Genomic DNA, 143,538 nt, shown 5'->3' with positions numbered 1-143,538 from the left:
ACAGGACTAGAACTTGGAAGTAACTTCTGGATCCATTGGAAGATGTTGGATTAATCTAGGTGTCAGAGCCTTCTCTTCCAGCTTTGGGCTTTCCAGTAACTTTTGGGGGTCACTGTCGGCTGGCATGGCCCCCTCTTGGGCACAGGCTCTGTCCATAATGTGAGGGGTGGTCCACATACGCTTCAAGCCAACTTTTAGCTCCAAAATTGTATATAAAATCCTAGTCAGTGGCATTTTATTTTAATTTATTTTTTGAACATTTTGAAGCCGAGGTTGGGATATATGGAAACTGAATTGACGAAAGCAATCAATGCACCAGAATAATAACCATTCCTTATCATCTTCATAATACAGTAGAAATATACTGTATTATGGGAACGAGGAAACCTGGCTTTGTTGAACTTGGGTGAGTCTTGGAATGCCTCTACACCTCATTTTTCTCACCTGTAAAATGGGAATATTTACTCCTACCCACCCAGCCAGGGCACATTGCTGTAAGTATCTAAATCCATTACATAAGTGTGAGGAAGGAAAAAGGAAACATAAAGTGCACACAGATGTAGAGTAGTAATAGTATTTGGTGATGGGAATTTACTGTAGATGAGAGAACTTGCTGCAAATATACGATTACATTTTTAATTACTTTCAGATGCTGACCTATGTAAATATGCCTATTTTGCTTCTTCGGGAAGGGTAGGAGAAAGGGATAGGGTGGGATTCATTCACTTCCTGGCTTTTTTGCAGCAGTTTCAAGGAAAACATTTAGGAGGGGAAAAAGCAGCTGTTTTTCTGTATATTGCAGTGGGAGAAAGAGGCAGAACAGCCTGCCTCCCGTCTTTCCTTCATCCTTTTCTGTTTTCTGGGTTGCGACGTACATTTGTCTACTCAGAGCACACTGGCAACTCCCCTTTGACAATGTCTATAAACATTCCAGTCATTGCCTGTGTGTGGCTTTTTTTCTTTTGAAAGCTGTTTGTGGCACACTTTGCTGAAAGTGGCCACCCTACGGAGGGCTACCGGCCTAGTGTTGGGTTGTAGGATGCCAGACAGATGGCTTTTTTCCCTGGCAAGATAAGACTATATTAAGTATGATTTTATGAATAGTCTCTCTCCCAACCCTGGTCCCTGTGGGAGCCTCCCGTGATTGGTCAGTTGTATGATTACAATGGGTACTAATTATACCTGGAAGCTAAGAAATAGCAGGCATAACTTATAAAGCCCTTGGTGATAAAGGTTTGGGTAAACACAATGAGATGAAAACAACTTCATCCTTCCAAAAGGACAAAGGAAATACTTTTTGAAAAAATGAGCGACTTAGGAAAACTGTTAAACAGAACAGAAATAAAATAGAAATGCTTCCATCTTTTCACCAGTTAGGGGAGCACAGGTAAATGTAGATTAACCCTGTGTGGACCACAGTGGAGTCAGTAGAGGGCGGTCATTAACTTGTCCTGGATGGATGCTGGGAACTGTCGGAATTCATGGAAACTCCCAATGAAGAACTGGAATTCTTAAGTGTGGAAGCTAAATGGGGTTCTCTTTCTAGACCCCAAATATGTATGTTTAAGCCAAGAAACAGCTGGTCAACCTACACCCTGATACAAAAGGGTTTCCTTTTTAAATTCTAAATGATTTATCAGCAGCTGTGCCCAAGACTTTAAATTCACCTTCAGCCTGTGGCTCTTCCTGCAGGATTTCTCAACCGGGACTGCTCAACAAAGTCAGGATGGCTATATAATAATATGCATAAGGTGTAGCTTGGGCACAGAGGGGAAACACAAACCTCAGAAGGAACCTCCTGGAAAGAGGGTAATGAGGAGCAGGAGGAAGACACCACAGGTGAAGGAGAATTGCTTGTTTCTGGAGGACAGTGGATTCCGGTATCTGGCACATAGCACTGGACTTTTCATGTATTTTCTCCCGAAAGACTGGCTTGCTTCCCATGATTTCAGATTCACCAGGGAACCTGGTGGAGCTGTGGTAGCCGATCTGCTGCACTGCTCTTTCCCTTTAGAGCATGTGGCCACATTGACAGGGACACACCCAGCCCAAGGGGTTTCAGTCCAGGAGGCAAATTGTTTTGAGGCAGATCAGCTCATTTGGTTTGACTGCAGAGTCAGTGAGTGTGAGCCCCGTTGAATGTTCTTAGACTTTTCCACCAGGCCCTGTGTGGTCTGGCCCCTGCTACTTCTCAGTCCTCATCTCCTACCATTCGACCACTTGTTCACTCTGGACCAAGCCACAGGACCTTTCTGCTATTCTTCACATAGGCCGAGTTCTTGTCCCAAGTCCTTCTGACTCACTCTTTCCTCTGTCTGGAACACTCTTCCCCCAGATATCTACATAGCTCCCACTGACTTCTGTCACATTTCTGCTCAAAGACACCTTCTCTGCTCTCCCTTCATGTGATTATTGTCACAAATTACGTCTTTATACATTGTGCGCCCACCAACGTAGATTTATAATTATTGTTTTATGCAGTTGTCTGTCTTTTAAATCACAAAGGAAAAGAGAGGAGTTACAATCCAAAAATAGATTAATACTGTATGTTATACTTACCTGTGTAAATATAAACTTTAACGATGATCTTTATTTCTTTGGGTGACTTTGAATTACTGTCTGAAAGACATTTCAGCCTGAAGGACCCCCTTTAGCATTTCTTGTAAGGAAGATCTACTAGTGACTAATTCTCTCCATTTTTGTTTCTCTGGGAAAGTCTTAATTTCTCCTTTATATTTAAAGGATAGTTTTGGCAGATATGGAATTCTTGATTGGTAGTTTTTTATTTCAGCATTTTGAATATATTATCCTACTGTTTTCTAGCCTCCATGGTTTTTGAAAAGAAATCAGCTGTTAATTTTGTTGAGGCTCACTACTACACGATGAATCACTTCTCTTGCTGCTTTCAAGATTCCCTTTTTGTCTTTGATTATACAGTTTGATTATACTTTATCTCTGTGTGGATCTTTTTGTATATACTATTTGGAGTTTGTTGAGCTTCTTGGATATGTAAATTAATGTTTTCATGAAAATTGGAAATTTTTAGCCATTATTTCTTCAAATATTCCTTCTACCTCCCTTTCTCTCCCTTCTTTCCTGGAACTCCCATTATGCGTATTTTGGCATTCATCATGGGGTCCTACAGGTCTCTTAGGCTGTTCATTTTCCTTCATTCTGTTTCCTTTCTGCATCCCAGACTGGATAATCTCAATTAATCCAATTTCAATTTTGCCAATTCGTTCCTCTGTCTGCTCAAATATGCTATTGAGCCCATCTAATGAATATTTCATTCTGTTATTGTAATTTTTCAACTCCAGAATTCCTATTTAGTTCCCTTTTTATAATTTTTATCTTTTTATTGATATACTCTATTTGGTGATACATTATTTTCATGGTTTCCTTTAGCTTTTTGAGCATATTTTAAATAGTTGATATAAGTTATTGGTCTAGTAAGTCCAACTTCAAGGCTTTGTCAAGAACAGTTTCTATTGATTGCTTTCCTTCTTGTGCATGGGCCATACATTTTTGTTTATTTGCATGCTTCATAATTTTTTTTGTTCATATTGGACATTTTGAAAATTATAAAGTGGTTATTCTGGAAATTAAATATTCCTCCTCCCCAACGTTTGTAGATACTGTGTTGTAGTAGTTGTTATATGTTTAATGACTTTTCTGAACTAATTTTGTAAAGCCTGTATTCTTTGTCATTTGTGACCACTGAAGTCTCTGTTCCATTAGCCTAGTGATCAGCTAGAGGTTGGACCGAGATTTCTTTAAATGTCTGGAACAACAACAACAACAACAATAAATCCCAGTCTTTGTAGATGGGCTATGGTGTGTACTGGGACATGCCTTCAACACTCAGCCAAGTAGTTCACAACTCTGCCTTTGCCTTTACTTTCTGCTTGTGCAACGCCTGAAGGTCAGCTAGAGGTGAGAGCTTAGGGACTCCTCCATACTTTCCTGAGCATGAAACCAGCCCTGGAAATGTATGTGGCCTTCAAGATTTTCAAGAACATGTCACAGCTTTTCAAAGCCCTTATTTCCCAAAGCATCTTGTTCCCCAGCTTTTCCTCCCAAGCTTGTCAGTAAATCTATTTTTTGCCCCAATTGTTACCTATGTCCAGGAAGCAGGGATTAGTTTATTTGCCCTTGGATGTCTCTGTCAAATGCCCCCTGGACAGCCATCTCAGCACTGGGAGAGTTTTGAATTAGGCAAGATAAAGGCTATTTCTTTGAAATGTTCCTCCTTCCCTCCCTTCCTCCTCCTCCCTCCCTTTCTTCCTTCTTCTTTTCCTTCCTTCCTTCATTCCTTCTTCAACTATAAGATGCGCCAGCCCTGCTTCAATGCTAAAAATAAAGCACTAAAACAAACCAGACTTTGTTTCTGTCCTCATGGAATTTAGAACCTGGTGGTTAAGTCAGAAATTTAAAAGACAATCACAAATGATTAAGTACCATTGAATCTAAGTAACTTCATGATTAATTAGGCTTGTGACCTAATCTCAGGGGTCATGAATTGCACCCCAAAAAAGGACATTTAATATAGAATGAAGGGGGGGAAATAGAGTGATCCAGGAGAAGAAGTAAGGGAAGTATTTAGGAGGAAGGACTAGGAGGTCTGCAAAGGCCCTGAGGCAGGAAGAAACCTGAGAGTGGAGAATGAGAAGAAGGCCCACGTACTGGGCAAGGAGAGAGAGAAGAGGCAGTGGTACTAGATAAGATTGGAAAAAAGCTGGAGCAGGGGCCATGTCATGCAGGGTCTTGTGGTACAAATTTGGATCTTATCCTAAAAGCAATAGAAGCTGTCACAATCATAAAGCCAGTGGGGAACAAAGTGTCCACACTGACACTTCAAGACTCAAATGTGTCCCCAGAGTGTAACATTTCCTCTATCACAAATGTCAAGCTGATCCTGTACCCTCACCACATAAAATACTTGACATTCTTAATATCTCAGTTGCTTCTAGTTCGGAACAATCTAAGATGAGCTCTTTGGGATATATTTTGGTCTTTTCAGAATGAGATCTCAATTCATTCTGGATTTTTCTCACACCTCCTTCAGCTCTCCTGCCTGAGGCAGGCTTGTATTCATTGTTGTTGTTTGTTTGTGTGTGTGTGTGTGGGGGGGGTCTTCTGTTCCAGCCTGGCATTGTGGGAGAAGCATGTCCTGTGGTCCTCTTCTCCTTATGCCGCCCCGGGTCCTCACCAAGCTCTTCCGAGACGGGCTCCATCCCATTGTCCCTGGTGGCTGCTACATGCTGATTTGAGGCTGCCCCCTCCCCCAATTCCTCCTGCGTGACTCACAGTGGCTCCCCACCAAATTCCTCACCTTGGTAGCGTCTTTCCCTGCCCTTCCTTTGGTTGGGTGACCACGTGGTAGACATAGCTCTTCAGAATTAAAGATGGCCTGTATACTCTAATCGAGTCGTTGGGAGAGGTTACTTTTATGCACCCATTCTCTCACCCATGGCAGGGTCACCACTGGGTCCCAGGTTGCCCAAGATATTCCTAGTTTTAAAACTAAAAGTTCCATGCCTGGGAAACCCTTCAGTCTTAGACAAGTGGAGTCAATTCGTCACCCTACACCCATACCTTCTCACGGCCAGTGGCTAGAAGTCAGGGGACCAAAGTCAGGAGTACAGAAAAGAACCGACATTGATCCAGATAAGGAAGCAAAGTGGCCCGACCCCTAGAGAGCCACAGGGCTTCAATGTAGGTTTCAGTCCACCTTGGTGAGAATACAGAACAACCTCCTTGCTTATATAGTTGTCAAGGAAGAGGTTATGCCCGACAGAAATGGATTTGATAAAACGAAAAAATAGAACACACGCTTTAAAGCGTAGAGATTAAGTAGCTAAGCCTTATGCCGAAGTCAGAAGAGAAACAAGAATCTTAGCTCATGTATCTAAGTTTATGCAAACCTCATCTAATTCTTATTTATTTGGCTAACACTTTGGAGCCGGAGAAACAAGTCAAATGTTATAGTTTGGGCATCAAAAACATATGTAAAGCAGCTCTGACTTGCCCACGCATTTGATGGAAGGGGCGCGGAAAAATGTCTTTGTGTTGCTGAGTTCTCAGTTCTTGACTTGCCAGATCAAGGACAGATGTGAATGTATTTTTCAACTTTATAACCAACCCGGAGCACTGCAACTTTAAAGCAGCTGGGGGGGAAACTATGCATAGCACAACGTTCTTTCTAGAAACGGAGTTATTTTAACGGGCAAACTGGGAGGCATCGGGGTGATACTTTGATTCACTAAGAGAAATATGATTTGGGGGGGAGCAAGGGAGATCCTGGAGTTTCTCCTGGGGAAAAGATTCCTTTTTCTCCCTCAGGGAAAAGATCCCTCTTCAGAATAATGCCCAGCTGTCTTCTGTCTGAGGCCCACACCAGGCAGGTGTGTCATCGGTGGTGGTGGTGGGGTGGGAAGGGGCTGGGTAAGGAATTACTGACCAGGTGTCAAATCCTCTGCTAAGTGCTTTACATGTGTCATCCCATTTGATTTTCAGAATAATATTTTGAGGAAGGTATTGCAGGTTCTCGGGTCCTTATCCAAGAATGCTTGAAGCCTGTTGTGTTTCAAAATTAAGCCTCCCTCCCTCCAGATTTTAGTAAAGGAATAATATGGGCATAGACCCTATAATATATAACACCCTCCAGACCTGTGGTGGCAGCCTTCAGTCAAGCTCTTTAGTATTTTCACATTTGGTGGAACAAATAAAAATGATAAATTGCTTCACATTCATCTCAAATCAGGTCAGACCTCACCACTAAAAGAGTTTTAGCGCCAAACAGTTGGGAGAAAAGGAAAAGTTTTCTGTTTTCAGAGCGTTTTGGATTTGAGTATGACGGGAAGGAAATTTGGACCCGTGTTATCGTACCCACGTAACAGATAAGGAAACTGAGGTGACACGTGTTTGTTCTGTGCAGCTCAGGCTCTTCTAATCTTAAACGATGGTTTAAGATTCACTCCATCTCGTTTGGGTCAATACTTGGTCTTAGAATCTGAGTTCCGCCAGTTCTGGCTTTGCCCCTGCCCCTCGGCCAGACTCCTCCCTGGGCCCAAGGGCTGGCGGCTGTGGCGGAGTCTCCGGGGCCCCGCTGGGTTCCTCAGTGCATGGGACTTGGCTCCCACCCTGCCTTTATCGAAACCTGGTTCCCTCTCCTTGTCTCCTCAAGGAGAAAGGTCAGTGGGCAAACAAAAAGCAAAAATATGAGCATTTTTCCAAAAAATGAGATACCCACGGATTCCCCTGCCTGAGACCCCCTCCCCGCCCTCCCCCCCTTGGCTTGGGAGCTGTTCCTTGTGACTCTAGAATATCCCAGGTGTCTTGAACAGCAAACGTTTCTGGAGCAGCAGGAAAGGGCCTCTGTCCATCCGCACACAGGGACCTTGGCACATTTGTCGTCACCACTCACCCACAGGTGGTCCTGGCAGAAAGAAATGGAAGGCACCAGCAGAGGTGGGCAGGCATTTACCTGGCTTTGAGGTACACACAGGAAATAAAGGTTTCAAGGTGAGGCGTAAGCAAACTCTCAGCAAAGAGAAGGTGGTGAGACTGAGCTGCATCCTCCCACCTGTGTGAGGGAGTGTGGGTGTCACTCTGAACCCTTTTTCAAAAGCAGAAGCATCCCTGATGGTCACTGCCCTCTCCCTCTTCCCTAATTTCTGGCCAAGGGGTAGCAAGGGGTCCAGAGCAGAAAGGAGAAAGCCATGAGGATTTCTGTGTGCAGTGGGCTGGCGGTGTGGCCCTCCCTGTTCCTGCCACACTATTCCGCCAGCTGGTGGGTGACCAATGGCTCCTGGATAAATCACAATTACAGGGGATGGGCTTGCAGGCCCTGGCTTGTTGCTCTGCGAGGCTCAGTGTGTTGGAGAGCCACCAAATTTGACTTCTGCCTCTTCAGGCAGATCATGAATGTCCTTCAAGAAGGTTAAAAAGGCCTCACTCTTCAAGGAGTGAGTGGTCCAGAGCTGGAGATACAATAGAGGACTCAATAATACCTCGGCAGGAGGAAAAGTTTTGCCTACGTGCAGAAGTTCTGCAGTGTACTTGGCCTCCCTGCAGCCCCAGCCAATATTCTAACTTTCAAGGAGCCAGGTAGGGGTCTGACACGCTGACCAGAAAAATAGAGAAAAAGAAATCTCCAAGAACTTTTAAAGCCACTTTTCTTCTCTTCCTTTCTGAAGGGACTTGGCCTATGTTCTTGACTGGATAGAAACTGCTCCTGAGAGCTGATGACGTGGGGAGAGACTAGGGGTGACAAGAGGCGAGAAGATGGGTGCCCGCGCTGGGGCACTTTGGAAGATGCCCCAGAGGGCAGAGAGAATCCTGGTGGGGACCGTGTAAACATGAGATAATACGGAAAATGCAGCCTCACCTGGCTCCCACTGACTGGGCGAAGGCTCCATGCCGGGCACTGTACTGAGGGTGGTATGTGGGGACCGTCGTCGTATGTCACCCATCCTAAAACAGACACCCATGGCATATTTTAATATCACCACAATGTGGGTGTGTCTGACTGATCATGGAGTCCTAACAAAGAGTCATAGTTTAATTGGCAGCATTTTTTGAGAAACTTTTTTCAGTTGTACATAAAATAATGGTGATTCCCATAACAGTGGCACCTCCGATATGTACAAATCAGGTATTAGCTTATCTCACAGATGAAGGGATTGAGGCCCCGATTGGTTAGGGGACCTGCCCGAGGCCGCACAGCCACTATTTGGACTTGAAATAAGGTCTGTCTGGCTCTCAGTCACTGGCTTCCAGTGGGGCAGAAGCTGGAAGTCCCATCCTGCAGGGAGCAAGATGTCAGCGTCCCAGGCAGCCTCAGGAGAAAAAGGGGACATTGCGAAGAGTCCCAGCCTCCTCGGATGGGGTCAGGTAGGAGGACAGGAAAACAGGCCTGGCCTCCCAGTCTGTGGGGCACCTCCCCCAAGGCCGTTTTCTGCACCCAGTTTTTATCACTGTGTATCACTCATGCATCAGCTGATTTTCGAAATCTGCCTCTGTGTTAGATGTATTTTAACTCAAAGTAACCAAATTGTTGAAGAAAATAATAACGTGGTCTTTGTCCTTTGGATGAGGACTAATTCTTCCAGAGAGGCAGTGGGCAAACATAGAGAGGCTGAAGTATGAAGTTAGGTGCATCAGGATTTGAATCCTGGCTTTTGCTACTTTTTAGCAAGTTGTTAAGTTCCTTGGACTCTCCGAACCTTGGTGTCTTCGTCTGTAAAATGGGAATAATGACACCTACTTAGAAGTATTGTTGTGAACCTTTCATGTACAGAAAATGCCTGAAAGGTGGTGGGGGCTGAGTAAATTAAAGCTACTGTTTTGTGATTATTGTTGTGATGCTGACGATGGACAAACAGGATCCTGTCCCCTGGACTCCCCAGTTGCTGGGCTGATGTCCCACTTCCTGGCCATGGGTGCAGCCCTGACACAGTGACTGCTGTGACCCCTCCTTCCACCCAGTCCTGCCCACTCTTGAGCTGCCATGGAGAACCAGCAGCTAGCTCTGTGGTGAGGCGGCTGAGAGCGAGGCCGTCATGACTTTCTCCCTAACACCCCCAGGGGAATGGCTCCCATATCACACTCTCTTCTTTGTCCATTTTACGCCCTCTCAGCTCCCAGCTCCCCAGGGTTAAGAGACAGCACGGGAGTCGGGAGTCGACAACAGGTTTGGGTCCCCTTGCCGCAACAGTTTCTGGCTGTGGTTTCTTCACTGGGTTTCCCCATGCTGAGGGAGGGAGAGCCCCCAACTTCCCTCAGTGGGCTCCCTGGGCCAGTTAACTTATGGCCCTTGCCCAGGGACTCCCGACACCCTGACATGCCCAGTCACTGCCCCCGAGACGCTCAGACATGCTGGGGTCCACAACCCAGGCCCTTACCTGGGACCCCAGTTCACAGACTGTTACTTCTGCTACCCGTCATCACAAGCCTAGGAGGAAGGGATTTTGATGCCTGTTTCCCAGATGAGAAAGTAGAGGCCTAGAGAAGTATCAAGTCCAAGCTCATGCAGCCAAGATGTGGACATGACCTAGATTGGCGCTCAGGGCTGAGTACAATGACCAGGTGACTTCCTTCCCCTGCCTTATCCGCAGCGGCTCAGATCGACTGTCAGAACAGCTACTGTTTCCCATAGAACCCAGACGTGGCCTAAAGCAGGAGAAAAAGGGGAAGGGCTGTTCTGGAAAAAGAGCTCAGGGAGAAAAAGCAGACCTGAAAATCCAGCTGCTGGGGGAATTCGGCCTATTTTCCAGAGGTGAGAGCTGAGCCCTCAGCCTTCCTTCAGCGCAGTCGTGGACAGGGGGCTGGGAGCACCTGCAGGGGTTCCCTCCCAGCATTGCCTCTTTGGCCTTGTTCCAGAAGAGGATCCATGCTGCCCTTGCTGGGAACTCACACAAATCTGCTCGGGACGAATATGACCACAAGAACTTTCTAGAAAAGATGGCTCCCACTGCTCCCTTTTAGCCAGAGCTGATAGCTCTATTCCTATGGATGGTTATAAACCTGACCTAAAGAGATGGCAGAATTTCAGGAATCTTCTTCTGAAGATAGCCATCAAATTCCAGCCATCAAAATCCCTGGCAAGCAGTAAAAAAATTTGCTTTCACTCCAGTGACTTCTGCCACTGCCATTCTCCTGCTCCCTTTTTCTGGGATGTCCTCTCCCCAGTCTTCTCTACCTGGTGAACTCCTAAACCTTCTCCAAGACCCAACTCAAATGTCACCTCCTTTGAGATGCTATCCTGGACTCTCCCAGGAACATGGTGCCTTTTCTGAGGCTGAAGACACCTTTTAGAATCCTGTACTAGGTTGTCAGTTTACTTATCTGTCATCCTCAGCAGATAGCACAGTGCTCAGAATACAGTAGGTGCTCAATAAACGCAGGTAGAACAAACACATTCATGAATAAAAGCCCATATAGTTTAGTTTATGCTGGAAAATGCAAGGAAGCCATGGGTTAGGTCTTTGCCTCAGCCTGTTGTGATACTTTTCATCTGAAGGTTTATGCCATTGGCTATAATAAAAGAAATGACAATTGCTGCCAAGGTCTCCTCCACTTGCTTCTGAGGCCTGGATGGAGTTTGGTGGGATTAGGTCCTGGTAGCCTTGTCTTTACTGCCCTCTTGTGGCCAAAAGTTGCTGCTGCAGCTAAAAAAAATAGAAGATTTCATTGAAGCCACAGGGACAGAGATCTTTTTGTCTCCTGGAGTTTTTTAGGTTCCCTGAATCATTTTGAGCTCAGTCCCCCATACCCTGTATGTATCTGCGATCCTCCTTCCAGTGCCTTACAAGTATGTTAAAAGGATAAAAGATAGATAACTAATAGGACATGACCGGCCTCAAAATGAGCATCAAAGAGACTTCAAATGTCCATAACCTCTGGCTTAGGACTGTGTTGGGTACTTGGGTGTGGAAGGGAAGGATATGACAAAGTCTGGCAGATATCTTCTCTCAAAGACCTAACAGGCTATTTGAAAACCTTCACCCAAAGTGACGCGTTCAGGATGGCACTGAATGACACTGTCTACTAATAAATAATCATAAAATACCTGACAACCTAAATGCCAAGGTGGGAATTAGCTAGTCATGGATGTATATTCTTGGTACCACCACTTACTGACTATATGATTTTGAACAAGTTACTTCCTTACTCCGAACGTTTTCTCATCTGCAAAATTGGTCTAGTAAGAGTTCTTTCTTCACAGAGTCATGGTGACTAAATGAGTTGATGTGTATCAAGACCTCAGCATGATGCTCAGCACAGAGTAATTCCTATTGTTGTTAAAAGCAAGGTTTTTAATTGTTCAGTGAAGACAGAGAACCGGGTGGGATATAATAGAGCTGGAGAGATACACTTCTAATCATGGCTTTCTCAAGGCAAATGTCATTTAAAGTTTTTTCAGAGCCCACTGCAATCAAGTGTTTATTAACATGATAGTGCATCGTGGGCAAGATGATCCACAGGATTGCCTTGTCTCAAGGCTGCATGGGATAGGCAGGGTATCTGACTCTAGTCAGGGTCAGAAAGATGCTCCAATTTCTCCCTCCTTTACCCATGGCAGACATCACTAATCAATCATGTCTCCCTCCTACACCCAGGGCAGACATCGCTAATTGATCATACCTCTCTTTCACAAAGACCATGCATATCATCTCGGAGGTCTCATTATAGAGCTGCAGGCAGTTATAATAATTAAGCAGAGTGGGAAAGTGGCATACTATCTAATTTACTTTCTAGGTCTTGACACACAGGTAGATTAAAGGAGTGTAGAAGAAAGAGGAGGGCATTTTAGCCAGAGGGAGTAAAATAAGCTGAATTAAGAGTGAGAAGACGGATCTGATAGGAAAAAGAAGTTAGAGAGGGGCTGTTTTATGGAGCCCCTTGACTCCTAGCTGACATGCTGCTACAGGTAAAGGGAATCGCTGACGGTTGTTGGGCAGGTGAGTGTGGGGGCAAGATCTCTCTGGCAGCCAGTGCCAGGCAGATTGGAAAGGGGCCTGAGTCCTGAGCAGACGTGAGGAGGGTTGGAACTCAGGACAGGGTGCCGAAGGAGAAAAATGCCAGGGATGCTGGGAAGGAAGCTTTTGTGGGCATGGCAACTCCTGCCACATCAGGAATGAAGGAAGTGATGCCATCAAAGCTGCTTCTCTGACCTTGAGCTCTGCTGACTGGGAGAATAATGGCACCTCCAACAGGAAGGGGGGTTGGGGCACAGAGGAGAGGATGTGCTTTGTTTCGGACTTAGAGTTGGAAGTGGCTTTGGGACATCCAGTGGCAATTTCCTGTGGGAATCTGGAAATGAGAGATTGGAGTCAGAGCTAGAGCTGCAGATATTAGAAACGGAGAGAGAAAAAGGTTAATGCTTGCCAGGTCCAGCCTCGCTTTTACTCAAAGTATTTTGGGTACAAAAAGAGAGTGCGTTCAGGAAAAAGATGAACTGGATGAAGGTCATAGCTTAATTAAGAGGCAGTCACTGCAATTCAGTTATTTCAAAAGACGCTGCATATCAAAAGTCAAGTGTCCTTTTCACAATATCACCTAGAATGAGTAGGAAAAGATGTGAGGCTGTATTTTTTTTTTTTTTTTTTTTTTTTGGTAATAAGGCTCATGCACAGGACCCCTAATTTCCCTATTACTAAGAAAGAATGTGTATATTTAACCGAAATACCCAAGCAATCAGAAGGCAGTTCAGAAGAATGATTCCTATCTGACTCCATTTCCTAAATTCATAACAAATTCACTTGGGCTGGAGGGTCAAACAGACCTTTGAACCGTAGCTCCACCACTTCCTCGCTGTGTGACCTTGGACAAGATACTTAACCTCTCTGAACCTTGGGTCCCTCATCCCTAAAATAGAGAAAATAGAGCACCTAATTCATAGGGCTGTGTCGGTAATCAAATGAAATAAAGTATATAAAGGTTTAGTCCAGTGATTGACACGTAATAAGGGTTGAATGTATGAGAGTGATCTTTTTATCTTATCACCTAACTTTTTTAGGAACAGATTTTAAACAACCAGTGCATCTTTTTATGGCTGATGTGATTTCTGGGAAGTCCTATGAGGGAGACAGAGAAACCATACACTGATATGAACCAGCAGGTTATGTTTCTTCTGTCTAAGTCCATTGCATTGTCTAGTAAGGGACAAAGTAAGACAGCGCTCAGGAACTATGCAGATTACAGCTCACTGGCCACTTTAGTGCACTTGTACCCCAGGGAGGGTCTGAAGGGCTCTGCTGCCTGCTCTCCAGTGTCCTTAATTTCCACCAATGTTTACATGACACAGATTTCCTGAGGGGTCACAAGGACCTGTGCTATGGCCCCCTTGATGAATGGGTAGCGACTCCCTACCAACCCAGAGGAGATGTCCTTGAGCCAAGACCAATGAGCAGAAAGAGGGTCTCTACTTGACCTTGGGCCTGTCCTTGAGGAAACTATTGAGGAATTCCTACCACTCATGTCTAGCCGCAGACTAAAAATCTAGAAGTTTCTGGAAGTTTCTGGTTCATAGGTTGGAGTTTAGAGTATAAAGGTAATTTGTTGTTGGAAGTTTAAACTCTCAGTATAATAATAATACTACTAACATTTACTGAGCAAATACTATGTGCCAGGAATTCTCCTAAGTATGTTCTAACTCACTCCATCCTCACCATAATCCATGAGGGAGTTATCATCCCCATTTTACGGATGGATCACTGAGGCCCAGAGACTTTAACAAACATCTTAGGGTCTCACAGCTACTAAGTGGCAGAAGGAAGATTTGAACCCAGGAAGTCTGACTGCAGAGCCTGTACTCTTTACCACTGTGCCATAGCTGTGTCCCAAGGCTAGGGTCCACCCTCGAGGGAGGGGGAGGGCTGCAGTGTGGGGCCCGACCTTCTGAGGAAAGGCTGTGCTGCGAAAGGAACCTTTTGGAAGTGCTGTTTTCTCAGGCCTGAGCCCACCGTGGTGGGATATTTTGCCCGGTACCAGGCATCCAGATAAAGAGCTTTTCCGTCAGATGCTCCAGGGATAAGTCACTGGCAGGAAGCCTCTGGACTCTTCTCGGGGTCCCTGTTCTTTTATCTTCCTGTTCCTCTCCTGGGGATAAATAGGACACAGAGAATTTCTCTAATTCCTATGTTTACTCATATGTTCTTCTCATCCCCAAACAATTGTTAATAGGGTCAGAAAAATGTCCCTCTGATACCACCCTGCTCCCAACTAGCGAGGGAACTGGGGAGATGGCCCAGGGGACCCAGCTGCTTGGCTCTCCTTGTTGAAAGTGTAACTCAGGCGCTTGACCATCTTTCTTGCTTCTACATCTGCTCTAACGAAGCTGCTGAGAAGGGGAGGACAAGCGCTGAGGACGTAGGAGAAAGGGCACGATACTCTCATGCTCCCGGGGGAAGGGGCTGAAGGGCTCATTCCTGGCAAGGGGACACCCAAAGAAATGTGGTGGTACAATATTCTCTTGCAGCCCTCGGCATGAAGGTAAGATGGTGAATCTTACAGTCTTAGGACAAACCTCAGGTAGAAATGGTAGAGACAGAAATACGAGAAGGTGACTCGGGTCACAAGGGCCTTTGGAAAATAGGTCCGCAGACTTGTTCTTCATGCTGTCCTATCCCCGGGTCGACATGGAGCCCAGGTCAGGAGTAAGGATGTCACGGAATGAAAGACCGCAGTCCACGTAGTCACGGATTCACTATTCATCCCACAGATATTCACTGGGTGCTTTCTATGTGCCAGGCTGTGAGCTGGAGATGCAAAGCCAGAATGGACAGTGCCCCATGGAGTCTGACTTCTAGAAAAGAGCGCACCTCAGGCCCCCATCTGCAGGTCCACTCTGCCCCAGATTGTTATTTATAGCTCAGAGACCCATAGGTCCCTTCACTGCTGACCCCACCAGGAAGGCACATTGACAAGGTGACCCCACTGAGGGCTGGGGAGGAGGGAGGTGGCAGCAGGCACCCCTCAGTGAGCCCCAAGCTCAGCCAGCACCTCCTTTTCATCCTCGGGAAGCTTTGGGCACACGTGCTAGGTGGGACCTAGTCAGGAGGCATGTGTAGAGCCATTCCTTCCTCCCTCCCCCATTTCCACCATCACCCAACCTATTCCAACAGCTCTAGGTCGTGGGAAGGGAGGGGACATGGGACACTGCATTGCTCCTGCTTTGAGGGTCAGGTAGAACCTCACAGAGGTTGGACACACAGAGTGGGAGCCAGATCCCATTTAGGTCGAATTCCAGCTTTGACCCCGGAACAATGATCTCCATCTCTGAGTTTCAGCTTCCTCAATTGCACAGAGTGGATGCTAAGAGGGCCTTCTCATTGGGCTGTGGTGACTAGGACATGTGACGATGCCCGCAAGGCTCTTAGCATGGCGACGGGCACGTTGTCGCCTGCCACAAATGGGAGCTATTCTTAGAACCGTGTTGTGTGGTGTGGCCATGCTCTGAGTCCTTGAAAACTGGAATGAATTTAGAGTCAGAAGACCTGCATTAGGGTCTGGGTCCCACCACTTCTTCGCTGTTATGTCCATCGATATCTCTGAGCCTCTCTCTCCTGCCCCTTGAGGAAAGCATATCTGCTCTACTTCGTTGTGAGGGTCGAGTGAGACATCGATGGGGAAGAGTTTTGTCAGTCAAGTGCAGCGTAACTGGAAGTGACTATGAGCCAAGTGTGTCACCCCTGGCTTCCAGCCCACCTCCGAGGTGAACACGACTTGGTCCCCATAGCTTCTTCCCCTCCTCTGAGGCCTTCTAACCACTCTTGAGAGTGGCATATTTCCAGCTGGTTCTACATTGGACTTCTTCCCAGCCTCTAATGAAACTATAAGTCCCTTGAGGACCAGCCCCGTGTTATATATAACTAAGAGTCGCCATTCATTGCATTCAGGACATGCTAAGCACTTGGTAGGCATCATCTCATGCTCTCCTCCCAACAACTGGCAAGAAAGGGACTGCTGGTATCCCCATTGTCTAGATGAGGAAACTGAAGCCTAGAGGAGTTGAGTAATTTGCCGAAGGTCAGTGTGTGACCTTTTCACCAGGAGCCACAGCGGAGTTTTGAGCCCAGATCAGTCTGGTCCCAAGCCAAACTCTCAGCGCCCTGCAGAGTTGGGCCCATGCAGATACCTAGTACGTGCATTTTGCTTGGTCACGTCTGATTTGTATTTTATTCCCACGTCACGTCTGTAAGAGGGGATAGCATACAAGAATTCATTAATCATATCAACAGCCCACTTTAACATTATGTAGGTGCTGAGTTCACCTTGGTAACTAACACAGGTACAGTCTTGGTCCTAATCCAATCAACAGGTTCCTGGGCGCCTGTGGTGGCCAGGCTGCATTGGGGGAGCTGTGCCTGTAACAAGGGGCTGTCCTGAAAGGCCATGGGTTCCAATGAGGAGGGTGGGCAGCAGATACAGAATGGGGGAGGCGGGTATAAGTCAGAATAAGGAAGGGCTTCGAGCACGGTGGGAGTGGGTACTCAGGTAGAATGGTCAGGGGACAGCGTCTCTAAGTAAGTGACATTGGAGCAGAGACCTGGACAAGTGAGGAAATGAGCCATGTGAATACCGGGGAAGGGAAACGGCACAGGGCATCCCAGGCGGAGGTAAATACACGCACCCTAACAAGGGGCCATGCGGGTACACACGAGGAACAGCAAGCAGGCCAGAGTGGCGGGTGTGGAGTGAGCAAGAGGGAAGAACGGCTGGCTGGGTGATCAGGACGGAGCCGGGGCTCCATGGGATCCTTTCTGTGAGACCAGAAGCCATTGGGTTCTGCGGGTCTCCCAGAGAAACACAATCACTCTGTCCTTCCCAGTATAGACTGGTGGCTCTTGACTGGGGGTAATTTTGCCCTACCCTGGGGGCATTTGGCAATGTCTACACACAACTTTGGTTGTCACCAGTAGCAGGGAAGAATGTTCCTGGCATCCAATGGGTAGAGGGCAGAGGTAACACTAAACGTCCTAATATGCAGGGGACAGCCCCCTCCACTCCCAGCAAAGCAGTATCTGGCCTAGAAGGTCAACGGTGCCAAGGCTGAGAAACCTGGGTGTGGAGCCAAGGAAGGGCGCTATGCTCTTAGGAAGACGGTGAGGGGCTCACAAATGCAGTGTCCCAGGCGCCTCACGCCCGAATTCCCCCGCGGTAAACCTCGCTCGCATTACTGTGGGTATTTCCTTCTCTGCTCTAATAACCACTACACTGGGACACGGTCCAGGCCACTTCCTGCTGCTCGGGACCTGCTGTGTGTCTAACCGGAGGGTAATGAATTTTCTGTGCTCAGGGCCATCCGTGTGTGTGCGCAGCCCTGACATCTCGTGTGCATCCTGCATCCTGAAGTGTAATTTATTAGGCTTAATCCCTGTCTGGGGTAATGGTAAGCCTTCCCTGTGGAAATGCTGGGGAGGGGATATGCCCCGTTATTATTTCATTAGGACACCACTGTGTATTCCAGAAGTCCCTGAGCAGATATCACATGCTCCTCAGATGATTTAGACAAGACCCGGCCCCCACCCCCAAGCGGGGGCCCTCATCCCTCCCAGAACTCAGGACAAGTATCCACAGATCTCCACACATGCCTCCCCGGCTCATTTCTTATTACTAAATTCCTTTTTATTTTTTATGTTTTTTCACCTCCTGTCAATTTTGTCCTTCCACATCAGGAGAATATACCGTGTTTCCCCCAAAATAAGACCTAGCCAGACAATCAGCTCTAATGCGTCTTTTGGAGCAAAAATTAATATAAGACCTTGTCTTATTTTACTATAAAGACCCAATCTTATAGTATAAGACCGATTTCATCAAATAATATACTATACTATAATATATATAATATAATATAATAAACAAAATATAATAAATATAATATAATATAATACCAGGTCTTATATTACAAACATTTAAAGGCACGCAATCAGGCATTTACTCCTTTCTCAACTATGCGAGTCGTACATTCAAAAGCTAATGTCAGCAGCAAAGGTTTCTAACCTCCAAACTTGTGCTTTCAGTTTTCCTCTGAAATCATCATTGATGGGGGCTGCGAAGGCAAGTTATCATTTCATAAATTCTCTCTCCTCCTCCAGTTCAGCCTGTCTAAACATGCAGAGTGAGGGGAAAGGCGTGGAAGTATCAAGAGACGGCTAGCCTCCGCTCCCCTCAAGAACAGTCAACACTCTCTCTATCATCTGGCTTTGCCCTTAATTCCACATCCCGGTTCCACCGGCAGGGTCAGCCTCTAACATACCCTAGGTGGTAGGTTTTAGGGTCACTGGATTCTAATTCCCCAACTCACTAAAGCAAATTGTACTTTGCGTAGTTATTTCAGCTCAGCGATATTTTCCTCTGGGTCCTTTCCTTTCCCATCCTATTGCAGGAAGTCTCCACTTGATTTGATTTGCAAATGATTCATGGACGTTTCTTTTTCTAATATCACAAAGGGCTCACACCTGGCCCAAGGTCACCCATCATCATCCATCTTGCCAGCTTCACTCATTGCTATGGGAAGCAGCTGGACCAGGAATGGGCCACCAGAGGGCTGCGGAGTCAGAACCTTGAATTCAATCCTAACACTACATCTTACTAACTGAAATCCCTTAGGTCAGTCATTACCCCTCTCTGAGCCTCAGTCTCCTCATCAGGCAAATGGGAACAATTTTCAGTCAGGTCCTGCTTAATGACGAGGATAGATTCTGAGAAATGCGTTGCTAGGCGATTTCATCATTGTATGAGCATCACAGAGTGCACTTACACAAATGTAGGTGCTACAGCCCACTACACACCTAGGCGCTATGGTACAGCCTTAGGCTACAAACCTGTACAGCACGTTACTGTACTGAGTACTGTAGACAACTGTACCACAATTGTAAGTATTTGTGTAGTCTAAACATAGAAAAAGTATAGTGGAAACACAGTATAAAAGATAACAAATGGTTCACCTGTACAGGGCACTTACCGTGGATGGAACTTTCAGGACAGAAGTTGCTCTGGGTGAGTCAGTGAGTGAGTGGGGAGGGACTGTGAAGGCCCAGGACATGACTGTTACAACTGCAGACTTTATAAACACTGTACCCTTAGCTGATACTAAATTTATAAGACAACATGGGATTAAATCAAGCACAAGAGAAATGATGTAATCAAGAGATACGACAAATACCAGACGTCCGAGGCTGCTGCCACGGTTTTACAGCAAACTTTTTTTTTGTAAGTAGAAAGAGTACACTGTAAAATAACGATCATAGTATAGTAAATGCAGGGGCCAGGAACATAGTCATTTATTATCGTGATCAAGTATTATGCACTATACATAGCGGGATGTGCTATCCTTTCCTACGACTGGCAGTGCAGGTTTGTTTACTCAGCATCACCACATCGTTCGTTGTGCTGTGACGTCACCAAGGCTATGACGTCACCAGGCTGTAGGAATGAGCTCCATTAGAATCTCAGGGGACCAGGGTTGCACATTTGGTCTGTCGTTAACTGAAGTATTATTGGGCCCGTGACTACTCTCCTCATTGTACTGTGGTGAGCAGCAGATGAAAGAATGCATGTGAAAGCACTTTTCAAACTGCACGGGGCAACTTAAATGTCACGATTCTACTCTGGCCTTTTGCTGTGAACGGTTGGAATGAGAAGCCGTAAGATGATGCGAAGAGAAATACAATAGTCCCTGCTTACCCATGGTTTCTTTCGCTTTCTGCAGTTTCAGTCACCCATGGTCAACCACAGTCTGAAAATCTTCAATGAGAAACTCCAGCAATCAACAATTCGTAAGGTTTACATGGCGAGGCATTCCGAGTAGGGTGATGAAATCTCTCGCTGTCCGGCTGCATTCTGCCTGGGTGAACCCGTCTGTCAGTCACTGAGCAGCCTTTGCAGTGATCAGATCCACTGTCATTATATCACTAGGCCTGTGTTCCAGTCACCCGTACTTATTTAATAAGGCCACAGTCTCATAACTTTTATTACAGTATATTGTTATTATTATTCTATTTTATTATGCGTCGTTGTTAAACTCTTACTGTGCCTAATTTATAAATTAAACTTTATCACAGGTAGGTAGGCCCAGGAAAAAACAGAGTAGATGCAGCGTTCGGTACTATCCTCAGTTTCAGGCATCCACGGGGGACTGTAGGCTGTATCCCCAGGGATAAGGAGGGGTTCCTGCAGCTCCTCTCTCAGGGATGGTCAGGGCAGCCAGGGCTTCCATGCTGATTGTCACCATCTTACCAGATGAGCGGGTGAAGGGAGAGAGCCCCTCTGCATCTCCACCTCTAAGGCAGCTTCGAGTTTCCATATTTGAACATCCTTATGGTCAGCCTTTCCCCAGGAAGAAAATAACTGATAACAGAAAGGAGCAGGAGGACGCTCTCCTTCCCCTTTCACTTGACGACGTCTGGCAATGCTGTCAGGGAGGAAAGTTCGCACACAAAGTTTCGAAGCCATTTCTGTTGAGCTCATCAATAATTGCCTTATAAGAACGATTCCATGCCTAAGAAGCATTTTAAGCCTTTTTAAGCTCCAAAGATTAGGGTGAAAAGGGAGGAGGTGGGAGGAGGACAGATAAACAACAGACTGGAGAGCATTCTCCATGCAGAGAAGTAGATTCTGTACTTTGGTTAGATTAATCCCCAAATTGAAACCAGCCCTGAACCATTCTGAGAAAAGAGAGCCGAGATAAGAGAAAGCCCTCAGCAAAGCCCCAGCATTGAGCTGTTTGTGGAAATGTGGACTGCGTCCTTTCCCTGCAGCCAAAGGACAGAAGATGAGCCCGCAGAGGACAAATAGAGGGTGAGAGTTTCCTAGGACAGTCAGGGAGAGGAAAGAGGAAAAGGAGCAGTGGCCACGTAGGTGATGCAGGCACATTCTGTCAAACCACCAAGGGGTCTTTCCTTCTCAACTTGGGGACCACCCACCTGCCTGTTTTCACACCACTGGGTTCTGCAAAGACCAAAGGGCACTTGCAGAGGATCCTAACACCTACCAGAGGAAGCCAACCCTCTCTGTGCCATGCCTTGCTTCCAACCCCAAGACCAAGGCCCACTTAGAAGGGACAGGCTTTGGTTCCAGAGGACTCCCAGTCTATGCAGGAAGGCTGAATGGTGCCAACAGAGGTGTGAACGGGACAGGGCCTCTGAGGGTGGGTCCCAGCAGGATTAATGCCGTCTGACTGGAGTGCCTGGCTCTTCTAAGAGAGTTGAGAGCTTCCAAAAGGACAGTGCTCATTTGGAGGTATTGGTGACTTAAAAATAACAGTTTCATAACTGGTGCATAGTCACACCTGTAAAGACTGAACCGCAACATCTGTGGACAGGACCCTGCAAGCCCCAGCTGTCAGGAGCAGGGATATGACAAAATCCAGCATGCAGCAAAAGCTCTGCAGAGTGGGGCTGGCAGGGAGAGGGGTTCCAAGGGCAGCACGAGTGACCGGGCCATTTTTGTTAAAAATTGAGAAAGACAAGAAACAGAGTAATAGAAGGGCGGGAGATGGCTGCTTACGAAAGAAAAGCCTGCAGTTTTCCCTTCTCCTCTGACTGAGGTTTTGAGGAATGCCAGTAGAACCCAGATGAATCCAGGAGCCCAGCATGGATGCTGGACAATGGGAGCATCTGTGGTCTTGATGGGTCTGTAGGAAAGTGAGACCTGGAGCCCACTTCAAAGACCACGTGAGGGAGGTGCCCATGACGACTGAGCTCCCCATGGTCACCCCTCCAGCCTCTGTGAGCACGAAGGAGGATACCAAGCCGAAGGGGACTTGGGAACCTCAGGGACATTTGGATTTTCAAGTGCTGCTTACGGACTTGGCTCAGAGGCGCAAGGGCTTCTCTAATGTTCTCTACCCACACCCGTGTGGTGAGTAAGATTGTTGGACTTAACGCCTGTCCAGGTTCTGAGATGTTCCCAGGAGCATGGCGTGGGGGGGGGGGGTCAGGAGCACATTCCAGAAAAAGGCAACAGTCCATGCAACTAGCCTGGAGAACCTGGGGAACCCGATGGATAGTTACTGTTGTAACTTGCTTTCTAGGTTTTTAAGTGACACCCAGCACATCCCTTCTAACCTATTCCCTTTTCCCTTATTCTGTTGCATTTTCACTTATCTTCACCTTTGGAATAAGAAAACCAAACGTATGAATATTTCAGAAAATCTAAAATATTTTCAACGTTTATCAAAACCACACCTTTTAAAAATAAATTTTAAAATTGTATCAAAGGGATATATACGTAGGATTTAAAAAGTAATAGCACTCAGTGGCTTATAATAAAAGCCAACCCTCCCCTCTCAAGCCCAGAGGCAACTTCTTTTTAATTTTTAAAGTTGTTTCTGTTTTCAGTTCCTCTGCTGATCACCTCCACCGTTCCGTATACCCTGCTTCCACCACCACTTCCGGCTTTATCAATGATGCACTTGATCTATGACCTTCAATTTGGATAGATGAGGGTTTCACTCACTCAGAAATATTCACCCACCTCTCCTTCCTTCTTCCCAACAGACTAAATCACAGTCCTTAGTTCCCCTGTTGGTCACCTTTGTTTAAATAATACATGCATTTATATTATTTTAAAATATGTACTATTTACACACATGCATGTCTATGTATGTTGTGGTGTCTTGCTTTCCTGTCTTCCAGCATTTCTCTTAGCATGTCTTCATCTGCATGACTTCAAAATAGTTGAGAATGTGGTGGGTTGGGTGGAATTACCACTCACAGCTTTGTTGTGATCAGCAAAATGAAGATCAGCAAAATGAAGCAGAGAGTGAATGCATGAGGATCTGGTGTCCCCAGCCCTGGAAACTGGCCCAGGCAAAATGAAGGGATCTAGGTCCACCCAGCTTTTGCCTACACACACATCTGCCAGTGGACAGTCATATGTGAAGAGACAGGATGCACATGGATGCAGAAAGCCCTGGAGTGGTGGTGGGGGGGCCGCAGGCCTCCTCTTGCCCCTGTGGACCCCCTTTTATAATCTTCCCTCTTCGCCAGGCAGCTCCTAGTTGTTGAGTCTGCATTGCCACGCCCTGCAGGAACAGTCAGTCACCCACAGGGGCAGTCGTCAGTCCCCCTCCTCGAGCTCTGCTTCTCTGCTTCCTGCCCTCCTCCAGCCAATCACGGAATCAACGGTATTCATGGAGTAACCACTCTTTGCTTAGACATTGAGAATACAGGTGAGTACGAGACAGACAATGTTCCTGCACTCGGGGACGGGGGGCTTGAGGCCATTGAAAGGGACAGCCGATAAATACATTCATTACATATTGTAGAAGTACCATAAAGGATGTTGAGATAGAAAATAATAGACCTTCTCTGCTCTGAAAAGAAATGCCACCAAGCATTTAAGCTAAGACCAGAGAATGCAAAGGAGCCAAGCTTGCAAAAAGCAGCCTGAAGGGAGGTCCAAGAAAAGTGAATGTGCAAAGGGCCGGTGGCACCGATGGGGAACAGGGTGTGTTTAATGAAATGAGAGGAGGCCCTGCAGCTGGCATTTGGCAGACAAAAGGGAGACTGGTCCAAAGTGAGGTCTCCAGAAGGCAAGGGCCAGACCATGCAGGGCCTGGTTGGCCAAGTAAGGAATTTGGATTTTATTCTAAGCACAATCGGAGGGCACTGAAGGATTTCAGCAAAAAAGAAATACGCCTGCTCTTTTTTGCGCCTTAAGATACCCTTTCTGGAAAAAGGATGTACACATCGATGGGGTTCCTCTTTCCCAATTAGAGACAAGGACGACGCCTCATCTTTCTTGGGGAAAGGGGTCCATTTCCTCTCCAGATGTTATCATCTGTGGCTACCAAGTAGCTCAGGGACCTAGGAGAAAGGAAGATGCTCAACAGAAAAGCTGTTCCAACCAAGATGCCTGCTTGGCCATATGTAATAGAGAGTCTCTCACACCACAAACCCACAAAAAGTGCACTGGCTTTGCACATCAGCACCCTGGGGTGAGTGGCGCTGGGTGGGGAGGGCAGGCGGCAGCCTGACAGCATTCTTTTCCCAGGATTTCCAACTGGAAATCAGAAGACTGGAATCACAGCCAGACGCATTCCAGTCCTCTATTAACATTTTTTTTTTTTTTTTTAAATCTATCACCTGAACTCTTTCCTTGGTCTCCCTGGCTCCACAGTAGGGATCCCCATGTGATGTCTGCCAGGATCCACCCCCACTTTCAGGGAACAGGGTTTGAGGCGCTGCCCCTCCACTTTTCAAAGGCTTTCCCCTGGTCATCAGAGAGTGTCTGGTCGGGGTTGGGCTCTGTGAAACAGGGGCCTTTTTCCTCCCGCCCCCTCTTCCTGCCTCCTCCCTACCTCCACCCCTCCACTTTTCCCTCTCCTTTATATCGAGTTATCTGTTCAGAGCAAAGCCATCTCCCGGAACTGCCTGGATGGGATCTGGTCTCCCATCAAAGACACAGAACCTTTCTCAGGCCCAGTTAGCGATGTCTGTCAAAACTTGAACTGCCGCAGCCTTTGGAGGCAGCTCTTCCCTTCTTGGGGTTGTAGGGGGGCAGTGTCGCGTGTGAAGGTGCAGCATGGGCTGGTGTCAGCCCATGGTTAGGGTTAGGGTTTGCTAATTAACGTGAGGCTTGAGCCAGCCCTCAGCTCTGTAAGGCACTTACCTTGGTGAACAAGGTGCCCTGGAGTCAGACTGCCTTAGTTCACATTCTGCCTACACCAGTGACTAGTAGTAGGATGGACAGCAGACAGTTTAACTTCTCTGAGACTCAGTTTTTCATCTGTAAAGTGGGGCTAATGATTGTAGCGTGCTCTTCAAAGTGTCGTTGAGCACTTAACACATGGAAATATTCAGAGTTTTCCTGTCACTGTAATTAGTGAAATTCCACCAGATTCTGTGGGGACTGGGATCATAGAGAAGGCACAGAAGTTTCTAGAGATGCCACAGGAAGCAAAGAAAGGGGAGGGATATCATAGCTTCTCCCTTTCTTTTAATTAATCGTTCACTAGCGCCCCCCAGTGGCCAAACCCACTTAGAAGCCAGACAGCTGGAGAGCCTGATAAACATAGTTTCTTTCTGTGCAAAATAAAGCAGGGGAAGGACAGAGAATGGATCTGAGAACAAACAGGCATCCCCATGCAGTGTACACATATGTGCATATTTTCACACTTTGGGTATGAGTGGTCTAGGTTGCATGGTCATAAATATAACACATCAAGAAATAACAGCAAAGAAGCACTTTACATAATCTACCCTATTTAATCTTCCCCCCAAACTCTATCAGGTAAGAAAACTGAGGCTCAGAAACATTGATTTATCCGAGATCACATAAGTTGTAAGCAGTGGATCCAAAATGGCAGCCCAGCCAGTCTTAGCCAGAGCCGGGCTCCCAACCACTATGCCATCCATGCTGTCAGTTAACCTGGACTAGATGTTGTGTTAAGACCAGGGTCCTGTCTCACTGTGAAGTGGCTGAAGGCACCCACCCTCTCTCAGTCAAGAACAGGGACCTACTCCTCAGGAAACGGCCCAGGGCAACCTCTTCTCCTGCTTTCCTTGTTCATATATGTGCATTGTGCCATTTAAAATCACTTCCTCAGCAACACTCAATCTGGCAGTATAGGAAAAGTAAAAAGGACCAATTACCCTCAAATAAATAAATAAACAAATGAATAAAGAGTAGCTTTGGGGAAGAAAATTATTCAATTCTGTGCCTGTAAAAGCAGCATGAATTAGTTTCTGACAAGAAATCTAAATAATTACCCTCCCTTTCACTCTGCTCCCTCCCCAAGGCTCCAGGTAAGTCTGGGCAGGCCCTGGGGTGGGGGTGGGGCAGCAGGGAGTGCAGTCTGTAGCCGCCTTACCTTGCCTCCTTGTCAAACCAAAGAGCAAGACCAGGGGTCTGCTTCCTTCTCAGCGTCCAAGACCAGGGGCTGAGGTGAAGAACAACATTTGTTCTTCTTGGTTTTCCTTTTTAGGGAGACTAGGAGGGTGGGAAAAGGAAGGATGATCTCATGTCTTATTTTTACAATTAATCACTTGGGTTCTACTAGCAGGAAGGCCCCCCTCGAGACCTCCCACTACTGAATTGTGTAATCCCCCTGGGGCTTACTCAGTCCGAAGGGGGAGTCAGTACAGAATCCAAAAACCAGGAGAAGAGAAAGCTGGGAGCAGAAAACAAAGGTCAAAAGCTGGCCCACAGGTGTGCTGTATGTGACACAGGTAAGGTGGCCAACACAGGTTAAAAATCAATGAAATAGTAACCAACATTTAGAAACGGAAAGAATTCAGGGTTTCTGGCTTCTCTTGAAAAAGCCAGCTCTCTGGCCACTAAAGGCCCACATTCCTGTGGGGCAAGGATGCTGGGTGCTTTCCAGCTCATCCATCCCCACCGCCCCCTGACGCTCACCCCCCCCCTGACGCTCACCCCCCTCCTGACGCTCCCCCCCCCCCCAAGCTAAGTGTTAATTGCCATTCATCACCATCCTCCGGCTGTTTTCCTTACATTTTCCCATTCCACTCATTTCAAATTACCTGCCTGGCTCCCATCGCCATCTATGACTGCATAGATGCAGTCTATGACTGCATCTACACTGCAGCCCCAGTCTCATTAGCGGTTATTGTCATTACTTCTGTCCTTGCCATTTGCCACCAGTTCCCCTGGGGCCACAAAGAGCTCCACCTGCCCTTCCAAAGCTACTTCCCACTCTGCTTCCACTTGAGGCTCCCATGCAGACATGTCATTCACTCTCAGTTCCTTGAAAATGCACCACCCCGCCTACCTCCAAGCCTTTCCTCTTGATACTTCCCCTGCGTGCATGCTTCCCCTTTCTGTCCTGTCACAACTAAATTTTAGCCTCACTATTAGTTTTCCATTGCTGCCATAGCAATTTACCATACTTAGTGGCTTAAGCAACACAGACTTATTCTTTTGTAGTTCTGTAGGTCAGACATCGGATGTGGGTCTCAATGGACTACAATCAAGGTGTCAGCAGGGCTGTAGTTCCACTGATCCACGCCCCCCCCTTTTTTTTTTTTGCTGGCTATGAGCTGAGGGCCATTTCTCAGCTTCTAGAGACCACCACATTCTTGGCTCATGGCCCTCTTTCTCTGTCTTCAAAGTGTAGTCTCTGACACTGAATCTTTCCTTTTTCTTCTGTCTCATTCTTCTGACCCAGTTGGGTCAGAAGGAAAGATTATCTGCTTTTAAGGATTCATGTCTTTAAGAAATTGGGCCCACCCAGTTAATCCAAGACAATCTTTCCATCTCAAAGTCCAAATCTTTAACCACATCTGCAAAGTCCCTTTTGCACTCTATCATCTATCTATATCTATCCATCCATCCATCTATCTATCCATCCATCTACCTACCACACTCCCTTAGACAACTCTTACATCTTCTAAAAAGTCTTGCTTAACTATTCTCTTGTAAACTACTGTGCAGTGTGCTAATGACAGAGTCACTTGATCTCTCTTTTATTCGTTTCCATTGGGTACAGTGGTGTGCTGGTGAATGTTTAACAGCTAGCTGGCTTTCCATGGTAGAGGAGAAGCCCTGATCTATAGGGTTTGCCAATTCCTGTGATATAAATATTCCCACATGGCTGATTTCAAGCTACCCGTGTGATGCTACTGAATGTCGAGATGGGAAGAGACGTGTACAAGCAGCTCTTTCAATCTAGTGGGAGCCAGCTCCAGCACTCCCTCCTGTGTGTAAAATGGGGGGATGACTAGTTGATCCAAATGTTATTGATGAATCAATGATTTCTCAAACACTGGGAAACTTTGATATCTCTCCCTGTAAGTGTCCCTCTCTGGGGGCTGGTGCCTTCTCAGTGTAAATGTTTCAAAGATGTCTCTGTGAAAAACACATTAGAGAACTGGTTTCATGAGAAAGGACTGGAAGAAACTCTACCTAGAAAGAGACCGGGACATGTCTGGGGTCTGTTGGCCTCAATACGATCACAAAGTCCTAAATCCAACCACAAAATGAGCTTGGCTTTAGGAAAATACATGATTTTTTTCTAGAAACTAATTCAGAAGCATAATGATTTTTATTGTGATTTCCTTAGGTACACATAATCAAGTGGAGGAATCAAATGACGAATGCCAGCCCCATAAAACACCCATCAGGCAGGTAAATAAAGTACATTAATAATTTTCTCTTGCAACATGTCCTTTCATTTGTGGTTATTGAATTTCTTGCTTTTAGGCAGCCCAGGAAAATAACAGCTGTACTTACTGAATGCTTACTACTTGCAAAGATCTTCATGCATGTTATCTAATTTGATCGGCCTTGTTGATCCCAACTAGTTGAGTAACAAATCAATGCCAGATCACTCAGCTAGAAAACAGGGACACTGGGGTCCAAACCTCAAACTCCCAGCCCCATTGTTCCTGCCTGTGAACGAACACCAGCCCTCCAGATGGGCTCACAGCAAAGATGTATGTGGGAGCCAGTGGGAGGGGTCAGGCTGGAGCCAGAGCTGGCAGGAACACGAGTATTGACAGGAAGGGCAGTCTTTTTCTGAAAGAACCAATTCCCATGGGCCCATTGACAAACGCTCCATTTATTTATTTGCTGTTCCTGTGGCTTCTATTTACTTAGCTCAGACTAGATTTGGGGACCTGCCATCTCCAGCGGGCGCCACTGCTTGATTCGAAGCCTACTTTTATCCCTCTTTCTTCTTTCTTTTCCCTTTTCCAGATCCCTATTATCTCATATGCCCCTAAGGTGACATGTATACATCCATTTCATTCAGCAAACAGTTATTGAGCACCTACTGTGTGCCATCTGCCGAAGATCCAAATATAAGACAGTCACAATCTCAGCCCCAAAGTGTCCCCAGGTATGACACATCAGGGGCCATATATGCACAAAATGTTACAGGAATCCTCAGGGTAGAGTGCAGACTCCAAGTTCTAGGGGAATAAAGCTCCCCTCAGGAGGACTCTTGAACTGAGATTTAAAAGAGAAAGAGTGGAGTTTTCCAAGCACCAGAGGTAGGAGAAGACTTTGCTGGCAGGGGAACCACGAGTTAAATAAATGAAGGCATCAGAGGGCCTCTGACTGGAGCGTAGGGTGGGTGTATGTCAAGGGAGTGGGGATGGTGGTTGGAAATAAAGCTAGTGGGGAGAGGAGAAAGCAAAAGTCACCGGGGCCAGCTTCGCAGGGCTTCCTATAATCAGTCTGGACTTTGTCCTGCAGGCAATGAGGCACCGATGATGAGTTTTAAGCAAATGAGTGACACATTCAGATTGGCAGTCATCTGAAATGGTCTGCTGCAGTCTAAGTGTGACAACAGATCTGAGAAGCTGGAGGCTACTGCAAAGACCCAGGCAGGGATGTTTAGGGCTGGAGCCACAAGTGTGGCAGTGAGGGTGGGGCTGAGAGGACAGGCTGACACTGGAGATGGGCACACGCACAGACACACTCACGTGCATCCTTTGCAAGGACCCCTGCCCAAGGATGAGCTAGGCCTGTGAGCTGGAAGAAGCACATTCCACCGACCTCAGTCGGTCAGAAGCATAAATGAACTCTGGTGAAGGGGGCTATTCAGACAAAATCTCCTGTCTCCAGGTCAGCTGATAAGCATGAATTGCACAAACAATTACAGAAATGGCTGCTAGGTACAAGGCTCGATGACAGCACACCAATCAATATTCAGCATTTCAGGGAAGAGGGAGATCAGCAAGGGCAAGAAAACAACCAACGCTTCCGCTTAGGAGGGCACTGTGCTCATGAAGCCTTCTGCCCTTCATCGCCCCATTGGCGGCAACGGTGGTAAAAGGAGCTACATTTTACAGTTGAGAAAACTGAGGCTCAGGGAGGTTGCTGATTTGCCCAGGGGTACCAAGCTGGGACGAGACGGGGTTAGAACTAAACCCCCATCTCCAGAGACCAAGTTTAACTTCTGGCCACACTGTCCTGACTTCCTCTTCTCAAATCCTGTGACTCATGCTGTCTGTTCGACGTGATCTAACACTTGACTAGTCTTTAATTATGTCATAGGGTAGTAACGGCTTAACATTTGAGGTCTGCAGCACGTGGCAGGAGCTGTTCGAAACACTTTATATGCTGTGAACGGACCTAAGCCAATTTGTCCATTCAACAACTGCCAGGCTCTTTGGGAAATAATGGGGCTTTCTGCTAATTAGAGGAGGAAGGGAATACATGGCTTTTCCTCTCAACCTGCTACCTGGTGGCGTTACAATAAAAGGAGTTCTGCCACATGTACAAAGAGGCATAAAAATCACCCACATGTCAGACCCTGTAAGTCCCCACTCTCTGCTTCTTTAGCCATTCTGACACCACTTGCAGGGAAGGGTCACTTTGCAAGTGGTGTCAGCTCAATGGCAGGGTCAGCTGGTCTTCTGGTTGGACCAGGCGTCAGAGCCAAGACCGAAAGCAAGTTTAGACCTAGAATATTTCTCTGAAGGCATCGGGCGGCAGCGTCACCAGATTCTTTTCTTTTGTTTCTGCCAGGGTGAACCATGGTGCCTGCCCTGTCAACCAACTCTCTTGAACACTGCTCATTTCAACCACAAAAAATTTATTTTGAACCTTGTCTATGCTAATTACCTGGGGCCCTGGTACTGCTTTAGATAGTAATATTTGAAGCCTCCCTCCCATGGATACCCTGGAGGGTGGGTCATGGAACAAATGCTCTTAGCACAGTCACTGTGTGCTGGCATGGCTCCAAGTGCTTTGCACTCTACACATGAGAACCCATTTCATTGTTGTAACAACTCCAAGAGGTACAACCTAATGTCGTCCTCATGTCTCCAATTAGGAAACTGAGTCACAGAGAAGTTAAGGGCTGTTTCCCCAGCGGGGGTGTGAGAGACTTGAAAGTGGAGACCCTAGGTGTGGTCTGTTCTCCCATTTCCATCCACAGAGCCAAGCCCAGTGCGAGGAACGTGATAAATCTGTGTTGGTAATCGAGTTACCACTGTGTCGGTTGATTTTACTGAATGGCCTAAGGTTGGAGAGTGTGGTGAAGTATGAGCATTAGCTGAGTGCTGTCCTGTAGTCACTAATGGAACACACTTTGTATCTTCCTCAGATTCCTATGCATCCTGCGTGGCTCAGAGTCGGCCTCAGCAAGGACCTGTTTTCATAGATTGTGGATTTGTCCACTTGGTCTTCCCTTGATAGACATAGAAGTCTCTTATGCATCTTGGAATGCCATAGTCCCAAAACCCAGTGAATTCTCCTAAAATGAGAAAGAATGCCTGAATTGGGGAGAGAAGTTACACAGCTGTGTGTGTGTTGTTACAACTCTTGTCTAACTCCTTTTATAAAAACTTGTTCCATTGATTAGCATGCCACCTTGGAGGAAGATGTAGTTTCCATAATAAACTAAAAATAAACCAACAAATGGAATGGGAAAGGGGAGAAAGATAACACAAATTGAGTACGTATTGTGTGCTGGGCACTTTTACATGTATCTTCTCGTTCAATCCACACAAAATTTATTTAAGACAGGCTCAGAGAGGTTAAGCAGCTTGCCTAAGACCACACAGCAATTAAATGGCTTTGCTACTGGCTCCATCTGATGCCAACTCAGGCTCTTGCCACCACACTGCAGAGATAGCAAGCAAATGTGTTTAGGAAAGATGTCAATGCCAGGTGGTGTCTGGAAGAAATACATTTTAGAGAGGTACTCAAAGGTCTGTCTTCACCAAAGAGAAAAGCTTTTGAAAATATCACAGCACACTCTATTCAGAAAGCTGACAAATCTAGACAGAAAGGGACACCCAAATCTCAAGATCCCTTCTCTCTTTCAGGTTTTCTATTACATTGAAGGGGGGCGGGGGAACTTTCCAACATGCAAAATGTATGCAGAATTTTATTCACAAATGTTTAATAAATCAAAGATGCATTTAGAACAGGAAACATCACACAGCCCAGGTGATAGTTCTTTGTGAGGCTGAAGATCCAAGGGGGCGGCCTTGCATTTCTGTACAACTGATTGATGGGATGGGAACGAGCCGGGGGGAAAAATACACCCTCTGCCATAGACAGCCACCAAACAGAGGACATTTAAAATGCAAGAAGGGAGATTGACGCCCACTGAAAGATTAAAGACAGAAAAAAAGGACAAATAGGTAGATCAATTGTTGTGTGAATATCCTGAGGTATTTAATTCACACTGGACTGTACTGCATTTGGAAGTTACACAGTTGTACTGCATTGGTGGTGTTTATATCTTTCCAAACCTCATATATCACAGGAGCCAGAACTACCAGTGACTAAGGACCAGGATTCATTTTGGCGAGAGGGAGGCACCTCTGATTCTGGAGTTCATGGCTTGTCTGTGAACCCTTGCCAAGAGAGAGACTTCTGTCGTCTGATCTAATGTGGCTTCCCACTGTCTCTTCATCTACCTATCCATCCTCCATCCATTGTCAAATATTTATTGACATTTCATACCAGGCCCTAAGCTAGGATATGGCCAACAGCGTGACAGACAAAGTCCTTAGTCTTATGAAAAACACTGCATGCCTGATAAGGGCCCACGATAAGGTTGAAGAAATAAGCAGAGGCAGAATCAAATGGGTCTTGATAAGAATTTGGGATTTTATTCTATGTGCGAAGGGAAAATATTGAAGAGTTTTAAGTAGGGGTGTGACATAATCTGATTAGGTTTTTATTTAATAAATGCAACTGGATGGTGTAGAGTGAATTTAATAGGAGGCAGGAATGAAAACAGGAAGAGCAGTGAGGGGGCCATTGCGGGAGACTAGGCAGGAGATAGTGTGGGCTTGGACTCAGATGGGGGCAACAGAGGTGGAAAGTGCTGGAAGTATTTGAGATGCATTCTGGAGGTAGAAACATGGTGGCCATTTGGGTTTGGGGAAGGAGAGGAAAGGGAGAGACCCATGGTGATCTCCAGGTTTCCAACTTGAAGCCACGTGTATACTGCTGCCATTTTCTAAATGGAGAGGATTGGAAGAGGGTATTCTAGTCATTCCTCTCATCTTCTAGATGGCATTTTTTGAGCACCTACTATGTGCTGGAGGCTCTACAACAGCTTCTGAGAAATAGAAGAGCAGCTGCGTCATGGGATCATCCAGACTTCTGACTCAGCCAGATAGATGGACACCCTTTCTCTAGCTATGCTAAGGGACCACATGAAATTCAGGATTGCCAGTGTGTCAGTGGGGTTCCCCGTCCTGTTTACCCAACTCCAACCTGGGCTCATCAGATCATAAGGCTTTTTAAAAATCAAAATTGACGTGGAATTGACCATAGGAGAAAGCACTTTATTTTTCCTATAAAACTGACTAAAGTGTGATGAAAAGTATGCCAAATGGTCTGGGTTTTCTTTTTATCCTTCGGCCAACAGGGGGCTTAGCTAGACATTTGTAGCTCCGCTGATAACTGTGTCGAGTTTCTGGTTTCCATAATGGCATTTTGGTTTTCTCCTTGATATGGATTATGTCACCTGAACATCTGTCATTGAATGCTCCTGGACCTGGATGTACCTGGCCACGTACCTGGGCCCATCTCTGATGAGACCAAGCATGGACAGGGAGGACACTCATTTAAAACTTGGCTGAGCCGTTTGGGCTTCCGGAATTGGATATTTGCCCTCAGGGATGCAAAGTAATTTCCAGTTAATAGTAATAGTGGATGCTGTGAGGTGCCATCAGATTCTCTCTTTTTCTCAGCTGCCAGGTGTCAGCTGCCAAAGGCTCTCAGCTGAGTTCCTCTCTGAAAATTAACCCTTGACCAGAGTTGCCTTGTCCAAACTCATATCCATGGGGATCGTCCATATCCAAAGACGGGATGAACTCAGCCCACAGGACCAGCTCCTGTGGCTCATGGGGGCCATAATTTCTGTGTACACCCTCTGAGGGCAGCAGTGTCCCCTCAGTCCACGCTCCCCTCCTGTGGCTTCCAATGTGTCTCCATTGTTTTTCAGGGCCTCTTAAGTTGTGCAGTGCTTTGGCTGCATCTGTATTGCTTTCTCCTAGAACGGTGGCGGCCTTCTTTTTGTAAATATAGTTTTATTGGGACATAGCCAATATGTCTCAATGTGTATATGTATATTTTGTAAAATGGGCATAAGTATTACCTGTGGCTGCTTTTGTGTTACGACAGCAGGATTGAGCAGTCACAACAAAAACTGGTACTGCCACCGCCCACCCACAAGGACTTCCACTTCCCATCACCTTGTTTCATTTTTAAATTTTTTTTGGCACTCATCACCATGGCCGGAAAAAACTAAAATTTTTATGATCTGGCCCTTTCAGAAGAAGTTTGCTTTTCCCTGTCCTAGAAAGAACAAATGAAGTAAGGGATTCCCTGCAAGAAAGTGGTCATTTCTTGCCTGGATTGGAGACTAGACACCCTGAGCACAAGGCCCTTTTCATTTCTGAGGGTCTGGGGGGTTCAGCAAGCACCATCCCATAAAAAGACTTCACTGAGAGCAAGACCCTCTGTTTGCAAAGTACCTTCTGTGCCAGCCTTACCTTTAAGCTCTCACATATGCCTCTCAGTAACACCAGGAAGTGGGAACTATATTATTCGTATTTTACAGGTGAGGAAACTGAGGCCCAGAGAGAGTAAATGACTGGCCCAAAGTCACACAGCAGGGATGTGGCAGAACTGGGGCTCCTCCCGGTCTGTTCTGAGTCCAAGCTGCTGTTTGGGGGGCACTCTGCTGGCTCCTCATACTGACGGCATAGAAGGAAGACTGCTATCCCTCCAGGGATACAAATAAACATGAAACAGGTGGACTAAGGCCCAAGCAGTGGTTGCTAACCTGGTACATCGTGAGGCTCCAGTAGGGGGGCTGTGTAGAAGCCTTTCCTTGGGGTGGAAGGATCAGCCACTGGAGGACTAGAGCCCCAAGGCCACCTGAGGCAGGACAGGCATTCTCTCCAGAAGCATGTAACCTAACACGTGACAAAATGTCACCAGAACTGAGAGAACAGACAGACTCGATCCCATCCAAAAGCCCCATCGCGATGAGGACTAAAGGCTCTGTGTTTGAATTTAAAAACCAGAAATCCCAGGTAGGTTTGTACCACCTCCCCAGATGAAGACATGTTACATGATAAAGTAGCCTCTTAAATTGAAAGGATTTAAGTATCTTTTAGAGAATTCTCTCCTTTAGGGTTACGTGCAGAAGTGTCTTCAACTCCCACGGTAGTGACAACAAAACTTTAGGGAAGAGACAATATGTGGGAGGTTACTGCACAAAGAGCAAAACTGGTCCCTTTTTGCTTGTCATGAAGGGAAGATTACATGGCAGGGAAATCAATCTGGATTAAAAAGATGAGCAACCAACTCACCTGCGTCACTTCCTGTCCACACCGGAGGAAAAGCTTGTGGTTTGTTTTCCGGGAATCTCTCCGCAAAGTCAGAAGGTCACTAGTTCATCCAGGGCTGTGGACGGGGAAGGGACACGTAAATCGTGCGAGCAATTCAGCCATCTGACTTGCCTGAAATTTCCATTTCTACTTTTTACCCTCCGTGCAGATGTCACAAAGGCTCCAGCTTTGGATCTGCAAAGCAGCACACCCCTCGTGCACGCAGCCTCTTTGGCTCTTGCTCTGGGATCAGATAACCATCAACGGCACCACACCGAACACCCCCTTGGCCACCATCACCACTATTGCCACCTCCCACCCACAAGGACTTCCGCTTCCCATCACCTCGTTTCATTTTTTTTTTTTTTTTTTTTGGCACCCATCACCAACTCTCATTACCTTGCTCGATTTTTTCATTATCTGTCTTTCTCACCCCCCTCAACCAGAACGTGCGCTCTTCAAAAGCAAGTTCATATTTGCCTCCTCTCAGCCTGCATTGCCCACACCTGGCTCACAGCAGCTCTTTGGTGAAGAGTCGATGACTAGTAATATATTGTTCTTAAATAAATTGAAGGTGTTTAAAATTTCGCACATACTTTCGTTTTTCCACATCCAGTTTTCGGTTGTGTTTGTGTCTTTTCACACTGAGTGGGCTATGCTAGCTTATGTATCCTGGTTATGAAGTATCCAACTGTCACTTTCATAAAGTGGTTATTCATTTTAGATATATTTACTGAGGACCTCTCATGGGCCAGGCAAGTGCCACACACCCATGCCAGGAGTTCCACGGGGAGCCAAACAGAGTGCCTGCCCTCCCGAGCTTTCCGTCTAGTGGGACCGGTGGGGGAACAAATAAAATAGCAGCACTAGTATGCAGTCACAACCTTGGTAAGTGCTATGAAGGAAAAACACACCCAGGGCCTCTGAGGAAGTAATGTTTGGGCTGAGATTTGAACAATGCGTTAACAAGGTGAGGTAACTCGGTGAACTTGCTAAAGAGTGATTAGGGTTAAAGTTAAGAATAGAGCTATGGTTGGAGTACGGATGAGGGGAAGGAAAGGATGAGGACCGTAAAAACTTCCCAGAAAAAGGGACTAGCATGTGCATGTGCCTTAGGGGGCAGGTGGATGTCGGCCAAGGGTGAGGAGATGGCTGCCTAAAATAGGGTGGAGACAAAATAATCGGAGAAAAGAAGACAAATTGAGAGTTATTCAGGAGGTAAAGGTCGGGACTTGGTTTGTCCTTTAAGGGCCGTATGTGGTGGCTGGGCATGGATGTTGTCTCCTGGGCAGGTACTCATGGGACCCTCCATGGCTGGCAACCTGGCTTCCAAAGGTGGAAGCAGCCACGGAGCATCTGAGAGTGTTTGCCAAACAGAGATGGCCGGTGGGGGAGCAGGAGGTCCAGGAGCACTTACCTCCGTTGGCAGCAGGGTTTCAGAAGCTGGATTTAGGATTCCGGAGGGAGGATTTTGCAGCCCTTACATAGATTTACTGTGGAAAGTCAGGTGTTTACAGGAGCTCAAGTCCATGCTTATTCAAGAGATCAATTGTGTTCACAAGAGCCCACACTTAAGAGGTAGCTGCTGCTTTATATAGCCCAACCTGCCACCAGTGTGGCTAAATAAGGAGCACAGGAAACAACTGGCCCCAAACATGAGCATCATGAGTTTTTTTTCTCCCTCTTGTTCAAAGAAAGACTCCAATGAAAAGAAAAAAAAATAATTAAAAAGTAAAAAACCTTATGTAATGAAATTTGAAAGAAAACTTTTGAAGCCAACAAGCAACCACGGGCAAGGCTTCAAAGGGCCCAGAATCAATGTTTGTCAATAGCAGTTTTGCATCCTTTAATTTATCTTTCATGAATATAAAGCGTGATGTTATTAGGAGCTCATCCGTGCCTTAATTCTGTTTGAGATTTGATGAATCAGAACTCTATTAACATTCTGTCCGAATCAGCAATGTCAGAGGCCTGTGGCAAAAAGCTTCACCTGATCCCGGCTTTCATCCTGCAGCTGGGATGCTAGTTAACCATCGGGCCTTCTGCATTGAACACTCAGGAGCCCCCCAGGTACAGCCAGGAGCTGGGGGGTTTTATCTCCGCCAGTTTCTTTGGAGACTTTCTCCCAGAAAAAAAAAAAACAATCCAACCACCCCATGATTCAGCCCAGCCCCAAAGTTACCATTTGTTTAATCAAGATAGTTGGTTTGCAAAACATTAAACATTAAACAGTATTTGATGCCTAGTTAATAATTTGCATCCTCTTCATCGGTTCCTGAATCCTTGAAGACTGACATGTTCCTCCCCCCCCACCCCCACCAAAGGCAACAAAAGAAATTGTATGTAGAGCAAAACAAGAGTCCTTAAACTGCAAAGATGTTTGCCAGAATCTCTGGTCTCCGTGTTCTGCTGCTAATGGTTCTGGCTGGAACGACAGCCTTCGGGGTAAGTGTTCTTTTCAAATACCTGTAGTTGAGAGACTCTGGTTGTTTGGATGACCAAAGCAGCTGGGTCAGGAGCAACGAGAAACTTTTGCTGTGAAAGACTAGTGTGGTCATGTCGAACGCGTCCTGATTGTCAGAGCCAGTGCAGGCCTGTGATGTTGGCTGCTGGATTCCATGAAGCCATGCAGCTGACTTGAGCCCTCTTGGAGCAGAGTCTCCATGAATCCCCTGCAGTGAAGGGGACGGGGGGCAAGAAAATCTGCTAAGGCCGATTGTGGGTCGTGATCTGGCAGGGATCTCAGAGACCCCTTTGGGAAGTCATTGAGGGCTACAAATTCTCTCTGCAAACACACACACACCCAGTTCTCCAGACATTTGGGTGACACTTGGATAACTATTCCTGTGCTTGGGCCCTAGAGGAGAACACTGATGGCTGCCAATGATCCTGGCATCGGGTTTACTTAGGTGGATTAGATTAGGAGAGAAGCTTTGTGGGCAGTACCTTAATCCCCCTTACCTCGTGGCTGTGATCAGAGGTGTAGAGGTGAACAGGGGCCCAAGGCAGGTCATGGAGAGCAGCAGGGGAGGAAGAGACATCAGAGGATCTCGCATGGGGGACTCAAGACATTTGGGAGCAGATGAGTTGTGGAGATGCCGGCTACAGTCTCTATCGGCACGTGAGTGGGGCCTTCCACAGACACAGAGCCTCCTGGAAGTCCTTACTGGGTGTGATTGGAAGCACGAGTGTGAGCTGTGGAGCCAGGATTTGAATCTCAGCTGTGCTGCTTTCTGGCTGTGGAATGTTGGGCAAGTAACAATTCTCTGAGTCTCAGTTTCTTCTACAGCAAAACAAGTGATAATCTCTCACAGATTTGGGGAGGGTCAGGATTGATTAAACCAGGCCATGCATGTGCCTTTTGCCAAACGTTAGCTCTTTTCCATTAAAATTCCCAGAATGAACATGAGTTGTCCCTGAGAATCAGAAAAGCTGCCCCTTTGTTGGGGGAGAGGTAGAGAACAGGCAGGGGATGACAACTGAAATAACAGCCATCATCTCTTTATCTCATTAAATACCTTTGCATTTTATTTCCCATTTTACTCCATGCAGTTTTTCCTGCAGGAAGCAGATTAAAGTCCAGGTTTTCTGATTAGCATGCTTTAAAAACAATAGCTTCTCCTTCCTTTCCAGCAAACTGAACTCAGAAGCTTACCTTAGCCCCGTATTAAGCTTCCAAGTGACTCACCCCTGAAAGAGTTTTATTTTCCGATGCTGACTTGCGTATGTGTGGTGTAGTCGCAGTGACAAATTGTTATCAAGCCCCCCACGTCACTTGATTACTTGGTGGATGTCTAAGGCTGAAACTTAGCAGAAATATCACAGGTCTAGAGAAAAGCGGTGGAAATTATCAGAGGCCCACAGGGGGTCCAGAGAAAGTACCAGTCAGAAAGAATTAGGTCTTAAAATTTGCAGGCAAGGGGAGTTGATGCAGTCTGTTTGAAGTTCACAAAAAGATAATGGTCCCCCAAATCCTTTTTTTTTTTTTTTTTTTTTTTGGCAAACCCCAGTGAATTTTTAGGGTTAGCGATGAAATTATAAGTCAATAATGGATAAAAGAGAAAATATGAGAGCTAGCCTTCAGGCAATGAGCTTAGTCAATTCCAAGGAGAGGGTTCAGGGCTTTGGAATATTTCTTACCCAGATGTGTGCCAGACAGGTGGTCGGGACGGCAGCTCCATCTCACAGGCGAGTACAGAGACATCCAGGGGAAAGGGGCCAAGTCTCTCAGATGCTTTGGAGAGTTCGGGGCGTCATGGGGAGGAAGGTGCCAGATGGGCTGGGTGGCCAGATGGGCTGGGTGGCCTCTCCTATCCCACACAGCTAAAAATAATAACCAACTGCTACCATTTAGTGAGAAACCTTGTGTGCCAGGCCCTGTGCTGTCAATAAATTGGTCCGTCTCCGGAAGGACCCTAAGAATTAGGTACTGGATTGCTCCCAATTTGCAGATAAGGAGCTGGGTAACTTGACCTCAAGTCACACTGCTGAGAAGTGGCAGAGCTGAGTTCTACTCTATGGCTGGTGTTCATCTGTCTAGACAAGATCTCTTGCCTGGACCCTGCCTAAGATGAGATTTCTTCAGTCCATAGAGCGTCAGGGTCACAGTCCTTCTTCTAGGGACAGGAAGCTCTTAGACCAGTGGACTGTTTGCTGGGTGGAGTGATGTGGACTCCATGTGACTCTGAAAATTTAAAGAAAAACAATTACAGGGTCTGTGATCAGTACCATTGGAAAGATGCCTGAGTACCCTCCTATGAACTCAGATCATGTAGCAAACCTTATGATGACATCTCTGTGTGCACATCTTTAACATAGATGTTTATGCAGATATCCATCATCCAAAGAGGTACAGGTCAAATATTACAGTGGACACCAGGAATTCATTCATAGCGTCTTCCTGGTCTGGTCCAGATTTGGTTTTCCTTGTCAACTGTATGAAGGACGTGTCCTGTCTCCAGGGCTTAGAAACCTTTGCTTGCTGTGGTCCTTAGGGTGATTTGGGGTGCTACTGATGGAATTTGTCCTATTCCAGGGTCAAAAGCCAGAGGACAATGCTTATTTTATTAGACCTCATCCCTGGAGAAAAGAGAAGACAATGGTTCCTCCTCTCCCCTGCAAGAGGCCTTACCATTAAAATGCATGTTTGCTCCCATTTCTGGGCTTTTTAAACCCTGGATTTTAAACCCAAGGATGCTAGAACTCTAGAATCCCCTTAGGTATAGAGCTGCAAAAATGTTTGCATAGACCAGAGGTCGAAGATTGGCAGCTTGGTGTACATTCTGCTCACAGCCAGAGTATTGTTTGGCAGATAGAAGGTCAGTCTGAAGAGTATTTTGATTTCCTTTCAATTGCTTGGCGACATTTAAGAATCAGAACGTTTCACATAAAAATACAAATGTCTTGCAAACCAGACATTCTATTAACAGGGAGTTCACATTCTTGCAAGGCAGGAGGGGGAGGGGAACCAGTTCCTTCCCTTAGGAGAAGAAACTGAAGCCTTCCTGATCCCACAGGCCCCACCATTCTCTAGTGTTGACACCCTCTCTGTGTGACTGATGTACATTATATGCCTGGTTCTACCTTGGAGAGAGAGACAGACACAGAGACAGAGCAACGAAGAGAAAAAGCAACCTTGTCTGGTTGTTGTTCAGAAACACCGTGGGTGTTGAAGTACTGGGGCCAATTTTGGATGGTCAAGTCACTGGGCTCAATATCTAATTAATTCAACCATCCAAATCTTCTGCACCCCAGGACCAAACCAGGCCTTTGTGGGGAAAGATATGAGCTACCCTTTTCAAAACCTCAATGCTCTAGAGTGTCCGTCTCTTGCAGGCTGAGGAGACATCCCTCCCTTTTGTTGTAATCCACACAGAATTTTACAGAAAAGAGAGGGACTGAATTTCATGGTACCTTCTTATAGACGTAAAAAAACAAAAAAGAAAAAAACCTGGTCCTAAGCACAAGTCCACCTGGTTAGTTTTGGCATCGTACACTGGTATTTGGGGAAATCAGGTCACAAGAAATTGCATGTGTATCTAGGCACAGATATAGTTATATTTTAAATTCATTATGGTTCCCTAAATTCAACAGTAATTCTGCTGTCACAGAGAAACAGCATGGCAGAAAATTCGGCAGCCCAGATTTTAAATAAAATATGCTTTTTCTTCATAATTAATGTAACAAGGTTTTCTGGCTTAGGACTTGGCACAGAAGTGGTGTTGGGGGTTGGGGAGTTGGTGTAACGTGCCTGTGACCTGACAAACAAGTTCCAGGAAGAATTTGTGCTAGGCAAGATTTCCTCGATGGTTCCACAATTTGCAAAAGAAAAATTAAAAAATTCAAACTCCCTGATGACAGTGGCTCATAGTCATAATGATAACCGTGACAGCAACCATGGATCAGATATTGTATACTTTATGCTGCTTATGTCATGAAAACTTCCTAACAGCCCTTTGCGTTGGGGACCACTGTCATCCTTATTTTACAGAGTAGAAACTAAGCTCTGGAGAAGTCAAACAATCTGCCCCAAACGGCAGCCCTGGGAAAGTGCAGAGCAGGATTCAAATCCAGGTCTGCCTGATGCCACATTCCATGCTCTGTGATAAAGGTGGTGAAGGTCACCCTGCCAGGTGCTACCCAAACCAACGGAGACCGTTCAATGTGGTATCGAAGGTGTCAGAGGGGCAGTGGCCTCAGACTCCAGTTTCTGGCAAGAGATGAAGTTACTCCTACCTGGAGGCTCCTTCAACGGCCCCTGAAGCTTTTCCTTTTAACACCTGAAGGATCAAGTCTTGTCAGATAGGTGACTGTTAGTTCAGTGCTTTCAAAACTTTAATCGTGAATGAATCCGACTTCAGAAATTTTGCCAAAGCCCAAACTAGTTTCTTACTACTCTTGTTAAGCAGACTCACCTATTCTTTACCTACATAGGTTTATTTTTAAAGGAAACTACTGTAAATGGAAAAATTCTTTTTTAAATGGGGTCTTTGAATTCTAACTGGCTACAGTTGTCACCCTACAGCTTAGAGCCTGAAGCTTGCTTTCTCCTTGTTAAAAGAGGAGATTAGCGAGAGGTAGAGGATAGAGACTTACCAGAACCACCTGAGTCTTTTTCCATGATAGGATCAGAAGGGTTGACAGTAAAATTGAGAAGGGAATGACTTTTTCACGCTGCATTTTTGATGTTATGTCACGCCCTGGCCCCGTGCCACACAAATCGGTTTGGGTGCCGCCAGTGGTTCGCATTCCACATCCCGGGAAGCACAGACGTGAAGACAGCTTCAGGGGTGGAGTTGGTTTCCATCAGTGGGAAGCTACTTTTCTGAGCCCCTGGGCTGTCGGCTGAGGCCAATTGGCCGAGACGGTCAATATGGGGGCGTGTGCCCACGTGGCAGGCCCCAGACTTGTCTGCTCTTTTGTTGGTTCATTGCCTTTTCAAAAGGCTTCCAGGTGTGTGATCACATCCAGAAAAGAGTGTTTGTTTTTATACAATCTCCTCATCCTGGATGGTGTCACTCCCTAAACTTCAACAACCCTGCCCGCCCCACCCCGCGGTCTATTGGACCCAAGTCCCATTTATACTGATATTTCTCAGCAAATACTTACCCAAAAAGCAATTTTTTTGTAAATGCTATACTCCCCCTGGGCAGCCAAATCCCCTTGAATTAAACAGCAGGTTGGGTAAAGGAACTCTTACTTTTACAATTGGGGAAACTGAGGCACAGAGCGATTCAACAACTCGCACAGGAGCAAAGATAGGCCCAGGAATGTCCTTGGCCAGAAGCTTCAAGCCTAAGAGAGGTATAATCAGAGTGGTCGCGGGCAGAGTCACCTGGGTGCTGCTTGAAAATGCATGTTCTGGGCCCATTCCAGAACCACAGACATATCACTCTCAGAGGGGGAGCTCAGGGATCTGCATTTTTATGAAGATATCAAGATAAAAGTAGAAATTTCCCAGGTCTACTAGGGGGACTCTTCTTTCTGCTCCCTGCCTTATCGCTACTTGCCACGTGAAGCTGCGGTCCATCCCTCAGTTAACTGGACAGGGGTCTGAGTGGGCTCTAAAGCTCTGAGCTTTACAACAGGAAAGCTGCACAGGGACCTCCTGCATCAGGCACAGGTGACTGGCCTCAGAGTGAGGAGACCTGGTCTTGAGCCCCTGCCCTACCCCAATCCCCTCATGTCATCACAGGAGCACTTCCCCCTCCTGGGCCTCAGCTGTGTCCTCTGTGGATGAAGGGTCTAGGCCAGCCGTTTTCCATGATGCCTTCTGGCTCACCATTGAGGTTCCAGGCTTCACCCAGGCTCCCAAGAAGGAAACCACGCATAGGGACCACTGTCTGGTGCCTTTTCCTTTGGCCTCCAAATTTCCCCATTCGAACCTTCCCTCCTTGCCCTGAACTTCATATTAGAGCCACCAATTCTTGGACAGCATTGCACAGCTTGTGAGCGAAAGCGAGAAGGGTGAGATTCCTTGTGACTAAAAAGGATAGAGTGGCACCACGTCACATTTATGAGGATGGCTAGAATTTTAAAAAAGGGAAAATAGCAAGTGTGAGCAAGGATGTGGAGAAACTGGAACGCTTACGCAGTGCTGGTAGGAATGTAAAATAGTGCAGCCACGGTGGAAAAGAGTACGGTGGTTCCTCAAGAAGTTAAACATAGAATGATCACATAACCCAGCAATTCCACTCCTAGGTATATACCCAGAAGAATGGAAAGCAGAGGTTTTTGTACACCAATGTTCACAGCAGCGTTATTCACAATAGCCAAAAGACATAAATAATCCAAGTGTCCATCAACAAATGCATGGATAAACAGAATGTAGTGTACAATGGAATACCACAAAAAAGCATGAAATTTTGATATATGCTACACATGAACGGGCCTTGAAAACATTATGCACAGTGCAATCAAGCTAGTCACAGAAGGACAGATGTTATATGATTCTATTTAGACGAGGCACCTGAACAATTCATAGAGACGCAAAGTAGAATAGAAGTTACCAGCAGCTTAGAGGAGGGAAGAGGGGAACTTATTATTTAATGGATATAGAGTTTGTGTTGGGGATGATGAAAAAGTTTTGGGTATAGATAGCAGTGATAGTTATATAGCGTTGTGAATGTAGTTAATGCCACTGAATGGTATACTTACAAATAGTTAAAATGCAGAATATTATGTTACGTATATTTTACCACCATTTTTTAAAAAAGGACTAAGCGGCCTTGCAAAACCGTTTAGCTCATGACATAGCTTATGTTTGCAGCGTGAGCCAGCGTAGGAGGTTGGTGTGAGTCAGCAGTTGAGCTAATGACTGGGACGCTGGCAACACCTGTCTTTTGTCACCTCCACCCCTCACCTTGACCTTGAGCTCTGTGCAGCCGTGGAACTGGCCCTGCTGAGCTGCGCACTCTGGTCCTTGGTCGGTCTTCCAGCCCAGCAGCTGCGGCCTCACTTAGCCGTGGCTCAGAGCTGCACAGGGACCTACCCAGCTGCCCTTAGCAGGACGACAGTCCTTTCCTGGTGGTAGCAGCATCTGTTCTACCTCCAGTTCATCTGAGGGAAAAAAGTACATCTGAAGAGGGAAGGATGGCTGAGAGTAGAGTCCCGATATTTCACCTCTCAGGTGAAAGATGGTTTTTGTTTTTGTTTCATTCTAAGCCAAGCTTCTGGCCCCCAAAGGCAGGACTGGCCCTCTATTGCTTCCCAATCCTCTGAGAACATTTTCTATCAGCTAATTCCTGGAAATCGTCAACTCAGAGTTTTAGCCTCTGCCCTTTCGTTTTGTTTTCCAAAAGATTTCGAATTCTGAAAGGTAGAGGAAGAACCTGAGTTAAAATAATCGCTACATTAGAGATAGGACCAAATAGGTTAGCCCTCAATGTCCTTCACATCCAAGGAGATTATACAGTAAATCAGTAAGTCTCAGAGACACTTCTCTCTCTCTCTGCCTTCCTTCTCTCTCTGCCCCTCCCTGCCTTCCCCACTAACCAACCTTAGCCTATGAGACACAGGACCTTGACACATGCTCTCTGGTTACTGGGAGGGAGTTTCACTTTGTTGAGGGCCAGCTCCTAACTGGGGAAGGCTATGGTCCTGAGCCATGGATCCATTGAGAAAGCCCAAGTGTGGAAGAGATGGTCCATCAGTTGGATCTAGAGGGGTCTCCCTGAATCTCTTGCAAAGTATCTCCCTTTCCATGTGCAAAAGCGGATGTTTCCAGCTCTCTAAGGGGCTCTGGGGCAGTTTTGACCCCATGCTACGGTATTTTAGCCCTGTTGAGACTAGGAACGGATGTGGTGGGAGAAGCAGGCAGGGGCTTACCTGCCTTTTGATCTGGGTGGAGATGTTTACTGAGATGTGTTTGCCTCAGTGAACTGGCTGAGGCTCCCCAGTTGTCACTGGGGCCTAATGGCCCTGTCTGTGTCCTGCCAGGACTGGGCTAGTCTAGACAGGATTTTCACAAAGTTTTCTAAGAACAGGGGCCCAACCTCTTAATGGAGCTCGATGCCCTTCCTCCCTTAGGGTTAGCAAACTCTTCTGTTTCCTTCCCTCCGTCCTTTGGTTACAATATATATACATCATGGTTCCCCATCCCTCACAGCCATGGAGATTGGGCGTGAGAGCTCTGGTGTAAAACTGGTTCCATTGTATCTCAGCTCCAATACTTACTGAGTTACTTTGGGCAACTTAATCTCTGCAAATCTGTTTTCTTATCTCTAAAATGGATGTAATTATAGTACCTCAATGATCAAGTATTGTGTGCCATAAATGAGACAAAATGCATGTAAAACATTTAGCATAATTCTTGGCACAATGTCAGCTCTTAATAAATGTGAACTGAAATCATAGTTATCTCCTCCTTCTTGCTTTGCATTGATCTTCCTTTTTTTGAATTTGTAAGTCCCAGGAGTAGGACTTCTCCTATCCTTTCCCTGTCTCTGGAAAAACTGAATGGAATATGGGATGAAAGGAGGCAAATATTATGTCTATCCATCCTCCGCCCCCTGCCATCACCCAGGTTAGTTTCAGGATCCAGACGTATGGCATCAATAACTGGCTATTGGCCTAGCCTTTCCCATACGTTCCCCCACATACCCAGCTTGGTGTATAGGCTGCCAGTTTCCACATATCACCACAGCCTCTCTCTGCTGTGGACTCAGTGATTCACAAAATGAGTGGGCCTGCTTCAGATCCCCCTGACATGCAGCCCAGGCTGCACAGCTGCGCAGCAGCTGCTTCAGACTCCTTGAGAACCCATGGGATTTCAAGCCCCCCCACCCACACCCCGCCACAACCCCCAACCCAGGAAGATCTGGCTTTCTTTTTGTTTGCTTTCCCTCTGGCTCCAGTTTCCAGTTACAGCTCCTGGGAAGGGCACGTCTGCCATCTGCTGGCCATGGGCAGCACAGCACTTGGCTGACCCTCAGGCTCTAGTTTCGAATTAAGATGTGGGGCTCTGGCCCAGACTCCGCTGTTCGAGGGCCTTTTCCATACTGGGCCCTGGGAAGGATGCTCCCTGAAGTGCTCCCTTCTGTCTTGCCCGTATCTCAGGGCTGAAGGTGGCCAGGCAAGGCCCACACTACTCAGCTCAAATAGAATTCGGGGGTATCTCTATCTCCTCAGGGCTGGGCAGAGGCAAGTAGAGAGGGGGAGGCCCTGCTCTCCAGACAAGCTAAATGGATGGATGATGAGGCAGGACAAAGGACCAGGACCAAGGCAGAGGTGACTGGATGTGACGAGGGTAAGACTGAAAGAACGGCAACATACGTCTGTCCTTGGGGTCCTCTCGTGCCCCCTTTTTTGGTTATGCCCTGGCACTCAAGCCCAGAGGCATCAACTTCAGATGTTGCCATTCAAGCACCCCAGACCCAGGAAGGCCCTTGAGACCTGAACCTGCCTTTCCGCTGCCAGGCCTCCCCGTTACCACCCCCACCCGCAAACGAAACACCCACCCTTTGTCTCATTTTCTCCAGCAACAGGGTTGGGGGACAATGACGCAATTAAACAGGCCCAGTCCAGACAACAAATGGCCTCTCTTCCTTTTGGTGCCTTCCTTTCCCCTCCCTAACTTTTTATTTTGTAATTTTTCAAACCCACAGAAAAGTGGAGAGATTAAGACAATGAATATCTTTTACCCAGATAGATGCAACAACGAACACTTTGCCACATAGCTTTCTCTCTTGTGCATATATATATATATATATATATAGAGAGAGAGAGAGAGAGAGAGAGAGAGAGCCAAAAAATGTATACACATTTTAAGAAAGGAAACTACTGTATTAAAATTGTAATACGCAATATATACCGATAACAAAAGATGAATACAAGTCATATGTATACATTTTTTTGGCACCCTCGGCATATATATATATATATATAAAATTTGTTTTGGTTGGTTGGTTGGTTGGTTTGCTGAGTCATTTGCAGCTAAATTGCAGACATCACCCTCAATACTTCAGCACGCATCTCTGAAGAATAAGAACACTTTCCTACGGAAACCGTAATACCATTATCACGCTCAAGAAATTCAACATTGCTAGAATAATACTACCTCACATAAGTCTCCATTCAAATTCCCCGATTGTCCCAACAATGTCCTTTATAGCTATTTTATAGTAATACAATCTAGGATGCTACCATGGACCACACACTGCATTTGGTTGTTGTGTCTCTTTAATCTCATTTAATAAAAAGCCGTCTTCCCATCGTTTTTGTCTATATGACATTGGCATTTGTGCTGGGTCTAGGCTTGCTGTTGTGCAGAAAGCCTACAACTTGGATCTGTCATGTTCCTCGGGAGTAGATTCAGGATAAGCATTTCTGTCAAGAACGCTACTTACTGATGGGTCCTTGGTATGTTATGTCAGGATACATTCTTGTTTCTTACTTTTCTTTCCTAATGTATCATCTTCCTAGTTCCCAAAATGGTTAAGGAGGCCTACAGCAGAGCAGAAAGTTAGAAATTCTGCCAAGGGTACAGCAAGCAAGAACACCGAGTTGCCTAGGTAGATGTGGGTACCGGGGAGGTGCACACACGGACCGTCAAGACCCAAAGGGAAATGGCAGCTGGTAGAGGCTCTTATTTTCTAAATCAGAGGTCAGCAAACTTTGTCTAACAAAGTGCCAAACAGGCCATATTTGGTGCTATACTGTCTCTGTCACAACTACCCTGCCATTGCACCATAAGCAGTATGGAAACAAATGGGCGTGGCCATGTTCCAAAAAACACTTTATTTGTAAAACCGCAACTGCTGGAGTTGGCTGAAGGGCCTTAATCTGTTGACCCCTGATTTAAGTGAAAGAAAATATTCCCGCTATTAAGGGAGTAAAACTTTCCTTTTCTGGTGAGCACTGCACTCTAAGAGGTACAGTTGATACCATTATTTATTCAGCCAAAACTTTTTGAGGAATGCCATGTGCCAAGCACTATGCTTGGTGTTTGGGTAATTACATCAGTGGTGAAACAGACAAGGTCCTTGCCTCTCTGGGGGACATGTCTGATGTGAGAGATAACATGCAAATAAACAAATACAAAACTACATGCTGGAAGGATGCAGTGACAAAACAATGGGGGTGTGTGTGTCATACTGAGAAGGAGCTAGGGAGGACTCCTGAGAAGATAACTTTTAAGCTGAGACCTCGTGACAGTCATGGGGGAGAGCTTTCCAGGCAGAGGCAATAGCAAGTGTAATAGCACCTGCGGTGGAAGGAGCATGGCTAGAGCCATGTTGAATCCAGGGATGGCTGGAGATTTGTCAGGGGCAGGGGGAGGGAAGAGTTTGAGAGGAGGCTTATTGGTCATGGCAGGTGTTTGTATTTTATTCCAAGAAGAAAATGAGAAGTCATTGGAGTGGGTTAAGTATCTGTCCATTCCCAACCCAAAGGAACTGTCACCCAAGGCAGTCACCTAGACACAGCTGTGTGACCTCTGACCTCAATTTGCTCATCTGTAATCAGGCTAATCGAAGCCTTTTCATCGGGTTGTTATAAGACTTAAATGCAGCAATGTGCAATCAGGCAGAGAGGACATGCTCCATACATGCTAATAATCATAGCTGACCAGATGGTCAAACCCACCTGTACAGCCAGGTTCCAACATGAGAACAGGTAAGTGCGAGCACTGCACATCCATACCAAGGAGGAAGGGCAATGCTTCCGATGGATTGGGGTGTCTTCAAATAGGCCCCGCCCCCTCCCTCCAACCCTGGCCCCAGCTGCAGCCCTCAGCAAGCACCCAGAGCTCCTGTGCTCTGGACGAGACCCTGCGAAAGGCTCCTCTCAGCTTGCAGGAGCTCAGGAAGGCACTCAGCCAGCTCGGCAGACTCATCCTTGCTCTGCGCTGTGTCGTTTTGTTTTTCAGTTCTCCCTGATGTCGTTACTTCCAGTCCCGGACCCAGGTGAGTGGGCGGATCTTCCGGGAGCTCCTCACAGGCTGGCTGTGGGATGGAGGAAAGGGGGCCCACACATGTGGGTGTTGGCGAGACCTCAGAGTTCACACGGTTCAGAAGTCACAGACTCCTTTGAGAATTTCCCCAGAAAAATACATTCCTGGGCATTTATATGTCCATGCACACACACAATGCTTTACACAATTTTAAGTTGCCTGTGGATACCCCATGCCCAGTCTCAGGACCTGAAGGGAAAAACTGCTGATGCAGTTAAAGCCCTTCATTTTACAGAGGAGGAAACTGAGGCCCAGAGAGGGGAAGCAACTTGCCTCAGGTCACACAGCACCTTAGTGGCTTAGGTGAGGTGACAAGGCCAAGGCAAAGTGAGGATGTCATCGAGCAATGACTGGCTTCAGGCAGGCCAGCTCTGTGCCAGCCCCACTCAGTCCACCCCCCTGGGGAGCCAGCACCTCTTTGCTGAGAGAATGGTGCGAGGGCCATGCAGGCGGCCCCAGGCTGACCTACCTCTGGTAATGGATCCCACCAGTACCCCCACCTGGTTTGCCCACCCCCCAGCGAGCCCTGCTCTTTCCCATAGGCTCATTGTACCCCTCACCCTCTCACCTTCTTTCTTTCCTATATCCTCTGCCTGGTGCCCCCAGCCAGGCCCAGGTGGAGCAGGGCTGGCTCCTTCTTGCCACATAATCCGCTCTTGGTCTCTGACTCTGCGTCTGAATCTCTTTCTTCACTGCTCTGAGACCCAAGGAAGAAAAGTCCACTCACTGCTCCATCGTAGCAGTAGCGACGTGGGCTAGCCACCCACAGAGGACAAGAGCCAGGCAGACAGCACATGGAGACGGCAGTCACGTCTAAACTTCGAATCAAGGGTTTATTTGGAGCAAAGAGGGCGATTACTGGCCCAAATTCAGTTGACAGTCAATATTCTTCCGCAGCAAAGCCCCGGATGAGCAGACAGCTTTGTGCCGACTCAAGGCAATCAATGCCTTTGTCCCGCCCCATGCTTAGGGAATGCTTGTGGAATTGGACAAAAATGTATGTGACCATGGCCTGTGGGTTTTTGAGAGGATCTCCTTTGCCCAAAGCAAAGGAGAATGTCCAACCCAACCTTCTACGGTGGAGAATCCTGTTTCAGAGGGCTCCCCCTGCTGGCCACCCCAGCATCTGCACATGGGCTCCACGGAGGGTCCAAAGCCAAGAGCTGCCTCTTCCTCAGCTTTCAGCACCAACTGCTCAGGCACCACGGAAGGGGCTCCTTTGGTCTGGGTGTCAGAGAAACAGAGCTGCAGAACTGTGGGGTCACCTAGTGGGTCACCTAGTGGGAGCCGCAGGAGCACAGAAGACTCAAGAGACCTCACTCTCGCATGTATTTGAAAAGCAGCCTCACCCCTAGTCCATGGGTTGGACTTTGTGGTCATAAGAGGTGTCTTTACTTCATGACACTTTACTGCCATTTTCCAGAAAGGTATGAAAGACATCTACAATGATTATTAGTGTATGACACCCTGGAATTGTGCAGTGAACAATAAGAACAAGTGTAAGCGGTGGCCCTACTGAACAGAGATCACAGAAAAGGGAGTGGATTCATTCTATGTGTCCATAAGGCTTCTAGCTTTAATTAAATAGATTGGTGATTGACTATAGGCTTACATTTGATCTGCAAACAGGAAGAACTTTCTAATCATCAGAGTTATCCAAAAATCTGAACGGGCTGTCGGGCTCTTGTGAGGTAGCGAGCTTCCCATCACTGGTGATATGTAAGCACAGGCTAAAAAACAACTTAGTAGGGAGTGGAGAATGTCAGATTTAACATCCTGAGATTCTGGGCTCTGTAAGAACTCAGGCAATCGCTTCTAGAAGTTTGGTAATTAAAGGACCCTGGAGCACGCCACCCCTGGTCTCCTGAATTCATCTCAAGGGGTTCTATCAGCCTCTGACTATGGAGCGGGGTGAGAAGTAGTGGCTGGGCCTTCCTGCAAAGAACAGGTTAGGTCTGGAAAAACACCCGTATTGGTGTCTGATTTAATTTCACATGGGGGTTGTGCTTTGATGAAATTGGCAGATCCCAGCAGGCTTACGACCACAGTGTGGCCAAGGAAACACTGTGCTCATGCCCCGGGGCAAGCTGCTTCTTTAGTTGGTCTTGCTGGAGACAGTGCACGGTGAGGGTCTTGCTGGGCCAGAAGGTACCCAAGCCACAGTCCCCAACGGGTGGCAGAGGAGGTGGCCATCAAATAGCAAAGACTCTGCCTGTCTCCCCAAAGCAGCTGATGTGACAGCCAACAGGCCTGTGGAAATGCCTCTTCAAAGCTGGTTTGGCTCTGCCCAGCAACACAGGCTGAGCCCATCCATCAGCTGTCCTGCTGCCTGCCAGTGAGGGTCTCCACTGGGCTTGCCCTGTCAGCTGCATTGGAAGTGTCAAATGCAGGCCGACAGGGCTGGGGTTTGGGGGAGGCCATTGGAGGAACAGTCTGTGCCACGGTGATGGATGACGCCAACAGGGACAACATTCCAGGGATTTCTATTCCGTTCCACACATCTGGCAAGCTCTTTAACCAGAGCAGCTGCAAAACTTCCATCACAGGAACTCTGGAGTTTTTCCGACAGACCGTAGGTATGGACCACCATAATCCTGGTCGAGAGACCTGGGGCATGTGCTAAAGGAGATTTCCCAATGCATAGTACTTCCTGGAAGCTAAAACCCATGGAGTCTCATGAAACATAAACCCCCACGAGGTTCCAGGGCTCATAAAAACGCAAACCAGACAAGGAGTTAAGTAGACTTCATTTCTGGTGCCATCGTTTTTCTGCCTTCGTTTTTCCTTTTCTTTAAAATAGAAATAATAATACCTATGCCATGGGGCTATTTTAAGGTTAAATAAGATCATGTGCAACACATTTATTTAGTATAATGTCTGATACACAGAAAATATTCAATACTTAATAACCTATTGTTAGGATTATTTGGGTTAACTCAGGATACTTTCACTCTTCTTCCTGATAAATTCTAGAAATAGACTCTGATAAATAGATAAATCCACAAGGATTTCTTTATACCTAATATAATATGCTCCTGACAGCTGTCCCATTCTTCTCCCAAAGCTCTCCCCTTTTTTATAGCCTAGAGAAAGTCTCAAATAATCTGTATTTAAACCTGGAGTGTTTTTCTACAATCTACCAATGGAACCAAATTTTATGTTAGGTTGCCATTCTTTTCTGCCCAGGAAAGTACTTGGACAAGTTTCTAGACTCCTACAGAACTCAACAGGCATTTTCCTCGTCAAATACCTGACCCAACTCTCACAGAGTTTCTCTCCTAAATCCCGTTTGCTCTGCTCCAAGCAGACACCATCTTTGCTTGCAAAGCTGTGGGCAGGCCAATCAGAAAAAAGGGAGGCTTAGCCATAGAGGGAAAAACTGGTCTGTCAAACACACACATTAACTGCATATAGGCCACTGAGGGGTAGACAGAGGAATAGATGTGGCCCTTCCTCTTAAGAAACCAACTATCTAGTCAAAGGAAACAAATCAGAGAGACCAAGTTAAATACAAACCACAAGAGAGGGGTGTCATCTGAGATCCAACAATGAAACCTAAAACTCCATGGCCACCTGGACCAGCGAGTAATGTTCTAGAATCTAAAATTCTTATCCCACTAGCAACCCAATATCAATCAGGCCCTGTGTGTCCATTTGTTATTACTGCATAATACACTACCTCAAACTTGGTGGCTTACACCACTAACCATGTATTTAGATCTTAATTCTTTGGGTTGGCAATTGAGACTGAGTCCAGCTGTGCAGTTCTCCTGCTCTGGACCAGGCTCAGCTGGTGGATCAGCGGCGCTTTCTCATGTGTCTGCGGCCTTGGCCGGGGCCACTGGGCCTGCTGTTGCCTCATATGTTCTCTTACCCTCCTGTAGAATAGGGCCAACTTGTTCACATGAAAGGGCCAGGGGTCCATGACAGAGAGGAAGTGCACAGTGCTTGTTGAGGCCCAGGCACTCTGTCAGCTGGCACATGGTCCTTTCACCACGTGCTGTTGGTCAAAGCAAGTCCGAAGGGCAGCCCAGAACCAAGGGGTGGGGAAATCGACTTCATCATTTGGTGAGAGGAGATGAAAAATCACATGACGAAAGGTGTGGCTACAGGGAGGGGTGGGGAATCAGGGCCATTTTTTTTCCCCATCAGATTGGTTCATACCACACAAGAGAGCCAACATAGAACTTAAGGCTACCAGACCTAGTCTTGGCCACGTCTAGCTCCCCACTACCCTTTCAGCTCCTTCCTTTGCTGGCTTTCTTCCCCCACCCAACCCAGACTAGAGGCTTCTTTGATGGAGGCCACATCCCACTCTTATTTGTATGTCTCTCCACTGTTTTCAGTGCCTTCCTGCACCTGGCATAATACTTGGCCCATTGTAGGTGTACAGTACACGTTTGTTACATAGACAATGGGATTACGTGCCAACAGAATAGAAAAGACAAAGTAAGCTTTACGTTTGGAGGTGGAGAAAGCCTCCCAGGTGATGCTTCTATAGAGCATTTTTAAGCCACGTAGCAGCCCACCCCAAATATAGAGGACCTTAGTGCCCTCCCTAAAACAGCCCTCCAGCTGGATGGCTTCTGAGGGTCTGGGGCTGCTGAGCCTCTGCTGCTCTATCCACCTCCACGAAGGCCCTGAGCCTTGGAGACTAGCAGGGACACATTGCCTTGGTTGGTGGGAGTAGGATTCAAAGCCCACACGTTTTATTCCCGCCTTAGCTTCCTCGAGAGATGAGCAGACCTTGGTCACAGGGCTCAATTCAAGTCAAAATCCTCCAAGAGACCTGGGAAAGTCACATCCTTCCGTCTATGTAAAACTCTCATCTCCAAATATATCTTCAAGGGGTTAATTCTTAATGGCCTAGCCAAGATTAGTCAAGCTGACCCTCCACCTCTGGGAGTGATGGGAGAAATTATGGGAGCAATCTGAAGGCACTTATCTATAAACACCTCTTAGAAAAACAAAAATACCTGTCCAGAGAAAAGAGAAATAAATAAATGAGGCAGTCATCTCATTACCAAACCCCATTGTCTCTCCCAAATGTCAGTTGGAAATCTTTTATGTCAAACTCAGAAAAACATTTTTTTTCTCTCAGTTTCTCACTTTTCTTTCTCTGCTTTATCAAACTAGATGGAAAGAAACTTTATTTGCTCCGGGAAGACAATGGCCTTATCTTCAGCCTAGATCCTCATCCCTGGAAAGGTGGCCTCCTCTGGGAGCATTTTCATAGTGGGGAACATCAGCTCGGGAGAAATAATGAGCAAGCAAAGGGAGTCTTGACTTGACACTGTGATAAATGAGGTGAAACTCTGGCAAGGAACCAGAGTTGGCGGATTCAAAAAGGAAATAAAAAGATAGTTCCATTTTAATGGGAAATATAAAACAGCCATTGTGCAAAAGTCGATTTTTCAAAAGCCAAAGAGATAAAGACTATAGGGAATGACTGAGAGAAGAGTAAGATAATGTGGTTGATTATCAGGCTTAGGTAAAGTGCCATCCACAGAGCCATCAGCTGGCTCTGTGGGAGAGCCTTTTCAAGTCGGCTATCTGCATTTGTTCCTGCCTCATTATCATATGCATCTCTGGACGGCTTCCTTATGCTTCTGCTTGCCATGCTCCTGCCAGCTGGAGAGAGCTAAGTCGACCCAACTTTCTGCAAATCACAAACTTCTCTCCATGCGCCACAGAGCTCCCAACATCTGCCAAGGCCCCAGACAACAACAAGCTTGAGTCCAGCCTTACACACACCTGATCTTCCCAATGGGCTGGTCTAGTAGGAGAGGTATACCTGGAGGCAACTCCATACACTGCCCTGTCTTTCAGTGGGCAAGATCCATGCACCTTTTCAAGGTTGTCCTTGGGTGATCCCTAATTAACAGGCAGGGTATTCAATGCGGATGGCTGGACCCCATTCCCAAGGGCAAGGGTGGCTGTTTCTGAGGCTCTGTAAGAGGCCTGTTAAAGCAGCAGAGCTTGTACAACTTAGGGGTTATAGGAAGGTAAGCTGTCTTAGTTCGGATCCTGCAGTTTATTAGCTATATGACCCGAGGCAAGTAACTTCACCTCTTTCCCCCTCGAGTTTCTCAAGTTAAAGCAGAGATAATAACACACTTCCTAGGTGTTTATGAGGATAAAATGGACGGTTCATGTCACATGCTTAGCACGGGCCCTCGTATATAGTAAAGGCTCAATAAATATCAGCTGTAATGATGACTCTGTAGATGCAACCTGGGAGTTTGATGCTGTGATCAAGGGGACAGTGATGAGTCTCTTTAACTTCATTAAAACTAAGGTGACCCATAAAGTGCCATGGAAAATTTCATTCCTAGAAGCATCCAACACGGCACTTAAGGGCGATTGGTATGACCCTGGACCAATCTCGTATAGGACCTTGGAGACCTTTTAGGCCCAATCATCTTCATTCAATTTGTAGATGACAAAATTGGGGCACTGAGGAGTCAACGGGCTTGTCCAAGATTGTAGTTAGTGGGAAGCCAGGACTTGACCTCTTGTCCCCATTTTCAATCAGCTGCTCTTGACCTTGCCAAGTGCCCAGCTGCTTTGCTGGGTCATCACACTCCCACCCCCAAGGACAGTTCATCATGCCTGATCCTGTCTGTCCACCTCATCAGCGTGAGGAGATGGAAAGACACATGATTCCTTCTTCAGGACTTAGAAATATTTAGGGGAAAAAAGGTGTTTGGTGAAATGAAATGCTGATGTATTTGCGTCTAATGTTTAAGGTTTCTTTGGTCCTGTTCCCACTTCTGCAGATTGGACTCCTGACAACTATGAGTACAGCTACGAGGATTACAACCAGGAAGAGAACACCAGTAGTGCGGTTGACCACCCCGAGAATCCTGACTGGTACTATACAGAGGATGGTAGGTACCAAAGCTGTTTGGGGGGCCCTCCTGAGAGGAGGGCAGCACACCTGGAGGGGAATTTATGTGCCATCACATGCGAGGGCCTCCTTCGCCTCCTGCTTTCTGACTGGCATGGTAAAATAGGTATCGGAGACACGATCTAGACTGGCTTTTTTTTCAGTTAGAATTATACACTGTGAGGCCTGGGGAGGGCCTAGAGACCATCTCTCCCACCTTCAAATAATACATGAAGCAAATGAGGCAGAGAGGTGCTGACTGCGCCAAGTTGATACGGTGAGTTAGTGCATCACCGTGCAGGTCTCCTGACACTGTGACTAGGAGTCATATTCAAAATCATTCCTATGTCTTTGATTACAAGTTGGTCCTAATGACGAAGAATGTGAGTTAGCAGGCAGCACCCGATTGTAGCATTCACAAATTTGGCGTTAAGACTTTTCCTTCCCTCCTACCCAGGCTGTGGTTTTCTTTCTCTTTTCAACTTTTCAGAAGCGTTGCTCAGTTGTTAGGATGTGTGTGTGTGTGTGTGTGTGTGTGTGTGTACTCATACACGTGTGCTTCTACCACATTTGTTTTTGTGTTTGTGGCTTCTTAACCCACGCAGTAGGACAGAAAGGAAAACGAGAAGCTGGGCCCAAGCAAAGCCATGTGACTAAACCAGGGGAAGGCATGGAAAGCACTTAGCAGCTGGAATTAAAGCTGTGTAACTGTGTGAAGTGGCGTGGAAGGCAGGGCTAAGATATGGGGCAACAGGGAACATCAGAAGGGACCATCAAAACAAGAGCCGGGCCCAGGGATCCTAGTTCCTGAACCAAAGAACAATGTGTGTGAACAGAAGGATAAAGAATTCCCCGAGGGAAGATCCATTCAGACAACCATGAAAAGCCAAAGGCACAGATGAAATATGACAAAATCTAACTGAACAAGTAGTTGAAGGAAGATGAAGGCCACTGGGTCATTTCCTCCTCGCCGTCAATTTTTCTGTCACCCTCTTGCCTTTGGTCTTCTTGCCTGATGTTCAGAAAGCTTGTGTTTCGTTAGGGGTGGGTTTTCTTTCCCCAGTCCTGACCTCCACCCCGGGGCACTGGGAGTAGGGGAGGTCTTCGGGCTTGTGAAATGCCTTCAGCATCAGAGACAGACCCCACAGCCCTCCCAGCGAGACGGGGAGGAGAAAAACACTGATGAGGGAAAAGGGGAATTTCTCAATGAGAAAGGCCGAGGGGAGTCAGTCCTGATTCCTTCTCTCCTGCCTTTTTTCTAACCTGAATCCTTCTCTCGGGTCCTGTACCTGCAGTTTTCCTTGCTCTTTAAGGACAATGCCAGCTTCCTCCTTTCCCCAGTCACTGGCTAGGCAGTGGCTTTCTCATTTGGGCAGGAAACTGAAATTCGATGAGCAAGTGGGGGCACTTCTCACCTGCTATTCATTGCAAACTCTGACTTCTGCCCGTGTTTTAGATCCATGCCGGCCCAACCCCTGTGAACATGGCGGGGACTGCCTCATCAAGGCGGACACCTATGTGTGCAGCTGCCCAGTCCCTTTCTCTGGAAGCAGGTGTCAGGAGGGTGAGTGCACCTTCACCAGATCCATTCTTACCTCTGAGTGGAACAGGAGGCAGTTCCTCCTCCAACTCTGTGGGAAACAGGAAGGCTGAGCCATCCCATGGAAAGAATTATAACCACACGCATTGTGTCATGCGTAATGGATGCCTCAGCACGGTCACAGACAGCGTCTCACTGAATCCTCACCCCAGCATGACAGGACTAGTATGTCCATTTTACAGATGAGAACATCCAGGCTAAGAGGAGAGAAGTCCTGGACTCTGACTAAGATGTATTCCAAACTCAGGACTTTTTCTGTTGTTGTTTAGAATGTTTAGACTAACTACAACAGAGAAATATTGTTCTCAAATGGGACAGCAGGAAGAATCTCAGGGCACATAATGCCCAACTCAGTTAGAGAACGGGAGCCCAGAGAGTCCAGGGGACTTGCTCATAGTCATACAGCTAGTTAGGAGAAAAGCAGACATTAGAGGCCTGGTGCCTAAGTCCTGGATCCATGTTCTTTCTTCCTGCCATCTTCACTCGTGGAGACTCTGATAAGAGCTGTGTCTGCCTTTAGTGAGTTCTTATGGGCGTACCATAAAGCTATGTGATAAAGCGTGAGGACTAAAACTCTTATGGATTAATGGCACCCTTAGTGAGAACCTCGATTCTGTTCCATGTAGCAACCGTCTAGCTCGGATGGGGGAGGTAGTGAGGGTCTTACATGTGTAGGGTTTTATGGTTGGCTTCTTTCCTCTGTGTCCTCTTCATTTATTCCTCCTATTTTCAATCCTACAAATCCTTCAGTAAATGTTTCAGGATGGTTTGGGATATCGGCATAAACATAGTATCTGGGTTCACCCCTCAACTTCTCAAAAGGATGGGAAACACTGTAAACGGATTATAAAATCAGCTATAAAATGGAGAAACTCAAATTGCGGCTCTATTTGTTTGTTGATGGTGTGAAAATTATCAAAATTTTTATTAATATAGAATAATAAAGACTATGTATGAACACTGGAAGCAATCATCCATGCCTCAAGGATTAGAGAGAGAAAAGCCTTCTGGGGTGTGGGGGAGAAGGAATGGTGTTTCAGGACCATGGACAAGAGCACACACTCAGCCACCGGGGCCCCAAACACAGGTACCTCTAAGTGACATGTGCCCCCAATAATGTCCTGTACTTTGAACCTTCTTCTCTATGGATCTCCTACAGTGATAAACAAGTGCACGGATAAGCCATGTGGCCGGGGCGAATGTCTCATTACTCAGAATCCTCCCTATTACCGCTGTGTCTGTAAACACCCTTACAGGGGTTCAGACTGCTCCTCAGGTAAGTGCTGGCTGCCCCTTCTATGCTAGGCATTGTCTGTCCTGGCTTGTGCCTGGGATGTCTGCTCGCTACCGTGTGGCAGTCCAGATAGATTTGATGTTTTAATAACATCCAAGATGGCCATTATAACTAGGACTTTTTAAGCTTCATCATCCCTGGAGAGTTACTGAGAACCGACTGATCTGTGCCCCGTCCCATCCAAAAAGAAGCATCTTGAAATTCACTTCCTTCAGGAAGTGGGCCCTTGTCTATTCTTAGAGTGGCCCATGTAGGGAAATAAATCTGTATCAATTCACTGTGAGTCAGGTATTGTCCCAGGAGATTTACATTCTCTCTCACAGTCTTCCTTGCAGAAACACTGCAAGGAAGAGTTTTACAGATGCAGAAATTGAAGTTCAGAGAGGTTGACTAACTTGCCCACAGTCGTACAGCTATCCAGGGGCAGAGCCAAGTTTCAGCCTCGCTCACGCGGATCCCCAAATTCCTTCCCAGTTCATGCCCCTTGCTGTTCCTTACTGCGTGACTCGTCTACTTATATACACTTTTGTTCATGGCCTCCATCACAGTGCTTCATCTGTTTGTATATGGTCTTAACATTTGCATGTACATTTACTGGAGTGTTGGTGGGTCTGTCTTTCCCCTGGGGTGACCCACCTTGTGTGAAAGGATGGGCACCGGAAGACGGCCATCGGTGTCTCCTCCTCATCTCAGATGTGGCTGCCACTCCTTCTGAAGCGCCTTCCTGTGTTCACAGTGGTTCCTGTGTGCAGGCCAAACCCCTGCCAAAACGGCGGCACGTGCTCCCGGCACCGGCGGAGATCCAAGTTTACCTGTAACTGTCCTGACCAGTTCAAGGGGAGACTCTGTGAAATAGGTATGAGTCTCTGCCACCACTTCAGCAGAAACTCAGGGCTACAAGCCAGGCCTCTGGAGTCTTTTTCTGTTTGGATTTCGTTTCCAGAATGGGATTCAAGTCAAGATTCCCAAACTCTGCTATTGCCTCAGCCTTCTAACCTGAGGGCATCGGGTGCATCTGGCTCCGTGTGGAGAAAGTAATAAACTGCAATGTAGTGCAGGCAAATCAGATGTACCTGGGCATCCCCTGGGCCTCAACCCACCTGCCCCTAGGTCTTAGGTGAGCCAAAATTAAGGAATTAACTCCCCACCTCACCCCCCAAAAAACCCATTATATTTTATGTTTTTTAAGCTGGGTTAAATGTGAAATATTCAAGGCGTCTTTTTTCCTGGGACTTTGTAGTAAAATCTCCAGGTGATCAATACTCAGGCCAAATCCTCTCACCACTTGCTACACCTTCAGAGTCCTTTTAGGAGCAGTGTGCTGGCTGCTCTCAGTTCTCACATCCCTGCCTGTTCTCTCTGAGGTCCTGATGACTGCTATGTTGGTGATGGCTACTCTTACCGAGGGCAAGTGAGTAAGACAATCAACCAGCACTCATGCCTTTACTGGAACTCCCACCTCCTCTTGCAGGAGCATTACAACGTGTTTATGGAGGATGCCGAGACCCACGGGATTGGGGAGCACAACTTCTGCAGGTAAAAATTACCTGCTGCGTATTAGTGTAAGAGTTGGCTTGTCTCTTTCCTCTGCTCCTAGTTTTCCTGGGCCAGCTTAGAAATTTGGGGATGGAACACTGAAACTCATTGCTGTTTTTCTAGGAAGATTTTCATACTCAGGACAGGTTAGGTTATGCAGCTGTAACAAAGAACCCCCAAATCTCAGTGGCTTGAATACATCAAAGTTTATTTCTTACTAACGCTACATGGGTCGTATGGGTTGGTGGTTGGGTGGAGAGGATTCAGCTCCACAAAATGACTCAAATGCCCAGGAAAGATAAGAGACTAGGAAATAGAACATGAATTTTGGGTTTTTGGGGGTTGGTTTTTTGGTTCTATTTTACTACCTCAACCTAGAAGTGCCATGTCATCTCTGCACACATATTTTATTGGCCAGAAATAGTTATAAGGTACCACATAACTTCAAGGGAGAAATATAGAAGAGAAAATGAAATATCTGGTGAGCATTACAGGCTCTGCCACTAGGAAGTTCAGGTTTTCCCAAGTAAGATAATGCCGAGTTATCTTCTTCCCCTTCTGCTGCCTTCAGACCATTCTGCTGGCTTCCTGTCATTGTTCATTGTCTAACCAATGTCAAGGACATTCATGATCTACATATAAGGGGCTGGAGTTCTTTGTATGGCTTTAAACTGGTTCTATTAAGCAAGAGGATTTCCCTTGCACAAAGCAGAAGTTATCTTCCACTTTCACCCTTCATGGAGCCCCCCTTGGTAGGCTTCCTTAGAGAGTTACCATGCATGGAATTTGGAGTTTGGGGTAGAGGAGCCCTACTCTCACCATGTTTCTGTGGCTATTTCATTTTCTTGACAAAGAAGGATCTTCAATAGGGATCACATTTCTTTTCCTACAAAATATTTACTGTGTCCCATGGACCTGGCACAGGGCTTGTGAACTACTCTCTGGTCATTGGAAGTTAAGGTTTTGCTAAAAACGATAACCACCTTTATATGCCAGGGTCCATAAATGGTCCCGGGGGGTACACAAGAACTCTCTTACCCAAAGGTCCTTTAACGAGGTCTACTGGCTTCACCAAGCCTTGACCCTGGGTTGTTTTGTTTTAAATTTTAGAAACCCAGATGGAGATAAAAAGCCCTGGTGTTTCATTAAAGTCAACAATGCAAAGGTGAAATGGGAGTACTGTGATGTCTCAGCCTGCTCAGCCCTAGGTAAGTCCATGGCTATCTAGAGGCCCTGGCAGTGGGGAGGACGCAGATCCTTAGACAGATGTTCCTGGCACCCTGTCTCACACCCCGTCCTCCCCCCACATCTTTACCAATCCCCATCCCTGTGACAACCCAAATGCCCGATCCTCTGCTCCCCTTTTGAGATGCTAAGCAGGCCTGGATACCTTTGTCAATTCAGGCCAGTGGTCCAAGTGTAAACTCACGTTTCCTGACTCCACGTCAGTGCACTCGGCAATTATTCATCAATTGCTTGTTGTGTGCCAGGGAGTATGCCAGGCCCTCGGTGCACAATGGTGATCAAACACTGGCTGGGCCCCCATAGCCTCCCAGGATGCAACATGGTCTGAATTTCAGCCTCACAGTCTTCCTGTCAGGCTGTCCTGGTCCACCTCTTTACCCACATCTAGAATGATGTACTCTTTTACCCTGATCAATAGGATTACCTCCTTGGACAGTTGCACGTCCGTGCCTGTGCTCTCATGGTCACCTCTATCTGTAATACTCCATCCATATCTGCTCTTGTCCATATTCAACCATTCCTTGAGAACTAACTCGAGGAGCCCTTCCTCCAGGAAGTCCTTTGTGATCTCCCAACAGCAGTGTTATCTCTCCCTCCTTATAGACCCCTGGAATGGAATGGGGTACCACCCTTATAATACTTCTCACTCTCTCCTTTGTATGACAGTTATCTGTGCAAATGATTTATTTCCCCCACTCTACTTCATCTGGGTATCTTTCCCTATACACTGAAAAAGGCTCCCAAATATATCTGTGGACTAATGAATAGCTAAGTACACACCCATGATGGATTTATATTCATATACACACACCTTTGTGTGTGTATACATGTTGAAACAAGAATGAAAAAGCAACGTCTTCACCGTTAATTCTACAGACTTGCTTTATATGAATCAGTGTACTCAACAAATGTTAATTGTGAACCTACTACATGACCACCTTGTGGGCACCAGTCTCTTAGCTCTGAATACTTGCTAAGCTGAGGGACTCGGTGTCATACCTCTGACAAGTTCCTTCTGAGGACCTGGAGGGAGGGTGAGCAGTGTGATTTGTCTTTCTTGTGTCCTACAGACATTACTGACCCAGAGAGGAGCCCCACAGAGTCCCTGACCAAGCTTCTGGGGTTTGACTCATGCGGGAAGACCGAGATAGCAGACAGGAAAATCAAGAGGATCTATGGGGGCTTTAAGAGCACAGCGGGCAAGCACCCATGGCAAGCGTCGCTGCAGACCTCGCAGCCATTGAGCGTCTTCATGCACCAGGGCCACTTCTGTGGGGGGGCGCTGATCCACCCCTGCTGGGTGCTTACTGCTGCCCACTGCACTGAGTAGGTGCCTGCTGGGACCAGAGGCGGGGTGACCTGAGTCTCTGGGGGTGTTCTCCTCTTCCCATCTGACCAGCATCTTGGCATGTCTGGCAGGATTAGTGGCTCTGATCCAGCTCCAAGGGCAAAAGAGTGGCTCCTTAAAACCAGATGGGAAAGAGCTATGATGTCTAGAATGCTTACCTTTGAATTACATGACATTTAATTCTCAAAGCTATCTACCAGAAGACAAGCTGAGGGAGGACAGGGGTTTTTATCTATTATTAACTATTCTGTCCCCAATGCCTAGAACAGGTCTTTGTACAGAGCAAGTGCTCAGAGAGAGTTGATTGTTATTCTCATTTCATAAACGAGGGAGGACCCTGAGTCTTGGGAAGGTTTGCACCTTGCCTTAAGTCCTGTGGAAAATAAGTAGGAAGGTGGGATTTGAACCCAGATCTACCTGCTTCCTTAACCTCTTCAGTCCTGCCCTGGACTGAGAAAATAACATGCTCCCTTCTGATGCCATCTGACCTCTCCGGTCAGGTGTCATCAGTCACAACTCCTGTGTGACTCAGAGTCGTCAGAACCCACTGGGAGCCTGAAAAATCACCACCTCCTCTGAGTCCCCCAAGTTCATGGTCAGGGCTGGTGCCATATAGCCCAGGTTTTGATGGTGGCTTGAAGGGCTTCCAGTCCACCCTGTTATTAAGCAATTTCTTTAGGGATTCTAGGAGGTGTTCCTCAAGAGAGGTCAAACATGCAAATATTAGCATCTACCAAGAACATTTGTTCAAGACGCTAATTGGCTGCTCTTTAGCAAATCCCATGGGGAATGAGAAGTCTCCCAGGAAACATGGCATACGTTCGATTTACAGCTTGTGTTTAGAAACTGTTCCATTAATAAAGCAGGTTCCTCACCTTGTCTCATTTAGACCACACAGCAGAGTTCTGTGAACCAGACGATGGTTACAGATGACGCTGCTAAGGCTGCAGAAGGTCATTTGGTCAAAGACCACACAGTTCGCTACTGTGTTTCCCCAAAAATAACACTGAGGCTTATAGTAAGGTTTGCTCCAAAAGACACATTAGGGCTTATGTGCAGGGGATGACATTCTGAAAAATCATGCGAGGGCTTGTTTTCCGGTTAGGTCTTATTTCCGGGGAAACACGGTAGGAGCAGAGCCAGAGCTTGCCTCCAGTCTCTTAAGTGCCGGGCTAGTTCCTAACTGTCTTACTTTCCCTTGCAGCATAAAAGCCAAGAATCTAAGAGTGGTGCTAGGGGACCAGGACCTGAAGAAGACAGAATCCCATGAGCAGACCTTCGGGGTAGAGAAGATACTGAAGTACAGCCAGTATAATGAAAGAGATGAGATTCCCCACAATGACATTGGCAAGTCTTTTCTAGCGTGGATCTCCCGTGGGTCTTGTCCTGGGTAGATTTCTCTACTGACGGAAAGCTGAGGTTTGGTTCTGTTTGGTCCCTCATAGACTCTGTAGAGAACTTATTCCAGAGCTTTTTAATTCTTAAAGGCTAATGTTGTGGATAAATGTGCACAAGCTCTTAAATCGAGGGGAAGAGATGCTAGGAACATTGTGTTGTGGAAAGAGCTCAGCCTTGAATTCTAGCTCCCCCACTTACTAGCCAGCTTCACTTCTCTGAGCCTTAGTTTGTTCATCTATAAAATGGGAACACTGGCATACAACTGTCAGCTTCCTATGTGTTAAGTGACATGATGTGCATGTGTCCCCGTGCACTACTTGCACCTGTAGGCAATGACATATGTAAGCTGCTTACTGCTCAGCTCTCTATTCGTGGTACCTCTTACTCTTTCTCCTTCCTCAAGATCTTTTTTTCCCCTCCCAAAGGCTGTTTTTTAAAAAAATGAATTAGGAATGATTTTAAACTCAACTACTATTTCTTGATATTACTCTCAGCCTGAAATGTTACTCCTCCCCAGGTGGAACTTAAAAGAATGAAATGACAGAGGAAGAAGTTTTTCAGGCATTGGAGGTGGGGCTTTGCTACAACCACCTTCTGATCAAGCTGAAGCTGATGCTTCTTTGACAAAGAGGATATCATCACCCATTTCCCCTTTCTCTCTATACCTAGCTTTGCTCAAGCTAAAGCCAGTGAATGGTCACTGTGCTCTGGAATCCAAATACGTCAAGACTATATGTTTGCCTGATGGTCCCTTTCCCTCTGGGACCGAATGCCACATCTCTGGCTGGGGTGTTACAGAAACAGGTGAGTCTGGCCAAGCATTCTCCTGAGACTCAGGTGAGTTACTTCAACCAGAGTAAAAAGAGTCAAAGTCAACTGCTGTTCTGAACTTGAAATCAGTGTTTATTCAAAATGTGTTATTGAAAGAGATTGCCTCATCTCTCAAGCTCTAGTTAAATCTCATCACCTCCAAGGAGTGTTTCCTGAGCTCCGTATCTGTCCCTGGCTCGTACCCCTAGATCCTTGACTTTCATCGAGCATTGATCCTGTATTCATGAAGACCTTTTTCCTTCCCTAGGTAGATCGGAAAGAGGGTAGATTGGGGGATGGTAGAGGGAAACGATGAATTTTGGAGTCAGATCTGTTAGATTCTTGGTTTTGTCACTGGACAGCTGAGTTTTAGTTTTCCAATAACCATGTTTACCTCCTAGGTTTGGAATCATGCCAATAGGAGATAATAGAATTCTATAGAAATAGTCATTAAGTTAGCCCCTGGAGGGCGGGGTCAGGTCTCATTCATCTTTGCCTCTTCAACAGTGCTTTGATCAGGACTCTCCACATACCGTGTTTCCCTGAAAATAAGACCTAGCCGGACCATCAGCTCTAATGCATCTCTTGGAGCAAAAATTAATATAAGACCAGATCTTATATAAGTCTTTCTCAAATACTTCAAATGGATTTCTTACCCCCCGAAATCTTGTCCTTGATAATGGAGAGGAAGAATCCCTTGAAATAGGCCTGTATTCATAAAGAAAGTGAAATGTAATATACAAATTTGTCAGAGGGCTTTGCGGAAAGAAGATTTTTGCTTAATTGGATGTAGGGTTAACCAGAAACCCTTTTTGTAGCTATCTTGATTGTAGTCCATCTAAACCTTTCAACATCAGCATACTGACCGGAGCAGATTGAGCAGAATAGAAGCTCTTCAGGGGAGGAAATGTCTGCTGTGGAAAGCAGTCCATCTAGACCAGGGGTGTCCAGACTTTTTTCAACATTTTTCACCAAGGGCCATATGCGGTAAAATACCCAAACAGCCGGGCCACTCACTCGAGGTGAAGTACGTATTGCCTCACCTGGTTTATTTAAGTAAACTAAATATATTTTTGGAATTTCCTGCGGGCCAATTAACAATGGATCGGGGGCCACAGTTGGCCCGCGGGTTGCAGTTTGGACACCCCTGATCTGGACGATCAACCAGAGATGTGCATCCATCATTAAGAATTGCCTGTGTACCAGCCCTCCCTCTGCTAGGTATGAGAAGTTTAAAACGGGTTTAAGACACCCTCCCTGCCCTCCCGACCTCACGGTCTAGTTGGGGTGACAGAGGAGGGAATCAACGATTCTGCTCCATTGTGACAGCACATCACGGAAGGACCAGAAAGCCATGGTGAAGGCTGTGGGTGAAGAGCCCCCAGCCTTGAAAGATGAGGCTTCTCTGACCATCTCCTGGAAAAAGTCTTCCTTCCTGAGCTCAGAGCTGGTGGCCCTCTTCTTACCGCTGCTGGCTTCTGGTGGGGTGGGTGCCACCTTGGTCCCCACAGTGGTGACCTCCTTTCTCTGTCTCACAGGGGAGGGGTCTCGCCACCTCCTGGATGCCAAAGTCAAGCTGATCACCAATACTTTGTGCAACTCCCGCCGACTGTACGACCACATGATCGATGAGAGCATGATTTGTGCGGGAAACCTTCAGAAGCCTGGGAAAGACTCCTGCCAGGTCAGAGACTCTAAGGGCACCTGGAGAAGGAGAGGCTGGCAGGACCTTACACGGGGCACCGCGGCTGCTAAGAGCCAGGTGCAGAGGCCCCCTTCCGTAAAGCACAGGCACAGGCAGGCTTATCTGCCCTCTGCCAAATCTGAACCCACATCCATCCAGGGTGACTCTGCGTAATAACCATAGGGATCCCTTTGCCTCATTGCCTAATTTAAGTCTCATAACACGCTGGTCAAGGGGATGCTGTTATCTCCATTTGACAGATGTGTTGGAGATGTTATCCTGGCCTATAGCCCCTGGGTAGTCAGTGGCAGGGCAGGAATGTGAACCACTCGGGTCTGTGGGACGCCCACGCCTTGCTACTTTGCTTCACTGTGTTTAAATGTGAAGATGGTACTCTGGCGTCCGTGCTGAGCAGCACGTCTGAAACCCCAATAGGCTGGGAACTGTCCAGAAGACCGGTGGCTACGAGGAGAAACATGAGAGGGCCAGAGAAATTGCAATGTTAACTAACTAATTGTCAGGCATTGGGATTTAAGTGTGTGTGTGTGTGTGTGTGTGTGTGAGAGAGAGAGAGAGAGAGAGAGAGAGAGAGAGAGAGAGAGACTGATTAAGCTCTAGCACGCTAAGCCTCTCTGAGTGGCTCCTCTGTGGCCACAGCTGACACAGGGCCAGCCTGACGTTCCCCACAGTCTAGGACTTTTCGGAGTCCCGAGCTGCTGAGGCCTGTGGTGACTCAGAGGTGCCTGGAGAGGGAATGGTGGTGGCTTTATCTCTTGGTACTGAAGTGACCTCAAGCCCCTGCCCTAAATCAAAGACCACTCCCCGTGGTCTCTCTCCCCATAGAGGTAACGTCACACAGGAAATGTCCTTCCCAGGCTCCAAGAAACATTTCAATGTAGAATCTCCTGCTTACTGTCCTCAGAAACCCCAGCATGGCCACATTCAGTTTCTAACTTCTCCCCACAAAGTGACCCAACAATAACTTGCTGGCCTTGAGCCCACTCTGGGATGGGAAATCATGGCCACTCCCTCCAGGTTCTAGCTCTACCATGACCCTCTGTCCCTGCCCAGGGGGCCACCAGTATCCACTGATTGAAAGGAGAGACATGGGCAGATGGGTGAGATTTGCTCAGAACCCCTGGAAGAAAGCAGCTTCTTCAGTTCCCTAGTAATTCCAGGGCTTCACTTGCAGGCTTTGGAAACACAGTCGTGGGTTTAAAACCTGGTTCTGTCCTTTACTTTATGACATTCATTCAGTCACCAAATCCTCAGTCATCTTGGGCTGCTACAATTACTGTAGACCAGGGGGCTTAAACAACAGAAATGTATCTCTCACAGTTCTGGAGGCTGGAAGTCCGAGGTCAGTTCTAGTAAGAACCCCCTTTCAGGTCGCAGACTGTTGACTGCTTGTGTCCTCACCTGGTGGGGAGAGAGTGCGAGCGCTCTGGGCCCCTTTTAAAAGGACACTAATCCCGTGCGTGAGGGCTCCACCCTCGTGACCTAATTACCTCCCAAAGGCCCCACCCTCTCATCCCATCACATCGGGGGTTAGCCTCCAACATATAAATTTGGGGGAGACACAAACATTCAGTCCACTGCACCTAACTAATTCTCTAATCTCAGGTGCTAATCTATAAGATGGAAACGATGTGTCCGTCCAATCACAAGGTCGTGGCTAAGATTAGAAGACAGAACTCGGTACAAATGCTATCAGTCGTGGTGCATAAGCAATACTGAGCTTCCGTCCTCACTGTCCACCTCCTCAGCTCTTTAACTGGGGGCTTAGCGGGAACCAGGCCTGTTCCATGTACCTTACAAACATCAGTCCTCACAAGAACGCTGGGGGCGGGGGCAGTTCTGCTGCTCTTCACAGTTCACACTGTGAGAAACTGAGGCCCAGCAGGTTAGCAGGTGGTGGGCTGATTTGGAACCCCAAAGATCTCACCCCACAGACCATGCTACACATCGAAGCCAGGCTGCCTCTCAGTCCCACCGTCCCCATCCTGTGTGTGTCTCTGGGTCCTGGAAGGGCTCTATCCAAATAGGGCACAGCCCCCAGGTCCCTGCCAGATCGAGAAGCCGAGGGCCCCTGAGAACTCGCAGCAGTGATACCTGTGTTACCAAAAGTCGCGACTGGGTCAGAAAGCCAGGGTGTGACTGTGGCGCTCTGGCCCCAGGCCTCTGGCTTCTCTGCCAAGCCCTCACTGACTCAGGGACATGGGTTGGTATTTGCTTCTCTCCTCTCAGAGCCTTGTGTCACATGAGTCACAGGAAGCGTCTTATCACCGCTGTCCAGAGCAGCCCACCCCAACACCCGCTGGCATCCCCTCGTAGGAGGTGGGGGTGTCTCCGAATGTGTTCTGACTCACAGAGCTGAACTCCCGTGTCTTTTTCCCTTAGGGTGACTCCGGAGGCCCTCTGACCTGTGAGAAGAACGGCACCTACTATGTGTATGGGATAGTGAGCTGGGGCCTGGAATGTGGAAAGAAGCCAGGGGTCTATACCCAAGTCACCAAATTCCTGAACTGGATCAAAGCCACCATGCAGAGAGCCTAGCTTCTGAGGTGTCTTCCAAACTCCAGAGCCCGTCCTCCTCAGCACCCACACAAGGCAAGACTGTGTGGGCAGCAGCAGACACCCCCCTGGAGTCTCCAGGTGGCCATGCAGTGAAGTGTCCATGCTCTACACAGAGACAACGGCTGCCCGGCCTGGGGCGTCCTGAACCAGCATCTCCACCATGTCGGGCTCCCTCCTAGTCACCCAAGAAACGACAGAATCAACCCCAAATATATGATGTTTGCTTCCCTTCAAACTATGGTATCTTCTAGAAAATCAGTGTTCCGTGACTGCCTCCACCTCGGACATTTGCAAATGTGGGATTTCAGAACGCCAGCATCCGTGGAAGTTACCTCGATATCTTTATTCCTCAGCCCAGACCTTCAAGATACACAACAGAACCAGCCGTCCACTTCTAGGTATTAGACAGAGGACCCCAAATACAGCATTCTCCATCTGCTTTCACAGAGTTGTTATTCGAATAAAGGCAGGTCAGGGGATGGGCTGGGGGGCCATTTTTACAGCTCGCTCAAGCCGAAGCCATCTAACCGTGTCTCCGGTGTGCAACTTCCCTCTCCAGCTTCTCTCTCGAGAATCCCGGCTGCACACCACTTGCTCACAGCAGCAGAGCCTTCCTCCTTTTGACGTGTAGAATCTCAGTGGCATCTGGATTCACATCCTCCCTCTGATTATCTCCAGTCTGCACAACCTCTGGCCCCCCCTGCAGAAATCAAACATACCTCCCTGAGTCAAAATGAAGCTCCCACCCTGCTCCGCCCCCCACCCCCCATCCAAGGACAAGCTGTCTGAGATGCCTGGGAGCATTTAAAATGTTCACTCTCTCCTTCCTTTCCCCTCCTCCACCCTTCCCCAGAAAAAGGACCCTCAAGGCAAGAATGAGAAAGAAGCAAAACCAATCTCTCATTTAGACGCGATGCCTTTCTTCTGAACAAAGTAGAGTTCAAAACCCAGACTGTTGTAGCCAGCAAGTCTCTGACCCTTTCCGCGAGTGTAATGAGCAAGCAGGCAGCCCAGCCTGCGCTGCCGTGGCCCGGGATTGATGTAGCCTCGGCAGGTTCGTCTCTACCCAACTAATGGCTGTGACTTCAGAGAAAACCCTGCAGGAAGTTTAACCCGCATGTCATTCGCCTGGTCATCTCAGACCCACGAAATTAGGCGCCTTGCTCGAGCTGCATTTCACACTTCTTTCGAGCCAGCTGATCTTTGGCCAAAAATAAAGTTTGAAAAGACACAATGAGTTTGCCGTTCCCCATGCCCTGGCAAGCCAGAGCAGGTTTGCAGCTTGCTACTTACATAAGCCCCCTGGAGACTCCGGCTCCTTGCGTTGGCCAGTTCTGCAGCCCGCCGAGCCATTTCCACTTTGTAGGAACCAGGAGGGGTCCAGCCAATACCTCTGGTCAGGTTCAAGTCTGATTTGTACTTGACCTTGGGAGAAGGAGGGAAGCAAGATGAATAAGCCAGCAGGGTTGGGGATGATTTGGCCACAGGGTGGATAGGCTTAGAGGTGGCTGTGATATGGACAACGTATTGTTAGAAAAGCTAGGGCAATGGGGAGCGAACTCATCTAAAGCAGGAACTCTCTGACCTTGAGGACCCCATGTGCTGTGAGCCAGGTCAGCATGTCACTGTCCCTTACATCTTTCTATTCAAGTGATGGGAACCACAATGGAGGTGCTGGGTAGGGAGACCTAGTTCAAGTCTGAGCTCCTATCTTAACTGTGGCCTTAGGGCAGTGAATCCCGTCTCTGGGGTTCTGCTCCCCCCAAAGAGAAAAGCACAAGGGCTGGGTTAGGTAATTGCTAAGATCCCTTGGAAACAATGTGGCATAGCAATCAAGAGTTTGGGGTCTCCCATCAAATCAGATGGTGTTTGTATCCCAGGTCTGCGACTCATTTGCTGTGTAATCTTGAGTAAGTTACTTAACCTCTCTAAGCCTCACGTCCCTCATCTGTAAAACGGGCCAATAACAGGATTGTTGTGAGGGCCACATACACAATGCTTGGAAAGCATTTGCCACAGAGCCTGGCTCACAGTAAGGACTCGATAAATAGCAACTATTGTTATGATTTCTTCTAGAACTAAAGTAGTAAGTGTCCTGGATTCTCTCTCAGCCTGGCTCCTCCCAGGGGTAACGTGAATGTGGGATTACAGCCATCTCTTCTGAGAAGGCACCAGAAGAAGGGCCTTGGCCAGGCAGGTGAGGGTAGCTTACATCACTCTGCAGTCGGTGCGCCTTCTGTGCGTGCTTCAGGCCCAGCTGCTCCGGGTCGCAGGTGGGCTGGGGCAGGGGCTGCCTGTAACACACGTCGCTGGCCAGCTGCTGGCTCCTCTTGGCCTGGAGGAAGCCGGGCTGGTCTGGGCGGCTGTGGAACTGGGACCGACTCTTTGCAAAGTCCTTCTTGTACTCATTGTCACTCTGGAGTTTGCCGACACTGAGGAAGTGCCTCATCCTGGGGTCATCATTGATGCTGCGGTACCCGATCTGCAGGCCCCGGTCCCGTAGGAAGGCTTCTTTGTACCGGAACTGCAGGTCAGAAGAGCAGAGATGGGTCATGGGTGCTCACCTTTCCCCCGGGGGCCAGCCCCCAGGATGCTCAGCAGGAAGTTCAACAGTGGGTTTAGGGCACGGCTTTGGACTCTAGTAGACCTGGCATCTGTATCTCCCTCTGCTACCTTCTAGCTGTGTGGCCTTGGGCCAGTTGCTGAGTCTCTCTGAGCCTCACTTTGCCCATCTGATAAAATGGGAGAATAAACCTCCACCCCACTGAGAAAATTCAATGAGATGGGGAATTAGCTTCATGTCCGGCACTGAGTGGTGGCTCCTGGTATTATTCCTGCTGTAATGCACAATCCAACAGGGAGAGAAGTATGCCAGTTCTCTTAGCAGCCACTCCTCCTTTGATTCTTTCTAGCTTCCAGGGACCTAGTCCGGTGGTCCTCAAACAATCTGAAGACGTGGATTCATTTTGTTTTGCTTTTTAAATTTCCAACCCATCAAAATCCAGCATGTGGTCCTCCTGCCTGAGATTAATATGTGGTAGCACCACATGCAATTGGAAACAAAAACTTAATCTCTTTCAACACTTTCACCTCAGCTAAAAGAAGTCCCTTTATGGCAAATCAACAAATCAATCACGTGTTAATTGACTCCTAGGAACAACATACAGCAACTTTTAAGAGTGGTTCTTTTAAAAGAGAGGGAGTGGAAATACAACCCTCCCCAATTCCATATTTCTGGCTAAGGTTCTAGAAAGTAAAACCTATATTCTTCTTTCGCTAGAAATACTTGTTCAGTTTTAGCTCCTGGTGGTTTGCCTTTCAACAGAAATGGGGAAACCAGAGTAAAACCTGTCAGTGATCGAGGGAGAGAGAGAGAGCACGATATCTTACGTCACTGGCAATGTCCCGGGACGCCCGGGCAGTCTGGAATGGGATGGCATCCAGCCTAAAGTCGTAGCCACCAGCCCGGGTCTGTTCCCAAGAGTTTCGGTAGACTTTCTAGATAATGAAAACAAAGACATGAGTGAGCAGGAAGTGAGTAACTCCATGTCTGCCGTGTGTTGGTTCTGCGTGGGAGCAGCTCCTAAACATGTACCCACTGCCTTGTTGGTACCTAGAATGGCAAGATCCATGGTGCCTTGTCCATCCTGGGGACCTCCCCAGCTCTGGGATCAGTGGCGCTGGCCATGAAGGAAGGGCTTCAGCTCGAAGCCCAACCTAAGCAACATGCCCTGCTCTTGTGGGTCGTGGGCTCTGTGGGCCTGGCCCGTTTGCCACATCTCCTTGGTTTCAGAGGCCCCCACCCCTACTCCTTCCTGTGTTTGCATTCACTTTCAGTGCCTCAGATTTGCAGTTTATAGATGCCAGAACTCAAAGTTCAAGAACTCTGCTACTTCCCACATGCTGAAAGTGCTGTTCCTTGGGTCCTGGTAGCCATGTGTTCATTAGCTCCATTGACTTCCTGGGGCCCCTCAGCTACCTTTGACACCATGTCACCCCATCACTAGGAAGCATGCTGCGGCCCATATGCAACCTTGGTGCCTGCATTGAGTGAGGGAAGAACCTCCACCTGAATTAAATTGGTCGTCAAGAACCTGACCGAGTTCCTGACCCGTGTATTTCACATCTTCCTCTTTCATTTTTTTCCCTTTTCAAGTTGTTCTCACACAGCCGCCAGGAGTCTGTAATCATAACCTCTGAGTCCTCGGGTAGACGCACAACACCGGCAGAGGCATCAAAATCTCCCGTGCCTTCGGAGCTAGGTTTTTTTTTTTTTTTTTTGGCAAGATAAGGGAATGGCTCCATGAAAGGAATCATCTGGAGATCCCAGTGGAGGATCTGTCCTTTATTCAGCCACAGAGAAGGGAGACCGCAGGAGAGGCACATCACCAGCAGATGACAAAGTGACAGCCCCTGATCGTGTCGGTGGCCCGCTCATTCTGAGCCACAGCAGGTCAGGGCGCCCTTAAGAACCTCACTTTTGTCCCTGGGAAATAGAGGTCAAGGCTGAGGCTCTGCTCTATGGGGGGCGGGGGGAGATTAAGCAAAGGAGCAGTGGCGGATAAAAAGATGAAGCCCTCACCCATCCTAGCACTGGGCCTCGAACTAGAGGGGACCACGAAGCGCTGGCACCAAGCACGGTGGAGCTTAGCATTTTCATGTCCTGCTGTCCACCTTCACCTATGACATCGCCTCTAAGCCAACGTCCAGCACTGCAAATCAGGAGCCAAATGCTGACTGTGTTCAAGGGCCTTGAAATACAGAACCAGTAACCGCTGGGATAATCATCTCATTGATGGAGCTCAAACAGGGCTCAAGGGATTCGATTTACTAGGTTATTGTGGAGTTCAGCGGGCACGGCTGGGCCACGCGGAAGGCGAGGGGCACTCAGGAAAAGACTGATCGACCATCTACTTTAGCACTGTGCTCCCTGGGGTTTTTTTTGGGGGGCGGGGTCCCACAAATATTAGAGTAGCCAACAGACTCATCCCCCTTATCATTCCCCGGAGATCCAGGGGACTGTCGTGCCTTCCTAATATGCGGCTCCAAACCAGGGAATGACACCAAATTTTACACAGCATCAAACTACAATGTCACCCCCACTTTGGTATCCAATGCACCTCGGCTTCTGAGTCTCTGTAACAGGGTCGACTAGAGAGCGTGGCTGCCATTGGGGTTGTCCTCAAGGCGTTGGCTCCCTTCCTCCTGTTCACTTCTCCCTGTATACTATTTGCTTGATTGTCATCACTTCCTCCCTGAGTGTTTTATTCTGTTGAGGTTTTTGCCTTGCCACTGGGGGTCTTTAGATTCCGCAGGCTCTTTGATTTGGAACCCTGGGCATTCCTCTTCTTTATCACAGTGGGCATAGTTTTGTCCTCATCCTCACACATTAGAGTCATTTGATTTTTAGTTATTTCGGCTGCCTGACACATCTCAATGGCTTTCTTTACCCAGGAAGGTCACTTTCCCTCCACTTCCTTCTCGCAGAGCACTTGATCCAATTGTGGGTATTCTACACGCCCCCAAAGAACTGCTCTTTCAAAAGAGGTTCATGAGTTCTCCACGTCTGCATGCCCTGGTGGCTAATTTCAGCTCCAGGACTCTACAGGCCGGCGTCTCTTGTGACAGGAGAGATGCTTGTGTCCCCAGCCCAGGTGGCGGCCCTCCTGAGGCTGGGCCCCACACGGACGGGCAGCTTTATCCCAGTTTCCAGGGCTGTGTGGGGCCTCCAGTAGCTCCTCACATGGAGGGCTGGCCTTCCCCCATCCTTGAAGCATGAACGAGGCGGATGTTTTGTCCGAGCTCTGCTAAGGGGGAGGTCCCGCTTCCCCAGAGGGAGGTCAGCCCACCAGAGCTGCTGTTCTAAAATTATCCCTCGCACATCCCTCAAAAGCCTCAAATGGTCATAATAACTCATATTTACAAAGCACCGTCGCATTCACTGCGTGGGATCCCACAGGGCTTTACAAACGCAACAAACTAATACACACACTAACTAGAAGGAGCTTCTCGCCATCCCCTGCGAGGCAGCCACCTCTGGGGTGAACGGTAGCAGCTGTTGATCTGCACGGAGCCCCAGGACACAATGGCCAGGCCAGGGAGGGAAGAATGGCCGACTCTGGGAGGCCCCACGCAGCCCCAGGCTGACACACTCAGCCCGTGTTATTCTGATCTGACAGCATCTTTTGATTCTGCCGCCTCGCTACCTGTTATCCCAGGATCACAGCTTTGCTGGCTGAGCAGCCGCCTATTCTATTACAACCAGGGGCCTCCAACCCCTGCTAACAACAAGCCTGGGTTTAGGAAACAGCATCTTGGTTATGCACGCAAAGGGCACACATCCAAGGGAAACTGAAGTGTTGGAGGCCACAGCCCAGCGCACAAAGGAGCAAATTGTATTTAGACCTAATGGGCCACAATTGTAGCATCTTTCCAAAATGCCAGGTGAGATAGAGCCACTCTGTCTCCAGAGTTACCCTCCGAATGGCTAGGGAGGGGTGTCCAGGAAACCAACAGAGCAGGTATGTACCCCTGCCAGGACCAGGGGCCGCTTCTCCGACTGTAACCCAGCACAGCACTGAGGTTTTTGCAGCCACGTCCAGGACCAGAATTGTAGAGTTGGAAAGAACAGGCATTATTAGCCCAGCTCTATCCCCATTTTACAGCTGAGGAAACTGAGACCCAGCAAGGAAAGTGACTCAAAGTCACACCTGCAGTTTGTCCACTCTCAATCCAGTATTCTTTCTGTTCCAAGTCTTCCTTCCTAAGACTTTTTTTTTTTTTTAAACAAATAAAATCCAGTTTGGGCACAGGTAATTTGACAGAAACAGGCACACCCTCATGAACTGCTGGTTCACTTACATCGCTCAGGTGCAGGGCATTGAGGCGGGCTCTGGTGAAATCGGGATGGTCGGGGATCAGGGTGTATCTGTGCAGAGAGTCCGCGTCCCCCGACCTGTACAGGCGCTGCGGGTAAGACAGGCTCATGGTCAAGGTAGAGCTTGCTGACAGCACAGGTGAGGAGCGGGCTGATCCCCTCTCCTGCCCCCCGACTCGAGTGCCCACCTGCCCCACAGGAGCAGAGGCCACCCTGCACTCACCTGGACAGCCTCCCTCCAGAGCCCACCGTCTAATGGAGGGCCCGGGAGGCCAGGGCCAGGTGGGGTGGCTGCTTTTAAATAATCCCTATTTAAAATATTCATCACGACATGCTCCAAATGGGCCACAAACAAACATACCTGGTCATAACTGTGTGCTCTACAAACGGTACGAGGAGTATGGATACCTCAGTGAATCCTGGCAACTGAGCAGTGTTTAAGCTTTTTACTAGTAACAAGAGGCCTCTCTGCCTTTGTTATTTAACATTAAGAAGAAGACACGCAGCTACTTAGTCTTTTCTTATAAAATAGCTTACTTGGTATTCAGAAAACTAAAGTTTTCATAGTCCACGTGGGTCCCCGGAAGACATAATTTTTAAACTCAAGCTTTATCTTAGCTGCTATTTTGAGAGCAGTGATTTAAGGATTGCAAACAATTTTAGGAAGTGTCTGAGTCATCTATTTTTAGAGAGGAAAATTTACTATTTAATATTGTGATCTTTTCCCAAATTCAATTTGGGCTTTCCAAATGTGAAATGGTCAGCCCGGCATTTGGACTCTGTGTGACAACGGTGCAGCTTTGTCACTACGTGTGCAGAGTCGAATCCTTTGACAATTCCAGAGAAAAGATATTTAACTTCTTTTTCTTTGAAATAAATACAGGAGAGAGGAAATGGGGCTAAACCACATAGAGAGTGAAGTAGAAAGAAGCTTTTAACACAGCTGTTCTTTTTTTCTAACTGGGTTACGTTAAACTTATAATTGCATTACCATCCATCCCCGATGAAGATGTATCTGACCCAGTGTCTGCGAAGGGGGTTGTCAATAACACTGACGATTGTTATTGCTGTTGTTACGAATCAAGCCATAACAAGGAGCATTTATTGAGGACTTACTATGTTCCAGATACTTGCTAAAAGCTTCAAGTACTTTTACTTATTTAATCCTCATTTAATTCACTTACTCTTATGAAAGGGTTGCTCCCCTGGCCCGCCTTTCCAATAAGGAGACTGAGGTTAGAAGCGATTAAGTCACTGGCTAAGAGCACCCAGGTAGCAGACAGAAGGTGTGCACTCACATCTATCCGAGCGGGAGCTCCTGGTCCTAGGCGCTGACCATTGAGCTGCACTACCCACTACAGAGTGCTTGGGAAGGGTGATGAGAAAACACCCACCTCGTTGCAGTGCATGTAGCTGTTTTTGGCATGAACCAGGTCCGGGGAGTCAACCACCGAGGTGAACTTGATGCTGTCCGGTTTTTTGCGGTATTTTGTCTGTAAGAGGAAGACAAAAATTCCCACGAAAAAGTTGAACATCGTGCCTTTTTCCCAATGCAGCTTTACCCTAACTACTCAGTACCAAATCTGCCAGTGAGATTACTGGAAAATAAGTCCTTTCCTTGGTGGGCACGTAACAAGAATACGGAAGAGATGCACACTACTTCTGTGACAAAGAATATTCTACAGGTGTTGACTCTCTTGAAAAAAGGGGCTGCAAAATACTGGAGCTCATCACAAGGAATTCAGTAGAAGGCAGGATTGAGCATCCATGTGGCCCTGCTGGGACCCTGTCCAAGCAAGCTCCGTTATTAAGACACTGCAGAAGGCAGGGCCACTCTCGAGGGAGAATCCCAGGGCAAGAATTCCCAGGCCATCAATACGGTGGGAGTAAAGTTAACGGAAAGATCACTGTGTAACTTTGAACACTATCTGGAATCAGAGAACCCCTGGACACTGGACCCTCTGAGTAAACTTAGTGGGTGGGTAGCAAATTCTGCACCCACCCCCCGTGAAAATAATGGGCCAATTTAGATCATAATTGTACATAGGTATCTTTTGAGAACCTGCTAATGCATCTTCCATTTTTCACTATCCAATTTGGAGTGTGTCTTTAACTCCCCAGCGAGTGAATTCATTTGGAGAGAAGTCTTGTTCCACTTTGGGATTTGGTTACAAATGAAGCTAGAAAAACACTGGGAGTCCAGAGTCCATGGGGCCCTCTTGGGACCTCCACCCCATAAGCAGGTTCCCTCTTCAGAAGGAAACAGATGCTAGGTTGCATTTATGGTACAGTCAGATTGATGGTACCTCACTGATGAGTTCTCCAGCCTTCTTTGCACTGTCAATCTGAGGGGAACTCAGCGCCAGCCATCCTGTTCCCTTCATGCCCATCAGGTCTGACTTATAGCGCAACTGCAGGAAGAAAAGCATTGGCTTTTATCAGGGGCATGTCTGAGCCTGCTGGGCATTCGTAAGAACGCTTCATCACAACATTCCAACATCTTCATTCAGAGCGCCATCAGCACGTCATTAAGTCAATTGTCTGAGTTTGTGCTCTCTGCCAGGAATTAAATACTGGCTCATACACAAGATCCAAGAAGGCCGCACCAGTGGAGTGGCAGGATTGGAGGCAGAGCGTAATGACCTATGAGAATGACCACTTAAAGACAGAGCGGAGACATGCCCAAGCCTGAGGACCAGCTCTGATGATTTTGTTTCATGCCGGCAGTAACGTGACTGACTGGCTCCCCACATCGAAACATTTACACTCTCAGTTGATTAAAGTCTCTGAGCTCCGGGTCAGACCTGCTGGGACTCAGAGCAAATCACTTTACCAAAACGTGACTCAGTTTCTCTCTGTGATGCGAAGATTGTAACAACCATGTTGTGATGAAAACAACCAGAGGTTTCAGGGGCAAAAGCCACTCTACACATTCGATTATGTTTTTTCCGGGCGGTAGTGGGGAGCGGGGGGACAATTATAGCAGGACTCTGAAAACTGGAAGAAACTTAGATACAACTGGCTCATAGTGTGTAAGCCATTTTAATCTTTCCGTGCCTCAGTTTAACCCTCCTCCAGACATTCATTACTCGTGATTTGCTTATGTTGCAAAAATGGGCTAGGCTTTACCCCTTTTTCTCCTTTTAAGGGCTCAGAAGACGAAAACTACAGCATCTTTCTTGGGAGAAAACAGTAAATGATGTTTAAAGACAATAGGTCTGATGGAAGGTCTCCTAAAACCTTAAATCTTATTACTAGTCCTTGATCTGCCCTCCATTACCTATGGTGAGACAGTTTCATGAATGCTTTCTTTCTTCTCTTTATGGAAATTAGGCCTTTTTAAAGGTGGAAAACGACTCTCTCGGGAAATCTAAAATTTGGACTTAAACGAAATTGATAGCATTTCTCTAATTTAGATATAAGCTGTGCTGTAACGCAAAATATCTCTCCAGAAATCAGCCTTTTCAGCCTTTTTAGTTTTCTTTCATTTCAGGATTCACAGCGTTCCTCACAGCTGGCCTCAAAGAGAGTCCATTTCTGATCTACTGTCTGCTGGGTAACGCCCGTGTGCAAATCCGACTCTGCTTTCCAACTGGCACATGGAGACACATCAGTCGGGTTCAGGAGCAGGTTTCAAAACCCCATGTCAGTAAGATGGCTTTTTAGACCGCGATCTTTCAGTCTACACCGGCAAAGCTTTTGCCTTCCACTCTGATAAAGAACAGAGAAAATTGGATAAATTTCTAAGTTAGAGAGAATAATCCTACAGGGCCTCTTCACAGGCCGGCCTTGCTCCTTTCATAATCAAGATGAAGTGGGGAACGCTCTTTCAACTCGCCTTTTGTTGAGCTGAACAGTACGATCGCAGGTAAGTCAGAAAGCAAGATGCAGGTTCCCCAAAGATCTGACTGCGCCTCCGACTCTCTCATAAATGGGTTGTCTATTGATATTTCAGCTCCCAGCCCAGCTTTGACTATTCACGCAGACCCTAAAAACAACACGCCTGCCCCAGACTTCATGATAAAAGAAAGGGAGGGAGGAGAAGAGTCAAGAAGAAGCAGCTATCCAAAGATGGTTTCGAAGGATTCTAAGATAATAAGAGACCTTCTTGAGCTGCCCAACTGAATCCCCAAGCGGCAGCCTCGCTGTTTCGCCTTGTGCATATTAAGGCCTGGAAGTCACCTGCAGATTCACTTGTGGGGTTTCCCGGCACCCCCATTTTGGAGGACTGTGTTGCAAGTGCACAAGCTGCAGATCTGATTTGCAGTCCCTGATTTCTAATAGGAATCATGTACACAGCTGCACCCAGGAGGTGGCTGGGGGAAGGGTATATGTGTCATATTGATAAAAATCATTTAAATCACTACCTTGCATAGGGTGTGCATTGCTTCAGACTCATTATCTCATTCTGTTCACACCATCCTGCAAAGGAGGGGTTCTTATTGCCACCTACAGAACAATTGTGGTGTTCCAATGATTGTTTAGAGTCTCAGAAGGGCCACCAGCTGCTGTCCTCTGGAGAAGCCACTTTGGTAGTTAGCTGTTAAGAGAGCCCTCAGGAGCCAGAGTACCTGGATTCCTAATCCAGCCACCTGGGGGAGCCAAAGAGCACTGAACTCGGAGTCAGAAGACGACAGCCCCCTGTACCATTTTTTTTACATGCTGTTTGGCGTTGAAAAAGTCATTTCCCTGCCAGCTTGTGACCCTGGGCGGGCCACTTAAGGTTATAAGTGACTTTGTTGCCGCATCTGTAAAAATGGAAGTACCTGCCTAGAAATTACATGAGATAGTTGGTGCAAAATATTTAAACAAATGCCTGGCCCAGAGGAAGTGTTCCATACATGGTGGGGTCTATTGTTCACAGCATCTTGGAATCCGGACCCCCAAATTAACAAACGTGAAGTTTCAGAAACAGTGCACAAGGCATACTATGGTAATTTAAAAATTAAGCTATAATTTCTCAGCACTCAAAATTTTAATACATATCTTGTTTTGTAAAATGTTAGCCTCAGTTTGCCAACTACCATTTCTTGGGAAGGACTCTGCTTTTTAGACTTTTTCTCACTTGTTTTTTGTATTAAAATAACCTTTCTTTGCAGAAATAACAGTGATATAAACGGTAGCTTGAGGTAGTCTTTAGTTTTTTTTTTCTTTTTCCTTACTTAGTAAAATAAAAACCTGACATTATGTTGATGCCACCATTTTCCAAACATATACCAGTGAAGCCTGAGATCACCAATCAAATTCAAACTCTTTGCTTTTCCGATGGAGAAACGGGGGCCTAGAAAGTACAGAGACTTCTCAAGGACCCACAGCCAGTAAATGACAAGGCTGGGCTTCCAAAACACATCCTCGGGCTCCCAGGTTGGGCCCCCTCCCCTCTCCCAGGTGGCCTCTGTGTCTTCCTCAGGGGCCTGTCCTGTCCCAGAAGGATTCACTCCGCCCCAGAACAAGCCATTAACAAGAGCACCGGAGTCGTGCTGGGAGCTACTCTTGGGGGCGGCAGGACGGCCTTTCTAAGTGGACCGTGAGTTGCATGTCAGCAACCACGTGCCCTGTGTGCAGCCCGATGAACTCACCCTGCTCTACTCGCCTTAACGGCGAACAACGCAGGTGGCAATAGTAATTAGATGGTCATTAAATTTGTTCAATCATTGTATCATAATTAATCATCGATTATGTGTTCACCATACTCTGCCTGTGCCATAAATAAAGTAAGGCCCGTCACTGCCTGAGGGTGACCAGAATCGGAAGGCTTGGTGCAGAGAACATAGTCAAAACAGCTAGCACTCCTGTGACTATATATATATATATATATATATGGTGTGTGATATACACGTACACATATATATTTAATTACAGTTAACATTTTGTACACCTGAGACTAATATAATAAAAAAAGACACTCACGAAAAAATATAAAAATAAAAAAGTCACCAAACATTCTACAGTACGCAGAATAGATCTCCACAATAAAAAATTATTAAGCCTCCCCTAAACAAAACAAAACAAAACAAAACAAAACAAGCCCAGTTAGTGCCACTGGCGTGTCTCTATGGATGGGCACGCTGCTGAGTGCTTCATATAGAACAGTTCTTTTAACGGAGAGCTGGATTCTCCTGTGGGCGCACTTTTGTCCTGCAGCTACATTTGGCGATATTTTAAGACATTTTTGACTGTCACACTGTGGGGGATGGGGTGCTATTGGTATCTAGTAGGTAGAGGCCAGAATGCTGTAATACACAGGGCAGCCCCTACGACAAAGAATTATCCAGCCCAAATGTCAAAGATGGCAGAGTTGAGAAACCCCGATACGGATGATGAGGGTTAATGTGACAACAGTTCCGTGGGTCACGCTCTAGAACGAGCAAGCCTCCCTCCTGGGCATGCCGTGGGGCCTAGAGAGACGACGTGTGCGAAGCCTGTAAGTGTGGACCACAGCACATTATCGTCATTACCACATCCCAGCTGAGGAGAGCGAGGCTTGGAGGGGGCAAGGGGCCGACTAGAGGAGCTGACTCCAGAACCTTCCACTGCAACCTGGGCAGGGCTGGTGTACCCACCACCTTGCTTGGTGCCCTTGCTCAGGGGAGGACCTCCTCTATCTGGGCCTCACTGTTGACATCTGAGCTGTAGAAAGCATGGCTTCCCTGCCGTGAGCTCCTTCTGGAAGAGCAGGACGTTGCGCAGTGTGGGTTCTGGAGCCAGTAGTCCTGCCTCGGCACCTCCCACATGACCTCATCTTTAAAACAGAAGTAACAACTGTCCCCCTCTCCCAGCACTACAGCAAGGGCGACAGTAACATGAAGCAGTCAGTAAGTGTCAGCTATAGCGCGATTACTCTCCTCCTCTCATCATCTCTGCCCTGCTTTGTTGCTCTCCATAGCAGGTACCACCCTCCGACACACTAAACATTTTATTTATCATATTTTATCGCCTTCCTACATAACGAAAGCACAGGAGTTCTTCTGACTCTTTTGTTGACTGCTGTATCATCAGCACCACGAATAACGCATGGTGCATAGTAGCAGCTCAATAAATATTTGTTGAACGATTAATTCCAACCCAGAGAACAGATCGAGCAAGTCACTGTTGGGGGCGGGGGGACGGGTCGGTGTCTGAAAGATTAAGGACGAAGCAGAGATTTACACCCAGGCTTGGTGGGAAGGAAGGTTGGGGGCTGGTGTGTGGATCGCAAGGCTCCCCCTACCTCACTCTGCAGGGCGTGAGCTTTCTTGGCCCAGGCCATCTTCAGGTCTTCAGGCAGCGCCGTGAACTCGTGGCACCGTGTCCGGTAGTCATAGTCGCTGGCCAGGGCCTGGGCCTTCCTGGCGTGGACCAGGTGCACCATGTCCATGGGCAGGTGGCACTGGGCCTGGCTGCCCACCGCCTCCCGCCTGTACTGGTGCCCGCTCTGCAGCTGGCCCATCCGCTGGCAGTGCTGGAGCCGCCGGTCATCGTTTACACTCCGGGCGCCGATCAGCCTCCCTCGCTCCTTCACAAAATCATGTCTGTAGAGAAACTGGAAGGAGGAAGACCAGCCAATGAAGGGCTGGCACGCGGCCTGCTTGAATTCCATCTGTGCGTTTTCATCATGGACCCCAGAATAATCACCTGTTCTTACACTAGGAGGTGATGATTAGAAGGAAAACCACAGTGAGGTTCTCCTGAGAGCACGCTTCCTCCTGGGGGGGATGAACAATTAAAACATCCCTCCATCCCTCCTCTCTAATTACAACCAGATCCTCAGAACTGAAGGAAGGGCCCCACACCCCTTTATGTGTCCTGTGGCCAAAAGGAATTTATCAAAAAGGGTAAAAGAGAAATGTGTGCCTTATCCATGCATACTGGGCAAAACATTAAACCGAAAACACAAGATCCATGTATCTGAAGTCCACATTTTCTGTGATTTGTTTGCGGGAAAGAGAAAGTCGCCTTCATGTCCCAAAGCTATGGCTGCTATCACCGGAGTGGCTGAAACACAGCAGCCAAATCCTAACACCAACGTGTGAAACTACAGAGAGCCGGAGGGAGACGTGTTAGGGCTGTGTTACAATGGAGTTAGACAATAGGCCGTTTACACGTACCAGGGGGTGGTGGCCCAGGCACAGCAACTAGACGAATCTAATCCCCTTCCTGCTGGACGCCTCGGCCTGAATTTAGCTTCTCATTAACAAAAGCTTTCTTTCCCTCCCTCCATCAAAGAATCTCATTCATAACTAATATATTCTGCAGGTGACATGCTGTCTCACATGGTGATAGATTTGCTTTAATTCAGGAAAATCAGCTGTAGACATTGTTTTACATGAAGTGAACAGAAATTAGGCAAGATGGAAGGTCATATTATTCCACTCACATCACTGGCTATATCTCCAGAGACCCGAGCCGCCTGGAAGGGTAGAGCGTCTATTGTCAGCTTGTAGCCTTGAGCACGGAGATTACGCCAAGACTCCTGGTATTTTGCCTACAGTAGGAACACATGTAGATCTTCTTTTTTTAAAAAAAATTACATGAATCAATGAACAAAGGCTACCCCTTTCATTTGTAGTACAGTGTTCCAGGATCGATTTCTGACAAGCAGAAGCTTTCTATTTTGTGAAGAAAATCTCATTAGCGCGCAAGCTGTCGTGGGCTCTGACATGCATGTATGCAACGCATTTGTGAAAAGGTGTATTTAACATGAACATTTAAAAGACACATTTTTTTTTTACAGTTTCTGTGAATGCCGGCAGGGTCACTGTTAGATCACATCTCAGACACAGACATACATGGCTTTGGAGCACGCTTGAACTTCAGCAACAAGAAAGGCTTACGTCACTCAGATTGGCTGCGTTGGTTTTCGCTCGGACAAACTCGGGCAGACCCAGAGTCGTTGTGTACTGGTGTCTTGCATCCTCCCCGGCTGCTTTATAGAGGCGCTGGGCAGAAAAACAAAGAAAGACAGAAAGGAAAATTAAAAGCAAGAACGTATAAGTGCTGTGCATTTCTGTAGTGCTGGAGGTCCCTCGTTTGCCATCAGGAAACACATCTATAAAAGGCCATTTGTTGTGTCATGGGTACAACCCTTCAGCCTTGGGGAGGATGTTTCTTTCGATGAAGACAGTCTTTCGTGAGTCAAATTGAGTGATATAAAAGGAATATGTAAGAACCTGCAAGTTGTTTTTGATAGGGTTCAGGACGTGTCACCCTAAAACATAGCACCCTGGCATATTAAATATTTTAGGCTCAAAGAATTTGAGAAACGCAGGTGCTAGAAGGACCCTCTCTGACTTCTCCCCTAAAGCAAGTCATAAGACCCTCCAGGGAGGGGTGCTCTCGCTACACCCAAGGAAAGGAACATCTCTATCTCTGGGGAACCTGAGCAAGGAGACCTTCCTAAGTTTCCCCAAGTTTCCTACACTTCGCTTACGCCCTTTTGTGCTGTCCCATTTTCCCACAACTTTCCACTCTTCATCAAACCTAGTATAAAAACGTTGAGGTTTAACAATTTGTCCGGGTCTTCGTTTCCTTATGAAAGCTCCCGTATCACATAAAGTTTATATTGAATAAGCACACCTGCCTTTCTCTTGTTAACCTGTCTTTTGCTACAGAGTCCTGACCAAGAACCCAAAATGGGTAAAGAGAAAGGTATTTTTTCCCTCCCCTACACCACGTTCAATAATAGACTGGGAAAGAAAAACACCTTTAGGAATACTATTCCTAAGGCGAGCTTCTTTGCATTGCAGACTTTCTCCTTGAGGACTCAATGTAAAGACAACACTAAGGCCTGGGGCATTTAGGAGAAGATGTGTGAGATGGAAGGAGGCTCCCAAACCATAGTCTGCATCCTTTACTAAAGCTCGAATGTTTCCATGGGTAAAATCACACCTGTGCTGCCCTGGGTGGCTCGGCCAAGTACAAAAACATCTCTTCTCATGATCAGAAATTGGTCTGCGGTTACTGAGTTCTCCGAGCCCAGAGGCCATGCTAAGAGGCGTTGTTACCCCCCAGCACCCAGCTCCCAAAGCAGGCAGAAAAGGTTAAATAGGAACTGAAAACCAGCAACCACACACCACCACACAAGCCCTTCGGACATTCTTATCTCAAGTTGCTATTTCTTACTTTTTGTCTTGGGGTGAGAGTGGAAACTAATAGTATAAATAACCGTATCTCAACTGACTTCTACAATAAAACTTAGAGTCAGAAGGAAAATCTTTAAAACTAAAGATGGTACAAAACTTAATTCTCTGCCAAGCACACTTTCTATTTCAAACTCAGAAAGCCACTAAGAAGTAGAACTGGACCGAGGATGTGATGTAATTAGATCCCTTCTCTGCATTCCCCTCTGTTAGAGATATTACAGTGTGAATTGGGGAAACGGTGAGTGAGAAGATGAGGTAGAAACTCGAGAAGCCTGACAATTATACCAGGGAACTGTCCTCGGCTAACCACAAATCCTCCTTATAATAATCATCAGAAAGACGATGTGACAGTGGTTAGCCAGTATCTGCCTGGAGAGAACAAAGGAATGACAGACCAGTACTTCTAAACTTGAATGTGCAAAGGAAACACGTGAGGATCGTGTTAAATGACCCCGTGGATTCAGCGGGTCTGGCAGGGGCCCTGAGGGTCAGCATTTCTCACAAGCTCCCAGGACGCACGGAAGCTGCTGGTCTGCGACTGCCCTTGAGGGGGCAAGACTATAGGTTTAACCAGATTTCCAACTGGGCCTCTGTTCCGTCTGGAAAATGTTTAGACTCAGTATAAGGATGTTCTTTCCTTCTACACCTCCATGCAAACATCCACGCTTTCCACCCGCCTCAACCCCACCAATATTCACATATATTTTAAACAATCCAACGGTTTTTAAAAAGCCCGTTCCCAAGCCATCAGGACATGTTACCTCGTTGGTAAGCTGGCTGCTGAGTTTTGCATGAAGGAGGCTGGGAGTGTCTGTCACAGCTGTGTACTTGAACGACTGGGGGTGCTGACGATATTTACTCTGCATTCACACACGAGAAGGAAGGAGAAGCCTCGGTAAATATAAAACCACATTTGGCAAAGGCTGCTCATCGGTCACGTGGAATCCAGTCTGTCACCTGCTCTTACGAGCTTAGAACGCAACCGGGATGAAGAAGCAGAGAGGAGGACAAGTATGGTCTCAGATACTTGGCCGCAGGAAAGGGAGAGCTAGTCCGGGGCCATGAATATGAACATGACTACTGAAATGCAAGTTTTGCTCCCAAGCTGGGCTCACTAGAGATCCAGGGCTCCTCAGCTTTGGGAATGTACCAGAAACAACTGTGCAGCTTAAAATACACATGCGCCTGCACACACCCTGCGAGGCCAGGATTCAGTAAATTGTCAGTGGAGCCAGGCCTCTGGATTTTTCTGAAAATCCCTCAGGGGATGCTGATGCACCCCAGGGCTTAGGACGACTTGCTTTAGAGATTTCACTGGAAAATCAAAGCACACCGTTAAATCTAAATTCCCAGGCCAACTCGGCTTGCCCAGAGCTCTCCATCAACGTGCAAGCAAACCGTAAGCCCATCCGATGCACCCAGGCTGGCCCCTGACCACCTTTTACTTCCAGTGCCTTGCATTACGCCCTCCTGTCCTTGCATTACCATGAAAGGAAGTCCTAGAGCCCCCTCAGGGGTGAGCAAGATTCCTCAAGATTCCGAGAGCTTGGATTTCTAGACTTCTGTATTTTTACCAAGAAATTATCACCAAGCTTAGAGAAACCATTTCATATATAAAGAAGCACAATGCTTAGATTAGTGCACGTCCTCACAAAAACTAAACAAAGGTGGTACGAGTATCCCCATCTGACTGGTTAAAAAGGTGAGGCTCAGAGAGGGTAGGTGACTGGCAGGAGTGCTGACTTGGAATGTTAGTCTCCATCTGATGGTGTCCAAAGCCTGTGCACTTTACAATCTCCGAAGGGACACAAGGAAAGTACATCTTATGAGTCAGTAAATACTTCTCATATGTTAATAGAGACACTGACTCCATACTGCAAAACTGTCCTAAATGGCATTCAGTCCGAATGGAGAATCCAGTCAGAAGAGAGGCCAGGCAAGAAGTTTGCAGTGAGTTGCCCATGCTAACCGTGCTTAACATGTAACTTGCTTTTGCAGCAGGAAACAAACTGATTGTCCCTCTGCTGTGGAGATATACTCGACACCCCTCATCCACTCCTGTCCCCAATTACCTCACTGATGAGTTCAGATGCTCTCTTTCTCCCTTCAATCTCTAATGTGCCCGGAATGACACAGGCAACGCCTCGCATAAAGTTGAGGTCCGACCGGTACACATTCTGCAGGGAACAACACAAGGAATTGGGAAAGCCAAGTTCACAGAACCGGGAAGCACAGAGAGGCCATAGGACCCACAACAGGACAGCATTGTAACCAGAACTCAAAGCCAAGCCAGTCTGTCCAAATGGCTCATACTCAGCAAACACAAAAATGCTTCTCGGTAAATGCTCATTAGGGGAACAAAAATGTAGGTCAGAAAGAAATAATTCTGCTGTCACTTGTTCAATAGCTGTTAGAGGGACGGTAGGTGGATTTTTATTTTAACGTGGGCTATCAAAAAATAAATGCTGGAGGAGATTGTGGTTAGAAAGTCAGTTGTCTTGGGGCAAGTGCAGAAATAGTTTAATAGGTCTTCTAAAACAAAACCCAGCAGCAGAGGGTGACATTAATTAATCATGGGTTAAGAAAGAATAAATGAATCCAGAATAATCTGGCAAAGGCCTGTCTGAATCTGTGTGGGTAGGGGCGCATATGGGTACCTGAGCGATTTGGCTGACAGTTTAGAGGGTCCCCAATTTCACTCCCCTTCAGCCACCACGGGGCCTTGCGGACTTCCAACCTCCATCACAACAAGAGGTGGGGCAAGCAAGGGCTCTGTTCAAGTGACAAAGGGTCCCTAAGCGGCGTGTGGCAGCTCCGGGTACCTACAGCTGCTCTCAGATTCCTGACAGTTTATGTCTTTCAATAAACGCTGTACACAGGCATACAATCTGAACCGACAACAGATACCTTGATCTGAGCGCCGCTCGGCTTGCAGTTACTGCCAAACCAGGAAGCAGGTTTGGTGCAGTGTTTTCTTTTCTGACCCAGGCCCATTAGTTGCAAATCTTACAGGACGAAAACCCAGCAAGCTGGGAAGTAAGGTGTGTACCAAACAGGATGTTGCTGCCTGTTGGGACGAGACATCCTGTATCTCTTGGGGAGTGAGGAAATCCTCAGTGCTCCCACCTGGGTCTGCCTGCTTCAGGAAACAGGCAGTGTGAGCTAGGAATGCACATCCAGGTTCAGCACCCCCTTTCTCATTTATAGTTGTGGGATCTTGGGCAGGCGATTTAACTTCTTCAAGTCTCAGTATAAGTTCTCTGTAAAACGGGGCCAAACACTATTGATACAGGGTCATTTTGAGGTTTAAATGAAATAATGCATAAAAATGATGCTTAAAATGCAGCAGAAATACTCAATAAATTTATTGTTGTTGTTGTTAGATTCGTGCAGTTGTGCTTTTTCAGAGCTAGGCAGGAACACGAGGGGCAGGGCGGGGCAGTGTTTCAAAAGAAACCCCAGGGTTAGGACCCCCAGCCTCCAGATCCCTCCACAGAGCCAGCAGGAGCTGGCAGGTCACTGCCTCATGGTCACATCAGCCCCGAGAGGTCAGGTCGCCTTACCTCGCTCTGCAACTGGTGAGCTTTCTTGGCACAGCTGAGCCTCAGGTCTTCGGCCAAGGAAGTGTGCTGGGGGAGCGGGTGTCTGTAGTCCTGGTCGCTGGCCAGGATCTGAGCCTTTTTGGCATGCACCAGGGTTACCATGTCCAATGGCAGATGGAACTGTGCCTTTGAGTGTTCAAAGCCTTTCTTGTAATTCACCTAGAGGGGCAGACAGATCAACAGTGGCTATTTCAAAGCCACCGCTTGCATCAGGACCATGAAGAAGAGCCACTGCAATGCCACTGTCCCCGGTGAGCCCGGGAGACGTTCCTGGCAGGGCCAGGGCTCCTTTCTTGTGGGGACTGACCTAATAAGCAGGACTCCTCTCCAGGTCCTGACGCTCTCCAGGTCCTGACGCTCACCAGGTCCTGACACCCACCACCACTAGCTCCTGGAGGTCACTGATTGCGATGACAATGGCCCATGGTTCCCCAGTTGGGGAAATACAGAAGTTCAAGGGACAGATAAAATGGCAATGATTTCCTTGCTCAAGACGTGAGCTCTTCCCATTTTCCAGAGGCCAGAGGATGCATGGCCAACCTGAGCCCTAGCACCATACTTCCTCCCTTTTACCTTCTTGGGTTCAGATTTTAGATACCAGGGAGTTTCCTCTCAAGCTAGCTTACGAAGAGCTTCTTCAAAGCATCAGCTAACCTAATGGGAAATCTGGGAGCCAGGAGCAGTGGATGGATGCTTGAAGCCAGTTCTGAGGGGTGGCTATTCCCAAGAGCCCAACATACATCCAGAGGGAGAAAGGGAGAGACCCATTTCCAGAGGCCAAGCTCCACTACAGTCTTTGGAAGAGCTGTCTGCAGGTCTGTGAGGCTCACTCAGTGCTTCTTGGGAGTCAGATGCATAATCGCCAGCTCTTTCTCCTCCATCCTTCCCACATCCTCCCCGAAGCTCCAGCCACTCCTGCCTCACCTCCCAGTCCCACCTCTGCCATTTCTCTCCTCACCCCTAGCATAAAGCCAAGGACAATTCCTGTGCAACCCCATGTACTTAGGTAGGCCCCCAGAAAAGAAAGGGAAAAACAATGTCAGAAAAGGGGAACTGAGGCAGAGAACATGTGAAACTGTGGAAGGAGTGAGATGTGGAGCTGGTACTGTGTCCTGGCTCTGCCCCTTTCTAGTTGATCTTAGGCAAGGGACTGAGCCACTCAGAGTCCAGGTCTCCTTATCAGTAAACCCAGGATGAACAACGAGATGAACTTCCTAGAGATAGTCTGATGGTTAAATGAGACACTGCATGTGAAAGTGTTTGGTCCTCTGTAACAGTGTTGGCCACATATCAGATTTCATCACTGCCACGAGCCAACTTGCATATGTACAGGGAGAGAGTGTACACGCACACGTGCCAGCACCCGGAGGGATGAAATCAAGGCTTGCAAATTCAGATGCCTCTGGGAGCCAGACAGGCAGCACGCATGAGTGAAGGAGGAAGTGGGGCCCGCATGACCAGGAGAGCACACGGCCCTTCTCAGTGGAGCTCTCAGTGAGCAACTTCAGCTGGAGCCTGGAGGAATCCAGGTCCAACTTCTGGCCAGAAGTTTAAAACTTTTACATAAAACTATCCATTTTTAAAGGTTTGCAGTTAATTCACTCTGCAGTTCAAACAAAACACCTCTGCAGTCCAAATGTAGCCTCCAGGCCCCCATTTGTGGCCATTGGTCAAAATCATAAAGTGCCCAGCCCGCAAGGGAGCTGAGGGGTCAGCTAGCTCAAATTCTCACTTGACCGAGGGAAGAAGTTGAAACCCAGAGAGGCCAACGGACCTGACCGTGCCACAGAGCTAGTTAGGACAGAGCCAGTACCCACAACCAGAAGGACAAATGACATGAGTTGGCTGTGCATTTTCGAGGTATGTGTGTGTGGGGGGGTTAGCTCCATTGCATTTTCTCCCACTTACTTCACTCTGCAGCGAGCTCGCGTACACGGAATGCGCAAGGCTGATATCGTCTTCCAAGCTCCGGGAGCCAAGCATCTGCCCTTTCATTTTCTCAAATGCCTCTTTGTATTTGTACTAAAGGGAAAGAGAGCAGGAGAGAGTAACAGCTCGGGGACAAGGGACACAGAATGGAAGAGGTGGGTATTGGGCGACAATGTTTTGTTCTTTTGACAGTAACTGGGTGAGTTAAAAGAAATGCGTGGGAGTCGTCAAAAGGCCTATTCTTTCATATGCAAGACTCCCAATGACTAAAGGGCCGGGATGCGAAGTGGCAGGACGAGTTAGCAGAGTTAGCACGTGGGCGGCCCACGCTGGAAGAAGAAGGTGCATTGTTAACAGTCTCTTCACATGGACTTGCTTTAGGAAAATGCTTGGTGGAGGGTGCATTTCATCTGCCCAGAGTCCATATGTACAGGCCAGCATCTGGCTTTGTACCCCAGCAAGGGCATTTTTTGTTGTAAAGTATGTTCTTTCTCACTGGCCGTTATCTGACTGCCCTAACACAGTCAGTTGGGAGAGGAGAGGATATGATTCACAGGCGAAAGAAAGCTGGAGTTAGGGGCAAAAGGAATAAAAATTGGTTAGTATTAAACATTGTCACAGTAAAGGAGGTGGATGCTCACGTCACTTATGATTTCACCAGAAGCCTTTGCTGCCTGGAATGGAATGGCATCCAATCTCAGTTTGTATCCACCATCTCGAAGTTTGCTCCAGGATTCCTTATACCGTGTCTGTTGGGAAGGCGTGCACAAATAAAGACGGGTATGTGACCTGGTGGTTTACCAAACGCCCGTTACCAGAATGGGAATCTGGTTTGTTGTGGAGTTTTTCTCCCATTTGGGAGTCAGAGATCACTGAGGCTTAGCAAAAATCAACAAAGAGCTGGATCCTGCCTCATGCCCACCCTTGGAGGGAAGAGCCAATGATGGGGCAGGGGAGGGAGGCGTTAAAGAGTAAGAGCTATGGACTCAGACTGACTCAGATTTCTCTGAGCAGCAAGTTGATTGGAAGAAAGAGGCGTGCGGTTGTGTGTGCATGGCTCTTAATGTGGGATAAAGAGAACTCAGCTGTCTCTATCACAGACTAGGAAAGGGGGTCCCGATAGAGCCCATGGAGGGGAGGGCTTAAATCCTCCAAGTCTCTCCTTGGCACAGCTGCTGGATATGCTCATCTATATTCTGATGCCCCCGTATTCCAGCCCCTCAGTACAAATGCCGTTGGTATTAAGGCAGTTTTCTGAGTCTCATTCTTATAAATGATCTTGACTCTTCTGCAGGACCAGCTACCAGCTATATAATTTGCAGGGCACAGTGCAAATGAAAATGTATAAAAATACCACAAATTTCAAAATGGTGACAGCAGAGGATCAAACCAAGCGCGGGGCCCTTGTGAGCAGAGAATGCTGAGCAACTAACTGCCATCGGTCCCCTGATCTCACTAATTACAACCAGGGCCCTTCCATCAGCTCACCTCACTGATATTCATGGCATTCAACTTGGCCAGCAAGACTTCAGGGATGTCGGCAGTCTGCGTGTAATGATGCTTGATGTTTTCTCCTTGTTCCTTGTACAACCTCTGTGGGTGGAGAGAAGTTTGGCATTAAACCCAGAAGCCTCCCCTATGCAGCCGTCAGCCACGCTAAACTCCAGGAGACAGGGGTGCTGCAGCTGCCACCTCCCCATAGAGACAGATCACGGGTGCCCTGCCCCCACCCAGATTTCACAGCTAGCACGGTGACACATGCTCATTCTCTCCCAAGTTCTACTTCTCAGCTCAGAACATGATCGGCTGAAACTTTCCCTCCGTTAACGTTCCACTTGCAGCACATTGCTGCTGAGATGGGTGTCAAATGAGAAATGAGGTCTAGTTAACATCCGGTAATTCTGTTATTAACTATAAGATAGGAGAGGGCATCAAAATTCAGGAGGCATGAGAGAAAATGGCTCTTCCACAGGTGAGCTTTTCCCTGGACTGACTTCAATCCTTATTCCCCTCTCCCATCTCAAGGATTCTTCTGCTAATCCACGTCTCCTGGATGGGTCTGGGGCCCTACTGTCCCAGAACTCTGATTTGGGCTGATGATATTCTAGTAGTTAGAAATGACACAGACAGTTGGCATCAGACACCAGAGAAAGTTTCAACGGGGCTTTCTTCCATCCCAAATCTTATCAGATGTGTCCAAGTTTCTACGTATCACAGCAGTGCCCCCTAGAGCTGGTTAGGGTAAGGAAGAAGCAGGTTCTTTTGTTTTCCTTCGTACAAAAGTTCTTGTTTCTCAGAATCCAATTCGATTCTGATGCGCTGATAATCAAGAAATGATAAATTCCTAAACCCGTAAGTTTGTAAATCATCCCAAAACACGTTCTGTCTGGCAGGCGTTCAGGCCATTTCAGAATGCCTGTCAAATACAGCACAACCAGAATAATTTGCTCAAGCGGGAAACAAGGGAGAGAATTTTGAAATGCCTCCCTCCAAGGTTTGTAAATTTTCCTTGTGGTAAGCTGAATGGTTTAAAGATATTTAAAAGGCATGTCTGCCCTGCACAAAGGGCTGTGGGCTTCTCAAATTAGCCCAACATGGTTAATTCATGTCCTAAAGTGAAATTTTATGGGACTTCGTCATTCAAATTAGTCTCCAATGAACCCTGCGCTGAAAGGACAAAGGCCAGCTCTTGGTTTCACATTAAAAAGGCAAGATGGGAAATGGCTTGGAGGTTTAGTCTATTGTACATACATTAGACCCAAATCATTTTCAAAGTCTCTGGGAAATTCAGCGAGGAAGAATTCCTGCCCTCAGGTCCCAAGGAGCCCTGAGCATGGCTTCAGTGTTCCAATTACCAAGAATTTCACCCAAAAGTTCCAGTTCGGAAAATGATGATGTAAAACAAAAGGAGAGGGGGAAAGGGCCCACCACAGACAAATCTTTGCGACATGCAAATGGGAAGGAATAGAGCATCAGGGCAGTGGGGTGGCAGAGCCCCAGTTGGCATCCTAGGAGTGGTAACACCCCATTTGCATCCTAATGAGGAAGCACCCCACTAAGGTGCGCCTCAGCAAAGGACAAGAAGCTCCTTCATCCTTAGAACAACAGAAGGAGCAAGCCAAGAACCCCTCGGCTTCAATCGCAGTGTTGAAAGAAGAGCCCACTCTTAGAGTCATAATGTATATACATTATCGCTTACATCCACTGCTTGGGTATAACTAATTCTGGCCTGGACCATCTCCGGAGTGTCTTTAATACTGGTAAACTTCAAAGCATCTGGATGCTGACGGTACTTCTTCTGTTGAGCAGAAAAAGATCAAAGCTGTGAATTTTATGCTGCTCTTTCATGCCATTTGAAAGAGAAAATCATAGGTTGCTTGAGATTAGAGTGAATTTGTGAACATAATTATTATTCCGCTTCCTCCATCTTTACATCCTAGGTGCCTTCCGGTTACTATTTGTTTCAATTTAAGAATAACCTCATGTCAATTAACATTAAAGTATTTCTACCTGGTACAAAGAAAATATCTCAAAATTAGGTTATAACAGTAAAATACTGTGGGATATACGCTTAGGAAAGGATTTTTTAAATAATATGTATATAGGCTTCAAATACTGTCTTAGAGTTGTTTACATATCTTCGTTTAGGTCTCCCAATTCATAGTTACATTTATCGATTAAAGCTTTTCATGAAAGGACTTGGTAGAGATTATCGCAGTGAAAACCCTGGTGTTTAACAGTTGGTAATCACACACTGTCCAGTCACTTTAGAACCTGGTTCCGTTAACATATGCAGTCATTTTTTAAAATGTTACAACAACAAGAAAAGGGGTGATATGATTGAAAGGAATCATCATACAATTGGAAAGATACTGAAACAAACAAAAAAAATTCAATTTCTGGCAAAGACCTAAGAACCCAATTTTGATTCTAAAAATCATGCTGACATTAATTCCTCTTTTTTTTTTTTTTCCAGTCAGAGTACATTTCCAGGGGACTGGAACAGTTGTGATGTTAATGGAATTATGCAGTGTATCTTTTCTCAAATCGAATAATTATTTTATAAATACTTCCTCGTTTATCGGGTTGGATTTTTGCATACTGGGGTGTCTTATGCAGACACGGGTCTATATCCAGCCAAATGTGGCCCATCACTTGTTTTTGTAAACAGAGTGCTATTGGAACACCACCACACTCATCCATTTATGTATTGTCTGGCTGATTTCTGCTATAGTGGCGAGTTGAGTAGTTGTGACAGAAACCACGTGGCCCACAAAGCCAAAAATATTTACTATCTGGTCCTGTCCAAAGAAGGTTTGCTGACTCCTGCTTTAAATGATAGGTGTGTGTGCACTTGTAGCTCTTTCAACAGTACCTTGCATGCTGTCTGAAAATTAAAAGGTGCAACGCAATTTGACACTAAACCAGAAGCACGACAAACTGAAATGAGATGGTTGGGAAAAGTTGCTAAAAGATGCCTTGACTTACTGAAGTTTGAGGACTTGTACGAAGCATGGAAGGTAAGCAAATTTGTTGAGTAAGTTTGCAAAATGAGGTGGAAAATGAAGACCACCGTGGGATAAATGGCTCCAGAAAGAACCCTCGACTACCAGACTTACATGCATGAGGGAATCGTCTTGAAGTCTAAATTACATGTAGAATGGTCTTTATGCTTTGTGTCCTTGTATGACTGGGTGCGATATTGAGAGTTTGGGATCATGAACCCTCAAAGCGAAATGTTTGCTCCTGTAAATTTGCCACATGCATCCTCCTAAGAGGAACTTTCTTTAATTACACGGAAGTACCTAGGGTAGTACAGTCTCCACTGAGCTCCCAGGGTCTTCTGAGCCTTGGATGTTGACTAACATCCTAAAAATTAGGCCAATCAGAGTGAGCCCACTTTTGATATCATTTCTGTGACATGTCCGGTAACTGGAATGTTCTCCTATGGGAAAGTAACAACGCTGGGCAGGTGTGATTGAAAAACCAAAATAGGTGCCTTTCTTTTCTAACTGTACATTCCATCTCCTCCTCAGACTCAAACAAGGTCCCATGGGGCTCACTGCCAAGGCTGAAGTCTTCTGGGGCTATGGCCACTGTGGTCTCCTCCCCACCCAGAAAAGTCTAGAAGGACGAGTCTACTCCGAAGGCAACTACACAAACGCTCACTTGCCTTCTGAGCAAGTCCCTCCCCAAACAGCCATGAACAGAGGTGGATGTGGGTGGTTGGAGGGTGTGCAGCCTCTTTGCGGGCGTGCGCCAAGGACAGCTTCCTGGTGTGTCTAGTCCAGTGGCTCGCCACCTTTCAGCACTGTCTGGAATTATTTTTGGTTGTCACAACTGGGCACAGGGTGCTACTGGCATCTAGTGGGCAGAGGCCAGGGATGCTGCCAAACATCCCACACGGCCCTGGACAGTCCTCACAACAAAGGATTAGCAAAATGTCAACAGTGTTGAGATTGAGAAACCCTGATCTGCTCAATGAGCCGGTCCTAAAATGTGAGGATATGGCTCTTTTTATAAGCGGAGTGCCTTAGGGTGCAGCTAAGGCAGCTACAAGTAGACAGGAGTGAGATTTAAGTAGAAGTGAGACCCCCGCCAACAAGAGAGAGCTGCGTCACGTGTTCGATACCACATGACTATTCAAAAACTGTTTACACTGTGGCAGAAAGAAAAATGGAGAAAAGACGCATAAGGTCACAAAAGGGCTTTCTGGGAGCAATAAATGTGTCTTTTCATCATCTCTCCCGTGTTGCTTCATTAAAAAGGTAAGTTCATGGGTAGCAATTGAGCTCCCGTTTGATTGCCATTATTATTTATCATATCATTTGTCACCCACTTTGCTTTTGCTGGGGCTCTGTGGGCCCCTACTGGTGTGTGTTTGGTATGTGGTTTCTCTCTAATTACCAGCCTGAGTCTGGGTTTTGAGGCCTTTCATGTAGCTTTGCCTTTTTCTTTGCCTTTTGAGTGGAAATTATTTTAATTTTATACAGAAATGCCACACGCCTAATGCAGCTAGGCCTGTTGCACGCTGTCAGGAAATCTCACCTCGCTAATGAGTTCTCCTGCCTTCTTCGCCTGTTCCACATTTAATGACCCGGTGGCGACCCAGCCGGTGCCTTTCATCCACTTCACATCTGCCCTGTATTGGTTCTGACAAAGGAGAAAGGAGGAAAAAAAAAAAAAAGTCAGGCCATTGTTGGTGCACAGACATTTAAAGGGCTATTAACGGCTCCTGATGTACCCTTGGTGCCAGCTGAGTCAAATGAGATGCCACTTTTGTCTTATCCGTTTCTGCACAGTCACAGGTGAGGTCCCAAAATGTAAATTAATTTCTTCTTTAATTGGAGCTGTCCTGATGATGGTGGCTTTAGGCCCCGCCCAACACTGCTGGGGAGGGTTGGGAGGAGCAGAATCAACCTTGTCCCTCATTACAGACTCATGTCTACCTCGGAAAAAGGAGCGCCCTCATTGTCTGCTTTCCCCATTTTCTTGTTTAAAATGACATGCAGGGGAGAAGAAAATGAGAATTCACAACAGAACCCAGGTGGGGAGCCATTTGAGGGAATTTCACAAGACACCCGAGGCTTCCCGCAGTGCCAATTCCTTCCTACACACCTCGGGGCAGGGCGGGTGTGTGTGTGTGTGTGTGTGTGTGTGTGTGTGTGTGTGGCGGGGGGGTTTTCTCATTTCTTTACTTGCCAATGAAGGAGTAGTTTTAACGGAAAGCCATTTAATTGGACACTTTCCTAAAACTAGCATATCCCCTATCTATCCTGAAACAGTTCCACCTGGAAGGGTGTGTCTACACGGCCCCCACTCCAGCCCCTGTGTAACAGGCTGGCTGCAGCTGCTCTGTGTTTTCAGTTCACCTACTTCCTTGTAGAAGAGTCAACCAAAGATGAAAGAAAACAGAACCAGACGGGGAATATAAGGAAAAAGGGAAGAGGGTTATTGGGGATTAGCGAGCTGATCATTCTAAAAATGGGGCCTACGAAATTTGGACCGAGTATCAGAGATGCTCTCCCATAGGACGCCACCATTAAGAATGTCACAAATACATCCCCCACCCCCATCCCAGCAATAAAAAAAAAAATAATAAAAAAAAACAAAAAAACATAGAAAACACATGTAGATCAGAATTCCAAGGAGAAAAAAATAGCTTCTGATTTCCTGTTTGGTCATATAGAATTTATGACGGGCCTCGTTTGAATGAAGAGTTAAACCACAAAGAAATGAAAATGTTTCCATTTTGAGATCCAGAACTAGGGATCCCATAACGATAAACTATGATCTTGCAGGGTCTGGGGAAACCCTTGCACCGATACGAGCACACACGCACGTGCACACACACATAGAGCTTACATCACTCTGTAAACTGTAAGCCTTCTTGGCCCACTCCACCTTCATATCTGTGGGCAGAGCCGTAAAGTCATGCGACGCCATCTTGTAGCCTATGTCTGTGGCTAAGTGTTGAGCCTTACGAGCGTGCACAAGATGCAGCATGTCCAGGGAGACGTGGCACTGGGACCTGGTGTCCTCGAAGCCCTTCTTGTACTCCAGTTCACTCTGCAGCTTGGACATTTGCAGCGAGTGGCTCATTTGCGAATCCCCCTGGGCATCCTTTGCCCCAATGAGCTTCCCTCTGCACCTCTCATAATCTTCCTTGTACTTCACCTACAGGAGAAGAGGACAGCAGGGGCACGTGCATGAAAGTTCAAACAAAGCCACACAACAGAATCCTATTAGAATTAGTGTCACAAAAGTTCGCCGCCTTTGAACAACCGATGGATTTCCTTTCATCAAACAGTGAAGTACAATATTACTGCTCATTATTCTCTTTTCACCCCAGCTGCCAGAAAACTCAGAGCCAAACCGAATGCTCAGCTATAGAACAGTCTTCTCCCAACAGTCTGCTGAAATTCCATCTTTTGTCTATATTACTTGAGGTCCCTGTTTCTGGATTTATTTTTAAGTGGCCTGTTGCTTTCACTGAAAGCCACTTTAAAATCCTTTTTGGTTAATAGTTGAGAACATTATAAATAAAAAGTCATGAAATAAAAAAGACACAGAATATCCAAAATACAATTGTTGCTTGAGAAAGGAGCTCAAATTAAAAAATAATGGAGACACATAAATATTTAGGAGGATGGGGAGCAAAAGGGAACGTGTCGACCTAAAACAAACAAAAAAAAAGCACTAGGCCACGAGTAATGAGGATCAGAAGAAAGAATACATATGGAAATGCTTTAAAAAGTGTAACAGGGTACCAGTGTGTGGCATTATTTTCAACATTATCATTACTGTGGCCATCAGGAGACTCTGGCTCTATGCTGACAATAACAACGACAGTGTCACCATCTGCCACCATTTACTGAACACGTACTACTATGAGCCAGGCATGGTATAAAGCTGCGCCACTCAACCTGCACCTGAACGCCAGGGCTGGTTTGAAAAATGTTACCAGCTGATAACATAAGGAGCTTGTGTCGGAATGTAAACAACTCCATCACCAAGCCACTGTTTAGTTCAGCTGATATCTACATATATTTATGTATATATAATATATATAGATATACAATGTAAATATATAATACATATACATATACTACATGATATGTATTGTATATATAGTCTGTATATATGTGTGTGTATATACATACACATATACATATATGTATACGTGTGTGTGTGTGTGTGTCTGTGTGTGTGTGTGTGTGTGTGTACACAGCAGAATTCGTGGGGGTTTGTACAAGATGGACACCAACTCACCTCACTGGCCAGGTCCCTCTTGGCTTTGGCTGCCAGGAAGGCCAAAGAATCAAGACGCAGTTCAAACCCTTTCGCCTTCTGGTTTTCCCAGCTGCTTTTATACAGTTTCTAAGGGGATTTAGGAGAAGAGAGATCATCCTTATGCGAGAGGGGGCCCCTAGACTCCGTAACGACCTCTCTAGGAGACCCCAAGAGCCACAGAAACCCTATAGCCAGAATACAACCAGGGCTTCTTGTTCCTGCCTTAAAGCCTCTTCATACACATGGTTTCGATCAAAAAAGCAGAAATTGAACTCCAGAAGTTTTGAAAAAATACTAGGAGTCTTCATGAAAGCTCAAAGACATGCCAAAGGGATGACACGCACAACACACAGCAACGTTTCTAGAAAGTGTTCTCCACTTCTGTCCACACACCCCACCCAGCCCCGCAGCGGCCCCAGCTGCACTCTTTTCACTTTCGGTCCCCAACCTCTCTTCCCTTGGGCCTTTTCTTTACTCCTCCCATTTCCTGCCCTGCCTTCACCTCCGGATTTCAAGTTCTTTCTTCTGGAAGGCTCCCCTCCCTTTCTGCATGTGAATCCCTTTAGCCTTTGCTGCTCCTTCTAATTCACCCCTCAACCCATTAGTTGGATCAAGACCCCAAAGACTTGGGAGCTGAGTGGAAGAGCTTAAGGCCCTCCGTAGAAGACAGAGGTGGAAAGTTGGAACTATGCATACTTCTGTGCCTAAGAGTCAAACTACCCTGTGCACAGTCCTCCACGTACTTTCCATATATTAGCTCTGAAGCCTCATGACAGCCCAGTGAGGAAGGGACTAGTCTTCCTCTCATTGAACCAACTGGACAACTGAGAGCAAACAATTTACCCAAAGTCACATACCTAGTAAGTGGCAGAGCCAAAGATCAAACCCAGGCAGTCTGGAGCCAACGTCTGAGCTCATACTCACCACCCTATGACACTGCTCTTATGCTCTTGCAACTCCGACCCTGGAATAACCTCGGCCCCCTACCCCAACACATGGCAGCTCAAGTCCCCACCAGCTCATTCCTAGGAAAAGAGGTCCTCCCTGTAGAACACTGGTCAGGGACGAGGTGTGCTGGATGAGCTGTTTACAATGACCAGATGTGTGTAAGCTCAGTGGACACACCAGCACGGCTGGCGGGGTTTGCTGACCAGGTGCCTACACGGGGAAGCAGGGCCCATGGCTGTACCTCGCTGAGATTGGCAGCGTTGGCTCGGGCCTGTAGGAAGAGGGGCTCGTCTTTGCTGATGCTGTACTGATGGAGGGACTGCTCGCTTCCTGCCTTGTAGGCCACCTGTCGGGAGAGAGAACTGGGTTACGAGCAGGTGGCAGGCGCGAGTGGCTGGCATGGCAGCACTCGGGGGTCTTTACGTCTGCTTGGCCCTTCTGTGACGTGCCTGGGAAGTCCATTACCAAACCAACCAGACCAGACACCGGCCGGCAGGATACAGTAAACGAGGCTTAAGGCATTAAGGTGATGAGAAAAGGACAAGCAGCAGTGAGGAGCTGAGAGAAGAATGTGGCCAGGGGACCAATCTGAAAACCACTTGAAGGTTTTGTTCCCACACCTTTCCCTTGGGAAGGCATCGACTTCCCCAAGCTGTTCTTGCGCACGCTATCCACGGCCTCAAAAAATAGCCCACCAGAGGGTTCAGATGAGCAGACTCCCCAAGTAGGAAAAATAAGAAGCATACTCTGCCTCCTGCACCCCTATAATGAATCCTACTGCATTTGTAGGTTCCGACACCTGGAAAGTGGGCAGCGACCAAAAAGAATATGAGTGAACATCTCTGCGGAAAACTTGTCACTCTTGCTCTTTCTCTTTCCCCTTCCCTCCCACCCCCTTAGCAACAACTTGGGTTGCTAAGTTGAGTCTGAGTTATGTTGAATGCATCCTTTCTAGCAGGTATAGCTGGACCTTTAGGATAGAAAGCTAGAAAGATTCTGGCCAGACTGTAGCAACTATATAGCACCTACTGGGTGCAGGTATACAGCACATGCTGAATAATGAATGTGGGGTTTCATTGCTCTGCCTCCCACATCTGAGCTCAAGTGGGCATGAAAGGCACACAGCCCACAAGCAAGAGTTATCTTCCTCCAAGATAATTCTCTGCTGTCCAGAATTATGGAGTCTCTGGTGAAAGACAGAAGAAAGAGAAAGAAAGAAGAAACTAGGCGATACTGAAAGCTGCACATGAATAACGTCAGTGGGCATCTATCCCCGACAAGCAGGGAAAAGTGTGGTGGGTGAGGCAGCACGGCCTGGTGCCCAGTTCCCAGAGACAGCCTGGAAGCCTGTGGGAAGCTGGGTCCTGACTATTTAAAGGGATGGTTCTTTGGTTCCTGGATTTTGTCTGGGCAGCTCCTGCAATTGGCTCAGGGGTTCCCAGGCTCGTGACACAGCAGCGTGGTGGAGAAAGAGCAGCCCAGACTCACCCCGCTCTGCAGCTCCTGGCTCTTCTTGGCGTGCTCCATCTGGGAGCTGTCGGCCACACTGGTGAACTTCATCTCGTCCACCCTCTGCCTGTAGTTTTTCTGTTTCCAAAGAAAAGGGGCCCGATAGCACTGGGATTAAGCTGCGCCCCCCCCAAACCCCCGCCACCACCACCACACACATAGGCACATATACACACGTATACTTTCTGTGTCCCAAGCATCTCCTTGTGGGGTGGGGGGATGTCCCAGCTAGTCCTGCAGCTTACACAGGACCACACACACCTGAGACTGCCTGCTCTGCTGAGACTGGTCTAGCTGCTACTAGTGAATGGGGACTTGAAGTTCTCCCCCTTAGTAAATCCTGTATTTCACCAGGTGCCCTGGGATGTGCCCATTTTATAAGTCTAGGTCTGACGCAGGGGAGAGTGAGGTGTAGGGAAGGTGGACTTGACAACCATAAAGACCAAGGTCCAACTCTTGCCAGCATCATGACCTTGGTCACGTCACTTAATCACCTGAGCCACTCGTGCTTTGACTACACAATGGGGAAACCAATGGGAGCGGCCTCACTCTGGGTGGAGTGGAATCCGCAGGCAGGATAAGTGCTCACTGCGTTGGCCATCACCGCTATTCATGGTGCTGTCAGGATTATGGAGGAGCCATCTGCTCTAAGGACGGGTAATGACAGGAGCCACAGACAGAGGGCGGCAGCCAGCTGGATTCACCCTCACAGTCTCTTAGTGTTCCAGATCACTGAGGTCTTGTCCTCCCCGTGTCCCCATCTCACAGCCACAGACTAATTGGCAACATGTCACATGTGCTAATTCCGTCCCTCACCATGGGACTTCTTGTCCTCAGGGGTTAGTTCCTCTGGCTTTTCCACTGGACTCGCCAAAGTTGATGGCACAGGTGGCCGCTGAGAATGGCTTGTTGAAGCAAAAGCTTCACGTGGTGGGGAGATTAGAGATGAGCAAATTCCCCAGTGCTATTGGCAAGAGGGTTATAGATACCAACTGAACCCCAAATAGGGACAGGAATATTGAAAACTCTTAGATTTCTTCCCTTTAGGAAAAAAAAATTCTGGAGTAAATATTCCAGAGCCTTGTAATCTCCGTTTTAGTTCTAGTGTGTTGAATGGGTGAATTTCGCCACATAATTGAAGGAAGTTGCATGGCCCTTTCCATGGTTGGAAATTCACAGTCATCCCAGATTCTACATTGGTTAAAATACGTAATTGACGAGCCAAGAATCCACTCTGCACAGAACACACCAGCGATATTAAAAGGGGGAAGGAGATGATGTCTTCCTGGCCCTCAAGGAGCTTAACAATTAGTAGGCACAGGAAGTGAGACAGAAATGGACACTCCTCAGGCTGAATTCATTCCTCAGGCTGATTGGGGCCCCTCACTGCACCCCTGTCCAAGACAAATGGGGCACCTGGATTTTAGCTGGTCTCAAAGAAGCTAAGTAATAGGAAGCCTAAAGGGTCACTGTCTTCTCTCTACCTTCCTTACTTACATATTCTAGCTGGAATGCGTCTGTGTCGCAGAGAAGGATGAGTGCCATAGGAAAATAAGAATAAATAACAAAATGGGCTTTGGGGGTACAATATTGCTTAGCGGGGCATTGGCTCAAACACTGGATACAGACACCAGCTCTGCTACTTCCCGGAAGTGCGACTACGTCTCACTCTCCTCCTATGTAAAATGTGTGACTCACGTAGGGCTGTGGTGAGCAATAAATGAGCAATATGTACGTAACGCACTCAAGGTGGTCCATAAATGGCAGCAATGAGTACATAACTATTATTGGTCCACAACTGGCAGCTACGACCATCACTATTATTACCATTTGCAAAAGAGATGCTGACTCAGCCTTCCTGGCCCCAAAACAAGAATCCCCTTTGACCATCCCAAACACAGCTCCTAAAATAGTCACATTTCCATATCAAATGCCCTTTAAAAGTCCTCCTCTGTCCGCTGCCAAGGCAGCTTTCCACAGTGCAAAGAGAACCAGGCTCAGAGCCACAGGGACTTTGGAGGGTAGCCCGTCCAACCTTCTCGTTTTTATGCGAGAGAAAGGGGATCCAAAGGGTTGAGACACTTGCTCGAAGTGTGCAGTGAGTTTAAGGCACAAGCAAAATGAGAACGCTGACCTCCAAATGTCCTGCACAACAAACACATGCTTCTCCCGTGCTAACTGTGTATTGCAACCCTTCTGAACTATTCTTTGGATGCAACTGGCTACTTCAAGTAGATTGGTAGGCTTCTTGCAAATACCTCCCCAGGAAGTTTAAGGGTGCGGAAGGTTAGTTCAGGGAGCTACAGGTGCAAAATGAAGACATACTCCTCTGAGTCACACCCAAAATAAGTCTGGGGGTTGGGGAGGGGGCACCAGAGGAAAAGATCACGGCTAAAAGCCAGGGGCCCAGGCTCAGGTTACCTCGCTGACCAGTTGTCCGGCCTTCTTGGCCTGTTCCAAATTGAGACTGCCCTCTGTCAGCCACCCCACACCTTTCATCCATGCCAGGTCAGCTTTGTATTGTAGCTACAAGAGAAAAACAGAGCTCTAATCAGACACACGGGTGCAGACTGGGCAAAGTTAAGGGGAATGTCAGGGAAACCCTTGCTCCTGTGTTTGTCTTCCTAGAAGAACGGCTCCCTACTCTTGTATAGTCATATAGGCAGAACTCTACTTGGGGTGGAGGACGGGGGCCCCCTGTTACCAGAAGAGCATGTCCTACCTTAACGCTGAAACGGCACAACCTAACCGAAAAGAGGGCTTTGCAGACTTTCTGACCAAGTACCCTCTCTGCCAACCTGCTACATTTCCAAGATTTACTTACTGTTGCCAACATTTGACTCCTCTGCTTATCTTGACTTTCATCACAGCTCTGAGCCCCAACCCTCCACCCTTTAGTCTCCACTGTCTCAACTATCTCTGTATCTCTACCTCCCCATCCAGGCTCCCTGGGCCTGGCACAGCGCCAGCAGTTCTTCCTCCACGTTATGTCACAGACTCATGCACAGGTTCAAAATCACTCTGAAAGTGGCACTGTATCCAATTGCAAGAGATGCATGGGGAGAACTGGCAATGTGTGAGGGCTTACCTCACTCTGGAGCCCATAGGCTTTTTTGGCCCACTGAGTCTTCATATCTTCAGGCACCACAGTGTATTCGTGCAGTTTTTTCCTGTAGTCCAGGTCACTGGCCAGAGCCTGGGCCTTCTTAGCATGTGTGATGTTGACCATATCCATGGGCAGGTGGAAATGGGTCTTACTCTCTTCAAAGCCTTTCTTGTATTCAACCTTGAATGCAGCAAAACAAGGCCCATTACTTAAAGCCTGCCTTTGCAGGAGTTATGTGCAAACACAGGAAAGAAGCCCAGGGTTTCCTGAGAAACTGGCACTCTGGGCAAGGCCACCTGTCTGTCAGAAAGATGGGACCCAATTCCTGGCCAATTCTCTGTAAGGAGACGGTGCTGAGAAGCTGAGGTTCTACACTACTTTGTCTCTGGATGGAATGCCTCCTACCAATCCTAAATGTTTTTACCTGGCTACCCCAAGAGGCAAACACTCTATCCATGTCTTCTGTACAAGCTTTAAGAAGCAGAATAACAAAGCTTGGGCTCCAGAGCCAGAGTAGCCTGAGTTCAAACTTGATCTGCCTTTTGCCAGCTGGATGACCTCTGGAAAGTTACAGTACCTCTCTAAATGCTCATGTTCCTCAAGGGACTATTGTGATAAGTAAACAAAATAGTAGGTGACACCTGCTTGGTGCAGCGATTGGCATATAGAAAATGCTTAACAAATGTTAGCAATGAGGATGGCAATAATACTGGTGATGATTGATGGTGATGATGGTGGTGATGGTAATGATGATGATGGCAGTGATGGTGATGATGGTGATGGTGATGATGGTGGTGACGGTAATGGTGGTGATGTGATGATAGTGGTGGTGATGGTGGTGGTGATGGTGTTGGTGATGGTAATGATGATGATGGCAGTGATGGTGGTGATGGTGATGGTGATGATGGTGGTGACGGTAATGGTGGTGATGTGATGATAGTGGTGGTGATGGTGGTGGTGATGGTGTTGGTGATGGTAATGATGATGATGGCAGTGATGGTGGTGATGGTGATGGTGATGATGGTGGTGACGGTAATGGTGGTGATGTGATGATAGTGGTGATGGTGGTGATGTGATGATGGCAGTGGTGGTGGTGATGGTGGTGGTGGTGATGGTGGTGATAGTGATGATGGTGGTGACGGTGATAATGTGATGATGGCGGTGGTGGTGGTGATGGTGGTGATGGTGATGATGGTGGTGGTGATGGTGTTGGTGATGGTAATGATGGTGATGGTGGTGGTGGTGATGATAGCAATGGTAATGGTGATGATGGCGGTGACAGTGATGGTGCTGATGGTGGTTTTAGGGAAAGGTAATGTGCTATAGTAAAAGGAGAATGGTGCCAGTAAGTTAGAGTTCTAGGCTCTAATTCTCTACCTTTCCACCACTACGACTGACTACTATATAACTTTGGGCAAGACACAATCTTTTTGGCCCTAGATGCTCCAACTGCAAATATGAAATCCCATTTTGTTCTCTGTCTAAACTGAAGCCACATTCTCAATGCCTCTGTGTGCTTCACAGCTATGCCCTGCACAGGGCTTGTTCTATAGGCACATCCAAAATGGAGACCCACGTGCTAAGTCTCTTATTCTAGTCAAGCCATGGCTCCTTAATGACTCATCAGGTAATTATATCCGACTGCACCATAGGAGCAGTATAAGCTGGCCTCCCAGCTTGGATCAGGCAGTTGTAAAGCAGAAACCTAAAACTCATGTGTCCTTTTTAACTATTCAGCCTTGGCAGGGCACCAAGTCTGTCCCTTCTGGCAGAACTCTTTTTCGCCAAAGGATTTTAGTATGTGACATTTACTTAGGTTAATCTCCAGCCATTAGAGTTGTTTAGAAGGAGCGTCTTTTTGATTGGTGGGAGCCTGAGTGCCCTAGTCGTTTGCTAAATATTATGAGTATCATGTGTGTTTGTGACCACAAGAGTCATCCAGGACATCGCCGCAATAAGCAGGGTGCTCACTGTCTAACTCTCCCGGTAGAATCAAGCTCCATTAGGGAGGAACCTGCTCTGTGGTATTCATTCTCACAGCCCCCGTGTTTCCCACAGGATCATGCCCATGATCCTGTAGTCGCATGGTCATCTGTCAAATGAATAAATGGGACCAAACGTCTTTGTACCTTCATCAGGAGATGCTGGCCACCCTTAGGGGCCACGCTACTTATCTATTTTAAAAGAATAGTATTCCTTTGGCAACATAAAGAAATGGAACAAACATCTCACGCGAGCCAGGAAAGAAATTGTAGGTGGAAGTCAATAAAGATAACAGTCCCAGGTGAAGGAGGCCCAGGAAAAAACCTTCAAGTAACACACCGCTAAGTAAAGGGTGGAGGGGAGAAAAGCACGTACCTCGCTGCTCATCTTGGCAACGTGCAGAGAGTGCAGGAGCCTAGTGTCTGTCGTTCCCATGACTTTGCCTTTGGTTTTTTCATATTCTTCTTTGTATTTAATCTTGAGAGAAAGAAGAAAGTCTACTGTGAGTGAGAGAGAAACTTTGCCATCTCAGGGGCTTTGCTTTTAACAAGTGCAAGGGAGACCATTCTGAAAGAAACACCTCCTCGCCTTTCACACCCAGAAGATTAAAGTACTGTGATGTTTACAACATTAACAGTCTTTTTTTTTTTTTTTTTTTTTTTTTTGTCTTTTTTCTGCAGGGCCACTGACATTTTACCGGAACCATTTCTTATGCATTTCTGAGTTAATAAGAGGAAACCCACATTGCTAGCAAGCTCTCCGGAAGCTTTGGCGGCCAGCAGAGACATGGCATCCAGCTTCATCTCAAATCCTTTCCCCTTGCTCTTCTCCCAGCCTTCTTTGTATTTAACCTGACAAACAAAAGCACAGGTTGAATAGAGTCACTATCCATATTCCTGTCAAAAGTTGAAGAGAAATTAAGGGGGAGGAAAAAAAAAGTAAAGTTGGTTTTTTTGTCTATCTATAGACCAGAATCTTGGTGTTATTATCAAAAGGCTCATAGCGATTATTAAGACATTTAATTGATTCCGTAGCTGTTGGGCCATGCAGGGCAGTGGTAATGGGACAGGACAAAGAGAAGCCCTGTGTGCTCATCCTAGCTCTGGTGTTTCCTGATCACGTGGCCTTGGGCGAATTACTTTATGCCTTAGTTGACCATTTGCAAAAAGAATATCATGCCGGTAGTAACGTGTCTCAGAGTTGATATGAGAATGAATCGGATATAGTATATGAAAACAGATCTTAAGCTGGTAAAGCACAACAGAGATACAAGGTATTGATATTGACAACGTCATGGTAACAGCACCTACTGTTTAACGGCCCTTCTCTAAGTGCCTTCTACTCGTCAACAACAAATGTTCACATTAGGCCTGTGAGGCTCAGAGACATTAAAACCTTACATAGGGGTCATGGGTTAAAACTGGCCAACATCTGACTCAGGTGATCTGATACCAAAGCCCATGTCATTATGTCCCTACAAAAGTTAATTTCTGGGGTTATAACCATTGAATAAAACCATATGCAAATCGCCTACCTCAGTGCCCAGCATGGAACAAGTATTCAACAAACATTAGTTCCTTTTCTTTTCTCCTGCCCCACAAATCCCATCTAGAGCGAAAGCCAAATCCTAGCCCATTTGGGACTCCAGTAAGAATCCAGTGATTAAGATTGATTTTCTTAAAACTTAAATTTTCTCTACATAGCAAAGCTCCGGTCACCAGGATGATGATGATGGGGATGACGGTGATGGTGATGACGGTGGTGGTGGTGGGTGTGTCTATGTGTTCATGTACATGTGCTCAGATAATGAGAATTAAATTGCTATGATCAGCTTATCCCCGTGAACTACCACGTGCCAGCAAAATTCAAAATTATAACACGGTGGGTGCCTTGGATGAACCTCTTCCGTTAGCAGAATGGCCCTGGTTCATTGGGACTGCTATCTTCACGTCCACCTCTGTACATACGGCCACCCACGCTGCCTGCTTACCTCACTAAAGAGTTCGGCATTGGTTTTGGCCTTCACCAGCTGAGGTACATCCTGGGGCAATGTGTAATTCAGCTTATTTTTCTCATAGTCAGCGCGGTAATTCACCTGTTGAATTTAAAATAAGCCCGCAGGGTAAATGCAAAGTTTCTATATGGACCGAAGGAGAATTTCTGAGAGAACACTCTCTTTTTCACTTTCCTCTTAGACTCAAAGCAGAGAAGGAGTTTCTGGAAAAGTCATTTTACAAGGAAGCCTGTAATTTTATTTATGTTTTAAATTAACAGATTGAAAAATGTCGATGCAAAGTAAAACAACTCATAGACATTTGAAGTTGGGAGGTCACAAACGATTTCCCTGTAGCTACTTCACCAGCTCCTCTTTGAAGCACATGGGGAACGCAACTTAGTTTTTCAACTTGCTGCAGGGCTAAACAGCTTGCCAACATGCAGGGTGAATACTCAGAGAGAAATTATCGGATGCCTGCTCACACTGAGAAAAAGCCATCTTAAGTCACAAAGAAAGAGCCAACCAGACATTACGTGACTCCCAGTGGTAGAACAGAGCATCGCCCGAGAAGCAGTCTTACTCAGAAATTAAACCTGAACCTGATCAAGTCTATAGACCCAACCATTATTTTATAGGACATTTGGAGGCCAGAGGAACACAGGAAGTCCACATCGGGATGCCGTCGGCAAAGCTCAGACTGAGACAAATGTTACAGGATAAACAATCCGGTTTCTTCAACAAACAACTTGCAAGAAAAGAGATAAAGAAGAAAACCTAAAGATGAAAAGAGTCTTAAAAGACATATCAAGCAATCACAAAGTGTGGACCTTATCTGGATTCTGATTCAAACAAACTGTAAGAAAAAATTATAACCTTCTGAGACAATTGGAATGTCGAATGATAACTGAACATTGGTGATATTGAGAATTGCTGGTGTGGCATATTAAAATTGTGTAAATATGTTTAAATTTCTTTATCTTTTAGAGATTCATACGAAAATACTTATAGGTTAAATTGTATAACACCTGGGATTTTCTTCAAAATAATATAGGAGGGGAACGGAGTAGACGGGCATATAGTTGAAGCAAGACTGGCCATGAGTTGATAATTGGTGAAGCTGGCTGATGGATGCTCGGGGATTCATCACACTATTCTTTGAATGTATTTGAAATTTTCCTGAGCAAAATGTTTACATCGAGAGGGGTCATTTCACAATTGTAATAAGACATGTATCACCATTACTGAAAGTCAAATCCTTAGGGAGCCAGATGTCCAGAGGCCACAAAGCAATTAGCAGTCGCACATCCCCAGCAGAGCAGGTCAGGTCACTTACATGACTCAGTTGCTGGGCATTGATTTTGGCTTGCATGATCTGAGGCGTGTTGGTCACAGAGCTGTATTTCAACTTGTCGATGCTTTGCCTGTAGTTGACCTGGGTAAAAAGAGGCATGGGAAGATGTCACTCATACTTGTCTCTAAAATTTGCTGAGCTCTCTCCCCGTAAACCCAACAGAGCTGCAATTCTCAAATTACTAGAAAAAGTATCAAAGATTCCAACTGCAGACCAACAGACACTGCAAGCCCACAGATAGGAAAACAGTACATTGAAGAGCGAGTGACTTGAACAGGCAGCTCATAAAAGAAGCCAACTAAATGGCCAGTGAGCACAGGAAAAGGCGCTCATCCACGTCATAAATCGGAGAAATGCCTGGTAACACCGCAGCGAGACACCCCGCCACATACCCCTGAAGAGTGAAAATTTAAACCGAGGACAATACTAACTGTTGGCGAGACTGTGGAGCTGTGGGAACTCTCAGCACACTGCTGGCAGAAGGGTAGGTAGGCACAGGCACTTTGAGAACCTGTGAGGTTCTGGCATGGCTGCATCCCCCGAGTCCCAACAATTCTATTCCTCGGGGCATTCCCCCTGAAAATGCACCCCCGAGGTCAGTTCATAATAAGCAAGCTGGATATCAATACTTAGTGTACCTTTCTGTACATGTCTTATATTTCAAAAGAAAAGAGTTATTTTAAAGGAAAATAAAAATGAAGGAGAGACAAAAAGTCCAACCAAAGCTATTTGTATGTCTAAGCGGGAGGTGATGGAGCATGACGGCTCTGTGTGAGGACGCTCTTACCATGTCTTCACCCTGTACACCCAGCACTGGCCTGGCCCTCACTTCCACCTTGCCGGAGTCTCCAACGAAACTGTCCTAAGCTTGGCCCTATCATAAAAGATGTAGGCTCAGAGGAAAGGAGGGGAATCTCCAGGGCAGCCTGGTGCCTTGACTCTCTGGCTTCCTACTACTTCCAGATATGGAGGGCGAGGGAATTTTCTTTTGAAAGTACAATTTTCCCTTCAGAGAGTTAAGGATCCTTAGCCATTTGCACCTGAGGATATATTCATCCAATCATCTTATTTTCCTAAGATCCACTGCAGTGAGAACGGGAACTTGAGCAGAGAGGTAAAGGAATGTGTTTGGGGCCTGAGGGTAGGTAATAAAGGTGAGGGCTGAAGTGAGCTGACTGAGAGCCCAGAAACCTATACTGGTAGAAGTGGAGCCAGGAGACAGACAGGTGAAAGAAAAGAGGGGGAAGTTGTGAATGACGAATGGCCTGTTCCACAATTTCACCAAGGTTGCTCGTAAAGCCGCGCAAAGGAGGAAAAATGAACTCATCCCTAATCCTGAACTTCTCAGAGACGTTCCTGATCCCCTTTAAGTTCTCCTTCTGCTCATTCATTCATACATTCAGCAAACAGCCAGTGTTGACACTGCAGAGCCAGCAAACTCAGACACAGCCCTGCCCACGGAGCTATCTCGGTGGGGTCCCTGCTCCATGGACCCCGACCCGCTGGACACCCGAGCCTCCCCACCTACAGGCTCCAGGGTAGGCCCTGGCTGTGTTCAGTGATCACATCACCACTGAACACCCCACTCCGAGTCTTCACGCCTCTGTTAATGATTCAAGGAGAGGAGTTTTTGCACATTCTGAGTTTTGGACATGGGGTGTGTAGGGAAAACTAGGAAATCTAAGGCCATCTCAGTGCCAACTATTAATGAGAGTAGAGTACAGTGGCTTTCTGTTTTATTGCCCAAAGCCCGGGAGCCCTCCCCCACCCCCCCACCATACCTCACACAGTGTCACAGCTTCTTTAGGCCGAGGGTCTGTCTAAGAACTCCGCACCCCTTGGCTGCATCCCCACTACCTACTGCCATCTCTGTCCTGCCCCCACCTACTGCCGCTTGTCTCGCTCCTCGGGCAGTTGGCTCTGCCCTTCACAGGGGCCCACACTGCACTCTCCTACCATTTCCTTCGGCCTCAACTAGAGTCTGACGTCTTTGCCATTCTGTCTCCCTGCTGCTGCCACCTATGCCAGCAACCTGGGGGACGACACAAAGGTGCCGAAGTCTGTGAGAGCCAAAAAGACCACTAGCTGGGTACACGTGAGGCACTAGCCCAGGCCAGTGTTTGGCCTCGTTGGCAAATCATAAGGAGTGGTGGGGACAGTGGCAAAGGGCAGCCATCGCTACTCAGCTCGAGGAGACCGTAGTTGTGCATCAATGTGGGCAGAGTGGGGAGATTTTCCAATTATTCCAAAGGAACCCGAAACTCATGATTATATAAAATCTTGCAACTTTTAAATGCTGGCAGAGAGTTCAATATTTTTAAAACCCAGTGACCCAAGTGAAACAGACCTATGGGCCAGCTTGTACATCTCTTCCTGTACTCACTCCATTCTTGCCTGTCCCAACATCGGCTAATGATAATTATGGCTTAAAAAATAGTACTTACTACGTGCCTGGTACAAGTGCTTGACACACATTAACGTATTTCATCCTCACAACTACCCTGTGGGAGGCAGTGTTATTATCCCTCCCTTACAATGTTGAAAACTGAGGCACAGAGACCTGAAGTGACTTGCTCAAAATCACGCAGCTAGTGTCAGAGGTAGGATTCAAATCTGAGCACTCTGCCTCCCAGAGTGCCTCTCAGCCTACAAGCTTAGTTTGCCAAAGCGAGGGTACTTGGAACTATCACTTGCTCTTTTGTTTTACAGATGGAAGAGGGGTTCCTCACAGCTAGAGCTGACATTGTTTAGACAGAGCAATGTACTCCAGGTACAAACAAATGACTTACAAATTAATGTGTAGGACAGGATCTAGGAAAAACAGCGTTCCTGACACTGGGCCACAGAGTATTTTGCTGGGTTTGGTGATAAAGGACCGCATCACTTTGGGCTTTGCAGTTAATGATTCAAGAAGAAAAGTTTTTGCACATTCTGAGTTTTGCACATGGGGTATGTAGGGAAAGCTAGGAAATACAAAGTCATTTCAATGTCAACTGTCAGTAAGATCAGACATTACAGTGGCTTCCTAATGTATTAATTCAGAGTGAAAAATTATCACCTCATAATAAAGAGTCTATAAGAATTCAGAATGATGCACGATTAAATGTCACAACACTGTATTTTTTAAGTGGCATATTCTTTCCCGATAATTTGGCATTAAGGATGTGGCAGAGCCCAGTGATGTTCCTCTGCAGGACGGAATTAACAGTCTCCATGACTCATCACGTCCGTGCAACATCACAGATGCTTGGCCATTGCTTCAGTCTACTTTCTGAAGGGTCTCTGCTTCAGAAGACAGAGGACAGAGTCTCATTCTAGTGCTATTAGTGTTTATAAAATCCATTTGAAGGGAACGCGCACTAATCAAGGACCTGTGCTGGTTTAATTTCATAGCTATTTGATTCCCTCTAAGACTACCAGACAGAACGAGAGACTATAAATGTTCTCGTAATGGATTCCCCAAACGTCCTGAACACCAAAGCCCCTATAAACTCAAAATCAAGCAAGAGCCAGGAAAGTAAAAGAGAATCCGATGGCGGAGAGCAGCTGCCACTCAGTCCCAGCCAATTGCTGCCATGTAGGAACTAGGGTCACAGTTCCCAGAGTTTTCTGATTTTTCAAGACAAAGGTGAAATTTTAAATTTTTTATGTGAACTCTCCCAATTTCTAAATATTGGTCCAATTTTTTTTAAACACTTGTGGCCGAACAAAATATACTTCTGTAGTCTGGATCTGGCTCATGGGCTGCCAGTCAGTTTAGAACCCACCTCTGCTTCCAATTGATATTTCTAATCCCGTCTAGTTGAGTTCTTTTCTCAGATTTCCCGAAGTGAGCTGGTTATATTCCAGGTACGTGGTTTGAGCCACAGTCTTATGTAGGCAAATATAATAGCAAGCAGGTCATGTTATAATGGAACTACACAACTGTAGAACTCTACATCGCTTTGTCTGCAGGATTAAACATGATTTCTAGAATCCTGCTGCAAGAGCACACACTCGAATTTTAATGACATGCTCTTGACTCTCAAGTTTCCCAGGTAACGTATGCAGCAAACAAAGAAAGGAAATAGCTTTGGCAGTCAAGTTTAATCTTGGGTTGCATTAAGGTGAAATGAAACCAAACTTCCCGAGAAAAAGAGGAGCAAAGTTTAGGCCCTTTAGATCCCTCTACTGCCCCTCCCTGACTTTGTTACGTGTTTAAAAAGTCTCTTTCATCCATTATATACTGTAGGCATTAGACACGGCAGATAACCAACCACATCCAATATTGCCCCTCCTCTGAGCAGAAGAGATATGCAGATGTGTCTACCAATAGCAAAACGCAGGTCAACTACTAGAATTGGGCCAATTCCAAAGGAATGTGCAGGAAAGTAGCGCTGGGAATTTATTAAATATATGTTAAAGTATTACTTACATTACTGATTGATTTAAGATAACTTTCACTGACAAAGAATCATGATACCAACTCAGTTGTAAGCTACCGTAAGTACTTTTTTAAGATGGGACATGACTTTTATCTTCGCGCTTTTCTGTAGTTTCTAAATTTTCTGTAATAAACATGCAGTAAAATTCCTACAATTAGAAAACAATAAATGTAATTAATTATGCATTATCTGTTATTAATTAATTATCCATTTGGGACAAGCCAAGCTATAAATAAATAAAATCATCGATGTAGCAATTGCTACAGATTATTCCATACGTTTTTCCCAAGTGCTCCTGAGAAAAAAACTGAGTCATCGTTACCACCTCCTCTCAGATTACAGTCATTTTATTTTATTCCCTTCAGTCCTTACACATACCACATTCCAAAACTTAAAAAAAGGGGAAAAAAAGCTCATCATTGCTTAGGAGCAATTACTGAAATGTGCCCAGCAGCTGACACAGTCCACCAAATTCGAAGAGGAGAAACTGAACCTCAGGTTTATTTTCAAGATTAAACCAGGGTTGTCCCCACCTTATACCGAAAGTCTAAGAATTTCCAAACATACATAAACGCTCTTCCTAGTGGAAAAGAATGCCCCTTTCTCAATACCTCCATCTCCTGTGAACTGCTGTGTCTTGTTTCTTTCCGTCTTGCTGCCTAAGGATCACTCCACAGGAGGGAAGTGACAAGGAAAGAGCAGAAGGGAAGAGGACTTACATCTTTCAAGGGAACCAGTTTCATCGTTGTTTGATAGGAAGGAGTCAAAGTGGCTGGGTAGTTGTAGTCAACAATATCGTGTTTATAATCGGCTTTGTAGGCGACCTGACACACAAAGAAAAGGACAAGGAGAAAGAAATTAGCCCTCATTTTCTTTGGACCTTGTTTAAATGTCATAGGAAATAGTTTTTAAAAATAACCAGAAACAAAATTAATTCAGTTTCACCACCTCCACGAAAATTAAATTATGTTCACACTCTTGCCTTCAATTAATTTGAATTCTTCTGCTTAATGAATCCAAAATTAGTTAACTTCCATCTGTAGCACATTTATTTTATCTTTCTTATTATATGTAGTTTTGTTAAAAACTTGTATTTTTTGTTAAAAAGAAGCATTTGCACATGAGTGTACCACGGAATAGCTTCTTGGCTAGAAAAGTCGAGAGTCTTTAGAGTGTTTTAAATTTATTTTAAGGTCACATTTGACATTCTCAAGCAGAAGAAATTTGACATTTGTACGTTTTAATAATGAAATCAGTTGTTTTTTTTTTAAAGTGTCCTTTACTGCCAAGATTTACAACATGGCATTTGCAAACCTATAAACTGAATTGATAAAGCTAAAGACAGATGAATAGATTACAGGCTATGGGGAAAACAGGAGCTGATCTGTTTTGTTATCCCGCTACCTTGTCCAGTGCCTTGACCAAAGAAGGTCTTTGATGGGCACTATCATCAAATAAATGAATGGACCCATCAAACCAACAAACCAACCGACCAACAAATTCCAAAGAAATTACAAATGCTTTGGAAATTTGAGGGATTTCCAATAGGAATTCTGCTCATTCATTTCTCTTTATCTTTCAGAAATTGAAAGTTCCCCCGCACTGTATCATCTGTCATACATCTGATTATGCTTCGTACCAGAGAAAGCTAAGATGAATAAATTGAAGCTATGGAAAAAATTTCCAGGATTTTTACCAGCCTTGGTTGTATTGGTTAACATTTAGAAGCTCTTATGGGTCAGTCCTTACACAATAGAAAACTGATTTTTACAAAAGGGAGGTTGAAAAAGAATTGGCTGAATTCCTTATGCCCCACCTCTCTGCACTCCAACAGACCCCCAGGACCTCTCAGCCCTTCACTGAAGGACTCACGTTGCTCGCCAGATTTCCAACTTTCATAGCATGGAGAGTTCGTCTGTCCATACCAACTCCTTCATAGCGCCCTCTCATGTGGTTCTGGTAGTTTTCTTTATATTTATTCTACATGGGAACACAAAACTTTCAACGAAAGCATTCTCTTCCCAACTTCGCAAAGACTAACTACTCATCTTAATGCACTAAACATCACTGAATAAAAACAGAAGACAAACAAAAAACTTTACGTTGTTTTTTAATTTCAAGAAAGCACAGGAAGGTGGTGAGACAGGCACATAAGAACACAGGAAAACACGGAATCTGATGAGCATAGACAGCACAAAACAGGCCTTTTTTTTTTTTTTAACGTTTTCAGTTGTAAATACACCAGATTTTTCCAAGATGAAAACCTACCATGAAAGCATGGAGTTCTCCCATGGACAAGCATTGATTGGGCTGGCACCCTGTGCAAAGACCTAGCTGGGGGCTGGTACAAGTCACTGCATGCTATTACTTCCATTTCTAAACTGACGAAGCATGAAACCTGAATTTTGCCACATTCTGCAAATTTGACATCACAGATCCATCACGACTGCAATCATGTGAAATAATAATGTTATGTCCCAAATGCAGCATACCAAATAAAGAGAAAACCAAAATGGGATGACAGGAAGTCATAAATGGGAAAATGTGGGTGGCTTCTAACGAAACTACATTAAAATCACCTACCCTGGGAGGCCATTGAGTTTCCAAGCACTGAGAGTATCTAAACAGAATGCTATTACTATTTATCAAACATGATTCTACTTACCTCAATTGATCATTCCAAGTAGGAATTATTGTCATCCCCATTTTACAGGTGGGCTAAGTGGCTCGGAGAGCTTAAGCAATGTGCCCAAGATCGGCAGTTGGCCCCTTGGCTAATTGTGGAACCAAGTCTGTCAGCTCCAAAGCTGGTGCTGTTAACCTTTACATTTATGCAAAATAAATTCCTCACTGAGCCTTACAAAGTCCCACATGACTTTAAATTCTGCTATGATGGGCAGCTCAACAGAAGTAAAATCACATAATCTAGTATATGTCCTTGATGTTCTCAAGGATACATCCCCACACCTCTGAGAATTTCCAAATTTGCAAATGCCACGCCAGTATCTATCTGCTTATCTGTAACATGGGGGAAAAACATCTGGCTCTCCAGGTGTCTGTGTGGATTAAATGAGCACGTGGATTAATTAGGAAGCACAAAGCAGCATTGGAAGGAGATGCTGCATGCTCAGCCAGGCGCCCTCACCAGCATGTGCTACTAGGAGCCGGATACTGCTGTACATGAAGAATGCAAGAGGACAGATGCTGCCCTGAGGACTCAAGGTCAAGTGTGTGGGAGGGACGTGACAGAATTCAACACCACATGGACCGGTCCCAGCAGACAATCATAATCTAAACTCAAGCTTTTGTGCCTAAAAGGCCATGCTTCTCCAAGACACATAGATACATTCACAGACTACCTCTTAGGAGATCTAGAAATTAAAGTCATAGAAAAGCCCACACAAATGCTGAGGCATTCAAAACTCACATCACTGGTGAATTTGGAGATCTTGCTCACATTCCTGAATTGAGGTGTTTCACAGTAGTTGATACTGTGACCTTTACTACTTTCCAGATCCTTCTTATATTCCACCTTTGAAATCAAAACACCAAGTGCACAGTAGAACCAAACCCAAAGTCACTCTTGAAAATGTCACCAGGACTTTACTAGGATGTTTTTAGAAAACTATCAACCCAAGCTTTAAAACTACCAGGCATAGGATACAGTAAATTAACAATACATTGTTTTCTTTTCAAATAATAGATCAGTGAATAATCAGTTGAGTCCTAAAAATTAAAAATATATAGTCTCTTTCAAGAAGAAATCGTGTAAGATTTCATATCACTCAAAAATATCAAAGTTCCATGGGGTTACAAAAGTTAATTTGGGGAATATAATCAATAATGTTGTAAAGATTTTGTAGGGTATCCGATGGACACTTGTATCGTTAGGGAGACCACCTCAGGGAAGATGTAGATGCCTGATCACTGCACTGTACACCTGAAGCTGAAGCTGAACAATAATGAATGTCAACTACAAGTTTGACAAAAGTTACTTTACAAAGGAGCATAATAAATGAGATCACTCATAGACACACAGAGAGTCTTCTCATTTGAAATGGGTTGGTTAGTTGAGCCCCCCTGAGTGGATGGATGCAAAATGTGAGGTTAGTTATTAAGTAGCCTCCTGGTCATCCCAGGTAATTGGAGAAGGCTCTGAAGGCTGATTACCGTTAACAGAGGCATGCATGGCTGATTTGTCTCACTGGATAAACTTAAGAGCAAAAAAGCAACTGAAGGTTCCCTTGCAACCTCTTACCAAAGGAAATACAATTTGCTATCCTTATAAAATACGTGGTGGGGATATGCCTTCTAAAGTATGCAAGATGCATTATGATGCTCACAATATGATGTCAAATAAAACAGTATACAAAACTATATATGTAGTTGAATTCTATGTAACTATGTTTTTATATTCATATACTGGTTTACAGTATAGTCACATAGAAAACGGCCAAAATGGTAACAGAGTTATTCCTGAGTGGTAGAATTGTACTATCAGCGGTCTGGTTCCAGTTCTGTCTCTAAAAGTCTCTGTGAACCAGAACAAGACACTTAACTTGCCCGGACCTATGATAAAGTGAGGGCCTAAAGACTGCAAAGGACCCGTCTGGATCTGAGTCAAGAGCAAGGTTTAGCAAACTTTTTCTATAAATGACCAGATGGCAAATATTTCAGACTTTGCTGGCTACACAGTCTCTACATCAACTATTCGACTCTGCCCTTGTAGCTTGAAAGCAGCTGTAGACAATACTTAAACAAACATCATGTGGCTGTGTTCCAATAAAACTTTATTTACAAAAATAGGCTGGGGGCCGGTTTAGGCACTCAGTAGTTTGCTAACCTCTGGCCTACAGCATCAGAATTACCTAGAAGAATTATCTAAAATGCAGATCCCATGCCTTGGCACCCATCTGCTATTAGAAAGTTTGGGAGGCTCCTGATGAGATCAGGAAAGTATCACTCCTAGTGACGCTGAGCAGCCCAAAGTTAGAGGACAAGGGTTAAATAACAGTTTGGGGTAAAGAACTGACTTTTAGCGATGAGAGAAGAAAAATATTTTTAGGATATCTGCATATCTCTTTCTGAGTTACAAATAACTTGTTGTTGTGAGTAGTTTTAATAGCTTTAATTCCTCCCCTTCAGAGAGGATGCCAACTCAAATGCCTTCAGGGTCCAGATAGGTAGTGCAAATGAGACTCCACGGTGTGAAAGGACGTGGGGAACAAGAGGGAAATTTCCTTGCCAAACAGTCCTAACAATTCTAAAAATCTTAATCACTACGTGGACCAAACAAAACACACCCTTCAGCAGCCAGTTCAACCTCTAAGGGCAGGGGGATTCATAGGGTGCACACCGTTTCTTGGAAACCTGACTACAATATTAAGAGAATGGAAGAGGCTCCGCACTCAAAACAGTCTGTTCTTTGATTTCCGCTCTGTAAGAATGACGTATAGCTATAAAGGTTGGCGCATGCAGTATTCTGGCAACCAGAAATCTATTGCCTGGAACTTTTGAATATCGCAGCCCAGTGAGAATTCAGGAAGAAACTTCTGAACCATCAGAGAAAGGTAATGTGTTTGATTCTGGGCTCTCTTGTGAAATGCTTTGACTGCATATTCATTCTTTTGGGAACTGGGAAGTCACGTGTAGTTTAGGTGGCATTACATAGAATTTTTTCTGGGGTTGCCCCATCCACTGCCTAAAGGAGGTACAGCACACAGGTGCGACTGTCCCCCAAACGTACCTCACTCACAAGCTTGTGCACACTCTGAGCTCGCTTCAGAACCAGGTTGTCTTGGGCTCGGAGAAAATGGTAATGTGCTGCACCTTTCATTTTATTGAAGTCCTGCCTGTATTTTATCTGAAAGAAACACACAAAGGGGGTCCAGAGTTGTTGTCTTCTGCTCCACAAGAGAAATTACTTCAGCATCACCCCACCCTTAAGGTCAACATTTATTTCATAGAATTTTCTGAAGGAAAAAAACATCATGGGGGTTTTTTCCTCCTTGAGATCCATAAACTGCTTGGTCCCTTTTGTATTAAAATTCTACTGGCCCGTCGCACACTTGACACTTTAATTTGCATGAAGAAAAATCTTTAAACAGAAATACCAAAAGGTGTAACCCCAAACCCAGTCTGCCCTTGGTTTCAACATCATTTTTTATCTCACCTGCTGAGGAAAGGGCAAAGGGAACAATGTGTCTTTTATTTCCCCTTGCAGGGCAAAAGTGCACTATTCTGGGTAAATAGGTCTAATAACTGAATAATAACTGAATAAAGGAGAAGAGCAAAGGAGATGTGAAACAAATGCGTGGCTTCTGATTAGACACCAAGTTTCAAGTTGGTATATTTAGCATATGTGCTGCCACAGCGAGCACTCAAGTTGGAGTGTTAGATCTACTGGGTGTGTGTGTGTGTGTGTGTGTGTGTGTGTGTGTGTGTGTGTGACTTTGCCATGTTTAACTATAGGCCGTCTTTCAAGGACTGCCAGCTGGCCAACATTCTGCAAATAAAAATTTTATACACCGGGTTACACCTAGTTTGATAATCACATGACTTGTTTTAATCAGCTGTCCCCCTAAAGTGCTAGATTTCTAGATGGGTTCTTTTGTGAAGACTCTCCTAACCCCAACTCATCTGGCTGGACCAGTATTTGTCCTTGCTTCAGCTGACCTAAAGTGAGTCATGCTATTTGTCCTGTCAGTCTCCTTTGAAGCAGATAAATGGGACCACACAGTCTGAACAAAAGAAGTAGATACCAGAAATCTGGAGAGAAATTGAGGGCTAACATTCTACTTTGGCTCAGTTCTAATCAATTAAGCTGTGCGTAGGTATCAGTAAGCACAGCCTTCAAAGTCTCATTCCTCCTCTGCTTCTGGGGCTCTGTGGGTCATCCTGATATGGTACTTACATCACTAGCGAGTTCGTTGGCTTTCTTGGCGTTCTGATAAGCCGGGGTGATCATGGCGGGGAAGCTGCCCTTCCCCCTGTGCTGGTCATATTCCTCCAAGTAACCCTGCTGGGTCAATCAGACATTTCAATCAGTAATGCTCTCCTCCCTAAATGGCTGGGGGATCAGCAATGATCTCTCCTAGTGCCTGTTCCCACGGAGGCCCATCCATGTCAGACATTCAGAGATCACACAATAGGAGCAGTACCTTGTGGTGGCTAAGATGGCCGACTCTGAGTCAGGTCTACTTACTGGTGCCCAGCACACAGTCAGCACTGAGGAAATGGTAACTGTTATCATTGCCATCGTCATTTCCACCAGATACATCAAGACACTCTACCAGTCTCCCAGGCCCATGTATTACGGAGTATTCACTTCTCAGCCGACACTAGAAAAGCCCTTCTGAGCAGACACTTTAGTCTTGAACGGTGCCTTTCTCAGGCCCATTAACAGATTTATGCAGAGAGATGAGTTGACGTCCCAAATACTGTCTCCCGCTGTGATGTACGTCATTTGCCAAGAAGGAGAGCATTATATAATATGGGGGTTCAGAATGAGTCACTCCAAGATGTGCCCCTATGGTATGCGGATTGTTTTGAGCTAAAGGTAACTGTAGCGTTGGGCTCAAGAGAAACTTCTGCCCCTCCCTTAACCACCTAGAACAACTTGAATTAGGGGCCTTGCCTATAAGAGATTATCAGAGATATCTTCCTTTGACCTATGTATGGGGCAGGGCAAACTTCTATTCTCTAAACTGCTGTTCTTCTTATCATCCTACATGGACCTTGGAAGCCCCCAAGGTGCACTGCATCATGTTTAGCTCAGGATGTCTTATATACCTCAATCCCCCTTTCTATCTCTGAACCCCACCTGCATGTGGGTTCCCATATATATATATGTATTAAATTTGGTTATTTTTCTCTTGCTAATCTGTCTCACTTCTGTTTGATTATTAGACCAGCTAGAAGAACCTTGAGAGTAGAGGCAAATTTATTTCTCCCCCATAATAATTATCTGAACTTTTATAATGGGGTGGGCAGTGTTTTCAAATTGGCATAAGAGGATCTGAAATGGGACTAAACATATATTTCAGACTAAACATTATAATCTGAGTCTTAATTTCTTCCTTCCTTCTCCCCACACCACCCATGCACTTTCATAAAGGAAAAGCTTTCTGTCGTGAGGTCCATTACATCACTTGTGTAAACCGTCCCTGGCTGTCAGATATACTCCAAGACCCTGTTAGATGCTATATTGTCTCTGGGGAACTCATCCCTCACTCCCAGTCCTGTGCTGGGCTGAATCAGCTGTTTCCTCATCTGTGTTTCCACAAATATGGAACAGCCTTTAGAGTGTTGACTGGTTACTAATAACAGACTGATTGCATGGCAGAGTCCGTTAACCTAAAAAAAAAACAGTTACTCATTAAAAAACAGAATGGATTGGTTGGCATTTTAGGCACTACAGTTATTTATAGTTTATCTGACTGTCTGTCTGCTTCTCTCTCACTCCCTTCTACTCACGCCCTGGTGAGTCCTGCTAAATCACACAGTGAAAGGCCACGCAAGACTGATCCTCTCAACAGCTGCTAGTGGTGTTATCAAACAAACACCCACTTTGATTTTTGCATTTGTTATGATCACAACTGGAAACCGCCACCAAAATGTCCTAATAACTGAGAATCGACTATGCTCCCACGAAGTTACATTTCACTGCTGTGTACAGGCACACGTATGTCTAGACACACATATGAAATCGTGTGCAGTATAACTATTGGCAGATGGCACTGTCCACATTTAGAACCAAATAATTTTTGCCAAATACAGCAACCAAATATTTTTTTAATAAAACTAATGTTTGAAAGTTGTCCTGAGCCTTCTACATAACATATTTAAAACATGAAACCAATAAAAACATGTTTTCACTGAGTTTAAAGCATTAAGAGACCATTTAACTAACCACGGAATTTAATAAAATGAACTTTTTAATTCAAAACCAAATATTTTTGCTCAGACCTTTGCAAAGGGGTCACAAACTATCTTCACACCCATCCTAAGTTTCCCGTGACTGTAACCTTATATAGGCAACTTGTTTTTCTGAAGAAGAAAAAGAAGTTGTTTTCTTTTCTAAATTATATATATTGAATAAGTCATTTACGTTATAGAGTCTACCTACTGCCAAAAATTCAAACAACTGTCCAATTGAGAAAGAAGTATCAACTAAGCCCAGTTGTAATTTTCTAGTACACAAACACTTGCTTTTCCAATACTCTTTACTTATGACAGTAAAAAATAATGTTTCTTTTCTCCCCTAAAACAGCTGTCTAGTACCAGAAAATAGATAGGGACGTGCAAATAAAAATTAGCTTGTAGTTTTTATCTCAACCTTTTTATACCCTGACAAGATGTACTTTATTTAAGAAGTGAAATTGGGGAAAACATCTGCGTTCTCTGGCATATTGTTTTACCTAGCAACCTAGACAAGAAATACTACTTTCCAAGAAAATGACCTCCACTACTCAGTGAATTGCTCAATATTTTTCATGACATGTATTTTGATCCCCTTTGTACTCATGCAATGGGCTAAAAGTAGCCAGTCTTAGTAGTCCTAAGGACCATTCTTCAATGAATAGATGAGAATGCTTTATTCTTAGCAAACCTGCCATCTTGACATAGTTCCTCTACTTAAAAAAAGAAAAAACAAGTTCTTGGGATCTGTTTCCCTAAGTGGGTCAAGTTGAGCCCTGTGTAATTATTTGCCCACTACTTTCTTGCTTAGAAAATCCAACTTTCGTAAATAGGGCAAAAATAAGCCATAGCCCAACCTCTGATTAAATGGTCACAGGCTGTGTCACAGACTATAGGGTTGCAAACTGAGAACTGACCGTCGAAAAGGGCAGTGTCTGAGGAAGTCATTTTATCACATACCTGGCCATACTGATCCACATATTCTTTTGTCAATGTACCCTCAGCTCCAGTGGCTGGACCAGCCATTCCCTTTATTTCTCTTTGATATTGTTGATGGTATCTCACCTGTTTGAATGGAAAAGACAAACCCAGTGAATTTAGCCATGGATGCACACAGGCCAGAAGAGTGAAAATGAATGCATTGTTGAATGTTCTTTTTCTGCTTGGGTCCAGGCAGTGTGGCTTAGACATAAAAGTGCCAGATCATCATAAAATTGATTGAACATCATGAAGAAAAGCTACTTCTTGGATCCACAGTGCATGCCAAAGTAGACAGGAAGTTGGACTTGCCAGGCCCTGGCAACTTCCTGCTTTCCCCCCTAACATGACAATGTTATCAGGGACACTTACATCACTCGCCAGCTCATTGGCTCTTTTGGCTATCTGATAAGCAGGTGTGATCATAGCAGGAAAACTGCCTTTCCCCCTCTGTTGTTCATAGTCCTCTGTGTATCTCACCTGGAAAATGAAAACAAATTTTGAATCCCATGTCACCATCTCACCATCTACCAGGCAATCTGAGTGACAAGTCTTAGCAAGAGCTCCCTCCCATAACACCCTGCACATCCCCTGTCACAGCTCTTAGGGCAATGTAATTGGCTTACAGTTTGATGAGCCCTGTCATATATACCTTTTTATTCCCAATACTCAGCACAGTGCCTGGCACGTAGAGAAATTCAATGTAGAGTTCATCACAAACATGTGAGGCACCTGGTGTGGGCCAGGTGGCAGGGCTGGGCAGAGGAATAAAGCTTCTGCCCTGGAGGAGCTGCCAGTCAAGTTTGGGAGTCAAAAGATGCTTCTCAACCCAAGGCAAGTGGAAGCCACTTGTGAAGCTAAACCTGAATTCATGCTTAAACTTCCCACTCAGAACACTACTAAGTTCTTGGTCTTACTGTGCTATGGAGCAACTGGGCTATGAAAAGGCAAGTGGTAGAAATTCTTTAGAAGTTACATTCTATAATTTGCAGTGACCAGGAAAGACTTGATCTGAAATTAATTCTTTCAGATGAACCAGATACATCTGGGTTGTCACTAATATTCTCTAAAGTTTTCTCTCTGAAGGGGAGTTTTCACAAGTTCTATGCTAGCGAACTTTGTGATCCAACCATCCTTGACCTCAGAAAGTTTTTCCTGGTCCTTGCACAGGACTGAGATGCCGCCTACATTCTCCCACCCTCCTCCTCCAAGCAAGGAAAGAATGGAGAATCTTAAACAAGAATCACTGAGTCTCATTGCCTTCATCATTGCTCACATCACTTTGAAGGTGTCCCCCCGCCTTGGCCCGTAACAGCTCAGGGGTGTCCGCCAGTGTGGTGAACTTGGAGATGCGCTCATCGTGGCCTCTCTTATATTCCACCTGATGAGAAGACAGCATAGAGTCACGGTCATACCCACCAGCCTTTGTGAAGACCTCTCCTGGCAGCTGCCCTGAAGCTACACCTGCTGGCTCCCCTTGACACACCTATGGGAAGTCTTTAGAGCTTGCTTTATGGGCATTGATGCTAAGCTGTAAAATCCACGAGAGTGCCAGGCACTGCTAAGCATTAACAATATGAACTCACTTCAGCTCCATAACAATCACAGGAGACAAAACTGTTATTTTCCCCATTTTTACATATGAGCAGCTGAGGAACAGAGAGTTTAAACAATTTGCTCATGGCCACACAGCTAGTTAAGTGAGAGAGCCATGATTCAAATCCCAGCATTCTGGCTCCAAAATCGGAGCTCTTAAGCAACAAGCTATGCTACTCTTCAGGAGGACCTGCCATCGACTTTGTAAGAATAAGTGTGCTTAGCGCTAAAACAACCTTAAGGACTCATTTGGTCCAGTCTTTGGGTGAGCTACAGGGTCTCTCCATTTGATGGATGGGACCCAGTCAAGGCATAGAGGATCATTGATAAGGAAAAGATTTAAAAAATCAGTTTTCTCCATAATACCACACCTACTTCCCAAAAGCACTCTCTCGGGCTTTTATCTAAGTCCCAGGTGTACATTAGTGACAAAAATCAGCATAATCGACAGTGAATGAACACTAGGATACTCACTTGGCTGGCCAGCTGGTTGGCTCTCTTGGCCCTTTGATAAGCAGGCGTGATCATGGCTGGAAAACTCCCCTTGCCCCTCTGTTGCTCATAGTCGTCTGTATACTCCTGCAGGTCAGAACCCATGTGAGCATGAGAACCAATATGATATAAGATGGGAACTAATGAAATGACAATGGCGAGCATCATCAGAACCAAAGCAACTGGGTTTGTAAGATACCTGGAAGACAATTCAGTCACCTGAAATAAATTTGAAAATGTTATCCAACTGGTGATTTGAATAAAACTTTCAAAGCACATTTCCCAGGTCAAAGGGTTTGCCCTTCAATACTTACATTAAATTATGTGGAACCTGGCACACCCCAAAGGATTCCCTTTGACTCAAAGGCTTGTATGATAATGTAGCAATTAGGATGCAGGAGACTTTTCTGCAGCTTTTCCACTAGACATAGATCTACAGCATTGGGAGGAAAATGTCTGCAATTTTGCCTCCTTACTTTTTGAGTATCTCTGATAATTAGTTTTCCTAATGAGACGTAGCAACTTAGCATTTGTGTTTCTACTGTTTTCTTTCCATTTGCTAAAGGAAAACTCACTGAGGACTAACAATATTTTCCAAAGTGATTTCTTCAAAGAGCAGGTGCCCTGGTGTGTAGATAGGACTAGAGGGTAGGTACTATGCAAATTTTTTAAGGATTTCCACAACCTGGGCTAAAACGGCCTTTTCTACATGATTACGTACCAAGGTCTCTTACAGTGCTGGAGGTCAGAAGTCTACAATGGGCCATTAGAGCTGGCTCCTTGTGGAAGCTCTAGAGACTCAGGCTCTTTGCCTTTGCCAGCTTCTAGAGGCTGCCAGCATTCTTGTCTTGTGGCCTCAAATAGCTTTGACTTCTGCTTCTGTTGTCACATCACCTGTCTCTGATTCTGACCCTCCTGTCTCAGTCTTATAAGAATCCTTGTGATTAAATTGCATCCATCCTAATAATCCAGGATAATTGTCCTATCTCAAGAACCTTAACTTACTCACATCTGCAAAGTCCCTTTGGCATGTAAGTAACATATACACCGTTTCCAGGGATTAGCATGTGGAAGTCTTTGGAGGAGAGGCTGGTATTCTGTCCATCACAATCTTACAATAAAGGAACATTCAAACTAATTGCTGAAGTAATTTCTAGGGCCCTTACCTCACCGAGAGATTTTCGAGCTTCGACCATCCTTACGATGTCAGGGTCTGGCAGCGCTCCTGGGCACCAAGCATTCCCTTCCCCATATCCAGTCCAATAGGCTCTCTATAAAGGAAACGCACAAATACATACAAATACATACCCCACACATTTGGTTGGTAAGATCCCCCTCCCAACCCCAGCCTCCCAGCAATGCTCACACACAATGTTAATATCAGAAAGAAATTCTCTGAAAACTACAAACTCTTCTTGGTATATGGCAGGTCTCAGCTAACCCAAATGTTCATTTTTTTTTTTTTCAAATTAGACAAGAACCTGATATTCTAAATAACGGAACTTTCTGAACTTCACTTATATCATAGAAGAATTCCAAATGTAACGGGACATTTCTTTGCCCATCATTGCACCAAGATTGAGCATCAGAGAGTTGCTGTGGACAGGTAATCTGAGATTAAACAGCATCATTCAGCCAACCTTCAACAACCTACGACCTGGCATGTGCCTAACATTGGGTTAAGCAATTAACATTGGAAAAAAGCAAAAGAAAAACAGAAAAAGAAACACCAAGTTCTTCTTTTAAGGTACTTATGACCTATCTAAAGAAATAAAATAGAGGAAACAATTAGTGATTAGAAAACATTTGTGTGCGTCAACATACTGTATCGAAGGTAACTACAACAGGAGTTTTAAAAAGGCAATCTATAAGTGATGGACCCTGTTTTGGACCGGAAGATGGAATTTGAGCTGGACCTCCAGGGCTGAGGTCAGTTAAGAGATGCAAAGGGAGAAAGAAAGACATCTACGCTAGGAGGATGGTTCCATGAAGGCAGGGCTTTTCCTCTGTTTTGTTTTCTAATGTATTCCAACAGCCTAGGACAGTGCCTGAGATGGAGCAAGCTCAATGTAACAATAGGTAGGTACCTCTACAGAGGAACCTGGGATAGGAGATGGTGGACAAGGGGTTAGCGTTGTCATGTTTGCAATTGTTTACAATAAGAAACATGCAAGTATTATGTGTATAACTGAAATGAAATGGCTGAGGAATTTTGAAATGATGAGGCTATTAGTAGAGCGACCATAAATTCTCAGGTGGTGGGAGGAGCAAGCCAGGGACATCTAGGAGGCTGTGTGTGACCCACGTCACATGACAGAGGCAAATCCAGGAGAGGGAAGGCCACCTCGGGAAGCCGCCATGAAGGTCCAGGCAGGAGATGATGTGGATCCAAGCTGGGAGAGTGAAAAGGAAAGCGGGGAGGGAGCTGAGTGAAATGTCAAAGGAAGAAAAGGCAGCCGTGGTTTCCAGCCTGGGTGTCTGTTCCCACTGACAGAAACACAATGGTTGGAAGGGAGACATCAATGAGCTTGGACGGAAGTAGGTATGGCTGAGGGGATGCTGGGACACGTTGATGAAGGTATTCCGTAGACAGCTGGAATTATAAACTGGATAAAAGAAAGCCTAGTTGACTTCGTCTAGAACTAATAAGAAGAATACATTTCATCTTCATGGTGTGTCCTCCTTTTCTCTGCATCCAAGCCCACTCATAACGCTTCTCTCACCTCATTCTCCAGGGGTTGCCTGTTTGGTGCAGTAGCCCCTTCCTTGGATTCTATGTCCCAGGGAAAAACTGTTTTAAACCGTTTGCCATCATCTTGCTCGTCAATCTGCACAAGGAGAATGTGGTCAGGAAAGAGAAAGAGAAATAAACAATATGTCGCTAAATTGGAAGATTTCCCAGGTGTCAAAGGCAGAGCATCTTAACTGCACTACAGCTCACACTGTGCTGTCAGTCTCACTGAGGCTTCATCTGTCCCACTAGATGGGCAGCATGTACAGAGCGCCTGCTGTGTGCACAGCTCTGTTCAGCAGTGCAATTAAAGAGACTGAAAGTCTCCGTGAGCTTAGCACACAACATCAAGAATTCAGGTTCAAGGAACTTCAGGGCGTTAGAGTAAGGATTCTTTACTTAGTCTGTGCCACAAACACCCGGGGAGCTTATTAAAATGCTGGCTCCCTAAGTTCAAGTAAGTGTTCTCTTATGTTTTATAATTTAACCTTTAACATCTTGACCCATGATACACCTTCAGTGAATTTTTGTGGGAATGTGAGGTAGGTATCAAGATTTGTGTTTGGCCATGCAAATATCCAAGCCCTCCAGAATCATTGATTTAAAGATAAGTCTCGTTACATTGAATTGCAATTGTGTCTTTGTTGTAATTCAAGTGACCATATATGAGCAGCTGTGTTTCTGGACCTCGTATAGTATTTCACTCATCTATTTGTCTTTCCCTGTGCCAATACTACGCCGAGTACTTTTGTAGTAAGTCTTGAAATCTGTTAACCTAAGCCCTTTAATTTTTTTTCTTCAAGATTTCCTGGTTATTCTAGAATCTTTGTGGGTTCATATCAATTTTACAAACAGTTTGTCAGTTTCTACAAAAAAACAAAAATCAAACAAAAATCCCCGCAGGGTGTGGACTGGGATTGCATTGGATGTATAGATCAATTTTGGGAGAACTAACACCTCAACAATATCTTCAGGACCCTAGGATAGGCAAAGATTTCCTAAAAATAACATAAAAAGGACTAATCAAAAAAGAAAAAAATCAGAGAGTCTTAGATTCAAACCCAGATATAATTTATGAGGTCCAAACTGGGGCCAAAAACCTACAATTTTAACAAGTTGAAGTTTAATTCATTAACTTTATAGATGAGAAAAGCAGCTCAGGGAAAATAAGTGAACTTACTAAAATCTTTCAATGGGTTTTCTTTCTATTTTTTAAAATTAAAGTTTATTGGGGTGACAATTGTTAGTAAAGTTACATAGGTTTCAGGTGTACAATTCTGTAATACATTATCTGTATCTCACATTGTGTGTTCACCACCCAGAGTCAGTTCTGTTTCCATCACCATATATTAGACCCTGTTTACCCTCTTCCAGAGCCCCTCTCCCCACTTATCAATGGGTTTTCAGAGTCAGGTTTAGAACCCAGGAATTCTGGTTCCCTATGAAAGCACTTTCTGTCATTTATTTCCTGGGCTTCCCACTGTTTAATGCAGCTCCAATATGTACATTTTTAAATATATAAATTGAGAGAGCTTTACATATATTTTCCCGTGGATTTTTGAGAAACTGCCATGAGCATCACGTAGACTAAGGCAGAGTTTCTCGGCAGCACTGCTGATATTTGGGGCCAGTTAATTCCTTCTTGCAGGGGACCGTATTATGCAATGCAGGATATTTAGCAGCATAGCTGGTCTCTATCCACCAGACGCCAATAGTATTCGTACCCCAAAATTGTGACAATCAAAACACTCCCCAGACATCACCAAATGTTCTAGGGGGTTGGGGGTGGGGGTAACATTGCCCAACTTGAGAGCCACTGACCTAAGGAGTCCGAATCACATGACCCAGGTAGAGAGCAAGCCATATTTGCTCTCCTTCTCCCACAGCACAAATCAACCCTGAGCAGTGTCTGCCTCCCCAGAGACCTTTCCTGAGATTCGGGATTATTCTGAGGAAGTAGTAAGAGGGAAGGAAGCCATGAATGCTACTGAGGCGGTGAGGAAGCCTCAAGGGCTAATGTTCTTTCTCTGAATAGAAGAGAGCCTACATGCTTTATTCTTCTAAATATTCTACTCACATCTACCAAACAGGAAATTTTACCTTAGTATATGCTTATTTTTAAGAGTGACATTTAAAAACAGAAAAACATCAATCTGCTTCAACTGCCAGCTCAAAATTTTTACATTTCTCCTTCATCACCACCACTGAAGCGTCCCTTTCTTCCCTTTTTTCACTTTTGCATATGCACAGTGAATTTAGATTTTATACAACTGGCAGTGTCTCAGAGACACAAAGGGGTAAAAAGTAATCCAGCGCACTTCCCAGGGTGGTTCTAAGATCTAGGACCTAGAAGGGACACAGTTGTCCATTTGAATTTTTCCGTGGTGGCCAAGGAGGAGAAAGTGATCTCAGCAGTCAACTGATACACACGTACGCATATATATACACATACCACATACACACACAGAGAAACATACATACACATACGCACACACCACACACATGTGGGTACCTATGCATGTATACATGGCACGTACACACACGTATACATATGTACACATATACACACACACACACATACACTCCCCATGTGCACATATACATAATTATACACATATTTACACAGATACAAATACACACACACAGTTCTTCTGGGCAGCTCACATCACTGTCTACGGCTGGAAACAGAACCAGAGATAATCTCACTCTAGGTCGGGCCTGTCATACACAGTTAAAAGAAGGGAATCCACAGCCACCTCAAAGAAAAGTACTATTGTGTGACCTGCTGTATGATTGTAAGGTAGGGATGTGCCAGTTGAAGCTGAGCATAGGGTGGAAAAATACAAGTATTATGGATCTTTCTGTAGAGAATGTAATACATACAAACAGCAGTCCGACGTGTAAGTACATCTCCTTGTGTTAATCTGTCAAGCTCTGGCTATACAACTGCAGAAACATCTGGATGTTTGTAAGTATCAACAAGTGCTTTTCCTTCTGAAGCGTTTACCACCCTTTAGGTACACAGAAGCAAGCCAATGGAAGAATTCAGGATGTGGAGTCTAAAGTCAGATAAATCTGGATTTGTCCTCCCTCCACTAACTGGGTAACACTGGCAAGTTACTTAACCTCTCTGAGCCTCAGCCTCCCCACCTGTAACATGACACTATCGCAGAGGATTCCTGTGAAGAATAAATGAGATAACACAGATAAAGAGCCTAGCAGAGTGTTTGGCACTCTGTTTAAGTATGAGCTAAATTCAGTCTTTATTGCAACTTCATGTAGCTTTCCTTGGACATCAAGAGATGACAACAAAATCCTAAAACAATTAGCCTTCTCAGTAACCTAGGATTGCTTATGAATTCTGAAGGCTTGCGAATCCTTAGAAATCAATGATATATGAGCAACAATCAGAGTCCCCATTTCCTCACCAGTAGAACAAGATGATAATATTTACTTTATTGGATTGTGATGTGTATTAACTGAATTAAGCAATAAATATACAGTAAATGTTATATAAGCTTGTTAAAAACTAGAAATCACAATTAGTGCAAAGTACTTAGCAAAAGTACCTTGGCAGTATGTGTAAAGAGCCACACGGTAAGGATAAGCTCGATCTAATGCACATTTTCTTGAGGAGAAGCGTGGCCTGAGCAGGCAGGAGAGCCAGTATGAAATGAGGTAACATTAGAAGGCAGATTACTAGAGAGCCTTCCACTTCATGCGTAATTTTCTAATTTTAGAAAGCCACTAGCTTCATCTCACTGAACTTTTTGTGGGGCATGAGAAGTTAAATGATTCATCATTTTAATAAACTCAAGCCTTCAATGAATAGCTAGTTATTTGACAAAACTCCATTGCTGGTTTTTCAAAAGAAGTTGGTTTATCGACATGGCCTCCTTGTCTACGCAAATATCAGTTCCAAATCAATATAACTTTGACTGACCCCTGCCCCGTGGAGAAAGAGAGGCTGCAAATAATCTTAAACGCTACTGAATTTGGAGGGATTTAAGAGTGTGAAACTAGAGGTTTTTATTTTCTATACCAAAATAATCATGGGGAAAAGAAAAGGCTCTTGTAATATTTTCTAACTACTGTGTTTTATGTATTAGACACCTAGTGTACACAGGGCCTTTTGTATAAACTGTCATCAATGTGTCCAAAGCTGGCAGACACAGAGAGATTACTCTGTATACAACGACCTCAGACATTCAAGCTAGATTATCGTGGGTATTTGGCCCCTATACTGTGGTAGGACCAATAGCAATATTGGTTACTTAAATGTCCTTTGCATGGTTCTGGGGAGAAAATGTGCAGGCTCACATCTAGACATAGACACTTAAAAACATAACAGGTGCCCGAGCTAAGAAATTTTCTTTAAAGGCTATTTTGAAATTCAAAATTATGTAACTTACCCCATGGATGTCTCCTGGAGACTTCCCCACATTTAAATTTAATGGAACATGATAGACACTTGTGAAAGTGTTGTTCTTGGGGTTATGGCTACAAAATAGATATAAACCAAAATTAGAAATGTACTTTATCCAAGATGATTGACTCATCTTAAAGGTACAGTCATTTTTTTAAATCAATAAATATAAAACTTAATAATTAAGTTCATGATTTTCCAGTAAATCTTAGAGAAAAAAAATCAAATAAATTCAATATATATAACTTAAAGACCAAATGTAACTAGAAATGATCTCCTTAAAACTTTCTGAAAAAAAAGAAAAGGATTTTGAAATTATTTACAAGAAAGAATGTTAAAGCTCTATATGCACATATCCGTGGCAATTACATTGTTCCACACAATATTTAATAATTTGACATGGGGTTATAGTGGACGGATTTTATCTTTTATTTATAAGAAACATGAAACTTCCAACTTTCTGCCCATTGCATAAAATCCCACCTTAGATCTCATCTATGATGGTATGTAAGCAAAAACTTTTGAGGAAACAGATCTTGGATATACCCCTGGAGTGTGTGGTTTGAATCTCTGATTGGCTACTTGTTAAAAAATAAACAAAACTCAAGAGGCGGTGGGGAAGGCCACCAAACACTTACGCATGACAGTACGGCTTTTTCTGGTGACTCACAAAGTTATTCACCGATAGCATCATCTTGCAAACTTCACAGTGAAAACATGCTTTATGCCATATCTACAAATCATATACAAAAGATTTAGCAAAATTACCCTTTTTTCAGATTCAGTATTCTCATATATTGCAGGGTAAAAACTGAGCCTTAGGGATAAAGTGCTGATTTAAAAACACGCGGCTATAAAATGTTAAATAAATGCGTAACTTTTTTTTTTTTTGAGAGAGAATACATAGCTAGAAATGGGTAAAACTGAAAAAAGGTAAGAAATACATGTGGGATTCAAAATACCCCACAGTCCATAAGTGAGAAGATAAACTTCCCATTTTGTTATTTCCAAAGGCCAACACATGTCTACTGACCTGATCTAGACAGCTGATCTTCTCAGCAGGATACACTCCATACCCACACCTAGAGCAAGCCTGGACATTCATCTTGACTTCCGAGGAGAGAAGACAAAGACAGGTAACAGGCAAGAAATCCGAGGAGATGGCCTAGTCTAGTTGTTCAAGTCTCCAAAATCCCGAGCACTATTAAATCCTGGGGGCACCTTGATTGTTCAGAATCCAACTTCCACTTTCCTTTGCTGACCTTCTAGTCTGAAGTCAGCAGCTGGATGGTTTTTAAAGCTGCCACTTACTCAAGGGGCTATTCTGGAGACTCACTCAGCACGCATGCGTCTGGGAAATGAGGTGGAGGTATTTCGAGCTGACATGCTTCTCTAAATAGAAAAGTGAACTCACAATAGCATCGTGTTTATGTGGATGACCAAATCCTGCTGTATGATCAGGCAAGCATGTAGTTTCACACTAGCTGTGATCATAACCCAAGAAAAGAACCCAAAAGAAAACGGCAGCACACACTCATCTGACGATCAAATTAGAAAAGCTTACTCTGTGAGCAAGATGACTAAAGCAGAAAGGCCAGCTCCCAAAAATATAGGAAATAAAACAGAACTGATTCACTCCATGGGAAGGGGAAAAGCTGTACTTGAATTTTAGCTTTATCTATTAAAAATGTTGACAACAGCGAGACTTTCAACTGATTGAGATATCCAGTTGTGTTTAGCTTCGACTAAACTGTACAAATAAGAACAAACGAGAACTCTCAGTGTTTCGGCCTCTGTAGGTTACCCTGGACTGTTCTAAGACGGCCTGTTATTCCCTCGCCTCCCAGGCCTGACAGGGGCAGCTTGAAAATAAACCCTTCTTCCTGGTTTTATGAAGCCCCTCACTGCCTTCAGTGTCTACCTAAATGTCACCTTAAAACAGACCTTCTAGAAACAGCTTACAAAAGATGGCTCCTCACCTGTCCTCACCCCTCAGCTCACTACCTGCTAGAACCTTACCTTGTTTTATGTTCTTTGGAGCAGTTACCACCACCTGACATCTTAAATACTAGCATCTCTACTCTTTAAAATTATCTGTCGCCTCCATCAAAATATTAAGTCCCATCAAAACAGGACTCTCGGTCCTTGCTGTCATTTCTGTATCCCCAGTACCTAGAACAAGGACTGACATGGAAAAGATGCTCGATATGTATTCATTGAATCAATGAAATGTTTAATACTTTTACCAAAATGCCTAAGGGGCCAGAGGTGAAGTCACAGGTTATGGTAGGAACCTTCCCAAATGGGAGGGCACATGCCCCAGCCAACTTGTCATAAGAGAATACCAGTACCCAGCATTGCCAATGCTCCGATTTTTCCAGAGACACCAGATATTGGCATTTGCACATGAAATCCCGTTTTGTAAAACACTGGGAACAAAACAATAAAACAGGGCCATGGGCAGTATTTGGTTGGCAGTCTACCAATTGGTGACCTTTGGCCTAAATGTTCTGAGAAGATGCTGTTGGGGAGTCTCCAGGTGGAAAGAGATCAGTAGTATTTTTGTGTTACGTTAGGCGAGCCGGAAGGAGGAGGTGGCTGCAAAGCAAGTGAAGAAGAGAATCATTCACATGACACTAAGGAGAGGGTGCAGCTGGAGGCTCCCCATAGACAGACTGACAGAGGGACTCAGGGCTCTATCTCAGCACCTGGAGGGAAGGGGACTCTTAAGTAGGGACTCCAGGCTCAGGAAGACTCCCACGCTGAAATGTGATACCTATGGCCCGCTGCTGGAGTGAATGGGAACAGCAAAGGCAACTTACAAAGGCCTGAAGGCTCCCTGAAGGTTTTGCTCTGTACCGAATTTCTTCAGCTGTACCTGGAAAGTGGGCTGGAAGCCCCAATAACCACCAAGAAAAAATTCCGTCCCCATCCAAGGGGGATGAGGAACCACTGTCAGAGTGCATCCAAAAAAAAAAAAAGCTACTTCTTCCCGGCCTACGGTTGTGATTGATTGCCCTCCGTGGCTGCTACGAAGTTCTAGGTCACCCTTGTGAAAACAAGGGTTGCCACAGGATGTTAAATATGTTAAATATGACTTGGTCCATCACTTCTGCTTTTAAAAGGCATTTATTAGGTATCAGAAATCGTAAGGAGAAACAACCCCAACGAACTGGAAATGGGACAGTTCAAAGAACTAAAGTGAACATTCACTGCTGGGGCAAGATACACAGCCCTCACTTGACAGACTCTGTGCATGGCCTGCGGGTCCATCCCGCCTTCTCACATCCGGTGGCGCCCTTCCCCCCTCACAGTGATGACACCAGGCTGTGACAGCCTCAAACAAGAGCACATGGGCTCCTCTGGCCTTCAGGACTGTTCAGACAACATCTGTCTTAGCCTGGGTTCCCCAGAAAACAGAACCTGAGGCAAAGGCTTATGTACAAGGACCATATTCAGAGGTGTCCCAGGGAGCAGACGCAAGGAGGTAGGAAACGGAAGGAGGAGAGTCAACATGACGGTTCGTTCTCAAAGTAGCCACCACGTGATATAAAGTGCATTGGATCACTTGATCTCCACCTTCTGAGAGGCCATATAAACAACTGCTACTCAGGAACATGTCAATGGAAGGAAGGATTTATCTGGCCTCTGTCTCCCACTGCTGAAAGTTTTGCCCCACTGGGTGTTAAATCCCCTACATGTCCATGTTATGTATGGACCTAAGGAGTCCCACAGCATCTCATGACTCAATAGCAGAGAGTCCAAGACTTGGGCTCAGTGGTGACGCGCTAGAGCCAGATCAATGTAGAGCCTTGTTGATCCTTGATCTGGATACTTTTGCCAACACTGTCGCATGTCGCTTTGGCTTTTCTTTTCTTTCTTTTTTTGTTTTTTACATCTTCACTCATGGGGAGCTTGTTGTGATCATTGGAAAATTCCACAGCCTTTTGTTTCACATTAATGACTATCATGTTCAGTATGTAAGCAACTGATTTCCTTTTTGAACTTCAATAGAGCACTCATTTATCTCTTTTAAATTTCACCCTGTTGATGGTGGCCCCATTGCTTCATACCTTGGTTCTGTCATCCAGAATATGAGGTAATTCTTCCTAGCTCTGAATCCTTTCCAATGCCCTCCTGTAGATGTGAAATGGTTTTGAAATTACAGACGGATGACGAATGCAAAGTAAGGACTAAGCTACCAACCCTTCACTCTGTCACTGTCTCTCTGGTTAGATTGGGGTCATCCTTCCACGCTGGCAGTGTGTGCCTACCTTAGTTTGGGTTCTTCCAAAGCAAAGCTTAAAGCACAGACTTGGGTTCAGGAAGTTTATTTAGGAGGTGGTCCCACAAGGCAAGAATGAGGGTTTTAGGTCGGTGAACTAGAGAAAGAGGAAGAGTCCATAAAGGCATATTCTGAGCTCATTACCCTAGGGACAAGGGGGGTGCAATCTCACTGAAGACACTCTGAGGAATCGTATAACATGTTCCCCAGAACTACCCCGCTGAAGGACGGGAGGCGGGGACACTTATCCACCCAACTCTCATGTCCCTTTAGTTGCAACTTACTGTTGGGGCACTAACTCCCCTCCACCTCTAGGGTACACCTGTCTGCACGAGCTGAACATACTTCTGCAGCTTCAGAGAAAGCCCAGGGACAGGGAAGCAGAGGGACACTGCTGTGGGAACTTAAGGAGGGCTTGGTGACGTGCATCAGTGAGCCAAGGGAACATGGTATAGGGTACCCCAAGAGTCAGTCACTCAAGGAAACAGACTGTAGGCAGGGTAAAGTGTTCATATGAGATGCCATGAACTCCCACTGTCCTGCTCGTCAGGCTGATGGTGTCATTTCTGCTCCATCCTTGCACTGCTCTGCACTGTGCAGCGCTGTGTCCAGATAGGTGGGGTGGAAAATTCCTGAAGCAGAGCCTAGTTCCAAGCTCTCACGCTTTTCAAGGTCAGAACTGCCACTTCAGCCTCACCTCCATCCCTTGGGGCTTACAGGTGCCTGGAGGGGAGGTTCTTGGGGGTGTTTGATGAAGTTTCACGAGCACCTACTGATGGGGAGTTGGTGGCTTCAGGGTTGCTCCCTGCAGTCCTGAGGCCTACGCACTAGATGGTGGGGACCAAGGTAGGCAAGTATCTCTCCTTGCTCTGGGGAAGCCTGAAGGTTGGTGAGGTTGCCTAACTTGTTAGGCTGTGCCCTGAGTTTCAGCGAGTGATCTGTTTGTATAAATCTGGTCCACAGGAAGTACTGTGCCTAGGAAAATCAGGGAAATATTTTGCCTCCTCTCAATCCTAAATCTGGTTTGAGACTACTCTTTAGTTGAAATTACTATTTGCTTTGGAAATGGGATTGTGTCTTTTGGTCTAAGACAGAGTCTATAAACTTCTGTAAAGAGTCAGATTGTAAACAGTTTAGGCTTTGCGGGCCACATAATGATCTCAGTTGCATCTTCATTTTCTTCTTCTTCTTCTTCTTCCTCTTCCTCTTCCTCTTCTTCTTCTTTTCTTACAACCCTTAAAAAATGTAAAAACCATTCTTAGCTTGTATGCCATACAAAAAACGTGGCCCATAGGCCATAACGTGCCAACCTCTGGTCTAAGAGGTTGCTCACAGGACGTCAGGAGCAAGCAGTCCAGAGTTCTCTTGGGGAGGCTGGTGGGGAATAGGAAGGCAGAGGAAAGGATCAGAAATTGATTCAGCCCCATCTGGCTTTGACTGTCTGCAAATGGGGGTCTTACTCAAGCGTGAACAATATCCAATGGCTGTGGTTGTCTTTTCCTGAGCCAGGGAACCACGACATACCCTGTGGGTGGCATGGAGTGTTTCCTCTGAGTCAAGGAATGGATATTCCTCCTGCTGAAGACCATAGAGTCAGAAGTAAAGCATCCCTTGGTTTGGGGAAACACTGACCTATCCATCTGGGTCCCATCAGGAAAGGAAACCACCCAGTAATCTGAACAGGGAAAGGTTAATATAACAAATTATTACCTAGAACAGGGCATTGGACTACCAAGAGATTGGCTAGTAGAAATAAAGAGGAACTCTAAAAAATATAGCAATTGCAGGTATATTTGCAGACAACATATGTATTAGTTTGCTGGGGCTGCCACAACAAAGTACCACAGACTAGAATGCTAGAATCCACAGTTCTAGATGCTAGAAATCCAAGATCAAGGTGTCAGCAGGATTGATTTCTTCTTAGGCCTTTCTCCATGGCTTGTCGATGGCCATCTTCTCCCTGTATGCTCACAAAATCTTCCCTCTGTGTGTATCTGTGTCCTAATCTCTCCTTATAAGGACATACTGGATTAGGGCCTACCCTAATGATCTCATTTTTACCTCTAAAAATTCTATCTCCAAATACAGTCCCAACCAGGTGGGTAGGACTTCAACATATGAATTTGGGTATGGGGGGGGGAGGGCGGTTACAATCTGGCCCATAACAACATGACATGATATGACATGCCACTACCCCTATAGCTGAGATAGAGAGCCTAAGGAAGAGCCCCCACCCCCCTTCTCCCTGCTCCAGGGCTGAGATCCAAATCTTGTTGGAGAGAGTGTGGCCTAGATGACAGAGAAGTCACTGTGGTACTGTGCCAGTGGAATTTGCTAGAATCTGTCCTTTAGACTTTCTGGATACTCTCTAGGTGCTAAAGAGAGCTTTTCATGGGGAGGTATTTCAGTGGAGACACTCTGCTAGAAGAGCACCCGAAGGGGGTGCCGGGCAAGGTGCTGGCTGCTGAGTGCTGCTGGCCACCAGGCCAACAGGAGCTGGATACTGGGACACCAGGTGTGCCACAAGAACCTGAGAAGCTACCCCTTCTGCAGGGGCCTGGTTCGCAGGAGCATGCCAAACACACCAGAACCGGGAAGCAGAACCTGTTCTTCCTGCACTCTCTCCAGGGACCCACTGACAAAGCTTAACACCAGGCCATAGGCAAAGGAAAACTCCTTCAAAGGGCCCAATTACACTTTCACAGAACAGACAGACAAAAAGGGTGAATTCTGAGCGTGGAGGCACTCTATCCATAACAGGAGCAACATGAATTCCTCCTTTCGGGTGCCAGCCTGACAGGTCTGGTGAAGGCCCTCTTCCAGGTTGCAAACAACAATCTCTCCGTGTCCTCACACGGT

General features: G+C 46.0%; 2 protein-coding genes across 6 annotated transcripts; one reads left to right on the top strand and one right to left on the bottom strand.

Annotated features, from left to right (window-relative positions):
• The first annotated feature begins 38,080 nt into the window (after nt 1-38,080).
• Nucleotides 38,081-70,941, top strand: HABP2 (hyaluronan binding protein 2). Of its 2 annotated transcripts, XM_033130626.1 has the most exons (13): nt 38,081-38,228; nt 50,149-50,185; nt 57,012-57,122; nt 58,578-58,685; nt 59,881-59,997; nt 60,752-60,871; nt 61,380-61,551; nt 62,662-62,759; nt 63,867-64,122; nt 65,349-65,491; nt 66,212-66,346; nt 67,891-68,036; nt 70,437-70,941. In XM_033130626.1, exons 1-13 carry the CDS (start codon nt 38,160-38,162, stop codon nt 70,590-70,592), a joined length of 1,668 nt encoding a protein of 555 aa, XP_032986517.1. In that variant the 5' UTR covers nt 38,081-38,159; the 3' UTR covers nt 70,593-70,941. The 2 variants fall into 2 exon arrangements, with proteins under 2 accessions (XP_032986517.1, XP_032986518.1); XM_033130627.1 differs by lacking the exon at nt 58,578-58,685.
• A 102-nt stretch (nt 70,942-71,043) lies between these two features.
• On the bottom strand, nt 71,044-137,668 carry NRAP (nebulin related anchoring protein). Of its 4 annotated transcripts, none has more exons than XM_033130621.1 (42): nt 137,428-137,668; nt 137,033-137,127; nt 136,381-136,468; nt 131,961-132,065; nt 130,404-130,508; nt 129,220-129,324; nt 128,426-128,530; nt 127,522-127,629; nt 127,132-127,236; nt 124,166-124,273; nt 122,999-123,115; nt 120,680-120,784; nt 119,125-119,232; nt 117,972-118,076; nt 112,811-112,909; nt 111,472-111,576; nt 110,225-110,332; nt 109,857-109,958; nt 107,481-107,678; nt 106,814-106,918; nt 104,372-104,470; nt 103,125-103,229; nt 101,915-102,022; nt 100,508-100,819; nt 99,191-99,295; nt 96,342-96,440; nt 94,631-94,735; nt 93,784-93,891; nt 93,122-93,235; nt 91,175-91,372; nt 89,684-89,788; nt 88,373-88,471; nt 86,304-86,408; nt 85,847-85,954; nt 84,701-85,012; nt 79,797-79,901; nt 78,885-78,983; nt 77,475-77,579; nt 74,004-74,111; nt 72,826-73,137; nt 71,907-72,038; nt 71,044-71,313 (listed from the first exon to the last, which is right to left on the bottom strand). In XM_033130621.1, the coding sequence occupies exons 1-42, from the start codon at nt 137,497-137,499 to the stop codon at nt 71,209-71,211; spliced, it is 5,196 nt and encodes a 1,731-aa protein (XP_032986512.1). In that variant the 5' UTR covers nt 137,500-137,668; the 3' UTR covers nt 71,044-71,208. The 4 variants fall into 4 exon arrangements, with proteins under 4 accessions (XP_032986512.1, XP_032986513.1, XP_032986515.1 ...); XM_033130622.1 differs by having other exon boundaries at nt 124,166-124,270; XM_033130624.1 differs by lacking the exon at nt 120,680-120,784.
• Nucleotides 137,669-143,538: the final 5,870 nt, after the last annotated feature.

The sequence above is a fragment of the Rhinolophus ferrumequinum genome, chromosome 16, assembly GCF_004115265.2.
Source record: "Rhinolophus ferrumequinum isolate MPI-CBG mRhiFer1 chromosome 16, mRhiFer1_v1.p, whole genome shotgun sequence".
Taxonomy (NCBI): domain Eukaryota; kingdom Metazoa; phylum Chordata; class Mammalia; order Chiroptera; family Rhinolophidae; genus Rhinolophus; species Rhinolophus ferrumequinum.
Note: the sequence above shows the minus strand (reverse complement) of the source record. Positions and strands in the feature narration are given on the sequence as shown.

What these genes read in the sequence shown, in the direction of transcription:
- HABP2 (XM_033130626.1), top strand. Translation starts at nt 38,160, where the DNA reads ATGTTTGCCAGAATCTCTGGTCTCCGTGTTCTGCTGCTAATGGTTCTG. An exon ending in GGGGAGCACAACTTCTGCAG is followed by an intron (nt 61,552 to 62,661) that starts GTAAAAATTACC and finishes TTTAAATTTTAG; the next exon opens with AAACCCAGATGGAGATAAAA. An exon ending in CTCAGCCTGCTCAGCCCTAG is followed by an intron (nt 62,760 to 63,866) that starts GTAAGTCCATGG and finishes TGTGTCCTACAG; the next exon opens with ACATTACTGACCCAGAGAGG.
- NRAP (XM_033130621.1), bottom strand. Translation starts at nt 137,499, where the DNA reads ATGAATGTCCAGGCTTGCTCTAGGTGTGGGTATGGAGTGTATCCTGCT. An exon ending in CTGGAGATATAGCCAGTGAT is followed by an intron (nt 85,013 to 85,846) that starts GTGAGTGGAATA and finishes TCCTCCTTCCAG; the next exon opens with TTTCTCTACAGACATGATTT. An exon ending in CTGGAGAACTCATCAGTGAG is followed by an intron (nt 78,984 to 79,796) that starts GTACCATCAATC and finishes TTCCTCTTACAG; the next exon opens with ACAAAATACCGCAAAAAACC.